This window comes from Thermobia domestica, chromosome 1 (assembly GCF_964235325.1).
Source record: "Thermobia domestica chromosome 1, izTheDome1.hap1.1, whole genome shotgun sequence".
NCBI lineage: Eukaryota > Metazoa > Arthropoda > Insecta > Zygentoma > Lepismatidae > Thermobia > Thermobia domestica.
Genome location: NC_137454.1, coordinates 249,028,025 through 249,172,203, shown reverse-complemented (window position 1 = coordinate 249,172,203; position 144,179 = coordinate 249,028,025). Strand labels below are relative to the sequence as shown.

The window sequence follows — 144,179 nt, the reverse complement described above, 5'->3', positions numbered from 1 at the left end:
GAACAGCGATGTACACGTAGTAAGCAGCATGTATGGAAGTCAGATGTCCAGTTGAAAACGCGCAAGGATTCAGTTCACCATGAGTCTTACGTGAGAGCAGAAACTTGATGTTTTGGAATCATACTTTGAAGTTAAAACACATGAACGCTGTATAGAGATATTCCATACGAGATATCTCGATGCTCCGTCCCCTGGAAAAACAATAATGTATGATTTAATAAAAAGGAAATGTTGCAGATAAGCCAAGAAGCGGACCCTTGGAAGTCTCTGGACGGCTTTCACAAGAGATAGGAAAACAATTGTTATCTACTCATAGGGCTGCAAAACGTTTGAATTTCCGAGCACACAGGGTACGAGTAGTTTAAGAGCTGCGCTCGTTGAATTTCCAGAAACGCATAAATTATAGTCAATGGTTCAACAGATACACATGGAACACCGTGATCAACAAACTGAATAGAACATTTTTCACTGATGAGACCTGGTTCGGTTTATATGGATACATGAATAGTCAGAATACTCGGATATGAGCTATGGGAACTCTTCATGCAGTACATGAAGTTCTACTTCATTCTAAGAAAGTGGGAGTATGATGCGCAATTTCAAAGAGAAGAATTGTGGGCCATTTTTTTAACACGACTGTTGATTCAGAAGTAACATCATCACTTAATTTGTAGCTTTACTTGAGGAAGACGAACATTACTGTTGTTTCCAACAAGATTGAAGAACGAGCCATACATCAAATAAATCAATGGAGATGCTCAGACATTTCGTCGGGGATCGATTGATATCAAAAAAACTTGTGGCCATCTCGCTTGCCAGACTTAAGCCCTTCAGACTTTTATTTGCGTTACTATGTTAAGAACATAATGTACAAAACAGAATCCAGGACCTGAAGGAAAATATAATCACAGCAATGAACGACATCCCGGTCACAACACTTCACAAAGTAGCCTCCACTATGTGTCGTCGTGTCAACTTGTCAACTTGTAAACATTTCCAACATCTTCTTTAAATGTTAAAGTTTGTTGTTTATCCTCATGTAAGAACAAACTGTAGTTACATAAATATCTTCATGTTGTAATAATTGAAATGGGACCAATTTATAATTGTTTATAACTTTCTTAAATTGGAGTTCGGAGACTTGAGAAACGCGCTGTATAAGACTAGTAAGAACGTAAAACAACTGATTTTAGCGATGGTTTCAAACTTCAAAATTGCTATATCTCAAAATTAATATGTTGAATTTAGTTACTTCTTCCAAAACGATGACGATATGCATTTCTGGAGAGATGGTTGCTTCGAGAAATATACAGATGGGTATCAGAAAAATAGGAAACACCTTTAACAGATGCAACTTACTAGATTAATATGACATTGAACCACTTTTCACTCTCAGAACAATTTTGATGCGACGTGGGACGGAGATCATGAATGGTAGCATGTGAAATATTACCTTGATCCCAGAATCACCACATTGTGGCTCTCAGTCATCTGATTTGATTTTTTCCTTTTTTCTGTGGATTGCAACACTTGTCAGCGATATTCCCTCCCAATCAGAACATCCTAATTTTCCATTTGTGAAAGTTACGCAGTGTTGAGTACATCTGTTAGGGTACATGTTTCGATTTTTGCAATGGAGTTAATTTTGCAACAACGAGTGTGTGTATTGAAAACGGATTAAATGATGCAAAGACCTTGGTAATGTTGGAAAAGTGTTTTGTCAGTGATGCTCTAAACCAAACAGCGGTTTACGAGAGGCGAGTACTCAATGAGCCAAGGCCGAAAAAACTACATCGTTTTCAGTCGAAACAGGTGATGGTCACGGTTTTCATGAATTACAACGGTGGTATACATCATGAATTTCTGCTAGAAAATCAGACAGTCTACAAGGAGTATGTTATGAAGCGTTTGCGTGAAGCAATTTCCTTTAAAAGAAAAGATCTTTGGACAAACAACTCATGGATTTTGCATCATCACAACACAGCGTCGCACAATGTTATTATCCACGAGTTTCTAACCGAAAACGTAACGAATACCATTTCGCATCCACCTAATTCACCTGTTTAGCTCCGTGCAAGTTTTTGTTTGTTTGTTTGATCGACTCAAGAAACCATTACGGGGAACGCGTTTTAACAGCCGAGAGGAGATAATATGAAAATGGAAGACGGCTCTGTTGGACATACCAAAAATCGAGTACCTTAAAGGTTTTTGAGAACTGGATCAAGCGCTGGCATAAGTGCATTGCAGTCGATGGGGATTACTTCGAAGGGGACAACATCAATTTTTAGGAATAAACTTGTGTTTTTAATTTTGTGAGTGAATCCCGGGAACTTTTTGATCAAAATAATACTACACTGTTCTGCGTGCAGTGCATCACTTAGTTCCGCGAGCGAGGATTGAGATAGAGATCTGCGCAGGATTCGTGCTTCAAATAGAACACAGATGTTCAATTACGTTCAGGTCTGGGGATTAAGTGAGTCAGGGAGGTGTTCCATATCATCCTGATGTTCTTCAAACCACTACGCAACAGCTCTTGCATTAGCATCCTGCAATGTTCTGTCATTACCCGGATAAAAACATCTGAACCATAGAATACATTTAGTTCTCTAAAATGGCGGCATAGCAGGCAATTGCGCAACATTTAAGCATCAGTACAGAACATACTGGAAACCAGAATATTATCTCAACAGTATCACTGCGGCCCACAGTATCACATAGCCGTCACCATCTTTCACGGTTGGACGAACACACTACTCATCATGCGCTTCTTTAGGTGTTCGCCACACATAAACAAGGCCTATGCTTTGAAATATGGTGAACGATGACTCGTCCGAACATACAGTATGACTCCAGTCGGTTTCGCCCATGGAACTTGACTCCGTATGTTCATGTCATGTAACTCGCTGAGGAGTGTGATTATCAAAAGAGGTAGTGAGAGGTGCTGCTTAAGTTCCTCCGCCACTTGCGCCGCAGTCGCATGAAGATTCTGAGAGACAATTTGCTTTAATGCTCGGTAAGATTTATCACTGAGAATTTTCTTCTGCCACTATTCCTCTTCGCCGATGTAGTTTTCCCGTGCAAATTTTGTAGACCGTTATCAGCTTGGATACTGTCCAACATGACACAACCAACACAATTACCACTTTGTCACGCTCGTACCATATATGCGAGCGCCAACAATTTGCCCTCTTCGGAAATCAAAAAGGTCTTCCATTTCTACACTCGCATGTTCAATCCACCGTCTGTTCAGTTCACTGCACACTGTCGTTCTTCTGCTCCTCATGTATTATGGAGTTTGCCCTAACCCCCCACGAACAACATTGTGGTGCTGCGGTCGCCACGTGACTCTTGCCAACACAGACATCTGAGTGTTTCGAACTCCAGGCGCTTCCATTATTCTTATAACTATGTGTAAACCATTACCATTACCTAAACCATTATAGTTGAACCATTACCTAGTAAAGGAGTCTTTCCTCTTCTTGGACACTATGACTATTGTATTTAAGATTGTTGACCTGAACATTCTGTTCAATTAGTTGTTCATTTTTGGGAAAGCCCTGCGTTACTGTGATCACTTATTTGTATTTCCTGAACAATGCACGATATAATAAATGTATGTTATATTACTACTGAAAACTATTTTAGGGATAATGTTGTAGGATATCCTTTCTTCACGCTTGAAAAATAAGATTTATGAAAAATAATTCAAAAAAATATTGAAGCCTTCATTGGTTTGAAAATACTTGTTGATGGAAATTTGATTTCGCTGGAGTTAAATGAACACTCACATAATCGCAGTAAATAACTTTTCACAACTTCTTCACCGAGTTAAATCACTCTCTCACGCTGAAGTGGTGGATTCATACCAATGCATGCAAATCTTTAGATAAAGTATTTCTAGATACACATCGTTTCAAAATCTAGTTAGAGACGCTAAGTGTATATTGTCCAAAATTACTCCAAGGTAAATCGCTGTCTTACACCCGAAATAAGAAGATTTCCCCATTTCGTGGAAATGGTTGCTAAAAAAAAATCACATCTTTCAAAATGAATGATCCAAAAATCATCCCTGAATTGTCTATTTCCGGTTTCAAAACTTCAATTCGACTTCTTGCATGAAATAAATCATTCATATTCTATAAGTCAAACACATACGGTATATACAAATTTTGCAGCTGTATCCTGAGTGTTAAAATTGGTATTAATAATAAAAAAATTCCTGGAGAGAGAAACTTGGAAATAATAGTACTTTCAACCTTTGTACCTCTGGTACCTCTTAAATTGAACCGCTCAAAACAGTTTAGGTTATTTTAGTTAAAATTATTATTTAAGGAAATTAGATGGCGATACTGATTCCTAAATTTCTCTCAAAAACTTTTCTTCCAAAGAATCCACTACCACATGTTGCATATCGTTGGAAAGGTCATTACATCACCTTTCAGATGTACTATGTCTCCTCTCTGTAGAGAAAACACAGGATGGACAATAAGCAACATAATAATAAAGATTATTCACAACCTGTAACTCTCAAACCATTGAGAGTAGGACTCATGTTCATATGAACTTTTTTGTTTAGAATCACACATACTAACATTTTTCAAAGTATTGCCCTTTCCTCCTGAAACATCCTATATGTTCTGTTCATCTTCCAGGAGGATGCATCACTCTCAAACGACCCTTCTGGATCCAATAGTAATTCTTGAATTGTCTCTATATTAATTTTGTTTGCTAATATTCTGAAATAATACCCCTGCTAGTTTATAAATGGAAGTCATTGCCCCTCCATACCCAGGGGCGGATTAAGGGTTTTGGGGCCCTGGAGCAGACTATTTCAAGGGGGCCCTATGTTACGAATAATTCTAGCACATACATTTTCTTTGCTGCCTTCCACAGTTTCATAGGCTTATCGAAACACGAGAAACATACTTTAATATTTTAATGTGCTCCAAGGTTGCAATAGTTAGTTTAATTACATTCATTATTAACAGTTAAATGCTCATATACTGCAGTGTAACACACAAATGCCAAATACAAGTCAAATGGTCAACAGTCTCCGCAAAAACTAGTAGAGTAAAAGGAAAAAAAAATCATATACAAATAGGTAAAGCTCTACAAGGCTACATTGTTAGAAAAGTTTTCTTCCTACATTTTTGCTCTGTAAAGGATTCTATTATTCATTAAATGATAACTCTCTGACCAGACTGAGCTTTAATGCATCATGTTAGACGTCGCTAGACTTTTTAACCATTTAAACTTAGAAAAGGATCTTTCGCCAGTACAGTTTGTAACCTGTACGCAATATAGACATTTCGGAAAACTGTATCTAAGTTGCTTTTATATAACATCAAAAGTATTTTACTTGCTGTAAGAAAACTCGCACTGTTATTTTGGGCGTTCTCATTAATATAAGAGTATGTGTATACAATAAGAAATAACGAAACTCTTCGCAAAAATTCGAGTCCACGTCGCCATTGCACTTTAGAATAAAATCACTGATGGCTCGGGTTATATCCTCTTCGTTCGCGTAGTTAAATTTGATAAGTAACCCGAAAGTATCTGAGCTGTCCTTCGCTGTAGGTCTGAAGTGTGTTTATCTATGATCGGAGAGAACGTTTCCACACGAAATTTATCACTCCCTAATAACACCGCCTCTTCTCCACTTTCGTCAAAATGTTCCTTTCTACAGATTTTTATTTTCATTTCATCACTGTACTTCTGCAGTACACTCTCTGATTTCACAGATGTTTCCTTTCGGCAAACTTTTCTCTAAGCGAAGAAACGTAACTGATCAAAGACACAAATACATTGACCGCAGTTCTTAGCTCCATGTTTTCAGTTTGGAGATTCTGACTAGTTTTATCCATTCTGCTTAAAATAACATTCCATGATGTTGACATGAAATAGGCTTCAAGAGTAGACAACTTCTGCAAAATATTTCTCACACTCTGACGTGTTTCATTGTTTTCCATGGGATCTTCTTTGATGGATGCTAACACATTCTTTATAGTGGCAAAATATTTTCTGACGAAACGTGCTGCATTGATGTTAGCAGACCAGACAGTCTTTTTCCAGACAGTTTTCAAAGTTTCCAGTGTTTTCTTTGTTTTGTTAATTCCTTCCTCTAGCAAGTGCCATCGGCGTGTTGACGAAGTAAAATATATATATATATATATATATATATATATATATATATATATATATATATATATCAGCTGGAGAAGACTGAAGTAATTGACTGCAATTTCGCATGATCCAACAGCAGCTTTTCCTACAAGGTTTAGAAAGTATGTTGCTCAAGGAACAAATTCAGCTAAATCATTAAGACGTTTAACAGGAGCTTGCACTCCTTCATACTATCCCGACATGTTGTTTGCATTATCATATGAGGCCCAAAATAGCTTACTCCCTCACCAAATAAGTATCGTGAAGACGTTAGTGGAAGAAGACAACTCTAGCGATACCGCGAGCGTAGCGAGCGGGGAAAAAATAGCATGAGTCTGAAGCCTATAATATAATAAGTTGACTGCTATATTTTCGTATTAAAGAGAGAGATTTTTGGGGCCCTTTGCGCCTGGAGGCCCCGGAGTCTGGGCTCCATTGGCTCTGCCCTTAATCCGCTCCTGTCCATACATTCCTCTCGTATCCCTGTTCTCCATCCAGGTCAATCAGAAGAAGAAACATTGAAGGTTAATTTGTATATATATATATATATATATATATATATATATATATAGTTACTCAATGTAACTAAAAGTAAAGCATAATGTATTATATCCTCTGGAACAATGTGGGTTATGCATTGTTTACGTTTATAAAGCATTACATACATGTGGATTTACAATTCATCCTTGTTGTCTGTGCCGTGTCTTGCTTTGTTTGGACAATAACGTGTGTTTCAGCAGATAGCGACATATTGTTTGTCATACATGATTAAGTTTTGTCTTCCGGGCGGGAAAGCAAACAGTTACACATTTACATATAATGTCTTATTTAGAGAAGTTAAACATGACATGTTTTGCTTTTGTTTCAACATTGACGTCTCCTTGATGAATGATGTATCAATAGAGAAGCTCCTTGGATGTTAAACAGGGGATCTTTATCTTCAATTTCCATAGCAATTATTGAAAAATTAGACAGTACAAACGTAGAGGTAAATTCCCTGCTATCTGAGAGTTACACAAGACACCAAGAATGGATTACAGGCAAAGGTGACCATCTACTGGATGCTAAAGAATTCAGACTGCTACCAGGGGAAAACTACGTTAGATAAAATTTAAAAGCAATTGAGCAAATTTAGGATGAAATATGCTATTTATAACAATGAAAAACTAATGTCTGAAAATCATAACCTTTAAACGCCCATTGACGCAACTGCTGCGTCGAGGCCTCAAACCCCAATAACTCAGCCCGTAATTAGGCTAAGAAGATACTTTTGATATCAATGTGTTTCTGAAGATTGATGCTTTCCGCCGATATGTATTTTGTCTATCTTTTACTATTTTTACGATTCAACCCTTTATTTGATGTATGTCTATAACATAGCATAGCCCTTCTTCCATGAACTTTGATACCCTTCCCCTCCGTTTCTGCGTCTCACAAGTCGGACTCTTGGAACTTTAACTAGATTCAAACATGTTTGATTTTTTTTTACAAGGTCCCTCCGAAGCTCTGATTGGCTCATTTAGAATCCTCTATTACCCTTTTGCTATAACAATTTGAAAATCAACTTTCATTCCACTACTAATTTGTATAATCGGAAAATGAATAAGGATTGCTAATAAACACAGTGTTTGTCAAACCAACTACTATGAGATGTAGTACATAAGGGACGCCACAACAGATAAATGTTGGGGAAAGGTAGCGAAAGAATTGATAGTTTTAAGTAAATAACTTGTTTATTTATTACAGCACTTGAATCCTAGCTATATTCATTACAGACACCGTTAAAATTTCTTAATAAACGATATATCTGGTATAAAACAGTTAAAATACGTTTTATTTAGAGATAAATAAATAACCATAGACTACAGAAGTATGTGTACACTTGACAAAAAAGTATTTGTTGCTATTGTGTTTATATTACTTTTTGTGTCTCTCACAACTATGTTTTAGTCTATGTAAAATGTGAAATGATAAAAGAGTAAGACTTTTAGAATGCTGTTTCGGATTCGGGACGAGAATTTTTAGGATTTATTTCCGTAAATGAAATCGTTTAAGCTAAATAATATCCGCATTTGGCTTCCATTTTTTCCTTGATGTTAAATATAAATACAGTGAAACCTCTCAATAACGGACACCAATGGGACATGAATTTTTGTCCGTTACTGAGAGGTGTCCGTTACAGAGAGGTTACAGTAATTTAATTTCTCGCAACGGTAATTGTATGGAGTAATATACAGTAGATATATTACGTATGAGCGTAAATACGTAAAATTCAATATGAAAATACTCTATTTAGTACGTATTTGAATTACTGGAAGGGATGAAGGAGAAATTAATTTATGTTAAATAGTATTATTGCTGGGGGATGTGTTAATATATTCGAATATTGCAAAAGATAATGCATGTATGATCATTTTCTTCCTACATGGGAGGGGAAAGCGGGAGGGAAAGAGTTTTTCATTTATTTCAAATTTTCAGGACCTTCTCAAAAGATGCGTTAGGAACCAACTAACCGGCTAAACTCATTAGCTAGTGTCCTCTGAGGATCCTCAGTACGGTTGCGGAAAAAATGTCTGTGTGTGGCGGAATGGATGAAAAGGCAAGTTATTGGGAGTGCATATGTTTGTTGACTCTGCCCCAATCGCAAAGAATATCATCTTAGAGAATGTTGCTTTACTAAGAATGTAAGAGAGGAAACATTGTTCGTTGAAAATGTTATTGTAAAACAAACAACGTTTGTTTTGTTATCTATGAAATTGTCGGAAAGATGCAAGGTCCAGAGGAAAAAGGACTAAATTTGTTAGGGAAAGGAAGATCTTTCGTATAGAATTCTTGGCCATACGACTGACCCTGCATGAGTGTTATAGCTTATTGAAGGTTTTCTAGAATTTCCCCCAGAAAGCAATTTATTGAGGGTAGAATAAAAGAATTTGAAGTTCAGCTTGAAGGTGTTCTGTTTGATGGTTCAACGGTCTAGACTCATGATAGATACACTTGTGGGGAAAATACTTTTGTCTCCTGTAATATATCGCAGAATCGAGAAAAATTCCTGTCCGTTATGAGAAAAAGGACTGTCCGCGTCCGTATCTGAGAGTGTCCGTAAAAGGGAGGGTTTTGTTCCATAAGAGAACATATATTTTTGCCGGGACAAAAAAATCTGTCCGTATTATAGAGGTGTCCGTTATTGAGAAGTGTCCGTTAAGGGAGGTTTCACTGTATAGTGAAACTAGGAACTGAATCCACTTCCCGCCGGGCACCATATACCGAAATTTATCCTATGGAATTTCTCTCAGGCAAACTATCGCAAACATCACTCACAATGTCAAGTATGTGGCGAGATGATTGAAAAAAAAAAAACTGTTTGACAAAGTACAAACAAGTGCGTCCAATTGACGCGAACGGCAAGATGAAAGAACCCAACATGTATATTTACCCTAAGAATAGTTAAATTCTTATTTTTGCCATCAATGCTAAAGCTTCATTATGCATTGAAATAGATTAAGAGTTTGATAACAAGTTTAACGTCCGTTTCAGCAGCAAGGCTATATTAGACATAGACTTACAACTTAACGTGGAATCCGAACCACATGAGATTCCACCGGGAATTCAACCCGAGTCTCCCACTCCAAAGGCTCTTAGCCACGAGTAAACTCGCAAATGGAAAATGAAATAAAATCTTTGAGTTTTACGTCCTACGATTATGCCGGTTAGGCTAAAGGAGACGGTGATGATGAGTAATGAATGAAATGATGGAATGAAGAAAGTGGGAGGAAACGGGAGAACCCCGAGAAAACCCACGCACACGGTGTTTGTCCACCACAAAGTTCACTTGGTGGGGTCTGGGATCGAACCTGGGACCCCAAGCACCAGAGGTGAACGCTCTACCACGGAGCCACCGCGGCCCCAAACTCGCAAATGGATTAATAGTAACATTGAATTCACTCGTATAACACTAAAAAGAAACTAATTCAAGCATAAAAGAGAATATTGTGTTGAATTAACACGGAATTAAAGGCGGAAGCTTATGCTTTTCCGGTTAGCTGCAAATAGAAAGCAACAGAATTTTTCAACACTAAAGAAACAACATTTTGTTGAACCAAAGAATATTTAATTGAGAATACTGAATAAAAGTTGAACGTGGAAGTTGTTATGAATACAGAGGCTATCATGATCACCCTAATCTTTATTCATAGAATTACATATCTTCTTGCTCAATTTACTTCCTAGCCAAGATGCAGAGTCTGTTTGGAACATTGTAGAAGTTGGGAGCAAGTGCCTCCTTCCGGCTCATTTCGTTGGTATTGCGTAGTCACTAATTGGATAATGTTAGTGTTATTCTGTGGCAACAATAAAAATGAAATGAAATCTTTGAGTTTTACGTCCCACGGTTATGCCGGTTAGGCTAAAGGAGACGTTGATTATGAGAAATGAATGAAATACTGGAATGAAGAAAGTGGGAGGAAACGGGAGAACCCCGAGAAAACCCACGCACACGGTGTTTGTCCACCACAAAGTTCACTTGGCGACAGCAGGGTTTGAATCCGAGACCCCAAGCACCAGAAGTGAACGCACTGGTGCCACCTGTGCAGCCCCTGTGGCAACAATAGTTTCAAACTGGTCGGTGCTTATGAATTTGTGAGTTCGATACTGCTGAGTGCCGTAGAATGCTAATAAGACTGCCGATCACTGAGTGTCAATAAGCACGACTGCCTCGATAAAGGTTAAATCGGTTCTTTTGCAGAAGGAGAAATCCTTATTATTTATCGTTGTGGCATTTTGACCTACACGAACAATAATCTATTTGAAAAATCTTTTTTTTTTTTTTTTTTAAGTCTGTAGTCATATGGCTTTACAATCCAAAAAATATATATGAATTCCAATTACGGATTTCAGGCGCATATTCAATCACCCACTCGAGTTTAGTTTTTAATTAAAATTTTCAATATTACGAAGAGTTGTATTTAATTTGTTTGATCTGACCCTGCATTCGTTTGCTATATTCTACATATATGCAAAGTCAATTCTTGTATTATAGAAGATACGACTATTTACTTCTTTCTATGTAGAAAGGATTTAATTATTCCGTCTGTAACTTCTCTACTACAATCTACTAACTTTTCCCTTTATGTATGCCACAAATACAATTTATAGTTTCTCATTTCATTTTGAAAGATCAAACAACCTTTCGAGAGTAAGAGAGATGGAGTGAGAGAATTGTTCCTATAAAATCCATGAAAACATATATGTTGACATTTTGTTGTCCTTGTAACTTGAACAGCTTATCATTCTTTAAATAAAACTAATTTTAGATATGAGTTCCAGAGAAAATAAACAATCATTGTCTATGTATACAATACATCTGTACGTATATGTAACTGAATGCATTAGCTTTACTCTTCAAATATTTAATTTGCATAAATGTTTAAACATTTATTATATGGGAAATTAGGGTTTGCAAGTAAATCAATAGTTGTTTCACGATTCTAACAAGGGAAGTTCGGGAGAAAGCAGTCGCCTACAGGGAAACTAAACACGCCATTTGAAGGACCAATTCAAGCTTGTTACAACAAGCTAGTAAAATTTCTGTGCAGTTGAGAACTGTTCGAGAGATTCAACTTGGATCCTTCAAATCTATCAGAAGTAACAGAAAAACTGTTTTGCAATAATTAGCGGGTTTCTTAGTCGTTATACTGTTCATAATAATGATAAGTTAAAGATGAAAATTGATCATTGTTGTTCTTCTGTTCTCTAAAGAAATGACATACGCAAAAGACTTCTTGCACTATGAACATTTTATACAGAGGTTGTTCAGCCTACGTTTGGCCGATTTCGTTCTTTCCCTCTTCCGAGCAGAATGGACTCACCTGACCTGGCTCGTGGCGTCCTGCAGTGTTGTGCAGTGGCTTCCTGGGAACGGAGTTGTTTTTCAGCGCGGACGACAATAACGCACAAAACAGGACCATTGTTGTGTGTGTTGTGTTAAATTTGTTTCCAAGTGTGTGGGCTTCCGCTCTTTGACCAAAATGCCGCCCAAACTAAGCCGGTTTTGGGAAGGCTATGTTGCGGCTCTTTATGACGCCCACTTTAGTGTTTCTGTCATTAGAAAACAGTGCAAGAAGAATGGTTGCAACATTAGTTCAAGTGGAATAAAAAATGTTATTAAAAAGTACAAGGGCAACGGAGCACCACCATTTGGATCACCAACAAAGTTGCTTAGGAAGCGGGAATGCACCAAGACCACCTCCACCATACAGAGGAAACTTCGCAAAATGGAATGCAAGAAAATCCTCCAACACAAAGGTGTATGGCTAATCTCTTGACGTGTCTTTGGGGACTGTGAGCCGGACTTTATACCATCAACTCAAGCTGGAGTCATGAAAGCTCGCGGCCATCTTCTCACGGATGCCCACCAAAAGGAACGAAAGTGTAACGCCTGGGAGATGTACGAACGGCTTCTGGCAAAACAAAGGTGGATGTACGTCGTAACGCTTGATGAAGCATGGATTTACCTTTCCGACTGCTACAAACCGAGAGTCATCATGTACCGAGAGAAAGGCGCCAAGAACTTCAGAAGGTGGGTCTGTGTCTGTAAAGAATCCTTTCCAAAAGGGTTCATGGTCGTTACTGGCTACTGTTACCGAGATAAACTGAAGATTCGTAGGGTGTCGAAGAACTGCAAAATAAATTCACAGTATTTTCAGGAGCAGATCATGCGGCCGATCTACGAGCATGAGATTCCAACAATGTACGGAAATGACGCCAATCTGGTGCGCATTCACATGGACAAGGCATCATCACATACCTCACGATCGTCCCTCGCATTCTACAGGGAGATAGAGGAGGCAAGTGGTATACAGGTGATACCTATCAATGAGATACCTGTTAAACCTCCAGATGCAAGTCCTATGGACTATTGTGGATTTGGATTGCTGAAGCGGACTTCGGGAAAACGGCGTGTGACAACTGTGGAAGGACTTTGGAAAGCTGTGCAAAGGGAATGGGACAAGATTCCCCTGCCAGTTCTTCAGAGAAGCCTATTACAGTGGAAATTACGCTGTCGGGCTATTGTTAGGAACCAAGGAAAACACATCGAGCACTTACGGACCTGGCGCCATGGATTCTTCTAAATTTTTAGGTAAGTCGAAATTGGCCAAATGTAGACTGAACATCCTCTGTATGTGCGACTTCGTTACATCCGTTAAAGAAACAGGTCGCATAACCAAAGCGAAAAGCAAATTTGACAGGCGATTCAAAAGGTCGCTGTGGTCGGAACTGATTCATTAGCATGGACACGAACTTTGATTGTTGCGTTGGTACATCATAACGTCCGGATGAAAAAGTTTCATACTATGTACAAATCTCCTGCCATAATCTTTGATTGGTCGGAATCCTAACACTTCAAATGGTTGTAAAAATCATGTGCAGTTCTTTAGTATATTCTCAACCATTATGTCTTTGCCATCCCTCACCCAACTTGCAATCGACAATTTGTCTTTGAATAGACCCCAGTGATCGAGCACTAGAAAGTTCAAACCATTAAAACTGCATAATAACGGTAGGTCGCTAGGAGGCGCTATCGTACACTTAACGTTGAACCTCTCGAAAAGTTCTCAACCGCACAGGAATTTTATTAGCTTGTAATCAGCATGAATTCGTCTTTCAAATTGCATGCTTAGTTTCTCTGCAGGCAAGTGTTTTCTCCCGAACTTCCCTTGTGAGTTCAACACTTGGTATAGAAAAAGTCGCTTTGCATTAATGTAGAAGATTATCTAGAATTTGTATCTTTTTAAATATAAACAGAACTATAATCGATTAGAAGAGAACTATCATTTCTGGTAGTAATGTGGTTAATGTATCCGCCTATAGGGAAGAGACTCGGTTTCAGTTCCCAGTGACTCTCATGCGGTACGAATACACTTTAAACTGTAAATTCGCGTTTCATAAAGCATCAGTGCTGGAAAGGCGAGCTAAACAACCAACCAGTAATATAGGCCTACTTCCAAGGGTAGCAACTTCATGTTTGCAAATACAATCAAAGCAATTGGTATAGGACATATGAAAAATTAGTATTCCAGACGACTTGCCTTTATCAGAATTCCATGTCTATTTACGTGTACTGTATTTTGTTCTTTGCAGTTCATTAGCATGGCATTGTGTATGTTTTTGAAAATGTGTAATATTGTTCTTTTTATCATTATTGTTGAGATTTCCAATTGGAAAGAATTGCCATCCTACGATTTGATGGCTCCCTTTGTCTGTCTGTTGCTCTCTCTTTTAAATCTTTTGTGCATGCGGATTTGTATTCATACAGGTTATTACTTTTCTCTTTTTGCTTCAATTTTCTCTGTCTTTTTTTGTGTGTGTGCATGCTTGCAGGTGTAGAGAGGTATTTCATATGTGTTACACGACAGCTGGTTTCCATGGACATATATGGAAGAAATGCAGATTGCGGGTGGCAACTACAAGTCAATGCAAGATTGAATCTTGTTTAAACAACATCCGAAGGACCTCTTTTAACTAATAAGATACAGTGCAGCACAAGGCAAGCCTATCAAATTAAGCACCGCAAGAACTGAACTGACAAGCAATTGATTACTTTTTGCTATGTAATTCACGTCCTACACCACAAGCTTAGATTTATTTATTCCAATTGTCTATAGTGGTCAGATAGCTTTCATATCACATTCTATCAGAAAAACGAAAAACTTAAAGTTGATCATCAGTGTTGCAGGCATTTGGTTTACAAGTTACGTGCGGTCATATGTTGAGTGGTATCATGTGATTTTATTTTTATTGCTTCTCTCGTATTCATGAGTAGATTTGCATAAAATCGACAATGATTGTCTAAATTAGTTCAGCTCTGAAGATAAAAGGGTTATTATTTGATTTTCCACTACTTTGCTACATGTTTCATGTTATTGATTTGTTCCATGTTTTACATTTGTGAATAAAATAATATCTATAGCTGTAAGATATTCTTTCAGAGCGGACATGAAGCTACCGTCACAACCCTCCTTAAGATTTCTTTGACCATATAAAATTATATCAGACAATGATCAAGATACGGCGAGTCAACTAAATTTTTTTAGCCCTCCTAATGTTGATATCAGAAGGCAGTTTTAGAAGAAACACATATTTAATAATCTTATGTAAGTAAAACTTTTCAAACACAGTTAAAAAAAAGAAGATTTCAATGCCATCTTTAAACTTGGTAGCTCATCAAATTAAATCCTTAAATGGCAGGGAGCTTGCCTCTGGTGGGTGGGGTTCCTGGTTCGATCCCCGACCAAGTCAATTTGTGGAGGACAATATTGTGTCCGTGAGTTTTCTCGGGACACTCCCGTTTCCTCCCATACTATCATTCCACCAATTCCTCCCTCGTCATTCACTTGTCTTAATCATCCGTGGGACGTTTAACTCAAAGATTTCATTTCATTTTTTAAAGGTCCTTGATTCATTCAACACACAGCAACAGAAATTCTATTGAATGAATCACTGGCAGCTCCTGAAGGAAGTCACATTAGTAACTCATTATAAATTAAGGGAAGAAGCCTTATAGCTTTAGGAAGCTGCTCTTCCCTTAACTTACAGCGATAAAATGTAAAATTTTACCAATAAGACTTCCCTCAAGAGCCGCCACTGGCAATCAACTAGAAAGTTTTCTTGGAACTGAAGAATAAAGTGGAGTGACTGATCACAAAATGTATTTATCAGGACGAACTAGTGCGATAGTCAAGTGGACTTTCAGATGTTACGTATTTAAGTGCGCATTTTTAGATTAACGTTAGTAGAAATAACAATAGCAGTCTATTGATACAATAAACTGGAGAACAAGAGAACTCAACAATAGTACAAAAATATATTTCCTAAATTTAAAGACTTCTCTTCGTTTATATAAATTCAAGGTTAGATAAATTATAGGTATCTCTTAGATCATAGCCAACCTCTTCAAACTGTATTGTATTTGTGATAGATAAATTAAGAAAAAAAGTTTACTAGTGAGTGCAACGTAATACAAATTTGCATGAACTCATTCATTTCGTTATTTAGTGTTCTTAAGGCCGGCATGACAAAGGACGAATTCCAGCTTGATATACCTTCTACATCCAAAGGTAAGTGATAAACGCTTGTATTTCTAATAACCTCAAAATATATGAAAATAATGGTGTGCGTGGGTAGTCCCAAAAGTACCCGGAACTCCTTCGTGGCTAAGCGCTTAGCATACACGCCTTTGGTGTGGGAGACTCGGGCTCGATTTCCGGCGGAAGCTCATGTGGTTCGGATTCTACGTTAATCAGTAGGTCCCGAGTTATATAGCCTCGCTGCTGAAAGGGACGTTACCGAAAGTAACCGAATATCATACCGAAAGTAAATAAATGATTTCTATTGTGGGATGTGGGCTAGTAGCTGTTTTCCTTGGGCTAGTAAAATTTTATTGCTAATTTGCATCCCTGTTCTAAACGTAATTTTGTATACTAACCTTCCAATCTCCATCTTGGGCTTCCAACAAACCTCTCAGCAATCACGGTACTTCCCATGCAACTAACTTATCACGGTCATTTTAAACGTCTCCTTCCTACCATCCCTATGAGATATTATGATATGAAGGATGTTTCAATGTTATACTCCCATAAACTGGAAACCTACTGTAGTTTAATATTGTGAAACGAAACTCACCTGTTAATTTCTTCGATATTAATACTAAATATAAACGTATTTAGTAGGGACTAGTAACATGCGTTGGTACGATGTGAGATGGCAATATATGGTCTCCGTATGTAGAGAGCATATGCTGTGAATGCAATGGTTATGTGATCGTGGTCATATTATTAGTTGCAAGTATAACGTTTAATGGTTTATGTAATTACCTTTTATAGTATAGATCAGTGAGGATCTATTGTTATGTCATGATGATGATGATTCTAGGTTCATATTCGGTCGAAAAATGATTTGTGTTGGAAATAAAAATAGTAATGTGAATGAACTTCTTTCAATTTAAACGTAACAGATTAGATTAGTAACCTATGGATTTCTATTCACATTCTTTGTATTCACATCAGAAAACATAACTAGCATAGTGACATTTAGCCTTTTGACATTCCCCTTCAGCAATATATTAGAGCTTATACTATACTAATATTTCCCTAAATACTGTATTCTACGTTTCCCATCATTAATTTACGTATTATTTTTTATTTCTTAATTAATTTCGTTCTTATTCACGTGCAGACTAAGGATATGGAGCAGGCACGTAGCCAAGATTTCGTGAGGGGGGGGGGGGAGGTCCGTGACATGAAATACTGTGGTCATCACACCAGGGGCTTGTTCACTCTAAACTATTTTACTGGAACATATATTGGTTCGTTTAGCCAGGATTTCGTAACGGGGGAGGGGGGTTACATGAAATTCTCAAGGCTCAGGAGCTCGATCAATCTAAACTACTATACTATCGACATATATTGGTTTGTTAGGACAATAAAATGAGGATATGTTGGTAAGTATTTTAATAACAAACTATGAAGAAATCTCGAGTAAAATAGTATTTTAAAAAACGTATTGAAAAAGATTTTACATTATTTGCGTCCTTCCTCTGTTTATTCAAATATAACAATTTTCCTTTCATTATGCCCTCAACTATTATAAAAAGTACATATTCACTATTATAAAAAGTACATACTCAATAATGTCTTGTAAAATATTTTACAATATCTGCGTTCCTTTCTCTGTTGAATCAAATGCTAACAGAACTATCTTTCCACATAATTTTTTGTTTTTATTCCGTCAACTACTGTCGGTTCCTAATGACAGGTTAACGGAGCACTAGAAATTGTTTTTGAAATAACATGTTTGATACAGCAATGATGCGATGACGAAAAATTATGATAAAAAATGTCCACGCTGTTACACAACGGCACTATGCTTTCGGAAGCTTGAAATCTCCCTGATTAGTAGCAGAAATTCTGAGAATTCCGTAACTTTTCTAGAAATTTCAAATTCCCTGACTCTTCCAGGATATCTCGCTCACCTCGCCACCATGTATTGCAAGTAATACAAATCTCCTCATAAGAAAGAGTAACCAAAAGCTTCCTGTAGTTTTTTTCAACTTTTAACGCTGATCCTTCTTTTTCTCATTTCATTTTGTTTCATCCTTCGTTAATTTTTTTCATTTTTGGTCTGGAAGAGGGGTCCGGACCCCCCGGAAACCCCCTTGACTACGTGCCTGATATTGAGTCACATTGATACAACTCATCAACATCATATTTCTTCGTTGAAAAACCAACTTCCTAATAATACCTTCTACTCTCTCTCTCTCGCTCTCTCTCTTTTTTTTTTTTTTTTTTTTTTTTTTTTTTTTTTTTTGCGCCTGCCCTCCAACTGCATACAAGTCTGCAAACTTATTTGGCACAACTCCTTTGCCAGAATACTAAGATAGGGCGAGAGCTTTTTTGAAGGTGTAACTTGAGTTCATAGCAACAAATAACTGAAAGTTTTAGGAGGGATCAAGGTTGTGGCAGGGGCTCAGCCCTCTGGTCACTCCTTGCTACGGTCCTGATAAGCTTTTTTTATTTTTTCTTAGCAGGGTATCAGATATACGTAAAGGAAGACAAAAACGTAAAACACCCATCAACCCCTGTCAATGAAATATGATCAATTTCAGAAGGTCACTTCAATATTAAATCATAGCGTATGCATGAGTTTTCTCGGGTAACCACAATGCAATTTTATTTGGATTTGGATTTTATTTGAATTTATCGTCCCTTCAGCAGCGAGGCTATATGAAACGTGAACCGAAACTTAACATGGAATCCGAAACACATGAGCTCGCGCCGGGAATCAAATCCCTGGTATCCTGCGTCAAATGTGCGTACAATATCCTTATAGCCAAATGTAATTTTATGATATATATTCATTTTAAAAAGAACTTTACTACTTATATAGACTTATCTTCCTTAGCAACAGGCAAGTGCATTGTGCGTTTTGAAATGAAGTTTTTAGAGAGAAAGAACACACAAAAAGCTAATGACTAACTCTTAAAGATAAAATACTGCCTGAAATCATTCAACATACAACAGGAAGAAGATTTATTTACGATTAGATCTGAAAACAATGTGTGGAATACCAAACACAACATATAATCAAATCAATAGAATAATGACTGTTACGATCACAGTATCACTAATATAGAAATGCATTACGTCTAAAGGGGAAGGGGGTCTGAACAAACCTAATTTTACATATACTTAAGAAAGTCATTTTATATAATGTTTATTAGGCTGCTACTACCTCTTGGAACTCTGATAGAAAGACTTCCGTCTAACTATTTGTCTGTCCATTCGTCGGTGAAAAAGATATCGAGAATCGGTTCTTTGGCATCAGTTCAGCGTCCCAATCACAGGTTCCTCTCATCTGGTAGAAACTATCAGCTTCCGGTTTTAACTATCACTATATAAGAAAAAGACTAATAAAGAGGTATAAGAAGTTTTTTTTTTTTTTTTTTTTTTAAAGAACCATTTCACTGTCTGAAGAAAAGATATAATCTTCACCCGTATCTCTTTACTAAAACCGGAAGGGGTAGAAATTTATATTACTACTTCCAGTTTCAATATTGATCTCCATAGAAAGAATAAACAGTAAAAGATAACAAGTAGTATCATTTTGATATGGATTCAGCGTCCGAGGTTCTATCTTTGACCTTATCAATTAATTATAACCAGACGTAGCCTACTACTTTCAGGTTCAGTGGTTTGGAATTCGGATAGTTTGGGAATCTACGGTAGCTTCACACTGTGAAACGAGACTTAGTAGTTTAAGAAACAAAGGCTGAAAATGTAATATAGGGTGTTTCCAAAACAACACCGACAACGTTTGGGAGGTGATTCCTGACACTAAGATAAGACGAAAAGTATAGACCAACCTGGGTGCACAAATGCTTCCTTTCGGAGTTACAGCAGTGGCGGCCGGTGTATTGTGGTTTCGGGTGTTGCAGTACGAACGATAAGAGACAGAACATATAAAGTTGACTCATTGACTAATCAGCATAACTTTAGATGCAAATGCTATGTGACATGTTAAATTAAATAAAATTCTGTTTTTCAAAAATAAAAAATGCAGAACATTTTATCCGATTAATCACCTTAATTAATTAGTAAGTTCATTATCCTTTCTTTGATTGAAGCAAATCTGTCTAATACATACATGAGGCGAAACAACGCTTACCAATGTGATATGGTCTGGAAAGGAAACCTCGAAACTCGCCAGATGAAGGATCAGCATGTAATAAAAGTCAAAAATCAAAGAACATCAAAACAAACAGCAGTTCTACACCCAGAAATGTTAACTGGGAGGGGTCCAAAGTATTTCAGGGAGGTCCAACACGTCTACATAATATGAAACCTGTCTTATTCTGCACCCGAAAAGACGATAAGTAATTCTTACTTACTGTCACCTATATTTTTAGAAAAAATGATAGAACGATTATTTCTAGAAGAAAAGAAAGAGTACATAATGAGGCGTAAAATGAAATATTTAGCCTACACTAATCGTTTCTTTGTTAAACAAGTATAGTTCGTTAAGAAAGTCTACAAATGTTAGTCAAGTTTCGAAATTTTGGGGAGGTCCGGACCCGGTGGACCCCTCTCGTGGATACGCCACTGAGCATTGCTAAGTAGTCCCAAATTCAATGTGGCGTTCCCCATCATATAGTTTTATGTGGAAATTATCAAGAGTATAAAATATATTTATTTTATAAAAGAAATATGTTTATACTAAAATACTATCCACAGAGGGGGGGAGCAATTCTACATACTGACTTATTAATATTTGATTCACAAATTACTGTAGAAGAAGCCTTCATTATCAATATAAGCTAAGAATTAACTTGTAAATGCGGGTCTACTTTCATTTGTTTTCTCCTCTACTAGATATTTTTTCTTATTTTGTAATTTTGCAATCACTTTTTTTTAATTGTCATTATATTGATTTGCTTCAGTATGGTCCCGTAATTTAAAAATATAACTGCATAAAAACAAATTCCATTTGTTAACTGTTAGTGAAAGAAAATTCAGAAATCTTATTTTGCGCGAAAAACCTTCTCGTTCTCTGGAAACCGTGCTGTGTTGCAGAAGCACTGCAACGACCAGTTCCTTTAACTTCTGAGATAGGGGAAAGGAGACTTAACATTTGCTCCAATTGCCGCACTGAAGGAATCTGGTCGTTGTATGCTCGCTGCAACACAATATAAATTAGAGACTCTGTGACGGATTATTTTTCGCTTTTCAAAACGGATTAACGGAACAGAAAGTTACAGAAGTATAAAAAATATGTTATTTAAAGTGTATATATGCGAGTATTAAAAAGTATTTTTTCTGTTCTTTACTACTATTGATAATAATATTTTTTTCTTGAAATACTTTGGTCGTTGCGCAACGTTGCAACGCTAACATTTACCGGCACAGAGTTACAGGCTGCCGAAAACATGAAAAAAATTAACTTTAAAGATCCATAGCTCCAAACTATTGCACTTATCGTAGTCGGGTCAAGACTTCACTTAGGAACTAGTATGTATCCTATCCAAATATCTATGTTTCAGAATCCTGTGGTACTTCCGCAACAATTTTTATAGGAGTAGTTGGTGAGTACTTCAAATTATGTGCCCCTCTTGCTAAACTCCCTCTATAAAAATTTTGCGTGAATACCTTAGGATTCTGAAACATGGGTTTTTGGATAGGGCACATATTAGTTCCTAAGTGAAGTCTTGAGCCGACTACGGTAGATCCCGTAGTTTAAGAGCTATGGACTTTTAAAGATCATTTTTTCATGTTTTCGTCAGCCTATAACTCCGATAGAAAGCATTTATGCACCCATGTTGGTCTATACTTTTTCTCTTATCTTTTTTTTTTTTTTTCAGGAATTACCTCTCAAACGTTGTCGGTGTTGTTTTGAAACACCCTATATATACTATTAACATGGATTCGTTTAGTAGCTATTGCTTACAAAGAGTTGACTTCCCAGATTTTAAAGAGAGAGCATACTTTAAACTATTACATGAATCAATGTCAAAAGTGGAACACAATACCTACCCTTGAATCGATTTAGGAACATGGGGTAACTTCCAAAGCAAAATGAATTTCTTAAACAAATGTGTTTCGTTTCATATTGTGTAACTATGGTTATCTTGCAAACTATGGGAATCTAATATTGAAAGCGGAAGTTGTTTATATCTCATTTCCGGTTTTAATAGAGGAATAAAGACGGAAAAGAAATCTATTCATGGGACGCTAAATCCATATATATTTATTTGTTTCAGTTGAAATGAGCGTGATCATAAATTACAAACAGTCGGAAATAGAAGGATGAAACATAACTTTATTTATTTATTTATTTATTTATTTATTCACACATATTTCTAGGCATTACCGGCATCTATGGCTTAATCCTGTCACGTATGAAGGATGACGTCGCTCGGAGAGCACTCTATCCGGAAAAGGAAGAAAAGAATGGTACAGAAAGTGGTCTGGAACTTGTATGTTAGGTACCCTCCCGGCATTTGTCTGGTATGAATGAGGAAAACCTCACTTAGGGTGGCCGGCCTGAAAAAAAAAAACTATTACACCTTTTCGACCAAGTTTTCCCACTGGGTTCAAACCCAAGACCCCTGGCACCAAAGGCGAGAGCGTTAGCACACCTATGCTATGTGGGGCCACGATTGAAACAAAAATAAGATAGAGAAATGTTAAAGGGTGCATCGAATGGAAACAAGCCCTGGTGGTTACTCCCAAATTTTAAATGCAAAGTATGTAATTTGATATATCATTGAAAAGTTCACGGAAAACGAAATAAATTTTGTAAGAAGCATTTATTTTCGTGTGGATCACCATTTATTTGTAAGTTTTAATGGACTGTGCAAGAATTCACAGTTAAATGGCAACCATTTGGTATACACTATACCTCACATAAAAATCGTTTTCCTACATAAGTTGTTTGTTTCTCCACCTCTTTTGAACGAAAACCTTGCTCCCGCCAAGTGAACTTTATGGTGGACAAACACCGTGTGCGTGGGTTTTCTCGGGTTTCTTCCGTTTTCTCCCACTTTCTTCATTCCACCATTTAATTCATTTTTCATAATCTTCGTCTCCTTTAGCCTAACCGGCATAGCCGTGGGACGTAAAACTCAAAGATTTCATTTCATTTTCATTTTTCTTTTGAACGATGTATCAATTACATATCTTATGAGGATTATAGTGATTAATTTAGTAGCTCTTTTCACAACACTCGTACCAAATAGTATATCAAAATATGTGTGTTTAAAATTTTTGGATGATTCCTCAGGATTCTATGATAGATGGCATTGTCCGACAAACAGATCACCATCCGATGTGGTTTTCTGATCTAAAAGCTCTGAAAATTTTATCTGAAACATCCGGTATTCGCATTTCTCACAGTCTTATTTCATAGGAAATCCAAAACGGAAACCATTCTTAGCATGCTGAATCTGTATCAAGAAAACATTCATATCGTTTACGTTTTTGCTTTAACACTGAAAGTGAAGTCTATCATTTCTTATTACTATAGAAATACCGGTATAAGGGCAGAGGTAACCGAAGTCTTTCACTTTGGATTGCTATAGAAATATAAGTACAGAAATATAATTCTTGGAACACTGAATCGATATGAAGAAACCATCTCTCACTATCGGTTACTACTTCTGATCTAATACCTGTAGACAGACACACAAGCGGATACATGGTCTATAAGATTTCGTGCATGACAAGTTTGGAAGCCAAAAATCTTTTCTCCTACTATTTGTGCGTACTGTCACACCGGATTCCGCATGTGATGCGTGTGGTGTTTGGGTGTGTGGCAAGATATTTATTTTTCTTAAATTAGGAAGTATTAAGATCTAGATAAACGTGAACACTTCAACAGTTCAATCAATGCGGTTCACGTGATGATAAGTAGGTGTCAAGTACTCTGTCGTGCGATAGGTATCACACAGCAATCTTCCCACCTGACATATTGATAAAACATTTCATCCCCTTGAAAACTTCTTCATTGAACTTGAACTTCTTTATTTTTAAGGAATTTGAATAAATTTAACATTTACTATTTTTTAATAAACGAATGAACAAAAAGTAAAAGAAACTATGACAAAACAATATGGGATTTTTTTTTTTAAAAAAAAATTGTTTTTAATAAATATTAGACGTTCATAATATGGTACCACGAAGATAAGATCCTAGCTACTTCATTCTTCTGTCACATTTGCTTCGAAGTAATCAAACGTGATATATGATATTAGGTCCCAAATGAAGCTAGAGACACTTATTCCAGGTTTAAATTTGAGCTTTGGGAATTTATCAAACATGATTAATTTTCTAGAAGTCTCATCAGCCGCCTCTGAATGAATTTTCAAATCCAGGAGCGCCGGGATTTGGAAATCAAGGCGGATACTCTAATTAACAGTCCAAAATCAGGGGAGATCTAGAACGTGGAATTTCTAAGGCTTAACGGTGTGTTCTTCCCCGGAAAATTAGAAAGTTTTCCCTGCTGAAAATGCGGCTTTAGGTATTTTAGTATTAAATTTTTCTTTACAGTGGAAAATATTATTGAATGAAAGTATGGCGATTTAGCTAGAGACATTCTCGGTTCTAACCCTCTATCTCAATTCTCGTCACGCCGGGCCGTTCTGAACGCTAAACTTTGGGGAGTGTGAGAGATAGTATATGATACGGTAGCCAGTAACCTTATACTTAAGAAGAGTTACATAATCCACATACAATGTAACTAACGACATGTTAATTCAAATCAAATAGTAACAGGATTTCTTGAGCATTTGACTTTGCAATAATTCTAAAAGTGTTAAACCAAAGCGGTTATCAAAAAACTAAGTTAAATTCTCTGTCTTTGCACGAGGAGAATAGACCTATGGAAGTACTTAAACCCATTCCCACTTTAGGATATGCATTTCAGTGAAAGTGTGGTGACCAAAGTCCGTAATATCATTCCACCTCCATGCCGATGGATGCCTAGCTTGCATTTAAACGACATTGAGGGTATCACTATTGATCTTAGTGACCCCAAAACCTATTCAGTGGGCATTAACATATGTTATTTTTGTATGTCGCTACTTACGATCCACCCAATCAACCGCATACAAAAACTGAAAATGTACAGTAATATAAGATTCTTGGGAGGTCTAAGATTGATAATCATGCCAAATACCATTTTAAGTAATTCAGTAGTTGTTGCGTGATAACACACAAACTCACATTCGCTTTTACATTTAAGGATTAAATACAACATATATGACTTCATTGACAAATTATTTTCTTGCGAAAGCACAAAGTAGTAATGACCACTCTTCAAAGAAATCACTCTGGTTGGCTAATGGAACTCAAGTGACCCAGGTCACATGATATTACATCATAGGGTCATTGACCTTCATTTTGAAAGGAGTCCGTATCCAACACCAAAAAATCGGGATGGGTACATTGACCCATTTCCCTTTAATTAGTGAGTTTCAAGAACCTAAAAATTTTGGAGAGGCCTATGATTCCTTAGTATGTACATCTGAAAATTTGACAATCTAGGTCGTTCTCATGGATGGACAAAAAATTGCCAAAAGTAAAAATTTCCAAGTTTGTTTTACGTTATTTGTCCTCTATGATTTCTATTTTTGGTCCTATGGAGGGCATCCCGTTTTCTTTCAAGGGTATCGAGGACCAGATACATGCCCTTGTAGTCCATTTTGTTACCTTTGATGAATCATGTGGACCAACCATGCACCCTTATACTCTAAAATGGGTGCTTATGGTCCTATACTTATAAGTAGGTGTTTGGTTCCGTGAAGTGGTACTTTAGTCTCTTGCACAGGCGTCTGAGACCAGTAATTGAATCGATTATCCAAGAGAACCACAGAGCTACGTACCTGGTCCTACACAGTTATCAAAGAGTGAGAGGTTCTCCATAAGACCATAAACATCTATCTTAGAAGATAAAAAAAATCAAAAATCAAAAAATGAATTTTTGGCTGTTTTCACTCATCGAAGGGAACGATTCACACCTGTTCAAGGGACCCACAGCGATACGTAGCTGGTCTTAGACAATCATAAAAGAGAATAAGATACCGTATTCATAGAACCAAATGGTCATACGCAAGTATAGGATCATAAGCACCCATTTAAGGGCATAAGGGGTGCAAAATTGGCCTACACCATCCATCAAAGGAAACTACATAAATCATATCTGGTTCTAGTTACGCATCAATTTAGTAAGGTGCATATCCACAGAGCCATGACAGCTCATCTTAGAGGACAAGTAACATAAAAATATTGAAAATTGGAATTTTTGGCAATTTTTTATCCATCAAAGAGGACGACTCACACTCATTCAAAGGAAACATAACGGTATGTAGCTGGTCTTAGACATACATGCAAGAGACTAAGGTACCCCATTCATTGGATCGTAAGCACCCATCTTACAGCATAAAGGGTGCAGAGTTGGCCCACACCACCATCGAAGGGAACCACATAGATTGTATCTGGTCCTAGTTGCTATCAAAGGGAGATGAGGTGCTCATCTATATGAAAATACTCATCTTAGAGGATATATAACGTCAAAATATTGAAATTTTAAATTTTTTGGCAATTTTATACTCATCGAAGGGAACGACTAACTCCCATTCAAAGGAACATCAGAAGTACGTAGATGGTCCCCAGACCCATGAAAGAGCGTGATGTATCCGTCCATAGGACCATAAACACACATGATAGAGGACAAATATCGTGATAAACTTTGGAATCTTACAATTTTGTCAACTTTTATAAATTTTAGGGAACGAGCTTGGATTCCCAAATTCTCAGAGGTACATATTTAAGACCCATAGACCCCTCCAAAAATTTTTAGTTTTTCGAAATTCTCAAATTTAAGGGAAATGAGCCAATGCACCCGTCCCGAATATTGGGAAGTGGGGATACGTAAAACTCCTAAAATCAAGTTATGAATTTATGGCGTCAGAACAAGTGACAGGGGTCAACGACTGGGATCATTTGGCTCCCAACTACTCAGGAGATATATCTTACATATAACTATACCGACCTTTCTTTGTTATGTACTCTTGAAATCATATTCTTGCCTAAGATAAATACATATTGTAGCATAAATATCACTCTTATTTGAATTTCTTTTTTCTGTGTTTCAGATATTCAACCAGGATCAGAATATTCCGTGAATGACGCTATCAAGCTTACAGGTTAGTAATGTGAATTTTCTGCAGCTATTTTACAAATAAGAGACTGCAGATCAATATTTTTAAACTCCTGTTATATTACACTTTTTCTTTCTGTATTGTAAATCTAACAATTGTTTTAAAATTAATTTTAGAGAAAAGAAAATTAGGTTATTAAATTATTAATTTTGAAAATCAGTCTTCTGTGACGGGGTAGTTCTAGGATTTTTTTAATTTTTAAAGTTGAAATCTCATAGGAATTTCGAGAGAGGAAACTGATGTTACAATGATTTAGGAATAAGATGTATCATCTGTAAACTTTCTAGAATATTTGGAAATGATATTCTTTTTTTAAAAAAAATATAAAAGGCAATAGGACATTCTAATATTTTCTTTGAATATCAAAACAAATGACTTTCAGTTTGACGTCCCATGATTATGCTGGCTGAGCTAAAGGAGACGGTTGAATATCAAAAGACAAAGAAAGGGGATTGTGTTATAAAAGAGAAGTGTATCTAATATAGCATCATCATATAATTTATATCAATTATAGTGTATGTTCTAACGTTTCATAACGTGATAATACTTTCTACCATAAAAAGGATGACTAGCAAATCATGTCACGACTCGTTTTTGCATTGTCAATAATATATTTGCTGCATAAAGTTTAACATGCAATAACACAATAAATTTTAAGATAAACTTCTGCGTATAAATAGAGTTTTGATCACTATAAGAGGAATGATTATTTTCTTATCAGATTCTGAGAATACTCATGAGATACAGGCTTTATCAGATTCTAAGAATAGTTACGATATATATATATATATATATATATATATATATATATATATATATATATATATATATATATATATATCGTAGATAGATATTTCAAGGGTAGGGTAGGATAGGATAGGTATACTTCATGATATCCAACAACTAAAATATAGGTGTTTAGTAACACGCGGAATATTTCCACGGTTCACTTTAACCTATCTATAGCTGCCCTTCTCATTGACCTAGTGAATGGCGCCATCATCCCGGTCCCTGAGTCCTAGGTTCGATTCCAGTGGAAGAGCATTGAAATTTGAACCCATTACAGTGGTTTGGATCCATTTTAAACTCAAGATCCATGTCTCGCATGTCCTCGATGCTGAAGAGCGACGCAACACTTTAATCCAAACAACCAATCAATCTATAGCATGAAGAGAATAATAATTTTAAAAAAATACTTCTTACGAAAGTGAACTGAAATCTTATGGTTTTACGTTCCACAGCTATGCCCTACAGGCTAAAGAAGACACAAAAGGGGCAAAATTTGTAGTATTTTTACTTTTAGTATTAGTTTGGCCTTTTCAAACAGAAGGCACAGCACTTGATAGGAAAACGAGTCGTCCAGAAGTTTAGTAATAATCACGGAATAGTTTTAGCAAGAAAGCAAATATTTTTGTATTTTACTGATCACCTAGTACCATGTAACAAATATTTTTAAAACAAAATTTGGGTACGTAAAGTAATAAATAAAATATTGGGCATTTTGGGATGAAAATTTTGCTTATACCCGAAAACAGTTCAAATTGTTTCAGCCCCATCTTGTCTATCTTGCGGACATTTATGAATGAAAGTGAATGATTATGAAAGAATAGTTGAAATTAGAATAATGGAGAAAATGGGAGAACCCTGACTAAGTCCACGGACACGATGTGGTTCATCACAAATCTACACGGCTTGAGATCAAACCAGACATCACTCTCACCAGGAGTGGGTGTTCTATCACTGAGCTACGATGTCTCCTTCAAGGCATTGTGATTTCCAATAGGCTAAAGGAAACGGAAATAACAAATGGATTACGAGGATGAACTAGTGGAATGAAGATAATGGAGAGGAAATGGGAGAACCTCGAGAAAACCTACCAAAAATGTTCACCACTTAAGCTTAGAGTCAGAGAACAAACCAAGGATCTCTTACATCGAAGGTGATGCTTTTTACCACCAATACATGGAGCATTCGCTCATAAAAGAACGTGATGAATATTCCTTGAAGTTAATTATGATATTATCTTATGTGCTGAATATCATACATTTTTGTCTTAGGTATAGTTTTTGTTTTCAAGCCTGCTATAAGATGCAACAAAAAATGATTAGGTTGATTCATTCTGCTTCCATCGATGTGAGAGATACGTCCAGCAAATATCGATATCGAGCTGCGGAAACGATATATGAAAATATATTAAATATACTCCATAGTTCTGGATAATCAACATAACATTTTAAAACACATTTTTCTGACCAGAACAAAACGAATTATTTAATAACTATACGATTTTTGTTACAGTTTCAAGGACCTAACGTCCTCTTCATCAGACATTGAGAAAAGACAGATGACAGCAATAGTTATTAAATAATTCATTTTGTTCTCGTCAGAAAAATGTGTTTTAAAAAATTTATTAGTATTTAAAAAAATCTTTAGAATACGAGTATGACAAACCATATGAATTCTTCCTCGTCAGATTCATAGCTGTAGTGCTTATGGTGTAGGATGCTAGCTAACTGGCCTGTATTGATTTTTTAAAAATGATTTTGTTAGACTTTATTAACAACAGTGGTTTCCTGTACTCTACCACAGGTTGTGGAAAGTTTCACTACCTGTTGTACGTATTATGCGCCTGTATTGTCGCTGCAGCATCTATTCATGAAATGGACACTTCATACCTGTTAACGTCAGCAGCATGTGACTTTAGCCTGACCTCTGAAGACATGGGAATAGTGGATGTTATTGTTTATGCAGGTTAGTACAAACCATTCCAAACGGATACTTCATTTTGACGATGACTCTTTTCACTTTGTACTTTTAATAATTGCAAATCAATTTATTACGTACCACACTAGGGATCACTTAACAATAATTACAACCTTTGGAGGATATCATTCTATTCCACGTCTATTCGAACACTGAGTTGCATCAACTCATCTTCGCGGTCTTTTGGCCATTTTAAGTCTGTGTAACATATTTCATTCACGAAATATTGATCCTGGGACTTTTATCATAAGTAGAGTAAGCACTGGTACAGCTGCACAAAGGAACGTACTGTATGATCGCTTCATATACAAAAATATTGTACTGTCATTGGGTTTACGTATATGTACGAAATTCCTGCGCTCTAATTAGCATGCAAGGTAGGGGAAATTTAAGAACACGATTTGACATTAACGAACAACAAAGTAATCTAATGAAAGCATAATAAATCATAGGCCAAAATTCTTGGTGCTAAGTTTATATAAACTTTGGATTACAAATTAAACATTTCCAAGCGAAATTTGTATTGAGGTTATGAAGTTAATACAGTATATGATTTTTTAAGAAGAGATAATGTCTCTTGTATGATTACGAATGTATTCTAACTAAAAGAAAAGCAAATGCATCTAAAATGGTATCTTTTTCAATTGTTGTAGTTCGTTTTTAAAATTTTCATTTGCTACTTCAATTGCTGCCGTATTTCCAAATTAACTGTTAATGCACGGCTTACTGGTTATTTGATATTCCCTGACGTTGCACTATCGGGAATACAAAAATATGTCGACAAATTGTTTAAGAATATTGCCATCCAGTGACTTAATATTAAAATATAAGCAGTAAATTGATGGTTACTGCTCTCTATTGTTTTATATCATACTTGGAGTGTAAGGAATTAATGTGAGTTAAGGCTATCGAAATTAACACTTGCGAATATATTCGTCAGTTGCTCTTTTGAAAGGCTAAAATTAAAGAGATACATTCCTTGCAATTAGAATTAGTTTTGGTGTCTTCCAGGTTCAACATTCTGTGTACAACTAATTGCTAAAGAATAGATTCAATAGTATAATATTGTGAAACACGATGAAGCTATCTAAAACGAAGATAAGCATGGTTCTAATTTTCACTGTTAAAGAGAGGTAAATGGATGATAATACGTAGCACTTCCTTATGCATTAGCTGGCTCTCCACTGTACGATACTGAAGTAGTACGATACTTAATCGATCTCAAACATCGAACACCTAGACCAGTCATTTTCAGTTGTATGATATATTCCGCTTTCGGTCAGTCTAGTTTGCGACCATCTCAATCTTTGTCCATTTAGCGATCAACTCCAATCAGCGCGCACCCAGAAATTTTTGTTGGGAGAGGTCCAGGGTTTGGGAGGGGGCCCGATAGTACAAGCTATTATGTTTATGTAGTATTGAATGGGTATTATTCTGCATCCGAAAAGACGTAAATAATTGTAAAATCCTTCCACCTATATTTTCAGAAGAATGATAGAACTGGATTGTTTTTTATAAGAGAATGATGATTTGATTTTTGAGTTTAACGTCCCTTTCAGCAGCAAAGTTATATGAGACGGGATCACTGATTAACGTGGAATCCGAACCACATGATTATAAGAGAATGAGTACGGAGAACGAGACATTGAACATATCTCTACTATATTTTATTCATTATCTACGTACATATACTAGAAGCAACGTATAGGCAAAAATTGTATTTCTTCTGTGTAGTTAATACTCGCTCAGCATCATTTTAGCGCAGGTCTTATTTCTATTGCAATTTGTCAGAATCAAACCTCACGTTGACTGGACTCTATTGCTTTCCAATGGTTGAATATTTCTATTTGAATATTGAACTGTTTTTGATAATGTTAATTTTACAAAGCAAGCTTGTACTTTTCACCCTTGAAAAAAATGAATGCTAGTGGTATTGATGTTTGTTTGTGTGTATTACAGGTAGTAGAAAATAAGGGGTAGAATACTGATCACACGTCATGGAGAATTCGGTTATAATCCCACATATTTGCCTCAAAAAGGATGCCCAGGAATTCAGAAAGTGTGGAACTGTATTGATAACCAATCATGGAGAAAAGGTACATCAAGAATGCCAAGGAAGTATGTGATTGTCAGCCAAATCAAGGAGGATACACAACCAAGAATTCCGCCTAATGAAGATACATCTGCAAGTGTTCTGTGATGAAAAATGCCTGCGTTTAATTTTTGATCGTAATTATTTATTCTGTGGTGAGTCTGTTAGATATGACGATAGGTGGAAGGATCAATGTCTAATTCCAGTAAAATTAAATGAGACGAAATACTACAGTTTAACGTCCCGCAATTATTCCCTTTCAGTCTAAGGGAGACGATGATTAAGGCAAATGAATGATGGTGGAAGAATTGGTGGAATGAGAAAGTGGGAAGAAACGGGAGTACCCCGAGAAAACCCACGAAAACGATGTCTAATTCCAAGAAAACTAATACTTTTCAAGAAGCCATATTGACGTATGAAGAATGCATTGGTAATTGGGTCGTGACTATAAAGAGTTGTATTGAATATGGCAAATATTCATTTGCGAGAGGTACATTGTACCACAATATTACAGTGTAAATTTTAGAACACGAAAGGGAATACTAGGACAGATGATGAAGCAGATGTTGACGTCTGTTGGATATGAACCGAAAAAGAAGAACAGGCCCATGCAGACTGAAAGGAAAGATAATTTCATGCAAGTAATTATTTGCAGATGAACGATGATGATCAGATTACATTATATGATTTAGTAAAGGTCATGGAACAGGAACTGTGCTTTTCAGAAAACCAAGAGTACTCTGTCAGATAAATAAAAGGTAAACTACTGGAATTGTTTGGGAAAAGAATCGTTATAACCAAAATAAATGGTACAGCAGATATTGCTATACTCCAAGCAACATTTTCTAGAATCCTTCGTGACTTTCATGAAGAGAACATTAGGAAAGATGCTATGGAGAAGTTGAGAATAGTAAACACTGCAGCGAAGGTAATGAAAAGTACAATAAAGTTCACGGAATAATCCAAATACTCTTCCACTAACGAGTAAAACTTTGAAATAGCTCTGTCACTTTTAACTGAATTGTTAAAAGTATTTCTGAAAGATATTGCTACAGGTACACACATTGAAACCAACCACCTTCTTGGTTTCTGCTTTCTATTGAACACTCTGTTCCGTCATAGGTTTTAAATTTCATATACGGAAGTGCAAATTTGAAACTAGTGCTGCTATTTCTCAAGCAACCAACATCCCAGGCTGTACACCTGGAGGATTCGTCCAATTCATGGTCAACAGTGTTGAAGAAGCAAAATATTCACCTAAACGATGTTTCCAGTATGTGTAGATAGCGATGTTCATTGTCTCATTGGAAAAGAAATGTAATGGTGAATAACTTTATAAGAAATGCTGAGGGTGTACTGGTAGTTATAATTCAAAGTCACACAATTCCTCCGTTTGTTATCATATCTGCTCTTAATGACCGCTTATGGTGACAATGTTGGATTTAATGACCTTCCAGACAAAATATTCTTTGAGAACTTTTTCAGGGTTGCTTAGAATATGCTAAGTATCATTTTAGTGTAGGTTTCATTTCCAAAGATGCCCATTTTGGACTAACCTCACTCAAACGCATGCTCAAAATATCATTTTGACCTCACACTCACAAGATCTTTTCGACCTAACGCTCACATCATTATGACATCACAGTTACTAGACCTTACGCTCACATTGTCAACTCGACATCACGCTCACAACATCTTTTCGACATCAAGCTCACTCGACCTCACACTCACACTCGACATCACGCTCACTCGAACTCTCGCTCACAAAATCCTTTCGACATCACGCTCACTTCATGAGGGTGAATTCGAGAGCTTGAGTTCCGAAGTTCCGAACTTATGAGCGCCGACCTCATGATTTCGGGCACCTCTGCTCATTTCTATTGTGATTTATTCAAGATGAAATGCCTTTTTTTTTTATACATCTACAGGACTAATTACAAGAACAGATTAAATGTGAAAATATCTTATAACAAAAGGTAAAAAAAGAAACAAAATATTGTTTCAAAACATACCTTCTTTAAAATAATAAAACAACTCATCAATAAGTAGCAAATAAAATAAAAAAAAATATCCTTTAAAAGTCTATTGTTTCAAAACATACTTTCTTTAAAATAATAAAACAGCTCATTAATAAGTAGAAAATAAAATAAAATAAATATCCTTTAAAAGTTTATTGTTCCAAAACATACTTTCTTTAAAATAATAAAACAACTCATTAATAAGTAGAAAATAAAATAAAATAAATATCCTTTAAAAGTCTATTGTTTCAAAACATACTTTCTTTAAAATAATAAAACAGCTCATTAATAAGTAGAAAATAAAATAAAATAAATATCCTTTAAAAGTCTATTGTTTCAAAACATACTTTCTTTAAAATAATAAAACAGCTCATTAATAAGTAGAAAATAAAATAAAATAAATATCCTTTAAAAGTCTATTGTTTCAAAACATACTTTCTTTAAAATAATAAAACAGCTCATTAATAAGTAGAAAATAAAATAAAATAAATATCCTTTAAAAGTCTATTGTTTAAAAACATACCTTCTTTAAAATAATAAAACAGCTCATTAATAAGTAGAAAATAAAATAAAATAAATATCCTTTAAAAGTCTATTGTTTCAAAACATACTTTCTTTAAAATAATAAAACAGTTCATTAATAAGTAGAAAATAAAATAAAATAAAAATCCTTTAAAAGTCTATTGTTTCAAAACATACTTTCTTTAAAATAATAAAACAGTTCATTAATAAGTAGAAAATAAAATAAAATAAAAATCCTTTAAAAGTCTATTGTTTCAAAACATACTTTCTTTAAAATAATAAAACAACTCATTAGTAAGTAGAAAATAAAATAAAATAAATATCCTTTAAAAGTCTATTGTTTCAAAACATACTTTCTTTAAAATAATAAAACAACTCATTAATAAGTAGAAAATAACATAAATATCCTTTAAATATCCTTTAAAATAAAATAAATATCCTTCCTTTAAAACTGGAACGTCATACTGAAAAGTAAAAATAAAATAAAATAGATATTTTAGTCTGATTTCTTTAGAAAATGAAATAAATCGTACTTAAAAAGTAAAAAATAATTCCGTTTTTGAGGAAATTATTATTAAAAAGTATATATGTTTATGTTTAACTAGAAAAAAGCATGGGTAGGATCTCAAATTCTTATATTACGCAGTAAATTTATATTATATAAGATCGGTCTCCATACTTTCCTTTTAGTTAAATATTAAAATGTATTTTTTTAAATTATTTTCTTAAAAACGAATTTACATTTAGAATCTTATCTTTCTGACTTCAAGGACTCATTAGGTACATTATTCGCGACAAGTTGAATCTCCATTTAGCTTCTCTTAGGATACGTATTTCCCAAAATCAATCTCTATTCCTTGCTTTCGCGACAAAATTAACTTTTAATTCAAATTTCGCGCTTTTATTTAAAGTAGCATGGCCAAGGCAATGATGAACAGCGGCGCAAATCTGTCTTCAACATTGGAGGGGACAAATAAGACCGTTTCTCTTCTTTTCTTTTTTCTTTCTTCCTTTTTTCTTTCTTTTTCTTTTCTTTCCTTTTTCTGTTAAGCAATGCTGAAAATAATTGTGAAGTTGAAAAACTCCTGTAAAGGATCACAGAGCAGAGTTGTTTTCAACATTGGGGGGCGGGCAGATTTGAGGATTATTCTGCGGGGACGTCAATTTCGTCTCACTTTCCTTTGTGGCAATCGGACACAAATAACCACATTTCTCCTCCAAAAAACACATTTCAAATGGGATTATTGAGGGGACAGTCCCCCCAGTTTCAAGATTGGAGGGGACATGTCCCCTTCAAACCCCGGGATTTGCGCCAGTGATGATGAGTCATCCACTCCTACTTCTTTATATAATAGTATAGATGTAGATTAGGAATTTGGAGCATTTGAATATACTTAGTTGTAGATTTTATAGATATAAGAAGCTAATGATAAGGATAATAGATAGATATAACATTTCATAGCAAATATGTTAACATAATATTTCTTTTCAGGAATGCTGGTAGGTTCCTGTGTAATGGGACCATTGTCAGATGCAAAAGGAAGGAGACTGACATTATTTATTTCGCTCCTGATAGCTGCAATGGCTGCTATAGGAACCAGTTTCTCTCCTACCTATTGGCTCTTTGGAGTCTTTAGGTTTCTCAACGGCTTATCGTAAGAATTGAACTAGGTATTTTCATCTAATTTTACGAAAATATTTTAATTTCTAAATCAAGTTACCAAAGTACAAGAGGCAACAAGAATTGGACAGATATACTGTAGTGCATAAAAAGATAGTCAATGAAGTGGTTTAAGAAACAATACTTCATAAGTGAACTAAGGTAAAAATAGAAAGATATTTTTCTTTTGGAATGTACGGGCTCCAGCCATCTTCAAAACTCTTATACTATCTTTATTTATTTATTATTTTTTTAAACCGTGTTCATAGAGGGTTCATGAAATGATACGAAGTCATGGATTGTAACGTCCCATATTACTCATTATCGGTACCGAATAATAAATGCAGGTAAACGATAGTTGAAAAATAAGTGTAATTAAGATAATGCGAGGAAACGGGAAAAGCCCGAGAAAACTCACGAACACGATGTTGTCCAACACAAGCTCATATATTCTAGAATTGAACAAGATATTCTTCAAATCAGACGTGAGACTCTATCACTGACCATGCCATCAGATAGAGAATCAGTTGCAGTGGCGTACGCAGAATTTCATCAAGAGGGGTTCAAGCACTCAAACTCATAACGTTTCAAGGCAAGTGTGATTTTTGTATTTTTCATAATATCTTGCTGAAGGGACAGGGGTTTAAACCTCGAAACCCCGCTTGCGTATGCCACTTGTTAGGTGCTATTTCAACCTGAAAGGAAAACACAAACATATCAATACAATTATTTTCAAAGAACTCTCTTTCATTTAACTTGTTTAAGACCCTCTCAAATTTTTTTGCTGAATTTAGTAGTTATAAAATATAACCTGGTAAGTCATTTAGTAATTTAATGATTATATATCTTATAGGTACGTAGGAATATATGGAATTGTTTTTCCTTATATCGCTGAGTTTTACCATACCGAACAACAAGGAAAAGTTCTATGTAGCATCGACATATTTTGGTCTATAGGAACCATCATTGTTTCAGGTTAAGTATTGTTCTTGTTTGGGACATTTTCATTGACATTTATGGAACTAAAATATAAGACTAAGTTATTGGGTACTTATCACAAAATTAATAATAAAGTAATAAAGACAAATATTCAAGTGGGTCATTTCACACTCTGTATAAGAACAATTAGAAGATCTAAAAATTATAGTAAGTTAAGTATATAACATTAATGACTAGTTTAATTTTATGAAATTATATCGTGAGAACAAGTAATTTTATATCTAATATCTACGAATATTTACTATTTATATTGTAACACAATAAGGATAATGCAAGGGTAGCAGATAGTGAATATAGGATCTGTTCGCTTATTTTACATTGTCATTCTATTTTCTGTGGAACATGGGGAATCTATTAATGGCTGGGTACTAAATATCCAGAAAATTAAACTATCGTGCTGTGTTGGTTACAAGTTCAGTCGAAGATAATACCTCATTCTCAATTTTAGTTTTATTTATGAATATTTCATGAATTATAATTATCAAAAGCCTTGGCTACATCTATAATCCAATATCTATCTGAACTGACAAACTTGTCTGTAATGGGAATTTTCCAACACTAAAAGAAACCCATAAAGATGACAATGGGTTTGAAAGTTGGGGCCGCGGTGGCTCAGTGGTAGAGCGTTCACCTCTGGTGCTTGGGGTCCCGGGTTCGATCCCAGCCCCCGCCAAGTGAACTTTGTGGTGGACAAACACCGTGTGCGTGGGTTTTCTCGGGGTTCTCCCGTTTCCTCCCACTTTCTTCATTCCACCATTTCATTCATTACTCATCATCACCGTCTCCTTTAGCCTAACCGGCATAACCGTGGGACGTAAAACTCAAAGATTTCATTTCATTTCATGTAAGAAAGTTTACCAAAAGTGATGTAGCCTGGAGGAAGTAACCAAGTTTCCTAAGAAGAAAGAATCTTTCTATTATAATACTTCGAGTGCTTAAAAAAAGTAAGAAGATAGCGAGAATAATCTGGAGTTCGTTGGTATCACTCACTGATTTTCGTAAAACACGTTCCTCGTATCATTCTTATCATGTCTTGGGAGAAATTTCATGTCATGCCTTTCCCGTTAGACTAGTGGATAGCACAAGCTTCTTAGATGCACGGTGTTCTGCGGAGAGAGCATTAAACACATTACGATGGTTCGGACTGGATATTAAACTGTAGGTCCACGTCTTCTATAGCCTCGATGATAAAACGGGGCGATAAATTTCAATAAACAAACTTATCAACTGAGTAGTTTTGCCTTTGCATTCCATTTTTACTTCACTGGTCAGTACTGCTTACGTAAGCGGTTTTGCAATATCGTCTAGTGGCGAATATTGTTTGTCACTCGACTTGGGGAAAAGGTATTTAAAGATTTTTAAATCTTTATCATTAAATAATTCTTCGATATAATCATGTCGGTGTGTCGTTTGCAATTTGTTTATTATCGTTGGGTTTTTTGGTGGATTTCTCACGGGTAATAATAATCAGAATCGATTTGAATCCTCCCCCCCCCAAAAAAAAATGACCTTAATTGGATTTTAAAAATTGGCAATTCTGCTTCATTTTGGAACAAAGTTTAGAAATATAAAATTAGGTTTCTGTTTTCAATGGGCATTATACTAATATAAACAAAATGTATTAATATGTGTGCGTAAGTTTGGGGTAAACGATTAGGAATGGTATACCAAACGTATTTCAGAAAAGACCATTATCAACGTGTTTCAAACATTATCAGTCATCAACTACCGAATAAATTTCCAAGTAACAGCTTATTTTTTGGGGAAGCCAATCGACAAACTTGCAGTAAAGAGAAACAGACCTGTAGACTGGATTGTTTTGAATTTAAGGTCCCTTTTGATCACTGACGCTATACAGCACAGAACTGACTACACAAAATAGGCTGTATTTGAAGCACGTACCCCCACCGGAAATTGAAGTTGAAACCACGCCCCAAGCCACTTAGGCACAAGGATATACGATGTAGGTCTGCGGAGTCGATACACAAGATTTAAGGAGGTCTTAAATTAGTTTTATATATTTTACTATGACGTTATTAGCAAGGTTGTATTAAATGGATGTTATTAGCTTCAGAATCCTTCCATCCAAATAAGTTTATATGGGATAAAATAACATCTTAAGCACATTTTTAGTAGAACAACTTCCCTCTCTCCGAGATGTTGTTTCTGGACTCCGTCTTGGTTATTAGTCAAATAGTTTCCCGTATTTAGTAATTTATTAATTTATAGAATTGGGGATTAGATTCTATTTCAGCAGCGAGACTATATGAGACGTGGACCTATAGTTTAACGTGGCATCTGAACCAGATGAACTCTGGCGGGAAAGCAGACCGGCTCTTCCGTGCCGAAGACGATATTTAATATATAACTTTCCTCTAATGTCTACGCTTCAGTCCTTGCATATCTCACAATTTTTTTCAGTTAGTGTAGTATTTGATTCGAAATTGAGGCTAAATAAGATTTTTTCTGGTTATAGTATTGAAACATCTATGTTACGCCACTGATCAGCAATAAGGTTCCGTCTGAAATAGAATGTTAGAAAGAGACACGAAACTTCCAAAATACTTTAGCATTTGTTTTCCATAGAGCCATGATGTAGAATCAAATATTTTTCTACTGATATTTTAAACATTCGAGGTCATGCATTAGTTATTTATTGATCCAAAATAATTGGCTTGGAAATTATTGTTTCTTCGTGAAATTATGATCACAGGAAAACACCAATCTTTCAAAGTTTCTTTCAAACAGGAATCTCAAAAGAAATAACACTAAAAGTTTCAGTGAATCTAAGAAACGATTTCCTGACCATAATATTCTATTTTACGATCATGTTATTTTCTTACTTGAATCGTTTCATGGCTTATTTTCCAATGATCTGACATGAACGGATTTTACAATGATAGTAATTTATTTCTTCATTTGACGGCTACACATTTAATGAAACATACTCACAACATTATAATTAAACAAGTAACAGTGTCGAGTGTACACTACATGAAGGACCTCGGTTTGATAGTGTGGTGTTTTCCCAATCAATATTGGAACCAGAAAGCGAAGTATATTTCTACCACCTCTGCTATTAGTAGAGAGATTACAATAGATATGGAATGCATTCTTGGTGGCTTAATTGGTTGCGGACAACTGATTCTGATATATGTTGCTGGTATAGTGTAGTGATCTATAGTGATCAACATTGTACTGCCACTTCCGGTTTGAATAGAGGATTAAGAGAGAAGATGGCACCTCTTCTTAGGATACTAAATCGATTACAAAGAAATCTAATTAGCACCTACTCGCTATCACTTGTAGTTTTTACGCTATGTAGATCATTATTGTAACTGGAAGTTGTTTTGAGTTTCTATCACTTCCGGTTTTAGGTAAAGAGTTATGGATGGAGATGAAATGTAAAAAATGAAATGAAGTGAAATCTTTGCGTTTTACGTCCCACGATTATGCCGATTAGGCTAAAGTAGACGGTGATGATGAGATATGAATGAAATGGTGGAATGAAGAAAGTGGGAGGAAACGGGAGAACCCCGAAAAAACCCACGAGCACGGTGTTCGTCCACCACAAAGTCCAGATGGCGCGAGCTGAGATCGAACCAGGGACCCCAAGCACCGGAGGTGAACGCTCTACCGCTGAGCCACCGCGCCCTCGGAGATGAAATGTGTTCTTGGCAGTGTTGAATTCAGACTTTTGTATAAGAGGGGGAAAGATTGTAATAGAACAGCAGGAATCTGTCGGAACAAAACTCGTGACTTCTTATTGTCTGGTCCGTTGCAATAACCAACATATTGCCATTTGTTTCCTAAGTAACGTTGTAAAGCGTTTGTGTGTTTCTATATCTAATTTCCAAGTTTTTATTTAACTTCGACTTTATACGTGGTTTGTTAATTAGAACACTTAGGTTGGGCAAAAGAAGAAACTAATTTTCTTTTAAAAATCCGTATATATAATCTAGGGGGGGGGGTCAGCCCCCTTTGAACATGCTTGAATTCATCAGAGATCCTTGGAATACTTAATCGATTTACAGGACGCGCTTCTCGCCATCTATGACAGTTTTTGATCTATAGTGTTAAGCGTTAAAAACCGGAAATGGTTGATTTCTACCCATTCGGTTTGAGTATAATCTTCATCAACGAACTCACTAACCAAAATTGATGGTAATCCTTTAGGTTGTTTGTCTCCCGGACAGACTGACACACGGATTTTGATTTGATTTTAAGATCACTTTCAGCACGAAGCTATATGAGAGGTGGACCTACTGATTAACGTGGAATCCGAAACACATGAGCTCCCGCCAGGAATCGAACCCCAGTTTCCCACGCCCAAGGCGCGTCTACTAACTGCTTGGCCACGAACGAGCTCAGACTGACACACGGACAGACATTTTCTCCGGGATGGTCGGACATATGGAGAGACAGGGTAAATATAGGCGCATACCCAGATATTTTTGTTGCGATGGAACCAATAAGATTGATGAGAACCAAATGCTACACGACACTACGTCTATGTAGTATTGAACTGGTTTATTCTTCACGCGAAAAGATGATAGTGATTGTCAAGTACTGCCAGCTATATTTTCCGAATATATATATATAATTCTTCTGTTTTCTCATAATTCTTCTGTAAGAGTACAGATGAAGTGTAAGATCAAACTTTTATTTACATGAACTATTTCCTGTTAAAGAAGCATAGTTTTATTAAGAAAGTGTACAAATGTATGTCGAGTTACGTTTTGGGGACTCCGGAGCCGATGGACCCCCTCCTGTGTGGGTGCGCCCTTGGGTAAATATACATAGGTGAGTTTTGGCTGGTAAATCAAACTTCTTAAAATGAATAAAGAGAAAATTCCCATTATTAAATTATGTATTTGAAGTCTGACATAGTGTAGAGGCAACTGTAAAGGTGCAAAGTCATTGAATGCAATTAGATTTTAAACATAAGGATTTTAAAATAAGCCATTCCAACAGGAGTGAATAATAAATTTATGTTAATACCCTGTTATAAAAGAACAGGACTGGCATGGTTGGTAATTCCTCAGCAACAATGGATAACACAGACACTTGGTCTTCAGATATCATCATGGAGGGTGTTTATATTCCTGTGCGGCATTCCAAGCCTTTGCCTCAGCAGCATTCTATTTTTGTTCCCTAAAACTCCGATATTTCTATTGAATAGCGGCAAAACGACAGAAGCAGTGGTTGTGCTGCAGAAAATGTACGCTGTAAACAGTGGGCAAAGGAAAGGAACATATGCTGTAAGTAAGTGTTAAGTAAATATGTACCGTGTCATGCGAAAACGAACTAAGCGCCACTTTCATACTTTTAAGAAAATTACGTTTAAAGGTTGATGTCCAGCATTAAGGTAGCCGTAATCTAAAGTGAAATTATGTTTCTTTTTTTGGAAAGGTGTTGGTTTTCCTCTTTTTTCGATTGTGCAAAACGTTCTAATGCTTATCAGGAACCAATCGTCGCATTTACGTGGATTTTCAAAATTTGGCGCTTAGTTCACTTTTGCATAACACGGTACATATATAAAGCTAGATCTTATAAATAAAGTTACAGTAATCAGGGATTTGTGAGACCGTTATACAAATGGGGAACAGACACTTATGGCATTTAGTGTAATAACACGCCTCGTACCGTAAAAAGATTTTAAAAAAGCATCTATCACCACCTGAGATATTTTACTATCGAAGTGTCCATCGTGCTATCAAATCCCTCAAACTTTCAGTTCAAGTTTACAATCCATTTTATTATCTAATACAAGGTGCGTCAAACAGCAATATATATGTAAACTAATCTGAGAAAGAACAAATGCACAGGTGTTGGACCACCATTGACCTAACAATTTTCCAATGAATCCACCGTTCTCCAATGGACGGTCAACGGTCTGCGCTACTTGGAAAGTAAAAGATCAAAAGGTCACATGTTTTATAGGAAGTTGTTAAAAGGAATGCAAATTATGTTGTATCTTGGGCACTGGCGCAAATCCTGGGGGGGATGAGAGAGACAGGGAACTTGGGGGACTGTCCGCCCCAATAATTCAATTTGAAATGTTTTTTTTTTTTGGAAGAAATGTGATGATTTGTGTCCGCAGCATTATTTTTCAACTTCATAAATATTTTGAACATCGCTTAAGAAAAAAAGAAAAAGATTATGGGGACGGTCTTACCCTCCCCTCCCCCCCTATGTTGAAGACAGATTTGCACCGATGATCTTGAGCACTCTCTATTAAAGGATAGTAAATTTAAAGAATCTTAAATTTGGATTTAAATTGATATTTAATTTTAAAGTTTTTGCAATAATAATAATAATAATAATAATAATAATAATAATAATAATAATAATAATAATAATAATAATAATAATAATAATAATAATAATAAATAAAAATAAATAATAATAATTAATACATGGTACACCAAAGTTAATTTTAAAACAGTAATTTGCATGCGAACTTTAATCTGAGGAAAATAATCTACCCTTGTGAACATGGCCCCCCCACCTCTCGGTACAAACGATTTCCGCATATCAATAAAAAGTACTTCGTTTGTACCGGTTTGTACCGCAAATATTTTTGTTTGTACTGTACTGCAGTATGAGAAATTAAGAAAACAAAGTGGGGGGCCAAGTTCACGCAGCCCCCCCACATTGTCCTAGGATCGATTTAATTGGCTCATTTGAAAGATTTTCGTTTGTACCGGATTGTACCGTAGTTTGTTTCGTTTGTACCGTTCTGGATTATGAAAAATTAACGAAACAAAATGGGGGCCCAGATCAAACAGGCCCCCAAATCACGACTTTATACACTGGGTACACATGATTTTTGTATGCGATATGAAAGTACGTGATTAGTACCGGATTGTACCACAAAGAGTTTTATTTTAGCCATAATAGATTATGAAAAATTAAGAAAACAAAATTGGGGGGGGCTGTGTGAACCTGGCCCCCCACCACGTCGTACAAACGATTTAGTTGGCTCATTTGAAAGATTTTCGTTTGTACCGGATTGTACCGTAGTTTGTTTCGTTTGTACCGTTCTGGATTATGAAAAATTAACGAAACAAAATGGGGGCCCAGATCAAACAGGCCCCCAAATCACGACTTTATACACTGGGTACACATGATTTTTGTATGCGATATGAAAGTACGTGGTTAGTACCGGATTGTACCACAAAGAGTTTTATTTTAGCCATAATAGATTATGAAAAATTAAGAAAACAAAATTGGGGGGGGCTGTGTGAACCTGACCCCCCCACCACGTCGTACAAACGATTTAGTTGGCTCATTTGAAAGACTTTCGTTTGTACCGGATTGTACCGTAGTTTGTTTCGTTTGTACCGTTCTGGATTATGAAAAATTAACGAAACAAAATGGGGACCCAGATCAAACAGGCCCCCAAATCACGACTTTATACACTGGGTACACATGATTTTTGTATGCGATATGAAAGTACGTGGTTAGTACCGGATTGTACCACAAAGAGTTTTATTTTAGCCATAATAGATTATGAAAAATTAAGAAAACAAAATTGGGGGACTGTGTGAACCTGGCCCCCCCACCACGTCGTACAAACGATTTAGTTGGCTCATTTGAAAGACTTTCGTTTGTACCGGATTGTACCGTAGTTTGTTTCGTTTGTACCGTTCTGGATTATGAAAAATTAACGAAACAAAATGGGGGCCCAGATCAAGCAGGCCCCAAAATCATGACTTAATACACCGGGTACACATGATTTTTGTATGTCTTATGAAAGTACTTTGTTAGTACCGGATTGTACCACAATGAGTTTTAGTTTAACCATAACAGATTATGAAAAATTAAGAAAACAAAATTGGGGGGGCTGTGTGAACCTGCCCCCCCCCCGCCACGTCGTACAAACGATTTAGTTGGCTCATTTGAAAGATTTTCGTTTGAACCGGATTGTACCGTAGTCTGTTTCGTTTGTACTGGCCCGCGTAACATATTTTTCTTTGCAATTCGAATGAAAACGGTACCAATACTGTGTACTCGATATGTATCAATCTCTACCATTAAAATTAGAATTTGTACCCTTACCGATTTGGAGAAATTTGAATTTTCAATGCTGGAGCCAACTTAACGTCGAAACTTGGCTCGCGCAACACATTTGGTTTACGAATTCGGATTAAAATGTTACCAAAAGTTTGTGCCAAGTAAGTACCAGTTTGTACTCTCAAAATTAGAATTTCCAACCTTACCAATTTCTAGAAATTTAAATTTTCATTGCAGTCTTCCTGGGCATGGCAATCCTTTTTTTTTTTTTTGTATTCAATCAAAATAGTATTCGATTCGAACGAGAACGTGCAACCAAATTTCCCCGCAATTCATAAAAGCAGAACGGAAAATTTGCTTATGATTTGCATGAGCAAAATCATGTATGAATAAAGAAATTGTTATTCAACGAACGGAAAATTTATCACCAAGTCAACTCTTTCAGGCCAAAGGCGTATTCAGAATTCATATGAAAATTGTCCAAATTTTTTTAGACAATTTGTAACAAAAAATATTACATTGTACCTGCACCAATTCAATAAATCTAAAATGCTTACTCAAATATGTTTATCTATTTGATCTCAAGGTAAACCAGAGAAACACATTTTTTTAAAATTCGACATCACTACTTCGCAAATGAATTTGTTACTATTTCCATTAAACATTTTAACTCTGGAGTGTATTATTGATGGTAACTGAATTTGTAAAAATTTGTATAAGCAAAATTAGAATTTAGACTGTTTTCGAAACGGAGATATGAGTGGATAGAGATGACTTCACAGAACTGATCCTCTGAATGAGTTCTATAATAAAAATTAATATTGTCCATTTTCACAAATGGTTGGGGAAAAAATCACTCGCTCATAAATATTTTGGAGTCATCAACATATGTAGATGTTTGACTCTCTCTCTCCCAACCAAGTTGTACAAATGCCAATGCCATTTAATCTGCCGCCTATCGAACAACTTGTTTTGTGATAATGCTTTCCTTTATTCTTTCTAACATTTTTTACACCGTAGAAAAATATTAAAATAATTTTGTCTTCGGTGTTTATAGATGGCGCAAACTGATATCTATTTGGCACAAATTTTTGGTAACATTTTGATTGGAATTAATAAAAGAAATGTGTTGGGCGAGCCAGGTTTCGACGTCAAGTTGGATCGAGTATTGGAAATTCAAATTTCTAAAAATTGGTAGTTGCACAAATTCTAATTTTTGTGGCACAAATTGGTACATATGAGGTACATATTTTCGATACCATTTCGATCCGAATTGGAAAGAGAATAAGTTGTGGGGGCCAGCTTGACGTTGCCACCAAAAATTCAAATTTCTCGAAATAACTGGGGATACAAATTTAATTTTGGTGGTACAAATTGGTACATATTGAGTACAAAATTTTGATACTGTACTGATTCGAATTAGAAAGATAAACAAGTTGTGCTACCAGCTTGAACCGCCAACATAAATTCAAATTTCTTGATATTGGTGGAGGTACAAATTCTAATTTTGGTGGTACAAATTGGTACATATTGGGTACAAATATTTGGTACCGTTTTGATTCTAATTTTAATGAAAATGTGTTGTCCGGGCCAGCTTGTCATCAACCTGGCCCGCCATCAAAAATTCTAATTTCTCGAAATTAGTGGGGGTAGAAATTCTAATTTTGTTGATACAAATTTCTACATATAGGGTACAAATTTTTGGTACCGTTTTGATTCGAACTAGAATGAAAAAAAACAGTGGAGGAGAACTTTTACCACCACAAAAATTCAAATTTCTCGAAATTAGTTGGAGTATAACTCTAATTTTCGTCGTACAAATTGGTACATATTGGGTACCAACATTTGTTGCCATTTTGATTCGAATTGGAAGGGTAAAGAGTTCTTCGGATCTGCTTCACCTGTTATATGTGAAAATTTCTTTTTTCGAAATTAGTGATTGTACAGATTTTAAGTTTGGCGGTACAAATCGGTACATATAGGGTACAGGTGTTTGGTACAATTTTGATTCGAATTTTAAAATCAAATAAGTTGTGCGGATCAGTTAAGCCCGCATATTTAAATTCGTATTTCTCGAAATTGGTGGGGATATATATTCTAATTTTGATACTGCAAATTCGTAAATATTGTCTACAATTTTTTTGATACCGTGTTGATTCGAATATGAAAGAAAAATAAGTTGCCCAAGCCTGAATGACCCTCCATCAAAAATTAAAATTTCTAGATATTGATGCGGGTTCTAATTCTAATTTTAGCGATACGAATTGGTACAGATCTGCTACAAATTTTTGGCCCCGTTTTGATTCGAATTGTAAAGAAAAATAAGTCATGAGGGTAACTTCGATCCGCCATCAAAAATTCACAATTCTCAAAATTGGTGGGAGTACAAATCTAAATTTTGTGGTACAAATTGCGTACAAATTTTTGGTAACGCTTTGATTGGAATTGGAAAGAAAAACAAAGTTGTGCGGGCCAGCGTGACACATCAAAAATTTAAATTTGTAGAAATTGGTGGGAGTAAAAATTCTTACAAATTTTTGATATTGTTTTCATTCGAATTGAACAGAAAAATATGTTGTGTGGGCCTGCTTGACTCGCCATCAAAAATTAAAATTTCTCGAAATTCATGGGGGATCAAATTGTAATTTTCGTAATACAAATTAGTAGGCCTACATATTGGTTGCAAATTTTTGGTGCCATTTCGATTCAAATTCGAAGGAAAAAAAAGTTCTGCAGGTCAGTTTAATCCGCCAATAAAATGCATGTTTGTCGAAATTGGTGGTAGTACAGATTCTAATTTTGGTGCTACAAATTGGTATATATTGGGTACAAATTTTGGTACCGGTTTAGTTGGAATTGAGACGAAAAATGACTTGTGCTGTCCAGATTGACTAGATTGACTTCCCAACAAAAGTTCAATTTTCTCAAAAAATATTCGGGGTACAATTTCTAATTTTTGTGGTACAGATTGGTGCATATTGGATACAAGTTTTGGTAGTTTTTTTGGTTCGAATTGAAAAGGAAAATAAGTTCTCCACCCCAGCCTGACGTGGCATTAAAAATTCAAAATTCTCGGAATTTGTGGGGGTAGAAATCTTAATTTTGGTGGTAAAAATTGGTATTTATTGGGTACAAATTTTTGGTTCGAATTAGAAAGAAAATAAAGTGCGTTCCAGCTTGACCCACCAACAAAAATTCAAACGTCTACAACCTGGTAAGAGTTCAAATTCTTATTTTGCTGGTACAAATTGCCATATATTGGGTACAAATTTTTGGTACCGTTTTCATTCGAATTGAAAAAAAATATATGTTTTCTGGATCAGTTTGACCTGCCATCAAAAATTCAAATTTCTCCAAATTGATGGCGGTACAAATTCTAACTTTGATGCTATAAATTGATACATACTGGTACAAATTTTTGGTGACACTTTGATTCGAATTGAAAGAAAACAAACATGTGCGGGCCAGGTTGACCTGCCATGACAAATTCAAGTTTCTCGAAAGTCATATGTATCCTGTGTTTGAAAACTTGATTAGAATGTTTGCTTGAATTCGAACCCCAGTTTGTTCCGTTAATTTAACATAATCTACGGCGGTAAAAACGAAACAAACTATGGTACAATCCGGTACAAACGAAAATCTTTCAAATGAGCCAACTAAATCGTTTGTACGACGTGGTGGGGGGGCCAGGTTCACACAGTCCCCCAATTTTTTCTTAATTTTTCATGATCTATTATGGCTAAAATAAAACTCTTTGTGGTACAATCCGGTACTAACCACGTACTTTCATATCGCATACAAAAATCATGTGTACCCAGTGTATAAAGTCGTGATTTGGGGGCCTGTTTGATCTGGGCCCCCATTTTGTTTCGTTAATTTTTCATAATCCAGAACGGTACAAACGAAACAAACGACGGTACAATCCGGTACAAACGAAAATCTTTCAAATGAGCCAACTAAATCGTTTGTACGACGTGGTGGGGGGGCCAGGTTCACACAGCCCCCCCCCAATTTTGTTTTCTTAATTTTTCATAATCTATTATGGCTAAAATAAAACTCTTTGTGGTACAATCCGGTACTAACCACGTACTTTCATATCGCATACAAAAATCATGTGTACCCAGTGTATAAAGTCGTGATTTGGGGGTCTGTTTGATCTGGGCCCCCATTTTGTTTCGTTAATTTTTCATAATCCAGAACGGTACAAACGAAACAAACTACGGTACAATCCGGTACAAACGAAAATCTTTCAAATGAGCCAACTAAATCGTTTGTACGACGTGGTGGGGGGGGCAGGTTCACACAGCCCCCCCAATTTTGTTTTCTTAATTTTTCATAATCTATTATGGCTAAAGTAAAACTCTTTGTGGTACAATCCGGTACTAACCACGCACTTTCATATCGCATACAAAAATCATGTGTACGCAGTGTATAAAGTCGTGATTTGGGGGCCTGTTTGATCTGGGCCCCCATTTTGTTTCGTTAAGTTTTCATAATCGGTTACGGTACAAACGAAACAAAGTACGGTACAATCCGGTACAAACGAAAATCTTTCAAATGAGCCAATTAAATCGACCCTAGGACAATGTGGGGGGGCTGCGTGAACTTGGCCCCCCCACTTTGTTTCTTAATTTCTCATACTGCAGTACAGTACAAACAAAAATATTTGAGGTACTAACCGGTACAAACGAAGTACTTTTTATTGATATGCTGAAATCGTTTGTACTGAGAGGTGGGGGGGCCAGGTTCACAAGGGTAAATAATCTACCTTAAATTTTAGTTGGTTATTTGGTTTGTTTGGATTAATACTTAGTGTTGTCTTTTTCTTTCATTTTGTTTGACTAATCTGTATTTAAGCAATCCATATTGTCATAATATATAGTTGTTATTTCTAACAATTAATTGAGCAAATCCATTGCGAATTGTTGGAGCCTATCCCTACTTATATAATTTAAAATACGGTGATTTTCGGTTTTACCGACTGACACGTAAGGGCAGAGGAATAGAAGAAGAAAGACCGGGTTTTTGAGTAGTTGGAACTTAAGCACATTTTTTCGCCGATATATTGGTTTATGACCTGTGCTTTGCCTTTTGTATATTGGTTACTCGCGAGAGAACCGATTCGATTCCCTATGGGAGATCATGTCGTTTGATCTCACGTTACGCTGTAGATTCACGTCTTCCATAGCCTTGGTGCTGAAAGAGAATTTTAAAGTATAAAGCAGTGGTTCCAGGTTATGTACGACTTGTCGGCCCTTCAAATTAGCTAATTAAATTACCGATGTGTAGTGGCGCAGATTTCAGTTAATGTTGAAGGCTCCCAGTCGAGTATGTGTGTTTCATTGTCTGATGTCTTCTACCAGAAGCTAATGGGAATTTCAATAGAAATTCGGGGATTCAAACAAACTTTCGGAAGCCCGGACACCCTCTCAAAAGTTCCCCAGGTTTTCCAGAATCATGGTTCATGACACTATATATATCTGTCTGTAAGACTGATCGCTCACCAATATTATTTAACCCTCAGTTTTGTTGTTGCATTTATAGTTTTAGTAGTTGGTTTAGGTTGAGAAAGCACTATAGTCTGTTATCTGGGATTCGTTTTGAGAATGGGAACAATTATAAAATTCCCAGTTCTATTTACCTTTTCAAGACCACTGCATTTTTTCAGCCTCGTTACTTATTTATCGTGTATCATTAGAAAAGCATGTTTTACTGTAACATTTATAAAATAATAATAATAATAATAATAATAATAATAATAATAATAATAATAATAATAATAATAATAATAATGATGCTTATGAAAGTGGCACTACATAAAGCTGTGTGTAGACAATATTACGGGTTGAGGGAACTCATGCTGCAAACTCAATTCAACTCAAAACACACAGTATAAACGAAATTAATTAAACTTTAGAAAATCTTTAATTTGCTCTAGATTCTCCTTGGACCCCCTTTGGCGACTGTAGAACGTAAAATTAAAAATAGAGAACGAACAACGGAAATTCAATTATAGGTACTCTATTTGTAATGTACGTTGCGTATGGAATTTACTTTCCATTATTTACTGCAGAAGATTAAATATGTGGAAAGTTCCATTGTTAAAACATGAATAGGGGGAGATTAAAACGTCCCAGACGCAGTTAGCTTTAAAATGCCTTTAAAGAACGATTCTTTTCTATACTATTTTATCTGAAGAAAGAAAAAAAGCTATTTTATTTTTAACAGCTCCCTAAAGATCGAAATCTTCCAGTAGCCTGTTGCTTCAATGAAAATTAATGTTTGATCGTCTGTTTGAAGTTTTCTGTTATTGGAATGAAGTCTTCACGATGTATATGATGCCACGACAACAGTTACTATCCACGCCTTCACTGGGAATTAATACTTGATCCATAACCGAAAGTAAACGTTCCTACTATCTACTAGGTTGAATACGAGTCCACTGCTTTACCCTCTCCTGTACTTCTCACAAATATGTTAGAACAGCGTTTCTCAAACTTTTTTTCAAGTGAGGAGGGACCACGTTTATTAGTCAGAATGTTCTATGGACCACAACCTGTTTCTTTTCGAAAGCAGTTTCTATTTTTTTTTTTAATATAACGAACGTATGATAATGTCAGTATATATATATATATATATATATATATATATATATATATATATATATATATATATATATTACAGTAGACCTACTATAATTAAAGTTCCCTTAATTTTATTTTGGTACGAACAGAATAAAATACTCATATGAGATTCTTTTAATAATTAAAGACTATTTTGTTAAATAGGTTCGTAAAATGTTAGTTCTGGAAGAAAAAGAGGAAGAAACTTGATTGGCAATTTCCAAACTATGTTTGAATTTCTGAACTATAGTGGGGAATACAAAATTTCCTTGATATTTAGTTTTACCTTCATTTCTGGACTAATGTTGAATCTAAGAGAACCAAAAAGGCAAACTTCGAGAACCATAGTTTGAGAAACATCGGATTAGAAGATATTGTGATGAAAGGAATTACATGTCGTAGACGAAAATCTTGAAAGTGTGACTATAACACTTCAAGCTGGTTACATTAACATATTTCAGATTACTCGAACCTTGGAACTAAACAAGTATGTCCCTTAATATTTTATATCTGTACTAAGAAGGTCAAGGACTATCTGAATGCCAAATTTGGCCAAGTTCAAATAAGCTTCTGAAATATCCCTACGATTTATTGATTTTTCTCCAATCTATTGTTTCTTCCATTGATTTTTTCTTCATCAACAAAAGCAATTAGAAGACAAAAATGGAACCTGAATTTGTATAGAAAGTAACTATTTATCTTTCAAAAAGGAAAATTAATTTTAGATTGTAAAATTATAATAGAGATTACATAAACATGTCACATGTATACTGCATACTCTGGTCATCTACGTTTGTTTTAAAACCCATGTGGTCAGAATAGCATATGTTATTTCATTACCGGCTTGAAATGAATGTTTGAAAAAGCAAACTGAAGCATGCCTGTATTTAATATTGATGAAATTTCCTTTTTGCTAACGAGAACAGTAAGCCTTTCATAGAGAGAAGAATGGTTGGCCAGGTCTTTTGAATATGGCATTGGATGTTTGTTAGAACTATTTGAAAGAAGAAACGATAAAAATTAATGAACATAAGTAAATTAACAAAATTATGAAAATTATGTATATCATGAACTGAAGTAAATGGGGAACTGATATTTATTAGTTTTTTGTCTTTTATTTTAGGTGAGAAAGCTCCTTATTGATCATTCTTTAAATAACGCACCTGAAAGTAATAAAGAAGGAAAACGAGGTAATGGTCAAATACAGGAGCTGAGACGCATATTCCAAAGAATAAAGGAGTTATTTTCGAGGAAACATATCAAAGTTGTACTTGTTACGTACTTGATAGCATTTTGTCTCTATGCAAGGTACGTTTAAATATATCTTTTTTCGCTACTATTCAGAAACTTGTTAAAGTGCCCGGTGTTGCCTGGGAAGAAACGTTTATGAAAGATATTTCTAAGGTAAATTTGAAAGCCTTTTCTCCTTTGGGACGCGTATTTAAATAAATAAATAAATAAAAAACAAGTCCACTCAAGTGCTAAATATGTTCAACAATTAATTTCAAATGGTGCAGCCGTTATTCTTTGTGAAAAACTTGACTCGAAAACCGAAGTCCTGCACATCATAACATCCTACATGAGTACTAAACTCGTTAAGATCTATAAATATAACATGTTTGGTCAAGATAAGATGAGTTGCCACGTATAGGTGACCAAAGACTGTCACCATTGAGGAACCAGCACTTGCGATGATAGCATCGTTTGTGAAAAATCCTAAACGCAGTTCCCATCGTGTGTCATTGGAACATGGAGTAAGCCAATCCTCCGTGATCCGGATATTGTACACCTATCAGTGGCATCCTTACAAGCTGCACATGCTACATAAACTTAACGAGGATGACCTTGATCGGCGGTTGGAGTTCTCTATGTGGGCTACCGAACAACAGGAACACGATTTCTCGTTTTCCAAGGACATCTATTCAGCGATGAGGCGTGCTTCACTTTGAACGGGGAGTCAATCGGCACAACTTTCGATACTGGCGTGACGCAAATCCGTACTAGGTTGACCCGAGTAGAGAAAATAGTCCAGAAAAGGTAATGGTATGGTGTGACATATGGGACACTCGCATCATTGGGCCATTTTATTTATCAACGCCTTCACGGCATAACAGTACCCGATACTGCTGTAGTACCGTGTGCTTCCTTCCATATGGAACGCAGACGGCAGCTTCCCGTCTTATTTTCAGGACAATGGAACCCCCAAGACTATGGAGTTTGTGTGCGTGAATGCTTAGGTGCATAACTTCCATGGAAGTGGATTGGTCGCCGTGGTCCCGTGGAGTGGTCACCCAGATCCCTTGGCCTAACGCCCCTTGACTTTATCCGTACGAACATCATAAGCAAATTGTGTATGCTGAGAGAATCTCCGATTTAAGAATTTTGAGGCACGCATCCAGCACGCATGTAACCAAATTTCATCTGACATTCTCCTCCGTGTGCAGTCAGAGTGGTTGCGGCAACTACAGTTATGCATTACACGTGATGGACATCACAGAGAACCTGTGTTGTAACATGCACTTGAGAGGTAATTTGCCAACTTTGGACCTTCACAACTCCCAAACCCTCCAATATTGACACACACACACACACACACACACACACACACACACAAAAGTTACACTACTATATTAGTGAGCTCGAGCTAGTGTTATTTAATATGCCACTGTCCCCTTCCCATTTAAAGAATTCGAGTTGATTCCAAGATATATATGACTCACAAGAAAAGTTGTGAGTGAATGACGGATCAACGCCAAGATCTAACTTCTTAAGGTAGAAACTTGAAATTTGGTCAGTGCATAGGATTTGTGACGTTTGGTACCATTAAGGAAAAATTTTTGAAAAGTAGACAGGGAAGGGGTGGTAATTATTATATTAAAATGCCCATATCTTCGAACCTATGAATGTTAAAGACACAAAATTTGGTATATGGACTTCTCATTTTAAATAATTAGACGCATGTTTCAGAGTTTTTTGATATTTATCTTAAAAGAGAAGAAAAGAAAGAAGAGATGAGGGTGTTTTTTAAGATTCCTGAAAGAGATATTCGAATCTTTTTCCGAAATTTCGAATTCAAACGAATTCTATGTGAAAAGTACAAAAGGAAGAACGCAGAATACTGCCCACAGTAACATGTGGGGACAGAAGTTTAGGTACTTTAAATTAAAATACAAACTCAAAACTTGGCACACTTGTAGGTTTTTAAAACTCACAAATAAGAAATAGTCATTTTTTTTTAAAGAAAATGTTTTCAGGGCTCTACGCAGTTCTCAAAATTCGACACTATGTAGCTTTAAATAATCCATATTTTCCTTAAAATTGACGCTAGATGGAAAATGTAAAAATAAAATGCGAGTGAACAAGCAGAATATTAAGAAGCAAAGGATAAGATGAGGTGCAAATCCGTAGGGCGAGTATACGCGGAGATCAGAGGCGAAACCGACAGCTCGCTAAAGGCTAGTTTTATACAGAGTATTTCAAAGAACAACACCGATCACGTTTGGGAGGTGATTCCTGACACCAACATAAGACGAAAAGTTTAGACCAACCTGGGTGCACAAATGCCTCCTTTCGGAGCTATAGGCTGTCGATAACATGACAAAATGAACTTTAAAGGTCCATAGCTCCAATACTATGAGACGTGCCGTACTCGGGTCCAGACTTTATTTAGGAACTAGTACGTGGCTTATCCAAATATCCATGTTTCAGAATCCTGCGGTAGTTACGCAACAATTTTTATAGAGGTAGTTAGTGAGTACTTCAAATAATATGTCCGTACCCTAACAGCACAACATGCGCTAGGCATGTGCCATTTAGGTTTCCCACCTACTTTTTAGGTACCAGGCACTTGGCACATATGATGTTCATATGCTGAGTATGTACTTCAGCTACCTACAGTTTTAGGTACTTGTTACACCTAATTGATATTTGCAACTATGTACCACAAATATAACATTTATATACCTGGTCAGTGTCGCACTCTAACATTCATTTGTTTTTATATCGTCACTTGGGACATACATCTGTCTTGTTCTAGGTACGTCCTTTAGGTACACACTGTTTCAGATACCCTAACAGCACAAGATATGCTAGGCATTCGCCATTTAGGTGTTCTAAATTTATCTCCCACATTTGATGCATTTGTTGCTTCTTTTTCTAAGCGATTGTGTACTAGACGCAACAAACGCATCAACTTTATTAGATAGCAACTCTCGCCGATCATTTGAAAGTGAATATGGAAGAACCATGAAATAAAATAAATAGACATTAGTCATTTTGTTATAAAATTACATAGCGAGCAGATTTTATCTGATCCCAAACGGTTATCGTCGAATATACGCGGTTAAAGAAACACTCTGATTAGCCCAATTCAAAAGACCTTAACAATTTATCCCTCTACAAGCGACGTTCTCTTCGTCACCTCCGTGACCAAGTCGGAAGAGTAGGCGGCTAGTAATCTAACGGTTGGTGATTCGCGCCCACCCTGGGGTACATTTTTTTTACTTGTTTAAAGTGTTTTTTAGACTCACCTTAATGTAAACACATCACGCATGTAGGCGATTTAACATATTTTGGGGGAGTAATTTTGTGGTTCATTGACGCTTACGGCATGGGGAACATACCTAGAACATACTTGGCACCTTCCCCAGGTACATGTCAGGCATGTGCCATGGGGCGGACATAGACTCTGACTATCACTTGCCATCCATGTGATTTCTCTCTCAGACGTACATAAGGCACATACTGGACACATTCCCATGTACCTGAGGGAACATGATAGGCATATGCCTGCTATGTAATTGTGCTGTTAGGGTAACCAAACTTCCTCTACAAAAATTGTTGCGTGAGTACCTTAGGATTCTCAAACATATATTTCTGGATAGCGTACATACTAGGTCATAAGTGAAGTCTTGACCCGACTACGGTAGGTCCCATAGTTTCGGAGCTATGGATCTTTAAAGTTATTTTTTTCATATTTTCGGCAGCCTATAACTCCGAAAAGAAGCATTTGTACACCCAGGTTGGTCTATACTTTTCGTCTTATCTTAGTGTCAGGAATCACCTCCCAAACGTTATCGGTGTTGTTTTGAAACACCCTGTATAACCTCAATGTTGAAATGAGACATTAAACTCGATCCAACCAACAAACAAATAGACATAAAACTGTATTTTCTAAATCATTAGAAAATTGTTTTTTTTTTTTCAGTTACCTGATATTATCTAAAACCCGAATATTCAAAAGCATATATCTCAGGTTCACAAAAGTTCAAAATTCATCGAGTTACGTCAACTAACTGTAGTGTCTGGTTCCACAAGTCTTCCTCTACTCAACTTTTGGGAAACATATCATCCAACTGTTGGTTAATTCTGCTTCCAATAGGAAATTGAGTAAAAGTACTCCGTTATCACTGGTAATCATATTGATAGTTTATCATGTAAGTGTATAGTATTCAATTATTCTGAAAATATTTCTTGTATCCTTGCTAATGAGTAGAACAAAATATAATATTTATTATTTATTGCGCGCATTTTCTTTTGTTGAATTTCAGTTATGACTCTCTCGTAATGTGGGTACCTGAACTTTTTGATCGCTTTAACGAATATGAACTAGAGCACAATGATACCATTGCTGCATTTTGTGATATGATTGGAAGTTCCGGAGAAGAAACTGATAGTTGTGGCACACAGGCTCAAAACTCTGTATTTGCTAATACAATGATAATATCAACAGCTAATATACCAAGCTCTTTACTTCTTGCATTTGTTGTAGACAAATTGGGGAGACACATATTTTTAGGTATGTATGCATGTTGAGTAAAATTATGTATGAAGAGTAAAGAAGAGGCATTTTCGAATGGATGTAGTAAATTCAGATATCTTTATGTTTTATATCATTCAGTGGCGGATCCAGGGGGACGATCGGGGCGATCGCCCCCTTCTGCAGAAGAGGAAGCTTTCTTATTTTATATATATAAATAAAACCAATCCCAAAGAATGGACCTCTTAAAAGTAGCAGTATTCCAACCCACCGTCCCCCCAGAAGTCCGTCCTGGACCCGCCCCTGATATCATTGTTACATTGTTCCTCTTGAATGAAAATAGAAAACAAGCACATCCCATTTGAAATATCGTACTTTTCCCTTTCTGCACGAATGGTTACTAGTGTTCTGTTTGAAACATCATATTTTTCCCCTTTTGCACGAATGGTGAAACATAAAAGAAGCGTGTGTGCTTATCGTGGTGATTCAAGGAAAGTACTCTAGAAGACAGGTTTCGCCTGAAAATTTCATTGATATAATTCTAGAAAAAAAAAAGTCTCTAAAGAAGGAATTCTTGAAGTCATTTAGTAATAGCACTTAGCACTTTTTTTCGTTCAAGAGGAATGAGTGACGCTTCTTTCTTTGTTGTTTAGTCCAACAGTTTTCAACTAACATTTTACTGTGTGTCATAATAATATCTTCATCCGGTGCTCTTAGGAAAATGATTCATAAATAATAATTAACATAGTGCCCATGGAATATGATTAAATTACAGTTAAAATTAATGCTCATCAAAAAAAGCAAACGAACTGCTAAATGTCGAAGTTCATTTGAAGCGATGTAATTTTCTATCATTTTTTCTGCAAATATTTCTATTATATTATTTACGTCTATTGCTCTTGTTCTCTCACATTCAACACTTAAAATACTGAGACTGGTCAACCGTTCTTGCGACATCGAACTGCGTAAATAATCTTTTATCAGTTTTAATTTTGAAAAAGATCTCTCCGCTGCAGAAACACTCATTGGTAAGTTCAGAAATAACAAAAAAGCTGTGCAAACACCGGAAAAACTAGAAGCCAAAGTATAGTTATTTATTAATAGGAGATATGCTAGTTCTGGAATTCTTGTTTTCAATTTTATTTCATTGTGTAATACCAATTTGAAATCGGAACAATGTAAGTTATAAAGGTTCTGAACTGAATGTAGTAATAGAGATACATATTCCTTTTGCTTATATTTTTGCGCCAAAAAAAGTCATTTTTAGCACATTGCTAAGATGATTTTTTAAACTGATATTACTAGGATGGATAAATTTTCCCTTTTCTAAAGTAAATAATATTATTAAGGAAAATGGATATTCCGTATTCAGCTCTTTTTTTTTTTGTTGCTTGTAGTTTTTGACATTTTCTTCGCGGTAGGCCCCAAAACTCTGCGGCCCCCTTTGCATTACAGGCCCTGCGGGCCCCTCAGTTACACCCTGTTCTCAATTTAACAAAAAGCAAAATGATTTTCTGTGACTTGCAGATAAATGCGCTTATATTTTCAACTTTTAAGTTCAAATAAACATCTAAATGTAAATTATATTATGATGAAGTACTGTTATTTTTACATTTTATTTACATCTTTACTAATGACAATAATAAGTGGGGTAAATTGTTCTATCACAAGCCTGCAATTCAATGTTAATAGTATTCTTTTATTCTATGTTCAACCTGAACTATGGACAGTAGTGGATTAACGCATAGGCACAGTAGGCGTGTGCCTAGGGCGCCAGTGCTTAAGGGACGTCCAAGAAACATAGATTTAAAAAGTCAGTTATTGAGAAATCGGTCTTTGTTTACAAATATCACTGGATAGGCTTATTTTATAATCTTAGAATAAAGCAGTAATCTAATGTTGCACTTGCACTTTATTTTTAAAAAGTGCTGTGCTGTTTTGGTTGCAACAAGACACCGATTTCGTTTGCTGAAGCGCCCACCTAAGTACGCCCATCGTATTCACTTCCTTTCTGTTCCCTAGCAGATTAAAAAAAATAAACAGAGGGCGCTGTCGACTTGGATTTTTTAAAAGGATCGTAGATGGAGCACTGCACGGCAATGTTTCCTTCAAGTACACCCGCATAACAAAGAACGAGACAATGTTATTTAGTTCTATGTTTACGTTGTTATTATGCACACGTCATATCTATAATTGGATCAGTGTGAGTGGTTTAAGAAAGAAATTATTAGGTACAGAAAGATCAAAGTTAAACCAGAGAGAAGGAGAGAAACGAATGAGAGCAACTGAAGAATTTTTTTTTTTTTTTTTTTTTTTGTGGCAGGGAAAGTGGTAAGACAACAAAGGCAACAAACACGTCAGCCCATGATACAATTGCGGATGGTATCCAGCAATAATCCAATATGAACATCAATGACAGTAGCACAGATGAGGTTAGTTCTGGAGCATATTACAAGTGACAACAATGAAAAACCACAAACTCGTGCGTAGTGATGCTGATGATTACTGGCGAAAATTACAACAGTTAGAGTCGGCATTGACGTGTACTATCTGGGCAAAGATCATGGAGCAATTCAATGCAACCAATCAAAAACTACAAGCAACAGGTATTGATGTAAGTGAAGCAACAGAGGTAATTACAGGATTGGAAGCATATTTGCAAATTGTTCGTATGGAGTTCGATGCATACGAAGAGGAAGCAAAGAGTATAAGTGGATGTCAGGAATATCTGCATGACAGAGAACGGAAGAAAAAGTATATAAACTGCTCCCGATAAAAAACAAAAGAGGAAGAACACTTGTTTACAGGAAGAGGACGATTTCGTATGGACACATTTAACGCAATTGTTGATTCCATGATCTCTGAATTGTGCAGAAGGAAAATGGCATACAACATGATAAATGAAAATTTTAATTTCCTCGCAAAACTGGAAAGTGTGGACTGTGAAACCATCCGAGCAAAATCGCATGCATCGGTTCTCCATTACAAAGATGACTTCAAAGCCAGTTTTTCGAATGAATGTGTTCATTTCAAAGCTCACTTGAAAGCGTGTGCTGTAGCCATCAAAACTGCATCTGAAACGTTGAAATACATTCGGACAAAGAAAGAAACTCGAAACCATATTTCCCAATGTAGATATTTGCCGACAAATGTTTGTATCTGCGCCAACTTCGAACTGTTCAGGGGAAAGATCTTTTTCTACGCGTTAAGAATCATTTACGGTCCAGAATGCACAACAAAAAACTTCAGTTCTTAGTAAAATGTGTATTGGAAGCGAACTGTTAAGAAAGATAGATTTTGAACCCTTTGTTAGTTTGTTTGCAGTTTGTTTTACTCTGTAACAAATATCGTACTATTTCCAGTAACTATTGATGTTTAAAGATAAAAAGATAGTGTTACCGTCCAAATTATGACATATAAAGATGTAGCCTATAACCATTGTAAGATTCAAAGAGTCATAAATGTTTGTTTTATGTAATGTGATGAACGGAGTTTTTGTATACTGGTATGTAGGCCTAGTATATATTCTACACATGAGTTGTGCTGGTGTTTTATGAGAAGTGCGTAGGTGTATATATGTTGGGCAGGGAGAGCCTTATGTCAGAGTGCCTAGGAGCGCCAGAAACTTTAATCCGGATCTGACTATGGAGATCTTTTATATATATTGAGGGCCTACAAACTCATTCACACGATATCTGAATAACATACAACAAAAAGTTATCTGAGTATTGTAAGAGTTCTCTTCGTTTGTCTAGTGGATAACCAATGCTCTTTTGATGCACGTGGTCCCTGATTCGATTTCCGGTGGAAAACTACGTAATTTGAACGCATTACGGTGGTTCAGATTCCACATTAACTGTTAGATTTAAGTCTCCTATAGCCTCGATGCTAGAAAGGGACGCTAAACTTCAGTGAATAGTAAACAATGAAGTAAGTATTTCGATTCCAATAAACTTTAGGTCCTTTCACAGAACTCATCTATCTTACCTCTAAAGAAGTTTACAGTGTCTACATGACAACTTTTTCTATCTAAATGTATGTATATTCTAACACCTACTACTCTGCATGTATACATTTAAATTCCCAACAGAATCTATCGAGGCTGCTGCATCTAAAGAATTTGTAGGCTCTTTGTCAAACTTCGACAAAATAAGAGTCCCAATTCTGAGAGGATACGACTGATCAATGGCGCATTTAGGATTTTGTTTCGGGGGGGGGGGGACTGTGCACAACACGCGAACAAGCACTTATATTTTTTATTTTGAATGCCGACAAATTTTAACGAAGTTCATTTTCCTTCCTTTAATATTTGTATAATAAAACCTCTAGGTATGAGGAATGAAAACATTGAGTGAGAGTGGGCAGAAATAACTGAAAGGTAAGACAATACCTACACTATCAAGAGGAAAATACGCGGAGGGTAAGAAATTTGGTGGCGGCACATTTTAGAAAAATAGGTAACCTATCGTTTCAAATTCACTCATCCTCGGGAAAAACACGATAAGTCAACATTTTTCGAAAATGAGATTTTGGTATCAAAATGTCCAGCTTTCCATTCCGCATATTCTGAGACACTAGCTCATAAGATTACGTGCGAAAACGGTTAAGTCGTTAACCAGCCAAGTCTGAAGGTATCAATTTGTTTGGGGAAAAATGAGTTAAATGTACTTATCTTGTTTTGCACAGTAAGTAAATGCCGCTTTGGATGTGAAAAATCGGTTATGTCCTTTACACAATGTACCATTTATTACTATGTAGTGAATAATATTTGCGTTCTAAGACTTCTTTGCCTGCAAATTTTGGCAACATTCTACCAATGAAAATCTTTAGGTCAGGTTTCAATAATGTAACACAGTATTGCCAACAAAAATTATTTCGTATTGAGAGAAAAATACAGGAAAGAGTACACTCTGTAAAAGTCGTGTGAAAGATTGTTTAGTTGCTTGTTATGTGATGAAGGAACGACGTCTTCAAGAGCTCATAGAATTCTGCAAATGTTTGAAAAAGATGATGATTTTGAAATTCTGTCCAAAAGAATATGTAAGGAATTTAACCCTAGCACTTCTGTTAATACAGAGGATGCAGAGTACTTTGAACTGATTCCTGTTTTAAACGAAGCAGTGAAAATTTCGGGAATGACTGAATTGGAGATTGACAATTGTTCTGCGAACTACACTGAGTTGCAGTCAGTGAGACATCTTGCTGCAGGTATGTATCTTGCTGTAGTTACAACAAATTTGCAAACAAATGTTTCGTTTTACAAAAGACAGCTTTGGACCTATAATTTAACTATTCATGATAGCAATACCAAAGTACTTGCCTGCTACATGTGGCATGAAGGTGTTGCTGAGGTGCAAGAGGCGCAAATGAAATATCATCATGCATTTACAAGCATTTATGTAACCTGTCTCCTGATGTGAAGCATATAACATTTTATAGCGATATATGTGGTGATCAAAATAGGAAATACGTTAGCTATGTTATCCACTGCACTACAAAACATCCAACATTTAGAAACCATAGACCATAAATTTATATCTGGACGCTCACATTTAGAATGCGATTATGATCATTCAGCGATTGAAAGGAAACAGAAGAAAACTGATTTTGAAAATTTTCACCCATGGGATTGTTATCAGCTCATGCAAACTGCATCTGTCAAGAAGTAATTTGCGATGGTTGAAATGGAAAATGAAGACTTTCTTGATTTTTCTGCAATTTTAAAGGGGTCACTACTCCGCAAGAAGAACGAGTAAGGGGAACACTTTGTATGGAATCACATGAAGTGGGTACGTTACTCTAAGAATTATGGCATTATTCTATACAAGAAATCCCATGACCAAAATGATGTCTTCCATTAATTAAACTTCAGACAACATGGAGCTAAAAACCTATGCCTTGAAATTAAGAAGTGTTATGAGGGACCAAACCCAATTTCGGATAAGAAAAAGAATGATCTTTCCCTGCTACCATTTATAGGTCCTATATTCCACAATTTCTATCAAAATTTACAAACGACTCTCACGTTGAAGAGTGTGATCCACCTCATAGCCCTTGTCAAGAGTTTTAATATCTGATGTTTAGCTACTGGTGCAACTCTTTCATTGTTTTCATGATATTTAATGTCACATCCTTATTACTGTACCAACTCATATAGTGTTTCAACAAAACGGACCAGTGATGAGGACTTACACTTTTGAAGTCTTATGTTTAGTGATTGGTAGTTGGTACAGCTCTTTCATTATTTTCATGTATCCATAGGACATTCGCGGGATATCCAGGTGTCAGCTAATATATCGGAAAACTAGATATTAAACATTACCCCAAACGGATGTCCACTGGTAAATCGTCGGATAGTGTGGTTCTAGGTGAGTCCAGCGTGGGATTTCCTTGGGATCTCCTGTCCCATTCGGGACATCCCGTGGACGTCCTACGTGGAAATTCTTTAGGAAGTCCCATGCAGGACGTCCATTATGTTTTATATAAGTGCGTATCCCATATAAAGTATATGTCTACTCATTGTTCCGATAATCCCGGAACTATATGGGATAATTGGGACCAAAATGGGACGTCCTAGGGACGTCGTGTACTATGTGGGTGCGGACCCAGTGATGAGGACTAGTAGTCTGTAAGCGTTTTAAAGTCTTGTGTTTAGTGATTGGTACAGCTCTTTTCTTTCATATATGAATATTTAGTTTCATATTACTCAAGTCACCATGTTTGATTTCATATCTTTATTACTGTAGAAACTCCTTAACTGCATTTCAAGAAAAATTAGTAAACAGTAATTATTTTGTTTTATTTTCTGTATTAATACATGGTAAAAATAAAGATCACAAAGAGTTAAGTCATATTGGCCAGAAATAATAACAAGATAAGTCAAATTTACGAATGAGCAAAACAGGATAAATCAGATTTAACAGTGGTCAAAAAGAGATAAGTCACTTAAAAGGCTAATGAATAATAATAATAATAATAATAATAATAATAATAATAATAATAATAATAATAATAATAATAATAATAATAATAATAATAATAATAATAATAATAATTTATTTTCTGTATTAAATATAACATTATGCTTAAAAGTAATTATAATTACTGATTTTAGCTCCATTTTACCAGTAATACATCTTAAAAATGAAAAAAGAGGGCTCTCCTGTAAAATCACATTTTTGACTTATCCTTTTTACCCAGGGATGAGTCAATTAAATACAGATCCCGTGATAAGAAAAAGAAATGTAAGTCATTTAAAGGAAAAGGTTAAATTTGAATGAAATAATCAAAGAATAAAAAAGTTATGAACAATAGAAGGATATTAATATCATTACACTATGTTTTATTAAACAACATACATTTTGTTCTTACATAATTTTTCACAACTAATTTAATAACTCTACATTTTTTAAAACAGCTCCTTGTGAACAGTATGGTGACTAGGCCCTATATTAAGATACATACTTCCTTAGTTTTGGCGCTACTGACGACGGCCTTTCGAAAGTATGATAGGAGAAACGAAAGAAAGTAACAACTAAGAAGAAGAAGAAAAAGATTTGAATGGACAAAAGAAAGAAAAAAAGAACAGAGTTCATACATGAAATGAAATTTGACAAATACAGTATTATTTCTGAACAAAGAGCGCGAGAAAATGAAAAGTCTTGAAATTCTTAGAAATGGTAAGAAGGATTATTATTGTATGTGGAATGCGAAAAAGAAATTTATTTCAGGGGGGAGATTGAACCCGATAGCCCCCCTAAATACGCCACTGCTGTATGAAACAACGGAATGGTTGAAGTTGAAAAGTAATACATGAAAGAAAGCTTTCAAACATTGAGTGGTATTCTGAAAAGTTTTCTGGATATTCAACAACTAACTTCTGCTTCAGAAAATAGTTTTGTGGGTCCATGAAGTTGTTTACGTGACATTATTTCTATATATGAATGTTGCATTAAGAGCTGTAAATGTTAATTTTTCTTCGTTGTAACATGAATAAAATGACTCACTTTGGACTCTCACAGAAAAATCACCTCCCACACCCAATGTTCTGTTCTGTTCCTATCTCACGTTGATCGCGAACTGCTACCCACCACAACATCGAAAGAAGAATCAGCACAACGCATTATTCGTAAGTTTTCTGAATGCGTGACACAACATGATGGTGTCGGAGATTGTCCAGTCCAATATAGTGTTCCTTTCCACCATCAAGTTAGCGGTGTTGAATATCCTTGCAATCATTTGTTTGTATTTATCCCATAATTTAAATGAAGAACTATTTTCCTTTTTTTCTTTGGAATGAACAGGAAATTTTTAATGATTTCATCATTTTCAAATCTAGCTAAATATCCCTTACTTCGTAAAAATTAAGTTTTATAATGTAACTAGCCTTTGGCTAGCTGGAGGCTCCGCAACCAGATCCCCATGTTTGTTTGGCCTGCGGCCTCGCATCTCTTATGCACCAGCCTTTGCATCAAGAGTGAATTTTGTGCATTTGCTCTTAATATTTCCTAAATTCGGTCTGATGGTGACTTTTCTCCCCCCCCCCCCCCGTTTACTCGACCTAAGGCCTCGCACCTCCTAAACACACAATCCTACCAATTTCTAGTTTCATTTCGTATTTCAACTACCTAAAAGATAAGATTCGTGTAAATACAAACCGGGAAACAACGAAGCACTTCGTTCCATCGAACGATACATTAAACAATTACATATGATACATCGTCACACATACATACACATTAATAAAATATTAACATCTTAATAAATGAAACTATATTTAGTTACTTTGCTGTCGCATGCCCAGCTCACACAAATTTTCAAACTTATTACCCAAACACCGGTTATATAATTCCCGACCACAAACGAGTAACCGCGTGGGTTCTATACATTGCGTACTTTGAGAATACTTTCACATCTCAAATGACAGTTAGCAGGTCTCTTTAAGGTTTATATAGAAAACAAACGTACAATACACACACATACACACACAAACTATTTCAAGTGAAATGTAACATTCCAAATAATATGATATAGTTTTACTGATCAGCATCTCCGAAATGTAATACGATAATATATACTATTAAAAGAAATTTTGTGGGCCCCCTAACTGACAACGAAGTAAATTTCACCTCCGAGTTAGGTTATCGAAATTTAAAAGTTATGAACGAAGCCATCAGTGGAACCTGAAAATTTTGAAAGCTGAAAGCTTAATACCTTCAACTGGGAGACTGTAATCGGGGTCGAGCAACATTTTAGTATGTAATAATCAAAATTCACAAGGTGATGCTAAATTTAAATAAAACGCAAATTCATTTAACCAGACTTAAAATCAGTAAAATCACATCATTAAAATCCCGGTTTACTGAGTATTTCTGAGAAAATAAAATATAAAAAAAACTCCCCAAACAAATGAATAGGTTAAAATTAAAGATGACACTGAATCCCCATTAGTAGTTTACATCAGAGGTTTTTAGTATTTTCAAGCCTAGCTCCCTTCTTGGGTGAATGCGATTGTTCTGAATGCTCCCAATCATTTTAATCCAATCCACCCATGCAGAAGACTGAACCTGTGACTTGGCCGAAGCAATCTAACTGTAAGAACCATAAAAAGACTTCAATTCTTAAAATCAACCTTTAAAAATTTACATTATTATTTGTTAAAAGAAATAAACTTTTGATAATTTGTAAAATACATAATGGCTTTAGTCCAATAATAGTCTAGAAACAAGGGACCCATACACGCAGACACATTCATGAAGGAGCCTTAGAACATGCATGAAAAATTATAAACCGACAGGCAAGTTGATCGTGTATGGCCTCGTTCATGCATGCTGAAAGTTTTCAAAATCTTCTGTAAACATGTATGATGGTTTTGTCGTTCTTCATGCATGTTTACCGTGTATGTACTCGTTCATGCAAGTTGGTTGTTTTATATTTAGGACGGCCAATCACGACAGCGGAAGAAATCACGTGACTCTTTCCTTCATAATGTCAAGGTCGTTGAAGGTGGATAGTGTGCGTTAAGTAGGACAGCATGTTGGTACGTGTGAGGACAAAAAGTTCTTCTAGCATGTATGATGAAAAAAATCTTTCACGCATGTTGGTCATGCAAGTGTGTGCGTCTATGGCTCCCATAACTGGCCATGAAATTTCTAACGCCCTTAAATAGTCTTTCGTTCCCAATCATCCATATTTGTTCCAGTGCCTACTTTGGAAACGAGAACGCTCGCTGGCTGGGGTAACACCTATGCTGAGAACAACTGTTTTAGATTATTAAATTATTCTCTCACCTTCTAAACAAATTGGTATAAGAATTTCTTAGAAGTCAGCGTGAACTTAAATTTTATTCTGATCATCATTTTATTATTTCATTTCAGTGGGCTGTTTGGTATGTGCTGGAACTGCTACTTTGGTTCTGTACTTCGCCCAAACCTCTATAGAAATTTTAATCCTCTCTTGCATTTTTGGAGCAACAAGTGCCACAGCAACGGCCATATTACCATATATTGTGGTTCAATTACTTCCGTCACATATCAAGTAAGTTTTTTTTAAGTGTTTCTGAACGAGAGTTTCCCTATCTGGAGATTGGGATCCTTAAGGAGGTCGCTACACTGTTAAAAATACTTTTTTAAATTTGAGAAACTGTTTCTTATCTGTCCACCGAGAAGATCTTTTCTTAGAAACAAGAGTTTGAAACTCTCATTAATGAGAAATGAAGAAAAGTAGAGGAGGTTGTATAAAGAGAAACCAGAAGATAAACTGTTACCTTTCTTATGAATGAGAATTGCTAAATTTCATTTCTAAGAAAATATTGTCTTGGTGCAGAGGTAAGAAACGGTTTCTCAAATTTAATAAATTATTTTTTACAGTGTAGAGGAATAATGGGAAATTTCGAAGAGAAGTTAACAAAATAAATTTAATTAGAATCTAGTAGCGGAAAAAATATTTTAAAACGTTATTTTGATAAGCTTATTTTTATTTCCATATACTTAGGATTGCCATATTTCAAAAATGAAAATCTGGGGTGAATTAGGCGTCCCGAGAAATATTGTCTGGGCGCCGGGACGCAGATCTCGATTCCGTGACGGTCCCGGATTTTCTGGGACGAATGGCATTCCCAATAGCCATGCTGTTTTGTTGATAGATCAACAATGTACAACGGTACGTTTGTATATTTTCTTGTATGGGCAATAAGTTATTCGAAACATGTAGTGGGCTGGCTGCAGAAGAAGAGAAAGAATCGATAATGCTAATATTAAAAAATGAGATTCAGATGTCAAAAAACAATCAGGTTTTTGGAGCGTCGTTGGCAGGCAACCAAATAAATATGAGATAAATAAAATGGAATCAATATAAGAGACGAAGTGTGTATTATTTAATGTGACTCAGTAATAAAGAATAAAGAACCAGTGTTTGATTCATCGTTGCATAAATGGTGCAAGAAACCCGAGATTAAGAAGGAACGTTTTTTGAAGTTTAGTAGAAAACGACCCAAGTTGAGCCAGACAATAATTATATTTTATGAGTGGCACAGATGGTGAAGCGATGGACAGCCAAACAATAAATTAATCCAATATGTTGGAAATTTTGAAGGAAATGTCCCGCCAAAAAGCCGAATAATTTGAAAAATTGAATCAGCGTTTAGAAAAGCATGCACAACATGTTGATGAGCGCCTAGAACAACAAGCGGAACAATTTGAAAAATTGAATCAGCGGTTAGAAAAGCAAGCACAACATGTTGATGAGCGCCTAAAGCAATTGCAACAGCGCAATGACGGATTACAACAACAGCTACAACAGATGAAGCAGGTGAGAAGCAAGATAGTGCAGAGACTCCCTGAATCTTTAGGCAATGTAGAAACCAAGGAAAAAGTAAACTGCGAATTTACATGGGTAAAATTTGCGAAGTCTTCACGGAAACACACTGCCGTGTTGATTGGAACAGACTATCCCAACTTTTCCTTTCAGTCGCATAATTTTGATTGCCTCATGGATTCAAGTTGTAATGATGATTTCGGTATGCATCAAAGTGTGAAAAGGTACAACCGTTTTCGTCTGGTGAATGCTATTGATTACTTGAACTCTCAATATCATGTTGAGTATCTATCATGTCTCAATACTAATCTTAAAGACGAAGTAATGGTAATGGAATCATCTAATGGCATGTAAATGGCAGTACCTCATGTAGCAAAAAGAAAGTTGAATCCAGTATTTGTGAAATTCAGGAAGAAGACGTGTGTTCCTGACTACCCGATCGAGTTGAATCAGTTGGACTGTGCATTTAGTGACAAGACTAATATGATAATAGTGAGCAATCCGACAATATCCTTAAGGAACATGACACAGTGCGTTGATGTCAGTCATCTAAGCATGACAGTGTGAGATTTTAAAAATCCTTCAATGTTACTGTATAATGGCAACATGAGCCAAGCTAACATTAATAGAAACCAACTTAGATGTATTCATGTGCGATTGAAGAGTGATTCCAATGTGCAGGAAGATGTTAAATACATGTGTACCGGTGGAAGGACAAAGTACCGTGAACATTATGGAAAGAAGAGGTAAAGATATATTAGGAGACATGACATCTTGTCACCATTAAAAGGAATGAGAACTAAACCTAATTTTACCGGTAAGGTAATCGAACCTAATCGTAATAGCAACCTTAATAGTAATCAAGTAACTAAACCTAAACCTAGTAGTGACAGTAACAGTAGTAGTGATTACACAACCGAACCTAATTGTACCGGTAACTTAACACAATATAATTACGGAAGAAACGGAAAACATTGCAGGCAAGACTATTGTGTAAAGGATAAATACAGATCCATTAGGAGACACAATATTTCATCACCTGTCAAACGAAGAAGAACTGAACCTGATTTGGCCGATAATACAACACCATCTAAATACCACAGAAATAATGCGGTTTGTTTGAAACGCTGCGCAGATGGCAGGTATCATGGTAATACAAGTAAGAAACTAAGAACTGTAGAAGTAAAGAAAACTGAAAACCGTGTTTTGATCTGTGATTTACAATGTCATTTGAATGAACTTGTTGGTCATGTAACTTAATCTGATGTAAAGGCGTCCGAAAAGACATATCAAATTGATTCTTAATTTGACCAAATGCGTTAATGTTATGTGTTTTCTTTGATATTTGTATTATCAATCACATTATTTGTGTTCCATGTTATTGAAGTATGTTTAAAGGCATCATTGTAATGCTAAGGTATATATTGAAGTTAATAAGTTTTGTTCTCTATAAGGAATTTGTTGGATATGTAACTTAGATTGAAATTACGGCGTCTGAGGGGGACCGCACTCAATTGACGTGTGTTGCTTCAAACGTCATTATGATTTTATGTGTTGTCCGTATCTTAAGTTCATGTATATATGATTGCAATTACTCAAATTATGTCTACAAATATCGTAATGTTATGTGTTTTTCTTATGATTGCCAACATATAACATCAATCTCATTATTCATGTCATGATGTTAATAAGATGTTAATTATTATGCTATGTCCTGATTATTATTGATATTGCTATCTTAATTTATATTTTGTTTAATTATATCTTATATTCGATCATATTGTATCCAAAGAACAATTATGTGAATATCACATACATTTTTTTCAAAACCTTCTTCATGATGCCCAAGTAAATAATTATTAAATTGTAACAAAGCATGTAATGGCCCCGAAAAGGAATCACATAGCTTATAACCAGCATTTAATGGACCAGAAAAAGGACTTAAATAACTTATTAATCTAATTTCGAATGTGCCCTCATCGTCGTTGAAATGTATAAATGAATGAAGATGATAAAGTTTAAAATGAATATGATAATGAAGATGATAATAATAGTGTTATAGAATTAAATATGATATATATGTATGTATAATTATATGCATTGTAATTTTTAAATATACGAGGTAAATTCGAAAACTCGAATAATTCCCATATGAATATAAACGGTCCAGAATTCTTTTTCCTTTTTGTAATGAAAGTTAATGAATAAAAAGGAAAATTCCATTCGGGCGCCATAATATACAACGGTACGTTTGTATATTTTTTGTATGGGCAATAAGTTATTCGAAATATGTAGTGGGCTGGCTGCAGAAGAAGAGAAAAAATCGATAATGCTAATATAAAAAAAGAGATTCAGATGTCAAAAAATAATCAGGTTTTTGGAGCGTCTTTGACAGGCAACCAAATAAGTATGAGATAAATAAAATTGAATCAATATAAGAGACGAAGTGTGTGTTATTTAATGTGACTCAGTAATAAAGAATAAAGAACCAGTGTTTGATTCATAATATTTGAGTCATTGAAACAACACACATACTGTTCCTTATATCATTTCATTTTATTTATCTCATATTTATTTGGTTGCCTGCCAACGACGCTCCAAAAACCTGATTATTTTTCGACATCTGAATCTCATTTTTTATATTAGCATTATCGATTCTTTCTCTTCTTCTACAGCCAGCCCACTACATATTTCGAATAACTTATTGCCCATACAAGAAAATATACAAACGTACCGTTGTAAATGGAGACATAGAATTTCAAAGGGATTGGTTTCGTTTAGGATCCTTTGTTATGCTTTGCAGAGTTACATGTGTTTGTAAGGCTACCACACATACATAACTTTATGCAATAAACAACAATAGTCAAAGAAAGCTTAATACAAACTAGAAATTATTTATTGAGTTTGGATTGCTGGAAAGAGGATGTGATAAAAGTGGTGTCATTACATGAAATAAATTTAGGTTGAGAAAGCCTGCTCTAGACAATAGGGCTAAAGAAGTTTGAACTCAGAACCAATAATTTACGATGTGAATCGGGCCAACAGAAAACTTCACAACTGAAACTGTTGGTTTCAAGTCCTAACATATTAGTGTAACTAGAAGGGAAACTAAAATTGTAAATTCATCTTTATATGGGGTGTTCAGAGCACAAGGGAATCAAATCATATTAACGAAGTTGTAAGAGAAATATAAAGTTTGAATGTAATACTTAACTACAGGAAAAAGGTTACACTGTTCTACCTTATAAGAGTCTATTTACAATATCAAAACGTGAAACTTTTAAGCTCTGAAAGAAGAATCATATGGAGTCTAATAGACTATGTCTAAAATTACCAAAAAGTTAACTTGATTCCCTTAAGCTCTGAACACAATATGCATTCGATTATGTACTATGAAATATTGTTTTCTGCAGACAAGAAAGTTAAACATTGCTGGGCAAATACATGTGCATCCAATTAAACTGACCCAGCTAGAGATAAACGAACGATAGTGAAATTTCTGTGTGTGCATGCAGTGGTTGTCTCGTGGGAAAGAGTTGAAAATACCATGTTGAACTATGATGTGCGGACTGTGTTACTCTATAAGTGAAAATTGGAATACGGAACTAGTGTAGTGGTGATGAACATGAGCTCAGCGTTTGGACCTAGAACTATTAATATGCGAACAGTCCTGCGTTGGGTCAAGAAGTCATGTACTGGATATTTAGTCAAGAAAATGATGGTCGGGGGCGAATACCATGTGAAAATGAATATTTTGGGGGCCAGTGTGGAAAGGAATCTACAGTACGTCAAACAGTGTAAAAGCTTGCTGCAAAGGTAAGCGTTTTCCTGAAAGCTATTTCCAATCTTCTGAAAGTAATAGTAAAGTTGAGAAAAGATGAATCAATGGGTGTCATATCAACTTCGTGAACAGTACAAGGAATAGCGATTGGAAGTGTATTCATTCCTGAGTTTAAGGTACAGTCAGCGACAGTAGAAAATGGAGGTTGGATACATAAGAAATTATAGCTTTTTCCAGTAGTAGAATAGTTTCACTGTATGTCTGATAGTTGGACAACCAAAATGACAGCAAATACATGCCCGAAAACATAACATGCCAGGATATTCCTCCATTTGGAGGAAAAAGTATTACTATCTGAGAGCATCACTTAGAGAAACAACCACGAGATAAATCTACAGAAATTCCATTCACTTTAAGACCAAAGAGATATGAATTAATGCAAAGGAAACGAAAACAATAATACGCATCATGCAGAGACCGAAAAAGTATGGAAAGCTAAACAAAATGAGAAAAGAAGGAAAGAGCAAAAGACATGGGGATAAATTAAATTTTAACACTTAAGGATAAACAGTGTCCGTCTTTCCTCCTGCCCCCTGTATCCGTCCTGGTTTTTTCTCCCTTCATAGGATAAATCTCATTCAGCATCAAACGCATTTATAATGTTTAACTCTTGGAAAAAAACTAACTCAGTCCAGGCCGAGACTCGAACCCCGGACCCTTAGCATAACAGTCAGACGCTGTAACCACTTACCTACACACGCTATAGCAAGTGTGTTTATAAACCAGCCATTACCGGCGCTATCAAACGTCTTAAATCAGCCATTGTCGGGAGTTACCCCAGTTACACTTGAAGTTTGAATTTTATTTACGGCCTTTAGCCATCTACGGCAACAGGCCCCATGTTTTCATTGAAAGCATTTGTTCTGTAGATTAAAATCAAGAAGAACTTAATCTATACTCTTACTTACTGTTGTCAATATATATATATATACAGTGTGCGAATTAGATAATCTATATTGAGGGGGATAAAATTAGGCCAAAGGACATAGTCTGAAGGTTCAAATTTCAAAATGAGGCAATAAATGCCTTACCCCCCATATATATATATATATATATAATATGTGTGTGTGTGTGACATCTGTAATAAATAAGAGATTTATTAATTTAATAAATCTACCGACAATAACTATGCACATATATATTGTCTGACATACACATACCCCACTAAACCTTTCTGAACGTGTTTTAATGTTGTACTCACTCTTGTCCCCGTAGCTCTCTAAGGTTTATTTAGTTAATAATTCGGCTCGAGCGATAGCCATGATCACAAGCATATATTAATTTTTCCACTCATATTGAAAGCTTCCACTTTGCATTAATACATACAGGTTGCGAAAAGAAACCTACTTCAGTCTTGTGAAAACCACTAAAATTATCAGTTAAACCGGACATTTAAAAAAAAAATCTAGATATTAGCCTATCAAATAAGAAATGGATTGTTGCTGGTTCCGATTTCTCACATCAAGGTCAAATCGAAGGCCAAATATTTAAAATCTCTCAATTCAAATTTCGAGCTTGTGCTTCTACTTCCCGCTAAAGCTGTGCTCATCACGACTTTTTTTCTCCAAATATCGATTCCGTGATGGGCACAGAAAGTCAACACTTAAAAATTACTTTACTGTTAGGTTGAAGATCAGTTGATTCACTATGGGCTACGTTATTCTAATAAAGTAAAACATTACACTGAAGTTTTTCAGACAACATTAATTGCGTGGACAGCAAACTGTACAGCGAAAAGATGGAAAAATGAAGGGTTAACTTTAAAAAAAAAACCCGCTCTAGTTGAAATGCTTATACAGACACGGACAATGACACGGAGAACCAGTCATATTAACAAATGCTGAAACAAATCTTGAATTATTCGCTTATTCACCTAAAAATCACCTTCATTAACATGTCTGCTCACTAGGAGCGTATCCCCCAGCGTGTACGTTAACATATACTTACGAGAGAATACCTATATCTCAGATTTTGAGTACAGTTTCAAAAGTTCATTTCCGTAAACTGTAAAAGCAGTGATTACTATGCTAGTTATCACAAATTAAATGCAACTTTTGAGTTGCATACTCACAACCTACTAGGGAATGAAGACCATGTGCTAACAAAGAGTACACTTGAAAATGAAATAACATGTTATAACAAAAATTAAAATAAGATGATAATCGATACAAATATAGAGGATGAATATGACATATCCGAATTTCGCCAAGTATGGTAGAAGAAGCTATTTGTTTACTTCTTCTTGGCCAACCGCCAAGAACATTTATAAATCTAGCATACGCAATTAGTACATTCAAATTCACAAACGATGACGAACTGAAGGGTACGAAGGTACAGTTGCAAGTAACAACCGTAGTCATAATAATATAGTTCTACTAAACAACGTTGAAAACAGTGGGTAATTAGGTAGTAAGTAGAAATAACCAAAACTGAACAGTTTACATCGATCATTTCGAAATACAGCTAGAAGATTAAATTTACAAGAAATAACAAAAATCAGCGACATTTGGAGTTATACTAAGCATAGTTTGAGGGGGAAAGCGAGCATCCCCGGTGGGGATACTTCAGCTGACTTCTTTGGGGGGGAACAAAATGTGATTGAGGGGGTAAATCCCCCTCATCCCCCCCGGTAATTCGCACCCTGTATATATATATATATATATATATATATATATATATATATATATATATATATATAGAGAGAGAGAGAGAGAGAGAGAGAGAGAGAGAGAAAGAGAGAGAGAGATAGATAGGTATATAAAAATCGCATTAATGGGGGTTAAAAGAGTGATTTCGTAACTGCGAAATGGGTGATCGCACTACTACTGACATCTGGTAGCGGTGTTACGTAACACACACATTAGAAATAAAGCTTCGAAACGACAAACTGCACGTTGTGCCGTGCATAAGTCGGTAAGGTGTCTGCTTATTGAGTAAACAACTCGAGTTCGAGTCTTGAGTACACCAATTACTTTTTCCTTCAAAATACATTTCTATATTTTTATATATGTTATTAATAATTGCTTTCCTGCATTTTTTGTAAATTATCTTAAATTAGTGAAGGTTCAGTAAAATCAAGAAGGTTAAAATGCATATATATATATATATAATTGTTTTATCCGTATGTACAGTCCAGAGATGGAGCGGGTCGGGGGGCCGCGGGTCAACAGAACGTGACCCACTGCAACCCCCCACTCTGACTTAACAACGTATTACGACCCACAGACTCATTCTGCTCAGTGCATTGTAGACAGCTTCCGAACACTGGTGAATTTGTCTTCTTTCAAGGTATCTTTTTCTTTTCATTTGTTTCTATTGACAAAAGAACTTCAGGAAATTTTAGATATTGATATTTGCAACTGTAATAATAGCAATAGGACTTATTTGAGACGCAGCCTGTGATTTCTTAGAGGAGCTAACTACTGGGAAAAATGTTTCAATCATGTGTAATATATGAATTATTATATAAAAAATTGAATGTAACTATGTGTGCATGATCATCATATCCAAATTGCAAAGTCAAATGAAATGATTTTTGGTATATACTTAGGCCTCAATCTCAACTAGGAAGTTATCATAAATTCGGTATCGATTTCATTATATTACATATTCTAAGAGGGTTCGAATTTTTGCGAAAAATTTAGTATCTCACAAGCCGTTCAAGTTAGAGAGCTGATATTCAGTATATTAATTCTTTATCTAATATAAATAAAATAAAGAGTTTGTTTGTGTGTTTGTCTGTCTGTCTGTCCGTGTGCGGCCTGGGAACCAGACGAGTAAACCGAGAGTTACCAAAATTTGGTCAGGGGTACCTAGCCCAGGCCCCAGATCAAGACGAAGTCGCTTTTTTAAATTTCGAACCAGGGGGTCTCAGGGGGCTTTTACCGGAACCGGCTTGGGAACCAGACAAATAGACCGAGAGTTACCAAATTTTAGTCACAAATACCTTGGTTCACGCTCCAGATCAGAGTTAAACGTTTTTCTCAAAATTCGAACCAGGCGGTCTCAGGGGGGCGTTTATCGGGACATGTAAAAGTAGTAGAAAATTTCCGATATTAGTGTCGAATTAATAGTTCTCGCGGTCGCTGAAATCAATGGTGAAACTCTGATCACATTAACTTCCAAATTCACCTTATTCGAGCCGGGAGTCAGCGGGGAGGGAGGGGACACGAAATGCCGAGACATGTAAAAATAATCCAAAATGACCGATATTAGAGTCAAATCCATAGTTTTCGCGGCCGCTGAGATCAATGGTGACACTTCCATTAGCGATGATTTGCAAATTCAGCTACATATGTATGCGGGCCGGGAGTCAGAGGGGGAATACTCAGGCATGTAAAAATAATCCAGAATGACCGATATTAGCGTCAATTGCATAATTTTCGCAGTCGGTGAGATCAATGGTGAGACTTTAATTAGCGATGACTTGCAAATTCAGCTACAATTGTATGCGGCCGGGAGCCAGCGGGGAGGGGGGATACCGAGACATTTTAAAGTAATCCAAAATGATCGATATTAGTGTCACATCCAAAGTTTTCGTGGTCGCCGAAATGAATAGTAATACTTCCACAAGCGTTGACTTCCAAGTACTGGCCCCATGCGAAGAACGGGTATATTCAGCTGGTATATATACACTTCTTTAGTTCTTTAATACCAATTATGTATGTACTTTGCCAGTACATGTCCCATACCGTTTGTTTTTGTTGGAATATTTTATTCCCCCCACTCAGACTATGTTAACAAAATCGTAGTCGTAATTATTCGTACTAACTAACAAGAAGTAACTATAAAGTTATGTAGCTTCCTGTGTATTTATATAAAGTTATAAAGTTATCCTTTATATATAACCTTATATATAAATAGAAACCTTATATATAAAGTTTCCTCTTCTGGGGGGGGGATCGCCTCGATCCCTCCTGGATCCGCCCCTGATTCTACCTAGGTATTTGTTAAGGAAACCTTTCAAACAGTGATGATTTCAGGGCATTACCTGTTCGAGAATTTGAGACCTTGTCGACATAAATTTTCCCCTTCGTGGCCATATTTTCGATCATGCTCAAAGTTTACTAATAATGTTTTATCAGTTTTCTCTCATTCATATCTTGACCATTACCCGGGGAGAATCTTCTGAAATTATCAATGCTTATAATTAGTTTTTCATTACAAATCAAGGGATAATAATGAAATATTGAACATACTTAATATTTTGTTTTCAGCTTTGGATTTTAGATCTGCAATTCATATAATGTTCCTTTCTAATCGAATTTGAGAGAAAAGTAGTTGCCAAAGATTTATTCAAAGAAATGTTCTCAGTCCTCTGATGAAAATATGAACACACTTTTAAGAAAAAAAATTGAATAATACCTACAGGGTTTGAACACACACACTTATGATTGATAGACTATTCACCCAAACCGCTCCACCAGTTCGTACGTTTTCACTGAGCTTCTTTAGACTTTTGTGTAAAGTAGTTTCCTGCTCCACATTTTTTTTTGTTTATTTCGATACGACTATAAGTTTGTGGTGAATATTTGGGCGTTACAGGTGTTGCAATGCATAAAAGTCTTTTTCGTATAAACTACATTCAATTTTACGTCCTAATAACTTATATACAACAGGTTGAATCTGTGAAATGATTGGGGTTGGAGTGATCGTAAATGTTTTCATAGTTAGGAGCCTGGATATGAAAACCCGCTTAACGTGGGGATTTACTTTTGTGAATTTTGGTACATTTATTTATACACATCTATGGAAAATTTTATTTCTATAGTTATTTCAGGATTCTAGTTATTTATATGTTTGTTTATGAATGTATTTAGTACTTGGACTTTTAAGACTATAGATTACGTTTTGACGTTTAGACTTGGGACTTCTTGTTTGTATTTAGGTAGTTTATTTTGGGAATTTTTAGTTTTGGGGATTTTTATTTTGTAGTTAGAATATTATTAGGCTATTACTTGGGTATAGATAATTAAATTATTAATTTTTGTTTTGACAGATGACTATTGTACTTTTACATTCATAATTGGGAAAAAAATATACGTTGCATTTGTTTGTAAATATACTGCTGGATGTGTGTAACGATTTCATTGAGTTAAAAAGGTGAGGAAATCGGCAGTCAATTTAAAGTATAAATAGCACTACTCATGTGATAGTGGATAGAATTGGAACTCGTGCGCTAGGCTGTGATTTGTCCGTAGCCGTCCGTATGTTCATAATTACGACTACGATAGAGAAGTGGACAGTCAAATTCTCAAGGTTCAGTATCTGACCCTGGGTCTTCATTTTAGTTTTCTACAAGTTATACATAGTCAGAAGTGAAAACATGGAAATGTATACAAATTCATGAGTAATGTATTATTTATCAAATATCGACGAAATGTTTTCTGTAACAATTTCATTCCGAAACTGGAAGAGAAACGTGAAAGGCAAGAATCTGTATGTTATTACGGGAAGTTAAGTTTTGTATGAAATTTTGTGATAACAACGCTCAAGTTATTGCTATATGGATAGTAGAGTTATATAGCAATTTCTTTCAGTATCTCAAGATTTATTCTATATTCTGTGATTGATCCGAAAATATGTTGAAGTTTATTAGTGGCAAATGCTATTCTGCTTTTCATGAATTTTGTGAATACGGCTATAGTGTATGTATTTGTCAAATTCTTGTGAGTATTGAGTATAAATGAATTGTGTTTAAAGTTGTTTCGAAGGTTCCTTATTAGCTTGTTTTGGAACAAAACCATATATTTATTGTATAAAGTGTAATATTCGCTATGAAAGATGTTGTAGTGATATGCGAAAAATATTGGTAAATGTTAACTTTCCTAATTGAATACTCTTTTATCTCAAAGTTATCCTATTAAGTTGATTGAAGATTATTGAAGATTATCAAATAAAATAACTTTAATAGAATATTGAATATATTTGTGCTGATAATCAATGAATGCACAGTTATTGATTTTTTATATTTGTTGTAGGATCTATTTTGGAGTGATCAAATTGTTTATAAAATTATTTAAGTCAAATTTTATGTCCTGTTTCCTTAATGAAATTTACATATTATAATCCGACGAACTTTATGTATTATTTCATTGCATAATTCAAATAGCCTATTGAGCGATTTACTCAGTTGATATTATTAATGCTTCTGTTACAGCTTATTTATTACACACACACACACACACATATATATATATATATTTCTTTAGTTATTTAAAACCAATTGTTTATGTACTTTACCAGTACTTGTCCCATAGCGTTAGTTTTTGTGGAAATATTTTATCTTCCACTCAGGCTACGTTACAAGTCACAAATTCAGTTTTCCACAAAAACAGTATTGTTTTATTTTAATAATTACGAAAGATGGAAAGATTGGTCATTCATTCTACGTGCACAATTGTGTGGGTCAGGGCTGAATGGGCTATGACTTTTCCTATAGGTGCCGTGAGAATGCTTTCTTTAGGGAAGGTTTTTAATTTAGCTATTTTATAAACTGACAATAGAAATTGAAATAATACATAATCATCTTGTCCATCACAAATAGGGATTTGTTTATATAAATTACTAAAGCTGTCTGAAGCAATGTCTACACTTACTTTATCTCAATTAGTATTAAAAGACATAAATGAATTCCCTACACGTGAATCACCAGACACCAGTCCCGATAAACGCCCCCCTGAGACCCCCTGGTCCGAATTTTGAGAAAAACGTTTAACTCTGATCTGGAGCGTGAACCAAGGTATTTGTGACTAAAATTTGGTAACTCTCGGTCTATTTGTCTGGTTCCCAAGCCGGTTCCGGTAAAAGCCCCCTGAGACCCCCTGGTTCGAAATTTAAAAAAGCGACTTCGTCTTGATCTGAGGCCTGGGCTAGGTACCCCTGACCAAATTTTGGTAACTCTCGGTTTACTCGTCTGGTTCCCAGGCCGCACACGGACAGACAGACAGACAAACACACAAACAAACTCTTTATTTTATTTATATAAGATAAAGAATTAATATACTGAATATCAGCTCTCCAACTTGAACGGCTTGTGAGATACTAAATTTTTCGCAAAAATTCAGACCCTCTTAGAATATGTAATATAATGAAATCGATACCGAATTTATGATAACTTCCTAGTTGAGATTGAGGCCTAAGTATATACCAAAAATCATTTCATTTGACTTTGCAATTTGGATATGATGATCATGCACACATAGTTACATTCAATTTTTTATATAATAATTCATATATTACTCATGATTGAAACATTTTTCCCAGTAGTTAGCTCCTCTAAGAAATCACAGGCTGCGTCTCAAATAAGTCCTATTGCTATTATTACAGTTGCAAATATCAATATCTAAAATTTCCTGAAGTTCTTTTGTCAATAGAAACAAATGAAAAGAAAAAAGATACCTTGAAAGAAGACAAATTCACCAGTGTTCGGAAGCTGTCTACAATGCACTGAGCAGAATGAGTCTGTGGGTCGTAATACGTTGTTAAGTCAGAGTGGGGGGTTGCAGTGGGTCACGTTCTGTTGACCCGCGGCCCCCCGACCCGCTCCATCTCTGGACTGTACATACGGATAAAACAATTATATATATATATGTATTTTAACCTTCTTGATTTTACTGAACCTTCACTAATTTAAGATAATTACAAAAAATGCAGGAAAGCAACTATTAATAATATATATAAAAATATAGAAATGTATTTTGAAGGAAATAGTAATTGGTGTACTCAAGACTCGAACTCGAGTTGTCTACTCAATAAGCAGACACCTTACCGACTTATCCACGGCACAACATGCAATTTGTCGTTTCGAAGCTTTATTTCTAATGTGTGTGTTACGTAACACCGCTACCAGATGTCAGTAGTAGTGCTATCACCCATTTCGCAGTTACGAAATCACTCTTTTAACCCCCATTAATCCGATTTTTATATACCTATCTCTCTCTCTCTCTCTCTCTCTCTCTCTATATATATATATATATATATATATATATATATATATATATATATATATATATATATGTATATATATATATATATATTGACAACAGTAAGTAAGAGTATAGATTAAGTTCTTCTTGATTTTTAATCTACAGAACAAATGCTTTCAATGAAAACATGGGGCCTGTTGCCGTAGATGGCTAAAGGCCGTAAATAAAATTCAAACTTCAAGTGTAACTGGGGTAACTCCCGACAATGGCTGATTTAAGACGTTTGATAGCGACGGTAATGGCTGGTTTATAAACACACTTGCTATAGCGTGTGTAGGTAAGTGATTACAGCGTCTGACTGTTATGCTAAGGGTCCGGGGTTCCAGTCTCGGCCTGGACTGTGTTACATTTTTTTCAGAGTTAAAAACTATAAATGATGTTCGCGTTTGATGCTGAATGAGATTTATCCTATAAAGGGAGAAAAACCAGGACGGATACAGGAGGCAGGAGGAAAGACGGACACTGTTTATCCTTAAGTGTTAAAATTTAATTTATCCCCATGTCTTTTGCTCTTTCCTTTCCCTCTTTCCTTCTTTTCTCATTTTGTTTAGCTTTCCATACTTTTTCGGTCTCTGCATGATGCGTATCATTGTTTTCGTTTCCTCCTAGAGAAACAGCCACGAGATAAATCTGCAGAAATTCCATTCACTTTAAGATCAAAGAGATAATAATTAATCCAAAGAAAACGAAAAGAATAATACGTTTCATGCAGAAACCGAAAAAGTACGGATAGGTAAACAAAATGAGAAAAGAAGGAAACAGCAAAAGACATGGGAATAAATTAAATATTAACACTTAAGGATAAACAGTGTCCGTCTTTCCCCTTGCCCCCGTCTTGGTTTTTCTCCCTTCATAGAATAAGTCTCTTTCCGTATCAAACGCGAACATCATTTATAGTGTTGAATTGCTTGAAAAAAATTTAGCTCAGTCTAGGCGGAGACTCGAACCCCAGACCCTTAGAATGACAGTCTCACGCGGTATCCACTTACTTACACAGGCTCTATCTACTACGTTTATAAATCAGCTATTACCCGCCTTGTTATCAAACGTGTTAAATGAGCCATTGTCGGTGAGCCACCCCAGTTCCATTTGAAGTTTAAATTTTATTTACCTAACTTAGCCATCTATGGATAGCAATACCCTTGCTTTCATAAAAAGCATTTGTTCTGTCGATTAAAATGAAGAATGAATTAATCTGTACTCTTGGGAGCATACTGGTGCACCAACATATCTATCTATCTATCTATCTATCTATCTATCTATCTATCTATCTATCTATCTATCTATCTATCTATCTATCTATCTATCTATCTATCTATCTATCTATCCATCTATCTATCTATCTATCTATCTATCTATCTATCTATATCTATATCTATATCTATCTATCTATCTAACTATCTATATCTATATCTATCTATCTATCTATATATATATATATATATATATATATATATATATATATATATATGTGTGTGTGTGTGTGTGTGTGTGTGTGTCGAATTAATTGAGGATTAAAAGAGTGACTTCGTAAATTTACGGAACGCGTGTTAACACAACAGTAAGGACATCTCGTAACGTTGTTACGTAACACACGCAGTGTAAATGAAGTTTCAAAACCAGAAGTCGGAAGATATACCGTGGATAAGTCGGTAAGACGTCTGCTTGCTGAGTGGAGAAGTCCGGGTTCAAATCTGGGCTGTTACGTTTTATTCTGTTCCGTTGTAAATACATTTTTGCGTTTTAAATTGCTTTTCATTTTTTGTAGATTATCTTAAATTAGTGAAGGCCAAGTAAGGTCAGATTACATATATGTCTGCTTTATCTGTGTGTACAGTGCAGAGATGGAGTGAGTCAATTGGGTCAAGATTTGTGAGGAGGTCAGTGGGTCAGCAGTACGTGACTCACTGTGACACACCACCCACCGTGACCTCTCTTACTCACGCTGATCCTACGTTTTAAATTTTAAGGTCTCCCTCTTTATTTGGCCTCCCTCCTTCAAGGTCTCCCTCCTTATTATTAAATTCAATGTATAGATAATTATTGAGTTGAGTTCATTTTGAGTTTAACGTCCTTTTTAGCAGCGAGGCTATATGAGACGGGACCTACTGATTAACATGTAATCCGAAACACATGAGCTCCCGTTGGAATCAAACCAGGGTCTCCCACGCCACAGGTATATAATTGTGTCTTATATAGCAGTTAATATTTTTGCTATAAAGTATAAAGTTAAAGAAAACTTGTAGCTTCACGAAAGACATTTGTTGGTCCTTCAAGGTCAACACAAGAACAAAAAACTAATAGTAGGTGTGCCTTTACAAGTGACTACTATGATAACAACAGAATGCTGCCTCCGGGGGTTAGTAAAACGCTTAACTGTGTGGAAATCGCTGCACACAACAGGTCTTAGGAACACTCACAAATACGTAAAATTGAAAGAACAGAAAATAGTGCATTTTTTGAAATGAGCATACAATTCACACCACGCAAAGTCCCAATATGGGAAATCAGTCAATATCTTCAGTTGGAATTACTGAAAAAGACAGAAACTGGCTATTTAAAACTCCAAATGTAATCCTGCGCTTGGAGCGATTCTATTAGCTATATCACAACGCATTTTCGTGAGTTGCTCTGTGGTCAAGCGTGCTTAATAGCGCTGTTAAAGTTCTAGAACCGGAGGGCGGCGGTTCGAGCCTGAGTACAGTAAAATTCTTTTTTTCAAAATAGGGATGGCTTTTTAAAAATATATATAAAGTTGTATTTTGAAGTGATTGTAAAACAAATTCAGATGAACTTTCACATTTCCAAGCTCACTCGTATTTATTCGCCATGTCCCAAATTTCACAGAAATAAATCCCTACGTTAAGCGGGTTTACATATCCAGACTCCTAAATATGAAAACATTTACGCTCACTCCAACCTCAATCATTTCATGAATTCAACCTGATTTACGTATGTTATTAGGACGTAAAATTGAATGTGATTTATTCTACAAACACTTTTATACATTGCAAGACCTGTGACGTCCAAATATTCACTGAGAACTCATAGTCGTATCGCAATAAACAAAAGCTAGTATGGAATATTAAACTGCTTTCACAAAAGTTAAAAGAAAGCCCGCAAAAGCATGCAAAATGGTCGAGTGGTTTAGGTCGATACTCTATCAATCATATGTTTGTGTGTTAAAACCCGATAATAAGTTTTTCTAAGTGTCTTCCTATTTTCATTTGGAGGCGGAAAACATTTCTTTGAGTAACTCATTGGAAACTTCTTTTGTTTCAAATTCGGCTAAGACGGAACAATATATCAATTGCAAATCTAAAATCCATAGCTGAAAACAAAATACCCGGAGGGAGTTCATGTGGTTCGGATTCTACCTTAATCAGTAGGTCTACGCCTCTTATAGCCTCGCTGCTGAACGTGACGTAAAACTCAAAATCAATCAATCAATCTCCAAGAGAGAGAAATAAGAAAAACTTTGTTATGGTAAATTCTAGTTCAAAGTTCGAAACACTTGCTTTGCACGTGATTTTTTGTTTCTTTTTTCAGGGAACCGAAAAGTTCTGGCGCCTAAGAAATTATACCATATAATATTACAAATTTGCAAGTGGATGTATTTACATTGCAATTTGTGGTAATAAAGATGATATGATTAGAAAACAATATTTTAATAAGTAAGTTTAATTTCTTCATCCATCACAAGTCTTAGGGGCCCCTTATACCTCGCCGCCGCCCGAATATCGATATCGAAAATTTCGAATTATATATTCATGTCCACATATTCGCGATATCGAATGTTGATATATGATTATATATATATATATATATATATATATATATATATATATATATATATATATATATCGACGATAGCGATCTATCGACATATCACAGGCCCAGGTCCGAGAAGTGATGCTTGAAATATACTGGAAATATGCCTGAAACAATCAAATTCTAAATAAGTTCTCCATTTCCGTATTCAATGTTGAGGGGGAAGAGTGTAAACCCGAATAGAAATTTTATGAAAAACAAATGTTAAGATAAAAGTAGGTTTTCGTCTCTCCTTGAATATAAAAATTAACAGAAAACTATTACTGCAATTTACCTTTTACTTCTGTTTCTGATTGTTATCACAAATCAGCGACAGTACAATACTTTACATAGTATACCAATACACTCTATAACTTTTCACAACCAAGCAAGCCGGAAGATGAATTTCCTGTGATATTAAAGGGAATGTTCTACAAAATAGTCATAATTCATTGGCCATATTTCTATCAGTACTTTGGTACGGACTAAGAGCTACAAGACTAACAGAACTAGAAATTAGAGATTTCATTCCTTTTTTCTCTCAGACTAAAAGACTTCTGCATTTTCCTAAGATTTTCATTTTCTTAATATAAGACCCCTATCCTGGGCTAATTCTGGCTACCGCGGTCTCGAGGTAATCGGTAAACGAAAGAGCAAAGTTTGTCGACTCTCAACTCTCGACAGTTTGTGAGAAGATATTTCACAGTTCATGTTGTTATTTCTTCGTTACAAAAACACTTCTAGCTGACGCTATTCATGGTGAATTACTGAACTTATAAACATTTGCAATTATTGAAAAATGAATAATTATTTTTAAACATAAAAAGTCGTTACAGTTCAGTAGAAAGCAGTAGTAGAATGCAGAAGTGAAAGAAAATATTGTTTATTTGTTGAGATGTGCAAACTGAATGTGAATAATAAGTGTTTCCCATTCTCTTGTCCAGAGGTGGATCTACGATGGACTTCTGGGGGCTGAGTGGTTAGTAATACTCCTATTTAGAGCTACTTTTAAGAGCCCCAAACTCTGGAATGGGTTTTATTTATACATAAAATAACAAATATTCCCTTTCTGGGAGGCAATCGCCATGATCGCCCACTGGATCCGCCCCCGCTCTTGTGAAGCAGACTTTGAAGATATTTAGCTCGTGTATGATCCTGCGATGGTGATTAAGGATTGTAACATCTGGATAATTTTTATACTGATATCGGATAGAAACTTATCCGGATTTGCAATATCCGGTTGACGGACAAAAAAACGGATGACGGATAACGGATAATATGAAGATAATGGATGACGGATAATATCCGGATAACTAATAATGGATAATATAGAGATAACAGATACTATCCGCATGATGGATAACGGATAACGGATAAGATCCGGATAACGGATGTTATCCGGATAATTTATAAAATTAAGATAACGGATAATATCTGGATAATAGAAAATTCGGATAACTGATTACATCCGGATGACGAATAAAGGATAATATCCGGATAAAGTATGTGGTTTGAAAAAGACAATATAGGAGAGGGACTTATCAATGCTTTCTCCTCATGGAGTTATTAAAAGACGATCATCGGGCAGTGGTCTTTACCATTGAAAGATATTGCATCTTAAAATGTTTCCTAGTAACTTCCAATTTTCTTGTTCTTGTTGGGCGCGGTGGCTAATGGTAGACCGCTTACTTTGGCGCGTGGGGTCCTTATTGTTTCGATCCCCGGCCAAGTAAGTTTGCAGTGGACAAGATCGTATCCGTAGCTTCTGTCAGGGTACTCCCGCTTCTTGCCACTTTTCACTTCATCAATTCTACTATTATCAATGACTTGCTTTAATCATTCGGCACGGCAGCTCAGTGGTAGAGCGCTTCCTCTTTTGCGTGGGGTCCTTATTGTTACGATCACCACCCAAGGAAATTTGTAGTGGACAATATCATATCCGTGGTTTTTCTAGGGTATTCCCACTTCTTCCCACTTTTCATTCCACAAATTCCTCTATTATTATTGACTGGCTTTAATCATTGCGCGCGGTGGCTCAGTGGTATAGCGCTTCCTCTGGTGGGCCAATTAAGTTTGAGGTGGATGAGATCGTATCTGTGGGTTTTGTCAGGGTACTCCCGCTTCCTCCCACATTTCATTCCAGTAATTCTTCTATTATCACGGACTTGCTTCAATCCTTGGGCACAGTGTCTCACTAGTAGAGTGCTTCCTCTGGTGGGCCAATTAACTTTGTAGTGGACAAGATCATATCCATGGGTTTTTCAGGGTACTCCCGCTTCCTCCCACATTTCATTCTACTAATTCTTCTATTATCATTGACTTGGTTCAATCATTGGGCGTAGTGGCTCAGTGGTAGAGCGCTTCCTCTGGTGGGCCAAGTAAGTTGTGTGGAGGACAAGATCGTATCCGTGGGTTTTGTCAGAGTACTCCCGCTTCCTCCCACATTTCATTCCTCGAATTCTTCTATTATCATTGACTTGGTTCAATCATTGGGCGCAGTGGCTCAGTGCTAGAGCGTTTTCTCTGGTGGGCCAAGTAAGTTTGTAATGGACAAGATCGTATCCGTGGGTTTTCGCAGGCTACTCCCGATTCTTCCCACTCTTCATTCCACCAATTCCTCTATTATCATTTACTTGCTTTAATCATTGGGAGCGGTGGCTCAGTGGTAGAGCGCTTCCTTTGGTGGGTCAAGTAAGTTTGTGGTGGACAAGATCGAAACCGTGGGTTTTCTCAGGGTTCTCGTTCTTCTTCCCACTTTTCATTCCACCAATTCCTGTTTTATCATTTACTTGCTTTAATCATTGGGAGCGGTGGCTAAGTGGTAGAGCGCTTCCTCTGGTGCGTGGGATCCTTATTGTTTCGATCCCCAGTCAAGTAAGTTTGTTGTGGACAAGATCGTCTTCATGGTTTTTCTCAGGGTACTCCCGCTTCTTCACACTTTCCATTTCACCAATTTCTCTATTATCATTGACGCTTTAATCGTTGGGCGCGGTAGCTCAGTGGTAGAGCCCTATCTCTGGTGCATGGGATCTTTATTGTATCGATTCCCGGCCTAGTAAGTTTGTGGTGGACAAGGTAGTATTCGTGGATTTTCCCAGGTACTCTCGCTTCCTCCCACATTTCATTCAACCAATTCTTCTATCATCATTGTCTTCCTTTAATCATTGGAGATGCCTTGGTCCCTTGAGCATTGCGGTGATGTCAGAAATCAGATTCGGTCCCAAGCATTTGGGTTGTGATGTAAACCTTTGCTGTGGTTCAGTCTCAGTATTTTATTACGCTAGATAAAACCATCCATACGGCTATAAATGTCGTTCTATCTTGCGCAAGCAGGTATTGAATTTGAGCCACATTTTTGGCGCTTTGAGGCCAGAAACCGATTTCGGACATTACGCTGTCCTCAAACTACTAGGATCTTTCCAATATTACCATCCGCGTCCAACAACCCCATGTTTAAAAGGGAAACAGAAAGGACTCGTGTCTAAAATTTCCGGACCCAGTTTCTTGAGGTTCAAGTTTAGGGATCGATTTCTGATATCACCATTGTGCTCAAAGGATCAAAACCTTTCAAATGTCGCCAACGCCGTCCAATAACTTCATCTTTAATAGGTGAATAGTAGGGACCTGAGCCCATAACGTCAGGACCCCATTCCTTGAGCTCCGTGGCCTGAGCCTGATTTCTGACATTACTACTGCACTCAGGGACAGTGGTTTGGGATGGGCACGAGCGAGTTCGAGCAATTTTTTTTTAAACTTGATTCGACTCGAAACATACATCTTTTAGCTCGACTCGAGAACTCGACTCGAAAAATTTCTTCCAACTCAACTCGAAACTCGACTCGAACTTGGATCGAGTTTCAAGTCGAGTTGAGCCAAGTCGAGCCAAATCTTGTGTGTAGTTTTAAGTACGTTTTTCACTTATTCTGCATAAACAATATAATTATTATCAATGTTGCTACTTCCACTACAACTTATTATTATTATTATTATTATTATTATTATTATTATTATTATTATTATTATTATTATTATTATTATTATTATTATTATTAAATTCTGTAATTAAGCTTGAAAGATAGGTGGTTTGGGTCTGAATACTAAAAACTAGTTGACTGCCGATCTAGGAAACAAGGACATCGTTCACGAGGTTCTGGGTTTGAGTTCCAGAGGAGCAAGTATTCGTGCTTGGGCCAAAATTTGTTAAAAGTTATAGCGTGCCAGGCAAATATGTTTAAAACTGTTCTGCCTGGGTCTACGGTTGTCAACGACTCGTGCGGCTTGGCTCACAGCTTATTCAATATCGAACCGAACCGAGAAGTAGGGATGCGCACGAGTCGAGACACAATTTGTAAAATTCGAATGGAATCGAGACTGCTCGTTAAAATCTTGATTCGACTCGAATGTCTCAAAACTCTTCACATATTTTAAAAAATAGTTTTGAAGAAACTAATTACTCAGAAACAGTTATATATATATATATATATATATATATATATATATATATATATATATATATATATATATATTATTATTATTATTATTATTATACAGGTGCGGATCCAAGGGGAGCTACAGCCCTCTTGACACTCAGGTATACACTGGATAAAATAGGCTTCAATCCTGCTTTACACTGAATAAAGCGGCAAACTGTGATTTAGTCGCTCCCTTGATCATATCCTGGATCCTGGGCTTTAAGGGTTCATAGCTGTAAAACTATGGGATCTATCGTTAGGGATGCGCACGAGACGAGTCGAGACAGAATTTTCCTGACAAATTTCGAGTCGAGACACAGCTCTTGCAATAAAAAAGAATACATTTTTCGAGTCGAGACAGCACATTTTCGAGACAGCGCATTATCGAGACGAGAAAGCCTCAAATCTTGTCTCGTGCGCATCCCTACCTATCGTAGTCGGGTTAAGACTTCACTTAGAAACTAATATGTGCGCTATCCAAAAAATACAACGTTTGAGAATCTAAAGTACACATGCGACAATTTTTAGAAAGGAACTTTGGCTATGTGCATATAATTTGAAGTACTCACCAAATACCTGTATAAAAATTGTTGCAGAAGTATGGCAGAATTCTGAAACATGGATATTTGGATAGCTCATGTACTAGTTCCTAAATAAGGTCTTGACCCTACTACGGTAGGTCGCCTAGTTTTGGAGCTATGGACCTTTAAAGTTCATTTCTTCATGTTTTTGGCAGCCTATAACTCCGAAATTAAGCATTTGTGCGCCCAGGTTTGTTATTACCTTTTGTCTTATCTTGGTGTCAGGAACAGTATTTCTTGCAGATATGCTTTTGGGGCACTGCCCCCCTCCCGGAGGTCTGAGAGTGCCCCCCGGAGGAGACCAAAATATTACGTCTATAATACAATAATAAATAGAATAGTACCAGCAGTGCCCCCCTCCCCTCACCCTGAACATTTTTTTCTGAAAGAACAACTGGTCAGGAATCTCCTTGCATTTTTTAAATGGAGTATCGCATCGCAGTTTGCAGTGCAAATGGGAATGCAATGCAGTGCAAACATGGAAATGCAACATTACATTTACATGTTTGCACTGCAAATTGAAAAATGTATTGCAAATTGCGATACATCTTTGTGTCTTAAATTACTACGTAAGCTAAAATAAGGAGCAAGTTAAAAATATATTACTATTATTTCAAGAAACTTCCCCCGACTTGAAGGGTCGGTTATTGCAAGAAAAAATGCCTCGACTTTGGACTACAATAGTTTTCCACTTTTGTCTTTCCTTCTCTTTGTCAGTTTATTGTTACTGGGTCATTCTTCAGATCTTCTCAGGTTTCGGGTGATTATCCTTGTTTCTGAGCGCGTAATAATAATAATAATAATAATAATAATAATAATAATAATAATAATAATAATAATAATAATAATAATAATAATAAAAATGTTCCTTGAAGAAAAGGCGCATTGGCATCAGATTGGACCTAGCCGATATATGGTATATATAGCATGATTGTGGCTTGGTTAGTAAAACGCAGAAGTGCGTACAGTAGATCAGTAAAAGAGTAACGGTATTCTTCAATGCCAAAAATACAGTATAGGAAATTACACTCATCTTTGTCTCTCTTTTCTTTTTGCTTTTCATTTGAAGTACTGATATATCTGATACCCATTTACGTTCCTTGTTAAAAACAACATATGTTTTAGCAAGATTTCTTCTTGGGAGACGCCGCGAACCTCAACAAACATCCCGAAGAAATGGACTCTGTCTTTCTGTGTGTGTGTGAACCAATGAGTTGTTTTTCCTAAACCTAATTGTTGAATTTGCCGCTGTGGTAAAACTATTTCGCTCAATTTGACAAATAATATAATAAAATATAATACTTATCCAGCAATGAGCGTGGATTGCAAGGAAAAGCAGTGAACCCTAAGGTACCGGTACCCCTGTAGCAGGGGCGGATCCAGAACGGCCTTCTGGGGGGGGGATTGTAATACTACTACTTAGCTAGTTTTAAGAGCTCCAAATTTTGGGATGGGTTTTATTTACATATAAAATAAGAAAGCTTCCTCTTCCGTGGGAGGGGGGCGATTGCCCCGATCGCTCCCTGGACCCGTGTCTGCCCTATAGCCTCTCCCCGAAATTAAATGCATTGATCTATTCTATCCAATTCGAAGTCATTTTCGCTTCCATATTATTGGTGACGGAGCTCTTGTTCTTTGTATCTCTGTACTCAAGAAAATAATAATAATAATAATAATAATAATAATAAAGCATCTGAATAATAAAGATATTTTTCACCCTTCTTTAAACTTTCTGTGCATTTCTCTGAATCTGGATAATGTTGTTTTATAGTGTATAATGCAAAAAGGCTTCAAACAGCAATCTGGCAAAAAGTGTTTGTGTAAAAGACACAAACGTCTTATCAAGTTGTTCTACAAACAACTAAACAGCTGACCTTGTTTCTGTTTGCCTTTAAACACAATGTTACGATTTACAAGGCACAGACAAAAGTAGAGAGCAACATCATATTCGCCTAAGGGCAACTTCGTCGCTAAACTGAAGACTAGCACTCTGTCAATATATTGCATAGCTATCAATAAGTCAGACTCACAGGTTCTTTCGAAACGTTTTGTATAACAGGTTAATCAAACTACGTTGTTGTAGGTAAGGGATGAGACTCTGAAAGGCCGATGTGTTGGAGGTCAGAGCCGTAGCTAGAAATTTCGTTGCCCGGGGCAAAGTAGAATTCGGCGTCCCCCGACACTCACCTTACTAAGATTTGACTTTACTTTATGTGCTTTTATTTTTAACATATAAGAGAAACACCTTTTTGTTGTTATGCTACGCTGGTTTTTTTTTTTACCAAGCCGCTTAGACAGCCAAAAGCGATCGTTATGTATTCTTTAACAAATAAGAGCCACTCTCAAGAGGCTTATTTTAGACCTGCTGCTAAACTTGCCAAACTACCTTGTATACAAATCCATTTGGATAATAATTATGAAAAAAGCATGGAATCGATTCTCCTACGTCAGGACGACCATGTTAGACATGGAGTTGCTGGACGCGAGTGGTAGCGTTGGAAAGGTCCGGGTCCCTGAGTCGAGTCGAGTTCTCGAGTCGAGCTAAAAGATGTCTGTTTCGAGTCGAATCAAGTTTAAAAAAAAAACTCGCTCGAACTCGCTCGTGAACATCCCTAACCACTTCTCCTGAGTGCAGTAGTAATGTCAAAAGTCTGGCCCAGGCCACGAAGCTCAAGGAATGGGGTCCTGACGTCATGGATTCGGGTCCCTTCTATTCACCTATTAAGGGGATTTTCTACCTCTTCGCTTATGTTTCTAACCTCCCATTTGAAAACATGTAAATTTTAATATGGTAATTTCTAACAAAGTATTGCAGGTAATGACTTGAAATTTTTATTATAAATACACTAGACCCATATAAATCCAACCACGGTTTCCAATTTACGTTACATGCGTTAGTTTAATTGCAATATATTCTTCAGTAAGTTTGGCAACAGAGAATAAAAAGCATGCTGCAGAGGGGAGAGGGCTGACCATCTGTTCTAGCTGCTTTTAATGTGATTCTCACTTCTCAGTGGTTAGAATGGTCTGGACTGGAAGAGCCCAAAACCACTTCTTTCTTCCTTTCACGGTTTGTTTGTTTCTTCCACCCCCTGCAGTCACAAGAAGACAACTTGTTTCGGAAAGCATTTTGAATTAGTAGCAAAAAGCAAAACTGAATGACACCACGGACGGATTAAAGGGAGGGGCGGTCACTCCCTCCGAGAACATTTGAATACTTGGAGTAATCGGAGTAAGAAACTAGAAATTGCGTAATCTAATAAGAAAAGTTTCTTGAAGTATACAGATCAAGACGCATTTCAAGTCTCACAGCATTGTACTCTCCTCCCCTCCCCTCCCAATTCCCTTCTGAAGAAGTTCTCTTTTGTTCCTCTGTTCCATATTAGCCTTTACACTTACACTTTCACTATCCAGTATTGATTTTGACCATACCATCTGCACAGCAAGGCGAGTAAGGTTTACGAGTCCTTCCTGCCCCCTTTTTCTGCCCCTTTTTTAAAAATTGCTAATTATAATAAAATTTATCGAAAACAATTCATCCCAACGATAAAGACTTATACACATTCATTATTGCAATCTTAAAATAAACTCGCCGCCTGTCGCGTATGCTAGCGATCTCATATATACGAATAGATGAAAAGTTAGTTTGAAGCCTTATGTATTGTTTTTCTGTAAGTAAGTCCGAATTCATACTTGTTTCTATTGTTGCATCGACAAAAGTGAGTGCCAAATCGATTTAGGCTCGTTGGTCTTTGCGAGGTCCCTAAAGATGCAAGGCCGTGGGCAGTCGCCCACCACTTGAAACACCTCTGCACTAGAAGTCTGCACGTGCTCGGGCCTACAAAGCATGTATCACTTCGGGCCCGGGAGGGGTTCGGGCAGTAGCGTCATTTCAGATTTGGCTTGGGGGGCAAGACCCCTTGATATATGTAAAATTTCGCGTTTTTCACTGACTTACTACTATTCTATTGATAAAATCTATATAAATCTCAAACTCAGGGGGGCAAATGCCCCTCCCTGCCCCCTAAATGACGCCCCTGGGTTCGGGCTGTGAATTTTTAAATATACAACCATATTTCTTGGACTTTTTCGGGCCTAACTTTGTAAATATAGTGTAAAACACAAATTGCACCGTTCTTTCTGAAGGACTTTTAAAACACAACTGCAAAATCAAACCTCGAATTGCTGTAAATAAAAATACAATTTTGCATTAATAATTAAGTTTCTGTGATTCGGGCTTATTTCGGGCTCATTTGATTATCATGGAGCTCAGTCCGGGGCTCGGGCCTAAATGCTAAGACATATTTCGGACTCGGGTCGGGCCTCACATTGTAAATTCACGGGCCGGGCCCAGGCTGAAAATTCCGACCCGTGCAGATCACTGCTCTGAACCCGCACACATTCCTTCCTAGTCCAGAAAATCTCCTCCCCTCCGCATCGTCAATAATGGTAAATTTGTTCCTCGTATATTTGCTTATTATTGTAAGAGAAGTGCAAACGAGAACTATAAACTTTGTTCGTTCTCTGGGGTAATGTGAGTAATGCAAATGAAGAAAGATATGCGTAATATACAAATGTCAGAAAAACTTGATATCAATTTGAATAGACCTTTTACGTAATGTTTATTTTAAAAATAATAAACTTATGCAAATATATCGAGGCATCTGAAATTTAATGTTAAATAGTGGCGAGTGAGCCAGCAGGGGCGTGCACTATTCAGTTAGTCAAAGAACTCATATATGTAGCTTGAAAACTACTACTATTTAAACCAATATTGAATTAGACAAATTTGTAAAAAGTAGGATAACTATAGTTGGAAATAGTGTGTGTATTTTTTTAGGAGGAAACCCAGAAGTACATTCTCGATAAAATAATAATAATAATAATAATAATAATAATAATAATAATAATAATAATAATAATAATAATCTTCCTCACTTCAATCATAGGTTGAAGCGCAAGAAGGAAATTTTAAAACTTTTCTCTCCCCTGGGAAAGCTGTTTTATAATTTGATAAGGTCTCTTCTTCGTAACTGCATCTATCCTTGGGCGGGCCGCGGTGGCTCAGTGGTAGAGCGTTCACCTCTAATGCATGGCGTCCTTAGTTCGATCTCAGCTCGCACCAAGTGAACTTTGTGGTGGACAAACACCGTGTGCGTGGATTTTCTCGGGGTTCTCCCGTTTCCTCCCATTTTCTTCATTCCACCATTTCATTCATTTCTCATAATCACCGTCTCCTTTAGCCTAACCGGCATAACCGTGGGACGTAAAACTCAAAGATTTCATTTCAATTTTTCATTTACCTTCCATGGTTTTCATACTGCGGGCACTGGAGTTTCCGAACTATATCATGGCGGCCATTTTGAAACTGGTGCTCCATATGAAACATCTTTTAGTACAGCGTTACTTAGTTTTCCAATACCTTTCGAACGAGGTATTACTCGACCCATGTTCCCATTTGACATTTCAGAGTTACTCCCCGTTACCCCCATTTACGGGCGGCGGAGAGGGGTACTTTTGACGGAATTGTTTTTCCCCCTTAACAATATATAACGTGTACTTCAAACATTTCTTCTATGTTTTATCATTTTTCAGATATTTCCGTGGATTGATTAAAATGGCCCACCCTGTATATATAGATGGCTAAGTGAGGTAAATAAAATTTAAACTTCAAATGGAACTTGGGTGGCTCACCGACAATGGCTCATTTAACACGTTTGATAACAGCGCGGGTAATAGGTGATTTATAAACGTAGTAGATAGAGCCTGTGTAGGTAAATGGGTACCGCGTGAGACTGTCTTTCTAAGGGTCTGGGGTTCGAATCTCGGCCTAGACTGAGTTAATTTTTTTTTCAAGGAATTCAACACTAAATGATGTTCGCGTTTGATACTGAAAGAGATTTATCCTATGAAGGAAGAAAACCCAAGATGGGGGCAGGGGAAAGACGGAAACTGTTTATCCTTAAGTGTTAAAATTTAATTTATTCCCATATCTTTTGCTCTTTCCTTTCCCTCTTTCCTTCTTTTCTCATTTTGTTTAGCTATCCGTACTTTTTTCGGTTTCTGCATGAAGCGTATTATTCTTTTCGTTTTCTTTGCATTAATTCCTATCTCTTTGAACTTAACGTGAATGGAATTTCTGCAGATTTATCTCGTGGTTGTTTCTCTAAATGATGCTCTCAGATAGTAATACTTTTTCCTCCAAGTGGAGGAATATCCTGGCATGTTATGTTTTCGGGCACGTATTTGCTGTCATGTTGGTTGTCCAACTATCAGACATCGAGTGAAACTATTCTGATACTGGAAAAAGCTATCATTTCTTATGTATCCAACCTCCATTTTCTACTGTCGCTGACTGTACAACACAGATACGGTGATGCATCGCATTGTGACCTGCGATAAATAAAATTGATCATGTACGACAGGGAGTCACTGGCTGGATACCGGAGAACCATTTTACAACAAGCTAAACCATCTCTCCATTCAAACAAGATTATGGTCACTATTTGGTGGACTGTCGCTGGTGGAGTGCACTATAATTTTCTGGAACCTGGTTGAACTATCACAGCACAGTCAAACAGTGCAGAAATTCTCGTATGTATCAGAAGTTACGCCAACTCCCCTCATTAGTCAACAGAAAGGGACTACTCATATTCCATGACTGCTCGCCGACATGTGACAAGAACGATTGTCACTCGCCTCCATGAGTTAGAATACGAAATTCTCCCACGTCCGTCACATATTCTTGATCTCAACCCTACGGACATTTATCTATTTCGGCTTCTGCGTGCACATCTCCATGAAAAGTTCTTTGACAATGCAGACGTCATAAAATATGATTTCAAAGTTTTCATCATTTCCAGACTTCAAGGCTTCTTTCGCAAGACTATGGAGGAACTTGTCATTCGCAGAGAGAAGTGTATTGCTGCCAGAGGTGATTACTTCAATTAAATACATGCTTAGATAATAAACTTATTACTGCCTTATTTCTCATCCTCGAAATCGACATTTCATATTACACAATTCAATAAATTCCTCTTCTTCTATGTGGGAATAAGTGATCTTGGAATACCAGCTGAAACTGTTATACAGTCACAACAAAATGTGTGGGAATGGTATACAATATAGTAATTTTACTATTGGTAGAAATAATATTTTTATGTCCTAGCGTTCAACTTTTATTTCATGTTAATGTGAGTAACCCTTTCAAAATTAGATTTTTTTTTTAAAAAAAAAGAAGGAAACTTGTACTGTCCCTTAGGCAGCTCCTTTTCTACCCTAGTTGTCTTAGATTTATAGTTTATACGTCATTGTCTTCTGAAGGAACCAGGCGTTCGAATAACACCACCCTCATTTTTCACGAGGCAAAACAGGCGAAATTTGAATGTTTTACCAGAATTTTTACGAAATAGAATTTTAAAAAACATTGATGGTGAGGCGAGCTATCGGGAGCTTTGAAAAAGAGAGAGTATGTTTTCATATGTAAATTGTAGCCCGTAACGTTATGAATATACGTAAAAAGTTGCATAATGCACTTACAATATACGTCAATGGCCGTATATCACTTCTAACTTCAACAAGATTTTGTGATTAAGTTTCACTGACTTTAAAGTGTTTAGCAATATCACTTCTAAGTTAAACAATGTTTTTTGATTAACTTTCACTGATTTTAAAGGAGTTAATTGTCGTTTAGTAACATCACTTCTAAGTTCAACAATGTTATGTGACTAATTTCACTGATTTCAAAGAAGTTAACTGTCGCGTAGTAAAACTACAAAGAGTTGGAACGTACTAATATGAAATTAGTGGTTAGCAATAATTATCTAACTAGAGTTACTAGTAATGAAGAAATTGGCGTTCTCTACCTGATCTTTGCTTTCGCAGTATACATCATACAGCATGAAATCGCAAGAAGCAAATATTTCAAATTGTCTTGGAAGCAAATATTCTTTCTTTGTAACATTTACAGAAAATCTATCCGCTCTGCAGAAACGGAGGAAAGAAATGGGATGAGGGTGACACCCCGCGGCGTTCTACCACACCCATTGGAAAAGGACTTCAGAGGGGGAGGGTAATACCTGCCTGTCAACAGGACATCTGTTCGCGAAGATCACATTGGAAAACACAACCTTCAATATATAGTCCATTACAAAGTTACTTTAAAAAGTTCATTACTCTTGATCTACGTCATTAAGCGTGAAATTGAAACAATCATTTCATTTCTATTGCTTTTCTGTATACCTATGAAAAATTTTAAGTTGTTACGTACCATATTTCGTTAGATATTCATGAAATAAAGTTTACATGTTATCTTATGGGGACTGAGAAACCAGTGGCAAAAGGTATAACATCTCCTTAAAGATAACCTCCCGACATTCACTTTGTGGAACAACGAAAAAAGCTAGTAAAACCGGTCAGGGTAGCAGGCCACATGCTTTGAACCCAGGATCTCCCTTTTGCGAAAGAAGAACGCTAGCCACTAGGCTATGCTCGCTAGACATAATAATAATAATAATAATAATAATAATAATAATAATAACAATATAGTTTGATTCAATGTAGTGAACAAATTGGGGATGTGCCTGGATTAAGAATCAGCAAACAACGGTGAAATATTCCAAAAATAATGCAGATTGATAGCCAATGACGTGGCCATGCATCACACAATTTCCTAGCTATTTTGTGGGCTTTGTTTTAATAATAATAATAATATGATTTTCACAGGCTTGCGCCCACCATTCATGGAACAGTTTTAACATAAATTACATAATAACATAAAATCCTACTCTTGTTGTGGACAGCTAAGAGCGCTATGAAAACAAAGCAAGATGAAGAATGAAAGAGATTGTCTATTTTCCCTCCCCTTTGCTACTTTTGTCTCACTCTGTGCTTCCCCCTGACCCTGTTATCCCCTTCCACCTGCCTTTTTCCTTGTATGTGACTGACTTCCTCCTATGATATTCACAGAAATCGATCTCTTTCTTTCTCCCTGTCTCTACTTCATATTTGCAATAACAACATATGAAAGTGAAATATTCATTCTGCTTCACCACCTGAAGAACGAAATTCAATGTGACCCTCTGAAGAACAATACAATAGATACCATGTCCGAGGAACTCTCCAAAGATCTGATAAGATCTGTAACTGATGAACACAATACCTTTACCAAACCTGTCTGGTCAACTGTGTTACTCATGTGGCAAATAGTATTTGTAACGAAATAGCTTCTGTTCCACACATTTTCGTTCCATTAGATACCCGCAGAGGAAAGAATCTCATTCAGCTGGTACCAGTTGTTGATTTTCTCCCACCAAGCGTGAAAGATATTTGAATATGGAATTATGTAGTGATACATACTTAATCTAATTCAAATATAAAAATTAGTAAATTTCATTTTTAAATGAAATCTTTGACTCCCAACATTTATCTGTATAAAAATTAGTTATTTACAACTTTTAATTTTGTTTTGCAGTGGAATGGGAATGTCTTTAATGATGGGATTTGGCATTATTGGAAGTATTCTAGGAAACATATTTTTTGCAAATTTGATAGACACCCATTGCGACGTTCCAATTATCACATTTGCAGGAATACTTTTAGGTAAATATGTATATATTTCTTATTAACTGTTAGAATATAATTTCTTTTTTAGGTTGTTGTTTTTATAGATCTATCACACATTCATTCGAAGTACCATACATCAACATGAACATACAAGAATAGTTAATACGTCCAAAATACACCAAGAGAAAAATTTCTAATACACAAGTCGAAAAACACATCCTTAGGATTATTTAAAAACAACCGAAAGTCGGCGAAATTAATTTTCAAAATCCAACTAAAGTAGTTTAATAACATAAATTGGATTAGGTTCAAACGAGCTTGATGAATGTGTGTATACTTCGTCAGATCAACCTATCAGTGACATGGACAAGCTGGTGTTGGTGGTAGAAATATTTTTAGATTTTCAGGAAGATATTCCAATTTAGCATTTTCTTCGTACTAGAATCTTTAATACAGTATCTCTCTCTCTACTTGTCGCTATTTTAGGATATGAGTTTGAATCTTAGAACAAAGATTTTCAATCTAAGGATCACGAGAGGGATAAATGAAGGTAGGTGGGAAGGTGAGAAAATAAATGTAATTAGGATCTAGTAGCAAAATAGAAAATATTATTTTATATTTTTATTTCCATACTTATTATCAATACAACAAAAAATATTAACAAAAAAGACAATAGGAATCATTTAAAAAGGATTAGGAGTCATTTAAAAAGACAATAGGAATGAAACTGTTGTAAAACTGAATTTTGTAATAAAAGAAAAATAAAATCACAACAAAAATAGCATATTGAAAGAAATTCAGAAAGAAGACTAGTGTGAAATATGAAACTGGTATGATTTCACTAGACTTTACATGCAATAAGTAGCAATAATAAAAACACTTATTATATATGGGATCGCTGGAAAGAGGATGTGGTAAAAAAGAGAAAAGAGGGTCGTAATATGAGATAGATTGAGAAAGCCTGCCAAAGTCACCAAGGCTGAAGCAAATGCTTTATTTGATGTTGAACAATGAGGAATAGTGTCCTTCAAGAATGCATTTAATTTATTGGCTTTATATTATCGTGGCTTTTGCCTGTAATAGTCCATTTTGAAAATAAATTTGAGAAGACTAATAGGCCTACTACAGTTAACCAACGTCAATGGTTCACTGGACTAATTTTAAATAAATGACAGATTTCTAGTCCTCATGGGATGTTGATCTATGTTCTAACGCTCAAACGATCGACGAGCAAATCTGCAACATCTCTTGTGAATTAAAAGTCTTTATAGCATACACTGTATTTAGATGAATGAAGAGTTAATTCAAGTTCCATAGTGCTGTCCAGTATTTTGCTGGTATTGACTATTCACATACTACACGCTAGTGCAAATATAGGTATACTTATGTTAGTATGGTTGTTAATATGTTATTATTCAGATGACTTGTAGTAGGACTATTTAATCACCGTTAAGGCTTTCTACATTTTGGTTTGGAAAACTTAGTTATTGATGAAATGTGACGACAGTGCACGCTAGAAGTTCATTGATGGTGCGTGCCCAAATGAACACAATGCGTCAGAGAGGAAACCAAAATGCTTCTATTCGAGTCAAAAAGACTATGTATCCATATGGTAGCATGAGTATTAATGGAATAATGTCTAAATTAGTATATAACTATTGATGAAATATTTAATTGACTATTCATTAATTAAAATTGATTGAAAACATACTGCTTAGTCGATCTAATAAGTATTTATACTACTTTTACCAGACTGTCGAATTCAATGCAATTAAATGAAATGAAATGAAATCTGTGAGTTTTACGTCCCACGTTTATGCCGGTTAGGCTAAAGGAGACGGTGATGATGAGTAATGAATGAAATGGTGGAATGAAGAAAGTGGGAGGAAACGGGAGAACCCCGAGAAAACCCACGCACACGGTGTTTGTCCACCACAAAGTTCACTTGGAGGGGGCTGGGATCGAACCCAGAACCCCTAGCACCAGAGGTGAACGCTCTACCACTGAGCCACCGCGGCCCCCTCAATGCAATTAAAACTTAGTTTCTGATGAAATCATGCACGAAAAAAACCTAATACATTCGTTTGACTCTTGTCGCACAATGAATAAATAAACACGGTACACACGGTAATATTGTAAATTTAACTGTATGGATTCTTTTAATCTAAGTACTTTCACGTTAAAATTATTTGATTATTAATTTATCGATTTGTCTTCTGCATACTTTGTTAGCAGCGAGGCTATATTACACTAGAATAACAATTCAAATCAGGATAAATATTTCTCCAGGGCGTTTGATATCTTTCAGTGGGAAAAGGAACCGAGATCTCGTGAACCAACGAAGGCATACGGTCGACGCACTGGATTGTTTTTGTTTTCGTTTTGTAACTTGATATTTACTATTTATTCACGTATTTGCTCTAGAATTTACTTTTTAACTCACATTTTACCTTGGTGATGTTCGTCTAATACACAGATCCATCAAGTACAGTTAAAAACTTCCTTTTCTTTCAGAGACTTGAGTCGCCCGGTCAGCTTCGTCTCATGATCATGAAACTAACAACTCAGGCAGCTTTGACTATACCACACCGACGCACTAAAGTTATTTATGCTACATTCATATGTTCTTTCTATTTTATATTAAAACACAGTAAACATTACTTAACAATACTTACTCGAAGAATAGATTGATATTGTTAACTCATACATGAAATACGGAGAGACAAAAATGTCTTTATAATAACCGAAAAATATTTGAACTACGCTATCACTTCCCTATGAATGTCAAATGGATAACACTCGCACTAAGAAGGTACTGTAACGATTAGTCAAAATTTTGATGCGATAGAAAGTTAGAAAATGTGGTTGCTACTACAGGCACTTGCTCAGATGCAGAATCATGTGGGTGGAGCTGTAGTTAGTTTAAATTGGAAGCAACTTCCTACATTTATTGAGCTAAGCGGAAGCTGTATTAATATCTGATCGTCGTCGAATTGTGCACTTCGAAAGCGGCAAAGAGGATAGTTTGCCATTGTGGGGGTGACTCTTTTTTACGGTAGCCTAACAATTTTCATCATATGAAGTCAATTAGTGAATTAGCTACGCCTCTAATTTGGCAAGTCTCACATAAGCCAGTCTATAAATGCATATTTCTCTAGATTGACCAATCACGAAACTAGTAAACCAATCACAAAAATTATGCACTCTGTACCTTCAAGGATGTGTTTTCTCACTGAAATGTGCTGTACAAAGAACTGTTCCGAATATTCATTTGAGGATAGAGAATAACGTATCTACACTTCTCGGGTGCGGAAAAATTGGAATGTCTACTTTCCTCTCCGATCGTATGTGATCATCATCACGCAACTCGAAAGCTTCCAAGTACCACGGTCTTAAGCTAACTTCTTTGTCTTCACTAAGATTTTTCTGTTTTCGTACCGTCCATTAACCATAGCCTCTCTCACTCTCTATCTTTTTCCAGCTACGGTACCTTCTAGCATGTCTCTCATGATACAGTTACTTATCAGCCAATGTCTTAAATAGTTTCTATTCCTCTTTCAAATTACATCTAAAAAATGTTATTTACTCCCCCACTATCCCTAACATCTAATTCGTTTCCCGCTCGACTTTCGAAATTTCCAATATTTTTTCACCGCGTTTCCATGTTTCTGTCTTACATAGTGCAATGCTATTTTATGAGTCTTTTTCTAAACCTTTTATTCAAGGCCCTACAAAATAGAATTTTCTTCCTCCTAAATGTTCTTTTTGCCATTCCTATACCTGCTTTTATTTCATGTCCTCACTAATAAAACTACCCAGAATTTGAAAACTAGTCAGCTGTTCTGTTTTCTTCTTTCTTACTTCTACATTTAATATCGACTGCTTGGCTCCAATCGTCATGGTTATTTTATTTCTAATGTTTACTTTCATCCCATATTCTTACAAACCCTTTCTCAAGTTTCCTAACATCTTATTGATTATTTTCTCTGATTCAGAAGCGCCATATCATCTACAAAACGTATACACTTAAATTCTACTTCCTGCCGAAATACCGTCTTCATTTCTCTCGTTTACTACCTTTTCGTTCTTATTTTCGACTGCAGTCGTAATACTTCCCTTTTCTCCAAAGATCCTTGGATTTCACTTCCTTGTATATTTTCTCATATTGTCCCAACTTTTTTCCCATTCTTCTATGTACTCACATTTTCTTTTCTAAAAATCTTCCATTGCTCCGTCTGTTTCCGTCGCTTAACTTCCTGTGCAGCGTTCTGCCATCTTCTGTATTAACCTGTTTTCATTCTCTCCTTTCTCTCATTTTCTGCAACATTTGTTCTGTAGTCTATGGTTTCTTAGCCATTTTCTGTACACGGCAACTTTGTATTTCTTCTGCATTCTACTGTATGTAAAATTTAATATATTCTCACTGACCATTACTACCTGCATCTATCGTTTCCTTGTTTAATTATTTTCTTTTGGAGCGCTATACGAAAAGATTTCTTACATCCTCATTTTCAGCTTTTCAGTATTCAACTTCCTGTTGTTTACTTGAGCTGATTAAACCAGGTGTTCCCCAGGTGTGAATTCTGTCTATGGAAATTGACCAGTTTCTCTCCTCTTTCATTTCTTTCGCCATAACTATATTTGCCTACGACACTACATTTCTCTTCTTTTCTCTCAACTGCATTGAAATATGCTATTATAAATATTCATACTCTCCTATTCTCCCTGTCTATAATTTCTTCTATTTTCTCATAATTTTCCTCTGCGTTTTGATTTGTCTGCGAAGTGGCCGGCGCGTATGTCTGTATCACTATTGGACTTCTTCTATTTAAGTCTTAACATCATAATTCTGTCATCTACAAATTCTACTTTCACTATATTCTCGTTTATGTACTTACTCATAATTATTCCCAATTATGACCGTCCTTTTCATTTTCTGAGTATAAACACTGTATTATCCTTCGCTTCTTAATTCCCCATTACTTCCAATCTAACTTCACAAACTCCTACTAAGTCTAGATTATTTTGATTCATTTCTTCTCTGATTACCCTTTGCATAACATAGTAGGTACGTTTCATGTCTCTATCCTAAACATTTTGTTTGTCTTCCTTCTTGCAGCCCCATCTTTCCTACATCGTTACTCTCTCGTTCAATAGTATTTCTCAAGATATCCCCCTATCGGAAATCCGAATGAGGGGATATTTTACCTCTGGAACTGTATATTTTGACCTGCACTACGTAAATTCTCATGACATTCCCTGTCTTCCCTCCAGAAAAATAAAAATAAATTGCTTTTAAACTTATGCAATGATTCTACTATTGAATTCCCCTCCTTTCCTTTGGGCACGAATACGTGCTTGGAGCCACAGTGGCTCAGTTGAAAAGGGCTCGTCTTTAGTGTATGGGATCGCTTGTTCGATGCCAAATCTAGTGAGTTTGTGGTGGGCAGCATTTAGTTGCTAAATGTTTCAACCATTTTCCCTCTCCCTCCTTCTAAAACTTCAATTATACATTTTACATAATGACTCTTCCTAAAAGAGTACTCCTGCAAGAAGGTAATGTTTTGACTTCGCAAAAATTATTTATTAGAGATTTTGGGAAGCGGTGTCCGGTAATATGTATTCCGTAAATGTTATTTTGAAGATCGATCAAATTATTTTTCGAACTGTTGTTGGGAACAAGAAAGCAATTTAGTTAGATTTTACCTTTGATAAAATTAATTTAGGAGTGACTTTTGATAATTACTTAAGTTGTGTGTTTATTAATTTATCATAATTGAATTCAATAATAATCTCAATTATGCATCTCACATGGATACCAAAGTAATTCTAAGTAATACTTAAGAATATCATTGAGGAAACTGGTTCATTAAATATGAAAATTAAATGTAAGACATGATTTTACATGTAGAGAGTACTATTAAATTTGTAAGAAATCAAAAAACTTGACTCTCCCTACAAAAAATCTACTTTAGTTTCAATGCAACATTGCACTTTAAGAAATTCTCGAACAAGGTAATTCATACCTAGGTATTTAGTTCGAAGGACAAAACTATAATGAAAGTAAATAAGTGTAACAAATTTAGACTCATTAACTTATATTTTATCTCATTTATATTGACTTATATATTAACTTATATTTTCTGTATCTTATATCTTCTAGCTTCCGCAATTATCTCTTTCTTTGTACCAAAGAAGCATTTACAAGAAAAATAAGTTAAGTATTAGTTTACATAAACAACGAAGATTAGATTTGTGATACAGGAAGAAGCTAATTCAATATTTTTAAATACTTTTCCTTGTGTATGTATTATTATTTTTTATATATATAAAATAAAACAAATGTACGAACTATTACGGAGCATCTACTCATTGCTAACTTTCTGTTTTCAAGTGTTTCGTCTAGAGGAAAGATGAGTGATCGTGGTTTCCTTATGTATTTTTATTTTTATCTATTTATTTCTATGTTGTTCTCCATATCAATTAGCGAAATTGGTGTTCTCAAGAAGACCTCTTCAATCATGTTGTAATATGGACAAAATTTTATGCAAACCTGTGACATTCGATCTTACTGCTTTCATTCGGGTAAACTAGTTGAGCAATGTGAAGAACATGTAAACACTATAAAATGTGGAAAAGAAACTGTTAACTAAGAATCGAAGCACGTGTTTAAATGGCTATTAGACAGAAGATATAATTCTCTGCGAAAAATCGCTCAGTGATCGGGCGGAGCAGTGCGTTGGACTCTTGAAAATAGTCACAAAGTTGTATAAATATTACACGGAAACGCACCGATTGTCCAAAAATAACAATTTCTCTTAAGGACAAGTTTACTAGAAAAACAAGCAAACAGAATAGATGTTAACTGCTCCGGGAAAACCAATAGAATTATGCAAGATCCATTTCCAGTCGGTGTCAAACAAGACGGTGGCCGAAAGCCTTCAGATCAGAATGGTTTTAAGAGTAGGATTGCGGTAATAAAACCATTCTTTCAAGTGGAAACACCACAAAAAGATACTCTGGGTCAATAAAATAAAAAAAATAAAAACTGGAACTATGAACAATGGAAGAGGGCACTCTGGACCGACGAATCGAAATTCCAACTATTCGCCTTCCAATACTTGTGTGTCGTCGTCCCGAAGAGTGTTTTCATTCCGTCCGTGTAATACCTACAGCAAGGCACGGAGAAAGTAGCAATACTGTTTAGGGATGCTTTACGGATTACTAAGTTGATAATTTAGTTCGAATTAATGGAATAATGGACAAAAACGTGTTTCACAAGCTTTAAGTGAGGCATGGGATTTCATCAGGAACGTGAATTTGGCGCAGTAGTATTATACTACAGTAGGACTACTATCTCAAATATTCTTCCAAACTGGTAATTATCTACAATGCAAAAGAAGACGCTTATAGAGTAATTCAGGAGGAAATGAACATAGTAAGCATGAAAATGAAAAAAATCTTACACAGAAATGGTAGCACAACTGATTGACAATTATATATGAATAAAACAAACCTAGTTTTGAAAATAAAGTATGCTTCATATCGTGTCTGAAGTAACGTGCACAGAAACAAATGAATCATACAAGGTAAATTATTCACTTCGCTCCACACGTGAGTTTCAAGTGGCGAGAAGAAGTGTCCTTGACATAATGTAAAAAACATGACATAAACTGCTAAATAATGAGTATACAGCTAACGAAAAACACCTACATGATGTAAAGGTACATAAGGTACATAAGTTATTGCTGTTAAGAAGCAAATAGACATACCAACCCGACATCGTGTCCAAAGTACCATTTTGGGGGCATTGAGTTTTTGTCCTTACAAGAAAGGGCACAATATTTGAGTTCCCAATGTGTCTTGAACCCAGGTTTCTCCTATACGCGACTGTGGTTTGGAGGACAGACAAGAAATAGCTAGATGTAAATATGTTCTTTGATCCACATGGTATACATGGAATGATTAACAGGACTATTCACATCACCCTAAAATATATTAGTCATTTCATCCCACCTTGTCAGCTTTTTTTCAAAACATGTTTTGCATCTTTATGTTCGCAATATATGGAAGCATATCTATATACATGCGTACCTAATAATCGCCTCATGTTACTGTGGAAGTATTGGGTACAACACGATTACTTCAGGAAAGAATTACCCTAGTTTCTTACTGTTCCATATTACAATAGCAACAAAAAAGACTACAAATCTACTCATCTTCCCTGCTGTCCATGCTCGCTGCATTCAATAGTTCGCTTCTTTCCTCTGTGTATTTCCTTCTTGGTCAGCCCCAAACTCAATGCTGAATATACAGGGGCTTTGCAAGGTCAGCGCCGATCATGCTTTGTTGCGACATAACATTGATCTTAACTCTACTCACTTTACCCCTATGGTCACTTCCCCCGAATTACTTTATCACCAATGAATGAAATAATCGTCACAGTCATCGGATTTGTTACTCATTGGGCTCTTGTAAGATGAATTTGACAAGCCAATAGGTAAATAGATGTCAACGAATACTGAAGGTCTTTGGAAGGCTCCTCAGAGCTGCTGTAGTTGCATAATTTCGCAAAAATGGGATAAATTAATCAAACAATTGCCTGGAATTTGTAATGCTCTTATCAAGGCTAAGGGCTAGTATTTCATTGGACGCAAATATACTCAATAAATTTGTCTCAGTGGATACAGAGCCATATGTTTTAATTTCTTTATATGTGCAATGATATTTATTTTGCAGAAGAAGTCAACAAACTTCGTTGTTTATTTTCAAAAACAAGTCCAATAAACATGATTTTGTATATATATACAGTGTCTTTCATTTTAAAAATTCTGAAAAATCAATAGTGTGCTCAGATTCTTGACAATAATTGTGTATTTAAATAAATAATATACACAAGCATATTATGTATTTTAAGCATATTAAAAACCAGTAAGGGGTTATTAAAAATGCACACTTACACCCTCTGAAGAAACGCTGGTAAAAATGCGTACACTTATAAAATACTACATACTTCAATATACTACTACATGCTACATAAGATTGCGAAATGCATACTAACAAAATAAATGCATATTGTTAATATGCATTTCGCAACCTTATTTGGAAAAACGAATTTTACTCTGTGTTAAAACATTGAAGATACTTTCTCTAGTTTGATGAAATCTTTGGTAGAAAATATAACCATGTCTACAGAACATAAGAGCTTACTCTAGTCTTGAAGTTTGCTTTTTCAGGTTTTATGAAAATAGTTTTATAATGCAATACGTACAACCGGCATTTTGGTTAATTATGGAGCAGACATTTCTAATTCTATGCTTTGTGAGTCACAGTTTGGTCCTACCCATTGTCAGTAATCTATACAAACAGTGATGAAATTGTGTTTGTGAGATTTAGCTCATTTATAGTTCCAAGCTTCGACTTTTTGCGTAGTTGAAAAATATGCACAGAGTCCATACATGTCTAATCAAGCATACATTGAAAAATCTTTGATGGACGGGGTTAGATTCTCATTGGGAGAGCATTTAAAAAGTTTAAACACGTTACAGTTGTTCGGATTCCAATTTAAACTGTAGATCCACGTTTGAAGCCTCAGTGCTGAAAGGGACGTTGAACTTCAACAAGCAAACGAACAAAACGCCAGAGGTGGTAATCTCGCTTGTAATTTCATAGCCAGAACAATAATTTTCATTGTGTACGTTCGTGGTTCAATTTCTTCTAAAACTCTTAGAAGCAACACCTTGGATACAACTCTAAGTACACTGTCACTGATGCAATACACAGTAGATGCAATATAAGTAAAGTATATTTTATCTTTATATATAATTCAACAGTTTTAGTATGTTACTTATATCGAACACGTAGCCAACAACAAAGATACTAACTATTCTGTTACACGGAGGCAAGTGGAGAGCTCCTTCGTTGTTATATGGTAGCACATGCTTCTTTGGTAGATAATACCTGAATTCTATTCCCAACGGGGGCTCGTATGGTTCAAATTCCACGTTTAAGTGTAGATCCAAGTCTCGTATCGCTTCGGTGTTACTAAAAGGAATGCTAAACACTAAAAATCAACCAATGAAGACAAGTATAGAAAATAAGGATAGCTAAGAAATATACCGTTAATAATGGATACGCATGGGGGATGAATTTTGACTTAAATGACATCGAAAGTGGTACTATTCATCTAGCGAGCCTGTAAACACAACTATCGGTCATTTTTGATGATTTTTACATGTCACACCTTTCGCATCTGGTGAAAGAAACAATACTGCACCATAGTACTGTGCAGAAGTTTTGTCTGAAATAAATATAAATTGGTGAAAACTATTATTATTATTATTATTATTATTATTATTATTATTATTATTATTATTATTATTATTATTATTATTATTATTATTATAACAACCGTGTATAACCACGAAGATAGGTGGTTTGTATTTGAATACTAAAAAAGAGTTGACTACCAATCTAGGTCGTCGAGAAGTCTTCAGGAGGCAAGAACATCGTTCACGAGGTTCTGGGTTTGAGTTCCGGAGGAGCAAGTATTTGAGCTCGAGCCAAATATTGTTGAAAGTTATAAGGTGCCGACCAAACATATTCAAACATGTTTTGTTCGATCCGGGTTTAGGGTTGTCAACGGCTCGGCTCAGAGCTCATTCATTATCGAGCCGAACCGAGAAGTGAGCCGAGCCAACATTTCACCCAATCGAGCCGGTTGATAACACGACCCGGGTTGGGCTTCTGCTTCGACAGTGCATGTCTCAGCCTTGATGGTAATAACTACAATATATACTTTTATCAGTGCTTACGACATCTCAAGCTGTCTCTTTATAAATATCTATTGTCATCTCGTTATCGAGACGAGACAAGATGCAAGTAGTGTCCCCTGTCGTAATCAGCACTAAAAGTATTCCACATTACTGTTACATTTTTCATAGCCTTCACTTTCCAGTCTAATCAGGCCATGATTTCATAACTAGTTAAAACGAGCTGAACGAGCGAGCAATTAATGACACTCGACTCGACTAGAAATTTGACCTCAAAAACAGTGACTCGGCTCGAAAAAATTACCTTTGACTCGACTCGAAACTCGAGTCGAATTTGAGTCGAGTCGAGTTTTAGCTCGACTCGTGCCCATCCTTAAGTATGACCAACGAGCGGTAAGGAGAGGGGCGTATGATGTATGTAGACTTAACTAAGGAGAAAGTGGAGTATGAAGGGCTCACGTGCCATTCAAACAAGATTGGAAACCACTGATATAGATTAAATATCGCTGTAGACAACATATAGAATAATTACATTAACTTCTCATATACCAAAGAGTATTAAATTTGTCTGGAATTAATTTTCCTCAAGTGCACTATGTACTCACATAGGGGCTTGCTTTTTTAAACGAAGCTGTTCCATAGCATTAGTAATTTATTAGCAGGCAATGTTTTGTCTAGATCCATGAATATGTGCTGCTTGGTGCATTGAAATTTTGTTGAAAGATGAAGTTACGGGACACAAAAGGCTTCGTTAGAAAGAAAGGGAGAGAGGATGGCGGAAACATTATACGACCTTTTGATGTTGCATGCGAGGATACACAAAAGGCGGAGGAGAAAGGAGTTATTGTGTTAATTAAACCGCGTTGGTTCACTCTTGTAAAAGTACTCTGTTGAACAATCCAATCAAGCGGTTGAATTGAATTAGACACAGCAGCATCTCATGGCTTCCTCTCGCAAAAGCGTTCCAACCTTATTAATTAGTAAATGTATTCTTGAAAAAGTAAATTCCAGTACAGCTCCCATGGTCTCGTAGATCCTTGTCTGATTCGTATTAACTACTGAAGGGTTCTTGGTGACTATGACAAATACTACGCTTATTCTAATTGTATAATACGATTGACATTAAAATTTCATGATGTGGGTTGCTTCTTTCTTTTTTTTATTGTAATTAATTTTGCAGTTTTATTAGCGTATAACAGGAAAAGAACTTCCAAAGATGAGACAACAGAGATCTCACAGACTACTGATCAACAGAGCTAATTTAGCTGAACAAATGATATGGGTTGTGTAACGCCCAACTTCACCGAAGTTTGAGTCCGATTGGAATTGAACCTCGATTCTGCCAAAAATGCTACTACATCAAATGTTCGTCTCCTGGGTACGCCATGTTTTATTCCACCTCTTTCTTCACTCGAAGACCAACTCTTCTTCAACTGATTCCAGGGCTTTGAAAAAAAAAAGAAAAGTCTTGAAGGCGGATTTTTTTTAAAACAAGTTACAAACGCCAATGAAAATGTGTTCCAGAATTTTTCTCATACACTGCATAGTTGAAAAGGGAAATTTTTCTCTAATTTGGTTTTTCAGGAAAAAGCTGCATTGACTTTCTCTTTCATGTATACTTACTTTAAAAAGAGTGCTGTATAAGTGAAGGTGGCTTTCTTGCTTTCAGAATGCTGTAATGTATAAACAGTAAATAGAAAGATCGGGTTGCAAGATGTTTTAATGACAGGTACAAGATTCATGTAAAGTGACAACGTAATATTAAATTGTTGATGCAAAATAACTGACTCCGTTACATTAATGTTAAATTAGCTTTCAAATCTGAAGGATTTGACGATTACATAACAATATCAGACGACATTTCAAAATAAATGGCGTATGTATAATAAAATACAAGATTTTATTAAATTATCAACTTACATGTTAATTACCATAGTATCATATGATTCTGAACAGGTTTCTGGTGATTCTGGATATGGATAACGTATGCTCCGTACTGACTTCTGTAGTAAACATAAGGATTCCGTATATTTATACAATATACCGTTGTCCGGATAACGGATTTTTCTCAGTGAAGAATTCAGTACGCAGGAAATACAAACCGAAAAGTATACACTACTACATATCGATCTTTCTTGGCCAATGTTTGTTTACAATACTATTTGCATTTCTAACACCTTTAGGTAGTCGACGCCTAGTTTTCTTAGTAGTTGTCTAATTGAAATCTAAAGCCTCTTAATGTCAGAAAAACATGTAACGTTTCATATTTTTGTGTTAACATCCAGAAATGTGTTGCTGGACTTCGTAAACGATTTATTAAGACACTGGTATGGAGCGTGTCGCTTTACGGATCAGAGACGTGGACATTGAGGAAAGCTGAAATATTCAAGCTGGAAGCATTTGAAACGTCGTGTTGGCGCAGAATGCTGCGCATATTATGGACCGAAAGGAAAAGGAATGAAGACGTACTAAAGGAAGCTAATGAAGGAATACAGATCATGAAGATAATAGAGAGAAAAAAAAAAGAAACAGCATTCTTGGCAATCTTATCCAGCACTCCGATTGGATCACCGTGCTCATAGAGGGAAAGGCAGAAGGAAAACCAGACAGATGAAGACCAAGGATAGAATATCTAGATGCAGTTAAGAAGAAGAGACCTTATCAAAATATAAAACAGCTCTCCCAAGCGAGAGAAAAGTTTTCAAATTTCCACGTTGTCCACCAAGCTATGATTGAGGTAAAGAAGAAGAAGACATCTTCAATATATAGGATAATAATATTACTATTTTTAATAGCTTCTTTGGACACTCTGTAGGTAAAATAAATGAATTTTTACTGAAAGCAAATAATTCATTCCTACTGACTTAGGAAATCTTACTCTAACGTTCGTACAAATGTACATATTGAGTCTTCTTTGAATAATTTTTAATCAGTTATTTTAATAAAATAAGAATATGAGGCTACCATTCATATTACACCACGAAGTTGAAACCTAAAACTAATGCAATATAAATATATTTGAACATGGTGGAGGCACCGAGTCAACAAGAACTATTTTAATTTTTATTTTCACCTGTGCCTACGAAAGTTGAGAGTATAGTAAAAAAAAAAAAAAGTCTTAAAAGTCCTCTACATAAAATCACGCGTTGGATTAATATTCGAACTCATTCAGATATATTTCTCGTTACTATATTAAATTTACAAGGAAGCTTCCATGGTATATACATGCTATTGATCTGATTTAATATGTTAAATATAAATTCTCATGGTTAACATTGTAGTAGCCTTGTAGTAGTAATAAAATATGAGTTAAATTTGATTTCAAGTCAAATCTAATTTCCATTAAGATTACTGAACATCAAAAAATACAATACTAAGTTCAAATGTAAATAATTGTATGTAAAGTATTAAATGATGCGAACATTCTGTTATACAATCACGTTCGTAAATTTGTCATTTGCGTTAATAACAACTTTACTTACATAATAAATAAACTCTACGGTAATCTAGCACAGATATCCTTCTTTCTTCTTAAATTCCAAAAAATAGTTCTAAAATTTCTAAAACCAGAACTGACAAAAGTTTTCAGACTGCACGAGACGTCACGTCCATGAGCATTTGGTTATTTACCTAAACAGAAATTCTAAACGCCCAGTTCTATTTAAAATTCAAACAATGTATCTATAACTATAATCATAAGTACAACTTAAGTTCAATATTCTGCGCTTAACAAACTTAGTTTTTAAAGTATAGTACAGTTAAAACAATATTTGTCAATCGTTCATTGCAGTAACTGATCAACATAGTTAGACTAATATAAAAGTACTAGCCCATTATTACTTTGTTTCTGTAATAATTAACAACTACCAATCAAAGTTAAAAGTAAACAATAATCTATAACACAAAATAAAATATTTGTCTTAATCAAAATCTAAAGAAATATGTGTCAAAAGAATCCGTTTATGCTAAGTTTCACTCACTTCATAAAACAATTCACTAACAAACACTTAAATTCACACTCTAAATTAAATTTTATTAAAACTCTTTTAAGTTTAATTTATAAATTTCCATTATTATACCCCTCGCTAAGCACCCAAAGATTAAAACCTAAAAATTATACAATATAAATATCATATTTCAACATGGGGGAGGCGTCGGGTCAACATGAACTACTTTAATTTTTATTTTCACAACATAATCTATTTTTTTAAATATACATCAAAGTTTTAAGTTCTTTACTGTTATAGGTGTGCCGCAAAAAAGAATAAAGGGATAATGAGAATAATTGTGGTCATATAATGGTAACGTCCATCGTACGTCCATTGGTTTGATCAATACAATCAGGAATAAACCTTGTGTGTTGCGTGAATTACTATAACATTTTGTTAATTTTTGCAATTTACTTCACTCGCACGCTTTCGATGTTCTGTTTGGAGTCTGGAGGGTGACTCCTCTGCTTTTAGTTGTGAATATTTAGCTGTCAATTTCTGTACTACGTAGTACTTTCTTCTTCATATATATATATATATATATATGTCCTCTACATATAGGACAAATAAATAAATAAATAAATAAATAAATAAATAGATAGATAGATAGATAGATAGATACATAGATAGATAGATATAGATATACGAGGGCCATTGCGAAAGTCATGGCTACTATTTTTTTTCTCGAAAATGGTAACGAATAAAAAATTCTTATATATGCAAATGAAAGGTTAGAATAAACGAATAATCTATTTTTTATTCGTTACCATTTTCGAGAAAAAAATAGTTACCATGACTTTCGCAATGGCCCTCGTATATCTATATCTATCTATCTATCTATCTATCTATCTATCTATCTATTATTATTATTATTATTATTATTATTATTATTATTATTATTATTATTATTATTATTATTATTATTATTATTATTATTATTATTATTATTATTAAGAGTTTGTTATTATCAACAGATATAGTTTTATGAAGATACAATCTTGTTGATCTAAGGATTGATAGCTTAAATACTGCACCTATATTTAAATATGATTTGAATCATTTAAACGAATTAGGAACATGGTATCATAATTCAGAAGTCTATCGTCTAAAAGTTTATATATAATATTAGTAAATTATTCATTGTAGCTTTGGAAAATTCAAGATTAGTTATAAAACTCCAACTGACCTAAGCAGTATGTAACATAGCCGAAACTAACACAAATATATTCATAAAATATATATACTGCTTAGGTCAGTTGGAGTTTTATTAGTAATAATATTAGTATGTTAATCAACATTTGTTCTTTAATTATGGAAGAAAAATAAACTTGCCCACAACATTATTCATTAGTGTTATTCGCGGGACGAGACAGAGCTCTTCCAATAGAAACATACATTTTATGAGACCAGACAACCTCAACTCTTATCTCCAGCGCATCCCTATCATTCATACTAAATTTCACGAGATGTTCTGTATTCAGCTAGGCTGCGCTGTACTGATTTCACTGATTGCCATTTACGGTGTACAGCGCATTCACAAATATACGGAATATTGATTAAAAAAGTATCTACAGGGTTGGTGTTGCATTATACCTAGGTATTTACTAGCAAACTGTTGCTCGATTTTTCATTTTTGTCAGTGAGTGTGGAATTAGCGGAAACTGTTTACTATCCTTGCTACTTTTAAAAATTCCAACTCAACTTGCACAAAATATATCTTGAAGACCAAGATTTATCTGCCATCTTTCATAATCACCCTTCATCTCCACCATTCTTTTTACAGTAAAGTCATGCCACAAAACAAATATTACTTTGTAATATATGTGATTGTGACCTAGATCTGCACCTGCGTGAAACCACAATTGATGTTAGGAAAGGAAGAAATTTATCTCTCTGTCCGTACACGAAGTTCGACTAGCAATCCACATCATAAACTCTTTTCTCTGAGACGTGCTTTTCGAATATTTATAAATTTTCTTTCTGCAACTATATATTCAGTGGAGTAATCAAAATTTCATGAATGGGGAGGGGAGTTTGCTCAAGCTTCCAAGTTTATATCGTTTCAGAATTTTTCTTGATACGGTAAAAGTTTATTTTTTCGTAATGTCTTATTAAAGGAGTGGGGTTAGAATCCGGAATACCCCACTTTGCGTACGCCACTGCTTAATTGAGAGAAATTACTGAGATGAACGACAAATCGAATATTTAACTTCTGAATAAACACTCATATTACATGATGAAGTTGCTGGTGAACATGATGAACATTTGTATGTGGGACACGAATGTATTATTATTCATGAAGCGCGATTTGGCTATTAGAGAATCTTGCATTGCCATGATTACCACTAATGAAATAATTAGGAGGGGAATTAAAGCCTGCAAGCTGTACCGATACTTGAAAGCAAATATCTAACAAAGGAATAATTAAAGCCTTTCATGTTTGCGACAAACGAAACATTGGTTCTAATTAGTGAAAGGGAAAATAATTTTTCTCGGTATTGAGAAAAACATATTTCACGCCGTGTAAAATTAAACTAAGTAATTACGTGTTAGGTATACCATTTAATATTCTTAAAATTTTATATTATCCTTTCTCAATTCATTAATTGTTAGAATTTATTCAACGCTCTTTGAGATTGTGGTACCTAATGGTGTGAAGGATTTTCAAAGACGATAAATTATTTCATTCTCGAAAGTTTATTTTTTCTAGTACAGTGAAACTTCAATTAGCCGAATTCATGGTCTCTGAACGTAAACTAAATAAACAAAAATTCGGATAACTGGAGACTCGTAATTAAAAAAAAGAAAGAAAGAAAAGGATGTCTTATGATATAAAAAAAAAAATATGTTCAGAATCGCTTTTGTTTAATAAATAATATAGGACTAATGTATGTTGAGAATAAAATTACTTTTAATACAAACAATTAAAACAATATGTACAGAAAATCCCAATTACATTAGGATTTTAAAATTGATTTAAACAAAAATTTCAAAGAAATGATAATTTTACCAACTAATACATACATTTAAGTTTAATATTTATATACAGGGGATAGACAAAAAATCTAAAAACATTTCATACAGGACACGTAAGTTTGGCTCTCCACTGTACAACACGTGTTGCGGTTGCCCATCGTTTTTTGTTTTCAATATGTCATGTGGACCTTCATCTTCCGTCAGCAGTAACCAGTTCACCTCTGAGTGTCGTGGTGAAAGTGGTGCGGTAAAATAGCGACCTGACAGACTTCCAAAGAGGCATGATAGTTGGTGCCTGTCTGGTTGGAGCTTCAGTGGCAACAGCGGTGAACATTGTGGCAGGCCCGTAGCCAGCCCGAATATGTTGGGGGGGCGGTGGAAGTTAGGGGGGGCCGATCCAAAAATATTAGTTCATCCCATATTATAGTTCATTTCCAAGCCTACCGTGAAAATTTTAGAGGGGGGCAGTAAAATTTAGGAGGGGCCCGGCCCCCCTAGACTCCCCTGGATACGGACCTGCATTGTGGGGGTATCGAAAGGCACTGTGTTCAATGTCACGAGGGCATACACAATTCATGGGCAAACACACAACACATGGGACGTCTGCAAACACATGGGACGTCTGCAAAGCACAACAGTGGTCGAAAGATAATCCTGTTAGATAGGGACCGGAGGGCATTAAAACGGATTGTAGCAGCTAAAAAGAAGACCACTGCAATGAAAATTACGTCTAAACTCAATTCCGCCCTACAGAATCCAGTTTAATCGAAAATAGTGCGACGGGAACTTCATGAAATGAAAATACATGGCAGGGCCGCTATCGCCAAATCCCTGGTCACAGCAGTAAATGCAAAGAGGCGTATCCAGTGGTGCAAGGACCACAAGGCGTGGACTCATGAGCAGTTGAAACACGCAATGTGGTCCGATGAATCGACCTTCACCTTGTTTCCAACAATTGATCGTGTTTACGTATGGAGAACACCGTCGCAGGACTATGATACAGACTGTCTGCTCCGAACTGTAAACCATGGGGGTGGTTCTGTTACAGTATGGGCAGTGATATCATGGTTTTCAGCAGGTCCCATTGTAGTCCTGCATGGAATAATGAATATTGTTCCCTGATGGTGATGGCATCTACCAAGATGATTTGGCACCCTGTCACACTGCAAAAACGGTGAAATCATGGTTTGAGGAGCATGACCAAGGGCTATCGCACCTTCCATGGGTCACACAATCACCAAATCTGAACATAATTGAGCAATTGTGGTCTGAGTTAAAGAGGCGTGTTCCGTCTCATTACCCTCCACCAGTATCCCTTAAGGAACTGGAGCATGTTTTGGAGGGACAATGGTACAACATTCCAGATACCACGATTCAGGAGCTGTATACGTCCATTCCATGTCGGATCCAAGCTGTTTTGGACGCAAAAAGAGGCCCCAAATCATACTATGTATGATTTTCACACTTTTGCAAACGTTTTAGACTTTTTTGTCCAACCCCTGTATGTTAAATATGTTTAGAACGATCCCGATTACTGGAGTTTGGATAGTAGCAGTCACATTGTATATATTTTTTTAGACAGTTTTAGAATCAAGTCTGTATCTGTATCGAACCATCTGCAGAGCAAAGTAGCGAACCATCTGCAGAGAATCGGGTTTTAGTGTAAAGGTAATGAAGAAAACATTCTGCTATGAAGAATTAATTGTCTAATTATTGTATCCTCCTCTCTAATTGCAAACTCTAATCAACGAAAATCAAGAGACTTTCTGTTTCAACTTTTCCTAAAAGATTCTCATTGTTGTGTGAGGCTTTCAATAATAATAGTCTTCCTTATGGACCACTAGAAATAATCCCATGACATAGGTTGTTTGACCATTTAGTTTAGCCACTCTTTGAAGACTGAATACTTAATTTCTCTTACGCTAAACTCACTACTTCTACATATCCCTGTTGTTTTTATCGCATATTCTCTTAAACATATGAATACAGATATTACTTTATTATGGTCTACACTTCATTCTTATTATTTCTTGGCCACTAGTATACCAACTATCTTATTACTTCAGGTTTCTTCACTACTACATCTTTCAAAAAGCTCGTGGCTAAACGGTTAGCGTACTTGCCTTTAGCGTCGGAGATCACACGCAAAAAGGAGAAAGGTTACTAGTAAACAAGAAAAAGGTGGACAGTAACCAAGTTAGTTGTCAATATAGGGACAATAAAGTCGTGTGTTCCAGCAACCAAGCCAGAAAGGTTAACGAGAGAAGGTGATTGCAACCTTGCGTTACAGGTTAATATTGCTAGGTTACAGTCTAATAACTCACAGGGTACGCTAACCGATCACGTAGTTACCACACCTATCATAGCCTGTAAGTGGTCACCTAGTTAGCATGTTGGAACAACCGACTGCTCGGTTAATGAAACAGGGTGTGTCAACTATAATAATCAAGTATTCTAGTTAATATAACATATTCAATTGGCAAAAATAATTGATATTCTTTCAAACACAACCTTCACAGTTGTCAATACACAACAAAAACGCTATATTAAAATAAAAAAGTCCTTAACGTTATCATTCAATTGTACCTTTTTTTCTCATGTTTACCCTTTTAAAGTGTTGCGCCGTTTCTTCGGTAACAGTTAGAATAGTATGAGAGGTCCAAGTTATCATTTGAGGGTTTAGGTGCTGTTTAATTATCAATTTATTTGAAACTTTATTCACTTTCATGGGGAGGGTCATAAATTGAGTGAGGACAACCCTCAATTGCAGTGGGTGCTGGTCCAAACTGGCTGGCTAACATACAAGTTATGGTCTTGCTGGATCTGCGGTACCTGAAATGCAGATACAACATCAAACATATGGTGGTTAGTTGAATGCACGAAGAGCTATGAAGGCATTATGTTTAAACAGCTAACAAGGGACATCATCCAATTGTCCGGCTCCGATTTCAATGAAATATTTTTTTGCTGATAGAGGACATGTATATATTATTTGTTATGACACAAAAATTTTTGCAATGGTGCATGTTTTCTATTTTTCTATAATTTTTAAAAGTTGTGATGTGGTTATTAGAGATTACTGCAGAATCCCTTATTACCCTTTGTAAACGGAATGTTAATGAAAAAATAACCATGTAGATACATATAAGGCCTAGGGGAAAGTCGTATAGTAGATATGACCTTGACGGCAGTCATCTTAAAATCCGCCATTTTGAATTAAGGTCAAGTTTTTGAAATGGGAATATGGTAATATGATACATAATTTCGGGCTAGAATTTAATTAGGAAGACAATGGTGAAGTTAGTATTAAGATACGCCCATTTGAGGAAAAGTTACAGGTATATTAATTGTTTATACTTAGTGCGTGAGTCCCTTACCTCCGCTTCTAACCCGCGTATTAATGATAATAAGGGGATAAAAGCTTCGGTAATACATATTATGCCTAAAGAGAAGTGATACGGTAAGGGTATTCTTGACGATAGTCATCTTGAAATCCGCTATTTTGAATTAAAGTGGTTTTGACAAATAAAAACCATAGCACGTGACACCTGATTTTAATAATAATTTTTTCCCAAAAAGCCAATAGAACTTATTTTTGTTCTATAGTTAACCAGCATGAATTTAGGACTGCTTCTCATGTGCACCAAACGTCCAAAATTCGATCTTTCAAATTGGCAACACTCCTAATTTTCACCGCATGTTTTAAGATTCTAATTGGCACTTTGCAATTATTGCCATGGTTCATCTTTTCTAAATTTATTACATTTTTTTTAAGAGTTGCGATTTGTCAGTTCATGAATAGTGTTGGGATAAGCATCCAGCAATCTTTCTGAATTTTGAAGACTTGCCATGTAATTATTTATTTCCTATGCCATGTAATTATTTCTTTCCTATACCTGCCCTTCAAAAACTCGTTTACTGCCATGAATCATCACACAACGAAAGAACTCCAACTTGGCATTCAGGTAATACCGAAGATGTAGGTTGTAATGGATAGTAGATGAGACGAGAAATCAAATGAAAATTCACTTCAAAGAGGAAAACGAAATATGATTGTTGTGTAAATCAATGATATTTTGTTTTGTTTTATATTTATTTCTTTATAGTATACTTGTATATTTTCTATGGCAATTTTTTGGCTAGTCAGACAAAAAAGTCATTCGTTTCCTAGTGATTGTTGTCGATTATTCATGTTTGTAAGATTTATAATCAGTATTGATCGGGAACTCGATTAAGTTACACCTCTTTATAAACAAATTACCTGTTTTCATACTATGTTCATGACACAAACAGTGTGTTGGGAACAGTCATATTATACCTCTTTGATATTTTTTATCATTGCTGCTCTTCCTTTAAAGTTGTACTTATTGAAAATATTTTATTGTATGTCGTTTGCGCAAAATGTAGGCTACATTTCTTCATAGTTTTGTGTTCGTGTAACACCAATTTGTTTTAATTTTATTTGTATTTCTTTACGTCACATAGGTCCACAGGTTCCTCATGTATTCTGGTCTAAAATCAATAAATGCATTGCAAGTCTTCAAAATTCAGAAAGTTTCCTGGATGTTTATCCCAACACTATTCATGAACTGACAAATCGCAACTCATAAAAGATGTAATAAATTTAGAAAAGAAGAACCATTGCAATAATTGCAAAGTGCTATAATTGGCTTTTGGTGAAAATTTGCTATTGAAATGAGGTGTCACATGCTCAAAACTTCACTTTAATTCAAAATGGCGGATTTCAATATGGCTGCCGTAAAGGATACCCTTACCGTATCACTTCCCTCTAGGCATAATATGTATTACAGAAGCTTTTATCCACTTATTATCATTAATACGCGGGTTAGAAGCGGAGGTAAGGGACTCACGCACTAAGTATAAACAATTAATATACCTGTAACTTTTTTCCGAATGGGCGTATCTTAAAACTAACTTCACCATTGTTTCCCTGATTAAATTTTAGCCCGAAATTACGTATCATATTACCTTATTCCTATTTGAAAAACTTGACCTTAATTCAAAATGGCGGATTTCAAGATGACTGCCGTCAAGGTCATACCTACTATACGACTTCCCTTCAGGCCTTATATGCATGTACATGGTTATTTTTTCATTAACATTCCGTTTACAAAGGGTAGTAAGGGACTTCTGCAGTAATCTCTAATAACCACATCACAACTCTTAAAAATTATTGAAAAATAGAAAACATGCACCATGGCAAAAATTTCTGTCATAACAAATAATACATACATGTCCTCTATCAGCAAAAAAAAAAAAAATCATTGAAATCGGAGTCGGACAATTGGGTGATGGCATTTGTAAGTATACAACAGTCATTAGATATGTAATGTTGGATGGTATGAGGGTGAAGTGCTACGACGCCACAACACATGGGTGATGTTAGAAAGACAAATGCTGATATCTTCTGTTCTTGGGGCGCCGCAGGAACTAATGGAGACAAAGGTAGCCCTGTTAGTTGATGGCGTACTCTGCATGAGATGGATAGATGAGTGGTAAAACTGTGCCAGGATGATAAATGTCAAAAACTTCTGAATCAATGTTGTCTTGGCCGATGTTGAGATGATAAAGGGTCATCAGACGCTTTAATGCGTTGGGCGCATGAAAACCTTGTACGTATGGAGAAGGAGAGAAGAATTTAGACCCCACGTGGTACCTGTTAGGCGTTTTAGTAAATTGAGTCGGTTTTTGCCTTTCTCGATGACAGTATGAAGATGTGGCATCCAAGTGAGCTTGGAGTCAAATACAACGCCAAGATATTTAAGAGTACTATGGATTGTAACCGGACTGCTGTCAACATGGAGACCTAGCGAGTGGGGATTTCGATGGACCCGTGATCATCGTCCAGATGGTACGAAAACGATCGCTTGCGTTTTCGTAGCATTGATTGTCAATTGCCAGATGTCGCACCAGTCTACAAAAGCATCAATGGTCAATTGTAGGCGATATTGAATAGTAATGATTGTCCGACCGACAGCCAGAAATGCTGTATCGTCAGCAAATTTGAAAAGTTGTACGTTAGGAATAGTGGGTAAGTCGAGTATCCGACTTACGTACAGCAAATATAAGAGGCGTGAAAGAGAAGATCCCTGTGGAATGCTAGAATTCAAAAAGACTGGAAAGGACAGAGCATCATTGATGGAGATGTAGGCAAGTCTGGTTGTGAGAAAGGAATGTGTAACTCTGTTGTAAGAGCGGGGAAGTTGAAAAGAGTATAACGTGTATATAAAATCCTGGTGCCAAACTTTATCGAACACCTTTTTTTGATCGAATGTAACCGGACTAGATGGATTGCCTCAATCCCCACAGGGAACTTCCGCCGATATCCGCCTCTGCAGCGAAAGGGCCACCCGCGACTGTCCGACTCGCGGCAAATATGCTACGAAAGTAGCCGTGCCGGGCACCGGCAAAAGGAAGGCACGAAAGTGAAAACTTGTTGACTAAAAGAAAAGAAAGGGAAGTTGAATCTTGATTGTTGCTTTAAAATATGAATTGTAGCCTGTCCAATGATCACGTAGATTATCTGAAGTAGAGGCGGAAAAGGCCCAACGCATGACCAAATGCCGCTGTCAGTAGTAAAACGTCGGGAGTTGGAAGCGGGCCATCCCCTACGACAAAAAATAGAAATGACTGTATAATCTCTGAAAATGATGTGAAATTTGAAACAATGAGAAAAAATCACCTGCTGTATTGAGGCAATTTTATTAATAGCATCGACTTTTGACTCACTATGCTGGGAACAAATAATGAGTGGAAAATAGCCGACCAGGCTGCAGCATAGCAGTTGGAAAGACGGCGAAAAGTCGACCGGCCGCAGGTAGATTTCGGGTCGGAAAGACTACATTCCAACGATTGATCTACGGTTATCAAAGCGGCGACGTAGCAGTAGGGAGTATGGTGTTTCGAAGGCTGGTTTAGGGTAGAGAACACCATATACAAAGTGCCCCCAACTATCATCGCCTTTTGGGGAATAGCCGCCGAAGTCAAGGAAAATTGACGGTTCGAAGCGAAAATTCACCGAAGCGGAAGTGAAGCGGCTGCCATCGTCGTATAGTTAGATGGCAGTAGTCGTTTTCCCGCCTGGTGGTGTTATAGACTTTTCGACGAATGACCGTTGAATGATTGTGAGAACTCGATAACGTCCACTGAGTTAGGATATGACCAACAGGTGCACAGACAAAAATTCCTTTCTCCGGACAGCGGTATATTGTACAAATATACGGCATCCTCTTGCTTACTATAGAAATCAGTACGGAGCATATGTTATCCTATGCTACATAGGCACTGCCCTTAGATGTTACATCATGTCGTGGCAGGATGTCTGACATCTAACAGTTTTCTGTATATCACATGCACATACTTATGTTATCTTCGTCAACTATATGTTATATACGTCCATTTGTATGTGAGATCCTGACCGCCTACATTGTTTCATACGGAAAATACATATAGATGGAACACTTATACAGAAAGCATTATAAAACATGCGTTTTCAGTTATACGTCTGCTGTACGTTGACCAAAAACTACAGGAATTACGCATGTAACCTATCTTTTTAAGTACGCCACCTACAATTTTTTTTTTCTCAGTGTGGGAGCACTTAACTCATGTAACTATTGTCAGACATTTCGTAGGCTTACAAAACTATTTTTGCGACTGATTACAGGAGAACATGTTGCGTTATTTGTTACTTAAAAATGTCAAATATACTGCCTAAAGCTTTGCTTATTGCAGACAATAAACTCCAAAAATTAAATTTTCACTGACAATTACGAGTTACTTTTGTTATGATTGGAAGGCGATGTCTTTGGTGTTCGTCCATCCTCTAATACGACTCCTGATGTGGTAATTGCCTCATCTAGTATAGTCCCATATCTTGAGTCAGTGTTCTCGATTCTATTGGTAGCGATCATGAACCTGTAAAGGTAGACATAGTTTTTCCTAATCGATCAAAACCACCTCAAGAAACTCTCCGTTCTCGGCCAAATTTTGACTGTGCCAATTGGATAATGTACCGGCCGGATATACGCGACGCACTAGCAGATATTCAACTTCCATCTGACATTCCTACGTTCGACATGACTTTAGATCACATTACGCAAAGCATTCAAACCAGCGGTTCAAATCACATTCCTGTAACAACAGGTAATCTTTACCGGCCTAAACTACCACCGTACTATCTCTCTCTCGTATCTCTAGCTCGAACAGCGTACAATCATTACCTACACAGCCGTAATGATGCCACACTGCGACTTCGTCCTCAGTACCTTCGCATGGTTCAAAATTACATCCGACCATATAAAAACCGCACTCCTCACTACCCTCTACTCGAAAAGAATTCTGCTCTTACCACGGACTCTGCGAAAGGTGATGCCATTGTCCAAGTTCTTCAGACCACCTTCACACCAGAACCCTCTTTCCGAGATGGATCGACTCTACAGGCGCATTGCCAGATATACAAATCCTCATAATGGCTACCTTGGAATTAACATGGACCATACACTGGACTATCAGCATCCTTTAACCGCACCAATAATGCCCATGGACATTACGAACGTGATTCATCACAAGAAAAACACGGCACGGCACCAGGGTTTGATGGCATTACCTGCCGCCATATTATAGAAGGTCTTGCTATTTTACTTCATATTTTGGCAACGCTGTACAATTTTGATCTCAGAACTGGCTATTATCCACCTGACTGTAAAGTATCTAAAGTACATATGTTTCTGAAACACAATAAATATAAAACAGATCCAGCTTTTTATCGGCCCATTCAGCTCACTTCCATACTTGGGAAAATCTTTGAGCGCATCATAGTCCGGAGACTCCATAGCCATCTGTTAATTCATGATCTGTTGTCTAAACACCAAGCAGGTTTCCGACCTGAACATAGCCTCTCTCGATAACTTGTTGTGTCTTAGCACCATCATCACGAACCATTATAATAGAACTGCAAGCTCATGTTTTCTTCTCATCGATCTTGAAAAGGCATTTGATCGCGTGTGGCATAATGGTCTTATATATAAGTTACACTTCGATCTTGTGGCCGCATATATACGTATGGTGTACCACTCACTTACGAATCGTCTCGAATATATCTCCATCAATAATAGTTTATCTTTTCCAATTTTTCTCTTGTACTGGTGTCCCACAAGGTTCAGCTTTATCCCCATTATTATATATATATATTGTATGTTAGTGACCTGCTCGTGATGCCTGAGCCTATTTACACTTTCACATTTGCAGATGATACTGCACTGCTGGCTTGTTGCAAAACTATGCACCAAATCAACATTTCTCTGCAAAATGCTATAGATGCTTTTAGCAACTGGTGCATTAGATGGAAGTTAAAATTGAATTGTACCGAAACACAAGCCCTAGTAATACTTCCAAACAAGAGACGCAGTCGAGTACGCCGCAATCAATCCTTATTCGCTATTAACGTAGAAGGTGTACCAATCCACCCTAGAACTATTGTTAAATACCTGGGTGTAGTCTTTGATGCCAAATTATCTTGGAAACCTCACCTTTTATCTATTAAGAAGAAAACACAAAACCGTTTTTAAAAAATCTATTGAAACGCCTGTCGGTACTACCTGGGGCCTGTGCACGGATACCGTCCTAAACGCTTACAAGGTATTTCTTCGCCTATATCTCACTCATGGTCACACCGCCTGGATTAGTGCGATTAATGATTTCTACGAGCGCCTACGTATTATAGAACGCCACGCTTTAAGACTCGCATTTCAAATCAGCTTGCCTAGTCCTACATGTCTCTTACACGAAAAAATCACATTTCCGCACATCACACGCCATCTGGAAGATCTTCGCTTCCGCTACATAGATAAGTAATGGAGAACTCAGCAGCTTATTAACACTATATATCTTGATAGTAGTTTTCCACCTCGACTAAGTTTACTATCCTCCACTGGGGCATCTACTCTCCATCTATGGCCAAAAGCATCCGGAGCACCCTGACTATCATTTCTTCGCTACCTATCATCCATTAGAATTCAATCCGCACATATATCCATCGTTTGCACATTGAGTTTCCTTCTACCAAGGGCTTCCTTCATGTCTACCATCAGTGTTGAGAAGCCTCAACACAGAAGGTAAGCTCATTTGTGAACACTAAAACTTCCCTGTGTGCTGTGGCGTCCAAGCACTTCATCTCATCATTCGCTCAGCTCTTCAAATACGCATACCTTTAGTTATTTCAATACTCCTTATGTCTAACCAAACATTGGCTGGCCTAAGTCCTTACATCTCAACTTTCCCAATCCATATCTGTTTCTTGTTTAGCATCACATTTTTCACAACAACAATAATAATTCACCTCTTTATGAATAAAGTGACTTACTTTATTGTTGTTGTAGTCGAATCTCATAGCCCATATATGTGTATCAATCATAACCAAAGTTTATCATATATATTACTCCCGAAGAAACGACGTTATCGTCTGCAGTTTAACAGTTTAAAAAATCTTTGGTGTTTTGTACTCCTGTCCACGATCCTGGGACTTGACCGTCAGATATTCGCTGAGCAACAGCTATCAGAATTATCTCAGTCAAGGGTAGCTCGGTGCGACACGTTTAGACTGGGGCATTTCCTCACCTAGACCACTATCCGAATGGGTGGTCTTCAACCTACTACCTTATACCTATATTTCTTGTATCATCTTTGTGTTTGCACTATTACTCGCTATGTCTTCTACAGGACGAACCTCTGTTGATCCCGGCACTTCCGTTGTATCCAATCTGGTTTCTTCAATTCTTAACACCCACTCATATGAGGTCTTTGGCAGAAACGCAAATCTTTCTCATCTGGCTCCCTCTCGAACCAAACAACCACCATCAGCTCGACGTTCACCAGCACTCTCTCTTGTCATCATAGGAGTTCCACCTGACTACACAGATGACGATATTGCAGAGAAACTCAAACTCGACGGGCACTCTATTCTTAAGTGCATCCGCATCAAAAACGCTTCTGGAAACACCTACATGGTCCGTGTGCTTACAAACTCCTCAACAACTATTGACAATCTTCTCTCGCACGGAGCCTATATTTATGGAAAACGACATAGGGTTGAATCTTCAAAATCTCCGACACCCCTCTCCGTCAGATGCGAAACCTGTCAAGCATACAACTCGCACCATACTTCTCACTGCCGGAACACACCCAAGTGCGGCTTCTGCTCCGGACTTCATACTACCATATCCTGCACGAATCTTCAGCAACCTCCACACTGTAGTACCCGTGGTTCTCACGAACATCCAACATACAGCTACAACTGCAAAGCCAGACTCACAGCCGAATCTTTCAAGCCAGAACTAGTTGTCCCTCTGTGTCCTCACGGGACTCAAGATACTATTGTTCCTCCGCCATCATCTGTGTATCAACCGATCACTATTAATTAATTCCTGTCTTTCATTACTGTTACTCTTCAGAATATCCACTCTTTCCTTCGACATCACATCTTACAACAGGTTCAACAAACAGCCAAAGCCATCCTTAACGTCGACTTTCAAGCAACCTATTCTGGTCCAACTGTATATTTTCACTCTGATGTGCTCCAGACAGCAGTGTAACAATTTTACGGATCCCCAACAGAAACTCAATTTTTTCATTGCCTTCATCATGGAATTGAACTTTCTATTTTTGAATATTCATTCCTTAGTGCCAACACCAACCCCTCTTTGAGCAACTGCTCAGAGAAAAACATGTTAATGCGTTTCTGCTCAACGAAACTTATCTGACTGCACGTCTCCATCCCCGCATCTCTGGCTATCAGATAGTTCGCCGGGATAATGCACTCTCAGCACGCCGTTGAAATTGTTGGGTTGCCATTGGCTTTCCTCCTAGCATTCCTTTTCGACAAAATATCTCTGCTTTTCCTGAACGTTTCATTCTCACTCTCTATTTTAGGCATATATCTATCACTGTCGCTACTCTCTATGTTCGCCCTGGCCATTCCAATCCGCACTACTTTTTTCATTTTATCTCTGTAAATTTCCGCTCCTTCATTATTATTGTCGATATCAACTTTCATAGCCGCTCAGCCCAACAACAGCAGGATTTCCGAACCTACATTACCACTCATACTGCTGGGTTTATTCATACTCTTCCGAAACCAACTCGCCCCGTCAGTAATACCATACCTGACGTGGTGATTACATCATCCAATCTCTCTCACCGTTGCACGTATTCGGTCTTAGATCCAGTTGGAAGCGATCATGTTCCCATTCAACTGTTGCTGCTCCTGCAACGCTCTCCTGTCAATTATCAATATCTTCCCGCTCGCACCACTCCTCGTTCCGACAAGGCCGATTGGGTTAATTACCGCTCCCACATCGACACAGCTCTTGAAACTGTTTCGCCCCCGACTACCGATACTGAACTTTATACAACTCTTGACACCATCACCGACACCGTTCATCTTGCATCTACGAAATACATACCTCAGTCTACCTTTCATCCACACAAACCGCCCTTTCCGCCTCAATACCTACCTTTAATCAGGCGTTCTAGACAACTCTATCGTGATTTCATCCGTACTGGCAACCCTGAATCCCTTAGGCTCCATCGTCAATACCAACGTACTGTCCATAATTACCTAGTAGCTTACAAACCCGAAATTGGATCAAAACTTGCAATTCTCTCTCTGACAACTCCCACCCCACCAAGTTCTGGAAGTGTTTCCATCAACTTACCGGCAAAACCACACGTACTACCTATCCACTTCTAGATGATGCGGTTCCTCTTCCCGACGATAATGCTAAAGCCAACGCCTTTGCCACATACCTCCAGGATATATTTAATCCTTCTGCACCAGATACAGTCTTTCGCCGACATCCCACTGGCACTTTAGATCTTTCGTCACTCGACCTTCAACCTCGCCCTAATCATCCATTACCTTTCCACAATCTACTTACATCTCCTATCACTGTTCCTGATATCCAGCATACCATCGCCCGAAAGAACACTGCCCCTGGTATAGACAAACTCACCTACCGCCATATCCAGGAAGACCCTATGTATTGCTTTTCTTTCTCTCCACCATTTTTACTTTCATTCTTCGCACTGGCTTCTATCCTCTACCTTGGAGAACTTCCACTACCTTAGTGTGTCTCAAACCTGGCAAACCCCCACAATCTGCCTCTTCATACCGCCCTATCCAACTCACTCTAGTGTTTAGCAAGATTCTCGAACGTATTCTCGTCACTCGCCCTCACACATATCTTTCAGCATATCATTTACTACCTCTCCATCAAGCAGGTTTTCATCCTTCCTTTAGCATCTCCGATCAGTCCTCCGCCTTACTACTTTCATCATTAATCAGTTTAACACATCCAAACCTTCCTGCGTGATCTTATTTGACCTCGAGCAAGTTTTTGCCAAAGTCTGGCATCTTGGGCTCCTTTATAAACTTTTCTCCTTTCAGCTGCCCCACTGTTATATCCGCCTCATCTATCAATTTCTCTCCTGCAGACTTAGCTATATATCAATTAATAATCACCTTTCCTATCCTAACTTCCTTCATTCCGGAGTCCCCCAAGGATCAGCCCTATCCTCTTTGCTCTACTTCTATATATCGCAGACTTTCCCACACTTCCCCCGAACGTTACCCCCTTTCAATATGCTGACGACACTGCCTTTTTAGCTACAGGAAATACGATTCAACGCATTAATCATTCTCTCCAACCTGCCGTAGATTCCTTTCTTTCTTGGTATCAGAAGTGGCGCCTTACCATCAATGACGCTAAAACGCAAGCGATTATCTTCTTAACGCCTGGAAAGCGCTCCCGTGTTTATCGTAATCCTACCAATCTACATCTCCATATATCCTATACTCCTGTCACCATCAGCAAAACAGTCACTTATTTAGGCATTACTTTCGACTGACATCTTAAATGGACTTCAAGTACATCTGTGCCAAGGCTTACTTATGCCTTAACCTTCTTCGCCGCCTTATAGGCACTACCTGGAGTCTTTCTGCTGCCACTCTTCTTAATACGTACAAATCTTTCCTCCGACCAGTCCTTACTTACAGCTTGGATCGATGCTCCCTCTTCTTTCTATAAACGCCCCCAAATTCTAGAACGCCACGCACTCCGACTTGCTTTTCGTATCTGTCTTCCCAGCCTTACCCGGGATCTGTATGACCGTACTCCGTTTCCACATATTCTATACCACCTTGAAACACTCCGCCTACGCTATATTTCTCAACGCTTCCAGAACCACCACCCCTTACTTTTTGACACCATGCACGTTGACGCCACCTTCCCGAAGCCAGAACTCCTTCGCCATACACCGTTGTCTCTGATTTTCTCACTTTATCATTACTCACTGCCTGCTGACAGCATTGATCTTCCTCTAGTTGCCGATTTCATCACTCATCTCGATTCACCTTACATTTTCCCATCTACTGCACAGTAGTCCTACTGTCTCACCAGGCCCCTCACTGTCTTCATCAAGAACCAGAGTAGTCCTGGATCAGAAGATAATCAGCATTTGTCGAAGTAACCAAATACCTTGTGTTCTGATGTCTTCTGCACTTCATCCCCATCTCATCATCCTCTAATAGTATGATCATGGTTAAAGGCCATGATGTTCTGCAGCTCTTCCACTCAATACCAGAGCTGGAAATTGATCCTTCCGCCCTAATATTGTTATGATTTTGAAATAAAAATAAAGATATAATAAATAAATTAAACCTAACTTGTCCCATCTATCTTTCTCGTCTCCAGAAATTTACATTATTCCTCATCCCCTAATAAAGGGTATGACCATTTGGGTGGGGCTAGTCATGCGCGGCCAGCAAAAAATGGTGTTATGTTAATATAGAAGTACCACGCTGAAGTGGAAGTTATGCTGTATTTCAACCATGTAATGGTATAGAGGTTTCAGGACTGAAGTACCAATACGTTGAACCCAACATTGAGAGTAGAGGATTAAGAGTGGCAATGAATATCGGTACTGCCGATTACGAAGTGGCCATGTTGGGGAGTTAGTGGCGGCACTTGCGGTTCAGAGGTAGAGAAACGGCGGAGGCCGCCTCATTACCGCCATGGCGGTTAAATTGCGACATTCGTGTAATTTCGTGACGATACCGCTATGTCGACCCGCCAAATTTTTGGCGGCAAACCGCCGCGGTTAGCGATCGATCCGACTACGTCTTACACATGGAGAAGTAGCCGTCCTGGCGGCTAAGTCGTTGCGAAAACGAACGCGGCACAAAGGCTTTCATTTTCTTCGGCAGCGAGTCTGATTTGTATCTGGCCCTGTCGCGACGTCGCATCTTTGCCGACATAGAGTTGGGAAAGGGTCGGAACAAGGTTGGGCAAGCGTCCGAGTTGCGGCTACCTGCCGCCTCTGATCCGAGCCGGTAAAAAGATGTTCCTTCTGTACATAGTCATGTATGATTCGCCGACTCCCTACCATGTATGTGTGGGTGCCGACTCCCTACCGAGTCCCGGCATCGTTGACGGTGACCACGATTTCCCCATGGGGATTGAATTGGTTAAATATAGAAGTACTGAGATGTAACAGGGAATCTAGAATGCTAAAGTTAGGTCGAAACGCAGCTTGGTGCAAGTGAAGTAACTCGTGAGTCTGCAAATGGTCATGAAGGCGGCGAACTAATATGCGTTCAAAAATTTTGCTTAGTGTAGATGTTAGTTGTATCGGCCGATAAGAAGTGATGTCAGAAGGAGGCTAATTAGGCTTTGGGAAAATTAAGACTTTTGAGTACTTCCAAGTTATGGGGGAAAAACAGTTCGAAGTACGAATGTATAAATGATAGTTAGTATGGTGAAGACAACAGGAGGGGCATTCTTAATCAGAGTATAGGTAATAGCGTGAAAGCTTGGAGCGGAATTTCGTTTGTTGAGAAGTGTGGCCTGGATATCAATAGGTTGAATCGATACTGCAATTGGATCATCTAATTCAAGGCCGTGATTTGGATTAGGTTAAAAATGTGGTAAGTTGGGGTCAGATCGATTATCGACAGCTGCGTTTAGATATAATAGAGTACGCCAGCCAGGTAGAGGAGTGAAGATATTATGAAACTGTTGGGAAAATGTGTTGGCTTTGTCTTGGTCAGAAGGTAGTGCTTGTTGATTAAAACTAATGGGTAGGGCGTCAGATTAAATTTTCCGATGAGCTGATTGAACTGTCGCCAATATTTGGTAGGATGTGTGTTTTCGTTGAGTTTGTTACATAGAAGGCGTTTGTATACAACGATATAATTGCGAGTGATGTGCAGATACTGTCTATGGAAGCTAAGTGCTTCTAAGTTACGACTGCGTGTGTATTCTCAATAAGTACGGCGAGCTGCAGTAATGAGAGGTGGGTATCGTGGAGGAAGTTTCGGTTTATGCGGAGTAATATAGATAGTTGGAATATGCTATTGGGCTGCTGTTTGTAAAGTTTGAGTGAGTATGGTAACGGCGTTGTCAAGGTCATCTTGTGACGTTAAGGCAAAATTAGCTGAAAGATAGTGTGTAATGGTCTCATGGTAGGCTGGCCAGTTAGCCTGATGATATTGTTACACTTTCTTCTTGGCTATGGTGTTGTGTGGAGAAGTGTTGGTAGTTATTGATAGCTTGATTGGAACATGATCCCTCCCCAAAGAGTCTAAAACGTCAATAGTGATCTGAAAGTTGATCGCTGTAAAATAAATTACGGTATCTGTTGTGGTGTTGCTAGAGTGGCGAGTTGGCTGTGGTAAAACATGAAAGATAACGGTTGTATGAAGACTGATAAAACCCAAAAATCGCTGTTTCTCATGATGAGGCCTTGTACTTTTTTTTTAGAAAGGAGAATAGGAAAATTGATTTTTATGTATGCAATATGTTTCTGGAAAATTATAGATTTCTCCTGCCTCTCAGAGGGTTACGCTCTCTCCGTTTTTTTTGTCCGTCGTTCCGTTTAAAGGGTTTTGCCCTTTCTTCGGGTAAGTGCTTCATATATATAAAAGTTGGATTGCACTTCAAGGTGGTTGGTCTAAGAGGTGTACATATATTTAATATTTATTCATTTACTGAGTACATATACATGCAGAGAGGTACATGATGGATTAAAAATAACACTAATGAGGAACAAACATCATATAATGGGAGGCCCAGTGTGCGAGAATAATATTGTAGAAGAAAAAACTACATTTATTGGCATGCAGTGCTGAGTTGTGGCGAATGAAAAACCGGAATGATTAAAGTACAGGATGCAGTGGGCAAAGAAGTAAATGAAGATGTAATGCAGTGCTCTGAACGCCATATCACAGGGATTTGTTAGTACTGACGAATGTAAGTTAACTTATCTTCTCTTCCTGGGACGATTCAGGAACTGATGAAGACAGAGGAAGCCCATGTTAAAATGTAGTTACGGAACATATGATGGTATATAAATGACGAAAGCTCACGTGGTTCGTAGATGTGAAAAATTTCGGGATCCACTACAGCTTCATCTAGCTGCAATGATAAAGAGTCATGAAGTGCTGTAGGGAAGAATCGATGTAAGTTGAGAATGTGTCATGATCCCGATCGTACCGTAGGATATCAAGTAACATGGGATGCTGCTGGTCAATACGCTTGCAAACGTACAGAGTACGAAACTGTCCGAGATGATGCAATAAAAGTAGAAAATCAATCAGCTCGTAAAGTAACCGTGTCGGATGCGGTAACCTAACGCGATGTGCTAGGCGTAGACCATGACGCTCTAGGATGAATAATTTCCGATAGAATTTTAGCAGTGTGGATGTCCAAGCAGTGTGTTCATATGTTAATGTGCTGCGCATAAAGGCCTTATATGTATTAATTACTGTTAATGCTTTTAGCCCCCTGGTGGTGCCGACTAAGCGCTTTAGGAGGTTGAGCCGATTTTTTGCTTGGTGTGTGACCTTGGTGAGGCGTGGAGTCCAGGTAAGTTTGGAGTCAGGACAGGTGTATGGCCTACTTGAACGTTAATTGACTTGGATTCCTGTATATTCGTGAATGGCGTCTATGCGGCAGGAAAACAATAGCCTGAGTTTTCGTAGAATTAATACTAACCGCCATATATTACACCAGTAAACGAATGCGTCAATTGCCGTTTGCATGGTTTTACTGATGGATTGCACTGTGCGGGCCGTCGTGAAAAAAGCGGTGTCGTCAGCAAACTGAAATATGTTTATGTTGTTTGGGACAACAAGGTCGGCAACATAAATAGGTATAATAGAGGAGACAGTGACGAACCTTGAGGAATGCCAGACTGTAGGAAGATCGGATGGGAAAATGAAATGAAATCTTTGAGTTTTACGTCCCACGGATATGCTGGTTAGGCTAAAGGAGACGGTGATGATGAGTAATGAATGAAAAATGGTGGAATGAAGAAAGTGGGAGGAAACAGGAGAACCCCGAGAAAACCCACGCACACGGTGTTTGTCCACCACAAAGTCACTTGGCGGGGGCTGGGATCGAACCCGGGACCCCAAGCCCCAGAGTTGAACGCTCTAGCACTGAGCCACCGCGGCGCAAGATCGAATGGGAGAGTGTTCCGTTAATAGAGATATATGCTAGCCTCCCTAATAAGAAGGAATGTATGAATCTGATATATGATGGTAGAAGATAGTTATGGAGTTTGTGAAGTAAACCAGGATGCCAGACTTTGTTGAAAGCTTTCTCTAGATCAAATTCTACCGCCCTTTCTGTTTTTTTCTGTTTTCCGCAGACGATAACGTCGTCTCTTCGGGAGGAACTTAAGTTCAATCTCAGTGAGAAGTGGAACACATGGATGGGCTATGAGGTTTTCCAATCCCTCTCTTTTTTTGCTAGCCGCAGCTAGCACCCACCCAAAGGGATACGCCCTTTATTTGGGTTTCGGAGTTGACAGGAACTTTAGGTGTTGGGCTATTGTCGTCAGGCAAAGGAGATATTATTAACTTTATCATATCTTAAATTCATTATCATTAGAGGACTTTATGGCCTTTAACCACAATCATCAGGTCTGGAAAAGGGAAATGTACACTGGCGAACAATTCAACATGAGAGCGGAGAGAGCAGAGCATCAGTGAAAATGAAAATGAAAGTATGAGTTACACTTGACATCACAACACAATACAGAGAAGAGGGTTAGAGAGACGAATGAGTGTTATCTTCTGTCCAGGGTCTGCTCTGGACGCAATGCAGATTAGGGGAGCCCTGTTAGTGCGGAGAAATCACTGTGCAACATGAGACGGAGTGATGAATGGTGGGAGGATTCAATGAGGAAGTCTTCAAGAAGTTGAAAGTCGGGGTTATTTGGTGTGAGAATGTAGTGGTACAGAGTAAACAGCAGAGAGAGTGGAGAATGCCGGAGAATAGTTGAAGGTTTGCGAAGAGTGGCTTCGTGGTGCATAGCATCAAAGAGCAATGGATGGTGAGTCTGGAACCGCTTTGTAACTTATCTGAGTCTGAGGTCTTCTAGGTGATAGAGAATGTGTGTAAAAGGCGTTCTGTCATATAAGCCCCGTGTAGGGCTTGGTAATTTAATTCGGAAGGCAAAGCGTAGGGTCAAGAATTTGCAGTCAACTGTTGTATGCCTCGGGTGCGGAAAGCCAGGCTGTAAAGCCACAAGTCAATACAAAGCCTAAATATGCCTTGTAGGTGTTAAGTAGTATTTTAGGTTTCAGTCCCCAGGTAGTCCCAGTTAGGCGTCGGAGTAAGTTCAGTCGATACGTGACTGTGGGACAAGGAGCAAGTGGTGTACCTGCAATCTCAATAATGGGGTTGGATGGATTGCGATAGACCCGACTGCGTTTGCCTGGTGGTAGAAATATAATAGCTTGAGTTTTATTGGTGTTAAGCTTGAGTAGCCACATATCACACCACTGAAGGAAAGCATCGATGGCAGTTTCAAGGATGTAGTTGATGTGTTGAATAGTATTTGCCGTTGCCAGAAAAGACGTATCATCCGCATATTAAAAAAGACTGACATTTGGATAGAGAGTAGGAAAGTCAGCTACATATAGTAAGTAAAGAAGGGGGGACAGAGCAGAGCCTTGAGGTACACCAGAATGGATAAATACAGGGTGAGAGAGAACATTATTAATGGAAACGGAGGTTAGGTGGCTTGAGAGAAAATGGTAACTGAAGCGAATATAACAGATTGGCAGTCGGAAAGAAAATAGTTTATATAGAAGATCATGATGCCAAACCTTATCGAAAACCTTTTCTAAATCGAAAAGGACGAGACAGGAAGGCTTAGATTGATTAAACTGGGCAGTGATTTATCGTCATCCGTAATAAAAAGTTTGCATATACTGCAACTTCCACATTTTCATGAAAAACTCAGTTTTCTTAATATATTATCATTTTTTTGTGCTTTCCTTAACAAAGCAGTGTATTAAGGAATAATTATTTAAGATTTTTGAGAAAAAATAAAGCAAAATAAGAAAACTATAAGCAAAAATCCTTTATTCTTATGAAACATAAGTCTCTCAAATAATTACGCGAAGTATATCCCGAGGGAAATTACAGGGAAAATTTTTCCATACAGTGTACAGGTATTAGGAGCACTCACAAATACGTAAAATTGAAGGAACAGAAAATAATGTATTTTTGAGATGAACATACAATTCGCACTTCACGCGAAATTCCAATATTTGAAATCAATCCACATCTTCAGTTGAAGCTACTGAAAGAGACAGAAGATGGCTATTTAAAACTCCAAGTGTAAACTTGCGCTTGGAGCGATTCTATTTGTAATATTATATTCTCACCTAGGTACTTGTTTGTAGTTATGATCGGCTCAGCTAACTTATTTAAAGCAAACGGTGGTTTAAAAATCCAGTTTTGAAGACATGGAAAGTCAGGACTTACAATGGATAGCTCCTTTACAATAAACTCATCATCGTTATCGTGATAAGCAGAGAAGTTTACAACAACCCTCATAGTACTCAACTGAATAAATTAGGTGTTATCAGTATAAATATTTCTTTCTTTGTCTACTTCTGCTAAGGAATCAAATTGTGCATACACAATGCATGTAACAGGTTCAGTTAAAGTTCCTGAAAATGATACTTTTAAATTAATTTTATTTATTTTTATTTTATTTATAAGAGGTTTCAAATAGAGCACTAGGCCATTTTACACTGAAACATTGTAACAATTTGATAACATACCAATTTAATGACAATTTGAGGTCAAGATGGTAGAACACAACAACGACATTACAAAAATAGCTTATTTCTAGATGATCTGAAAGTATACTCACTTGAAAAAACATCTACAGTTTCTGGTAACTGATTATAGGTACTGACAGTTCAGTTAGAGGTACCTTTGGACAATATTAGATCTCGCCCCTCGAGTGTAAAAGAGATCACTAGACCGTGTTGTTCTAGCGGGCACGCAAAAAGTTGATCTGACTTAACAATTGTACGCATGATATGTGCCCATTTACAATTTTTTGCAAAAATATTAGGTCAGAAATTTTGTTTCTCACTAGGGGAAGTTTGATATTGAGGGATTTTAAAACGTCATTTTTGGAAGTGTTCGGAGTTGAGGTACTCGGTAGGATACAATGGCTAAAAAGAAATTAATTATGGGTGGAGCTAAACTGCGCAAACGTTATCAATCAGATAGGATAGCTGGTCTCTGTACAGAGCTACTTGAGGGAGAGCAGGGTGTTAGTTGAGAAAAAGCGAACCTGCAAGACGGATGTATATGTCCATGTATATAGTGTATCGCAGAAAAACAACGACAAATAAATAAATATTCATTCATCTTTCCTTTCCTTTCCTAAAAGGCATAATGGAATCTCATATAGGGGAACATGTTATTCCTGTTCACACATTTTACTACGCTCACACATAGTGTTCGAGGAAGCATTACGAGGGGAATAATTAATTAGCATTGAGTTTGTGTAACAAATGAGTTATTTGTAGGATCATTGCATAACTCTTCTTATGAGTTTCCAAAGGAAACGAAAAGTATTAAATAAGTTCCTTTAGAAGTAATCCGTTAAAGATCATTCATGGAAAATCCATTGATAATGCTGGAGGTTGAAGGGGATCCTTGGTTTGTTTGATCATATTAATTATTTTTAATTTAATCATACTTTTTAATTTGATCATAATTTTAGCGTATTTCTATTCGACTTTCAATAGGAATTTTTAACAGCGAGTAATTTTTCAAAAGTACAAGTCAAATAAGAGTGTTCGAGTAATTACAAAAGATCATGTTTCAAGACTCATGGGAGCATTTTGATGGTCTGAGAACATTTTAATGTTATTATATTATAATAAAAATTATTTTTCGTTTAAAGAAATTTGTAGAATCATGTTTCAAACAGTAAAGAGGTCATTCAACCCTTCCAGGTCTACCTCATCCCTGCTAACGGTCGGGTAATAAATCCTCCCCCCTCCCAGGGACCTGCCCAGGGATACCGGGCCTACAGACAAGAGAGTGGTCATCCCCAATAAAATAATTAACAGACAAAAGCCCCATCGTCTACCACTATACGCTCCCATACTATATATATATATATATATATATATATATATATATATATATATATATCTTTGGACAAGAAATGGATTAAGAAATGGAAATGCATTGATTAGAGTTCAAACAGAAAAGATGATTGTATATTAACAAATAATTCAACTACTGCATATTTGTAACAATAAAATAATGGATATTATGTGTAAAATATTACACAGAAACATAAATACTCAACACAATATAGATATAATAAAAATCTATTGTTTTACTCTTTCCCTCAAATTTTATGACAAAATTTTCTTGAAATTTCGTAAGAATTTTTCCAAAATATTTTCGAAAGTTGAAATGAATAATATGCATTTATATATTCGAAAAGTTATAATATAATGTAATACAGTGCTCTCCAACCCTTTCTTGATTCGCGAAACATTTTACTAAAAACCCATGACAACGCACACATTTGTGGTAGGTAGGTTAGTTTAGAATTAAGCACCTTTGCTGGCATTGAAGTCGTGGACAGATGCAACATTTTCAAAATTAATTTTAGTTTGTTATTAAAAGCTTCACGGTTAAAAATGTGTCGTATAGCGATTAAAGTTACAGGCTTAATTATTATATTTATTTCCACTATTAAATTTAAGTATTGCTTCGTGTAATTTCTCTATATCTAAACTTTGATCAAACTTCCTCGTCTATTGTAAAATATGTTATTATTTGCAAAAGGACTCTAAAACTGATGCTACTTTCGTTATTCAAATAACCGAAATTTAATTTTAAAAATCTTTATTGATGTATAATCTTTAAACAGTCCAAATAAACCTATGAAGAGCCCTCAATTAAGAGGCATCAATTACTTTATTAACTTATTTATAATTCACGCCTAGTGCCCAAATTCCTCTAGTATATATAATTATAATACTCAGTCACACAGACAAAGCAATTTCTCAACAATTTCACTTAAGCCTGTAGTTTACAGCCTCATGTCCTCTCATCATTATTAACAACACAGGCAGATTCTCAGCAATTCTCGAACTGACTGCACATTATAAGCCACAAATACTCTATATTAACTTTTACGTCATCATTTATTCTTTGTATTTAGTCATTTATTACATAAAACTGTTGGGTATTAAGTTAGTGGTTGATGCACCTAAATCACGGATTAGTATAAAACTCAATAACATTCTTGGCTCATGCCACTAACAGCTGATCTAATTTCTCAACAAAATATTCATTATAAGTGGCAAGTTAATGGGAATATGTAAATACAGTAGATCGTTTACAGGGTATTACGCTTTTGTAATGACAGAGTTAATGACTTCATTAGTATTCGCAGAACTAATGTAGTGGTATAATCTACACATTTCCAATTAGCCCTCAGTATAAGGTGGTCTCATGCAATATCAGTTTCTCGTCCGCTGGATTCACTCAGCTCAAGCTATGTATCAAATAGCAATACGAATTTTAAGTACATTTGTGTAAAATATATTGTGATAGTTTTAGAAATATACAGAGAAAATTAGAATTTTTAACACTTAATTATAGTGTTAACTAGTGCTCTTTAAAAAATTAGAATAATTTCATATGCTGATATTCGGACAATCGATTCTTCGAATATTTTTAAATCAGAATGTTTGAACAAAATAATTATTCGAATACAAAAATTGATGATCGATAAAATATTACACAGAAACATAAATACTCAACACAATATAGATATAATAAAAATCTATTGTTTTACTCTTTCCCTCAAATTTTATGACAAAATTTTCTTGAAATTTCGTAAGAATTTATCCAAAATATTTTCGAAATTTGAAATGAATAATGTATTTATATATTCGAAAAGTTATAATATAATGTAATACAGTGCTCTCCAACCCTTTCTTGATTCGCGAAACATTTTACTGAACACCCATGACAACGCACACATTTGTGGTTTCGAACAAGAGAAATTGTTCGGATATTGGGGAAGAATTGCCAAGAAAAAGTCTGCAGAATACCAAGAACATGCTCAAGAATATACTACCGTTGTGGATTTTTCCATGAAAAGAATTCAACATGGATAAATCCAATATAGCGGAGACTTTTTTTTAAAAAATCACTGGATGTGTACATATGAAGTTTCATACGTGGATTTGTCGGTCCGCAGTAAGCAGCCTTTGCATTGACCTGTATGAATTTGTTGGAAATTCTTCACTTCGAAGGCCAGAAGGAAGTGGGGTAATGTTAATAGAAGGACGAAGCAGGTACTTCATTTGGGAGGAAAAGAGGGCAATTCCCCCAGCCGAGTTTGACAAACACATACTTTTTAATAAATTCTATAATACCAATAAAAACGGTGAAACTCTTATGTTGGTGAGATATCTTTGCCCCCTGGCAAAATCTGAAATGATGCTAGTAGAGTGGGGTCACTTGGGGGAAGTTTTTTTCCTACTGCGCATGCGCAAACCCTGGGCGCTGATTGGCTGGCGCAGGTCACGTGACCCCGCCACGCCCCTTGACGCTGATTGGCCGGCCACGCCCCTTGACGCTGATTGGCCGGCCACGCCCCTTGACGCTGATTGGCTGGCCACGCCCCCGGTCACGCCCCTTCACGCTGATTGGTCGGCGCAGGCCACGCCCCCGGCCACGCCCCCGGTCACGCTCTTTTACGACCTCCTATCTACTGCGCTGACTGGCTGGCAGCGGACCCACTCCGATTGGCTGGCGCGGGACCCCCGCCGATTGGCTGGCACCGGACCCCGCCCCCTTAACGGCGATTGGCCGGCCACGCGCACAGTCCGCGCAGATCGCCCGGCACCGGATCCCCCTCCACGCAAGTGTCACATAAGATTCGTTCCCTTTTATGAGCACTTTACGAACACATAGCAGAAATTACACAGAGACTACGAACACATAACATAGCACATATAACATAAGACTATCTAACACAGCAGGGGTGCACTCGTTCCCTTTTATGAGCACTCTTTTTAAACATAGCAGAGAATAATGGGGGTGTATTCGCCCTCCAT

General features: G+C 36.5%; 1 protein-coding gene across 1 annotated transcript; it reads left to right on the top strand.

The window, feature by feature from the left end:
- Nucleotides 1-32,187: 32,187 nt before the first annotated feature.
- LOC145679354 (solute carrier family 22 member 13-like) lies at nucleotides 32,188-107,166 on the top strand. The gene is made up of 8 exons (XM_081749939.1): nucleotides 32,188-32,308; nucleotides 36,315-36,477; nucleotides 42,664-42,742; nucleotides 53,247-53,431; nucleotides 57,673-57,920; nucleotides 68,258-68,417; nucleotides 100,859-100,986; nucleotides 107,114-107,166. The coding sequence occupies exons 1-8, from the start codon at nucleotides 32,188-32,190 to the stop codon at nucleotides 107,164-107,166; spliced, it is 1,137 nt and encodes a 378-aa protein (XP_081606065.1).
- The last annotated feature ends 37,013 nt before the right edge of the window (nucleotides 107,167-144,179 follow it).

Excerpts from the sequence above, each read along its gene's own strand:
- LOC145679354 (XM_081749939.1), top strand. The coding sequence starts at position 32,188 with ATGGAGAATTCGGTTATAATCCCACATATTTGCCTCAAAAAGGATGCC. Across the intron at positions 36,478-42,663 it reads AGGTTTCTCAACGGCTTATC|CGGCAAAACGACAGAAGCAG; the intron begins GTAAGAATTGAA and ends TCTATTGAATAG. Across the intron at positions 68,418-100,858 it reads TTACTTCCGTCACATATCAA|TGGAATGGGAATGTCTTTAA; the intron begins GTAAGTTTTTTT and ends TTTGTTTTGCAG.